Source organism: Erinaceus europaeus, chromosome 2 (genome assembly GCF_950295315.1).
Source record: "Erinaceus europaeus chromosome 2, mEriEur2.1, whole genome shotgun sequence".
Lineage (NCBI taxonomy): Eukaryota > Metazoa > Chordata > Mammalia > Eulipotyphla > Erinaceidae > Erinaceus > Erinaceus europaeus.
Genome location: NC_080163.1, coordinates 138,042,233 through 138,186,411, shown reverse-complemented (window position 1 = coordinate 138,186,411; position 144,179 = coordinate 138,042,233). Strand labels below are relative to the sequence as shown.

General features: G+C 40.6%; 1 protein-coding gene and 1 non-coding gene across 5 annotated transcripts; one reads left to right on the top strand and one right to left on the bottom strand.

Annotated features, from left to right (window-relative positions):
- Positions 1–55,153: 55,153 nt before the first annotated feature.
- Positions 55,154–140,623, top strand: LOC103114860 (cytochrome b5 type B). 4 transcript variants are annotated; one of them, XM_060185230.1, is made up of 5 exons: positions 55,154–55,430; positions 77,574–77,702; positions 79,621–79,650; positions 84,814–84,842; positions 140,433–140,623. In XM_060185230.1, the coding sequence occupies exons 1-5, from the start codon at positions 55,269–55,271 to the stop codon at positions 140,485–140,487; spliced, it is 405 nt and encodes a 134-aa protein (XP_060041213.1). In that variant the 5' UTR covers positions 55,154–55,268; the 3' UTR covers positions 140,488–140,623. The 4 variants fall into 4 exon arrangements, with proteins under 4 accessions (XP_060041213.1, XP_007524647.1, XP_060041212.1 ...); XM_007524585.3 differs by lacking the exon at positions 140,433–140,623 and adding an exon at positions 88,649–93,280; XM_060185229.1 differs by lacking the exons at positions 79,621–79,650; positions 140,433–140,623 and adding an exon at positions 88,649–93,280.
- LOC132537397 (small nucleolar RNA SNORA48) lies at positions 99,590–99,722 on the bottom strand. The gene has a single exon (XR_009548832.1). It is a non-coding gene; the product is annotated as a small nucleolar RNA SNORA48 (small nucleolar RNA).
- Positions 140,624–144,179: the final 3,556 nt, after the last annotated feature.

The window sequence follows — 144,179 nt, the reverse complement described above, 5'->3', positions numbered from 1 at the left end:
TTAATAAGTAAATGAATTATTTTTTAAATAAATATTTATTTATTCCCTTTTGTTGCCCTTGTTGTTTTATTGTTGTAGTTATTATTGTTGTTATTGATGTCATCCTTGTTGGATAGGACAGAGAGAAATGGAGAGAGGAGGGGAAGACAGAGAGGGGGAGAGAAAGAGAGACACCTGCAGACCTGCTTCATCGCTTCTGAAGCGACTCCCCTGCAGGTGGAGAGCCGGGGGCTGGAACCGGAATCCTTACGCTGGTCCTTACGCTTTGCGCTACCTGTGCTTAACCCGCTGTGCTACAGCCGGACTCCCCATGAATGAATCTTTTTCAAAAAATTAAATACACATCCGGTGTTGGCAAAGGTGCTGTACTGGTAAGTATTTGGCCAGTACTGATAAGAATGTAGAAACAGCTCAAACTAGTAAACACAACACTTGCATGCCTGAGGTTCTTGGTTTGATCCCTGGCAGTCACGTATTGGAGTGGTACTCTGGTTTCTCTTTCCCTCTCTCATGTGAAATTCTATCTTATATCAGACACATAATTTTTTTTTAAAAAAAATGCCATTTTAAAGAAAGTTATCTTATAGAAATAATCACAAATGAGCACCCAGATTTGAGTACAAAGATTGTCATGTGGTCTGGGAGGTAGTGCAGTGGATAAAGCATTATACTTTCAAGCATGAGGTCCTGAGTTCAGTCCCCAGCAGAGTGATGTCTGGTTCTTTCTCTCTTTCCTCATATATTCCTCATTAGTAAATAAGTAAATATTAAAAACAGAGAGCAAAAGAAATTCTTTAAGATTGTCATCATTGCATATAATGTACAAAAAATTAGAAATAAAAAGAACAGATGATAAAAGTGTTAAGTAAGAGCCTGGGAAATGGTGCAGCAAGTTAAGTGTATATATTATGCACTTAATGGCACCACATTAAAATTTTTTTATTTTAGTGGTCTGGGAGGTGGTGCAGTGGATAAAGCATCAGATTCTCAAGCATGAGGTCCTGAGTTCAATCCCTGGCAGCACATGTTCCAGGGTGATGCCTGGTCCTTTCTCTCTCCTCCTATGTTTCTCATTAATAAATAGATAAAATATTAAAAATTTTTTTTTGATTTTAGTGGTCCGGAGGTGGCGTAATGATAAAGCTTGGGACTCTCAAGCATGAGGTCCTCAGTTCGATCCCCGGCAGCACATGTGCCACAGTGATGTCTGATTTTTTCTGTCTCCTCCTATCTTTCTCATTAATAAATAAATAAAATCTTAAATTTTTTAAAATTTTAAATATTTATTTTAGGGAGCCAGGCGGTTGTGCACCAGGGAAGCCCACATAGTACAAAGTTCAATGACCGGCTCTAGGATTCTGGTTGGAGCTCTCAGCTCCCCACCTACAAGGAATGTCACTTCACAAGTGATAAAGCAGGTCTGCAGGTGTCTATCTTTCTCTCGCCCTCTCTATTTTCCCTTCCTCTCTCCATTTCTCTCTGTCCTATCCAGCAAAAAGGAAAAATAATGGCTTCCAATAACAGTGGATTCGTAGCGCCAGCATCGAGCCCCAGTGATAACCCTGGAGGCTAAATATTTATTTTATTTATTTTGCATGAGATATATAGAGTTTCATATAAGAGAGGAAAAGAACATCACTCTGATACATTCAGCATCAAGGGTGGAAGTGGGAGCTTCAGGCATGCGAATCCTGTGTATTACCAGATGAGTACCTCCTCAGTCAACATATCCAAATTTGTAATACCATATGTATTATATAAGTCATGTTATGCTCATAGTAAGGAATTTTATCCAGTGGTAAAATAATTGCACCCCCATAAAAATAAACAAATAGTTATGTAGCCAAAAATATTTTAATGTCAAGATGTAATAGAATGAAGAGAGTAAAATTATATAATGTGGCTATAAATTTATAGGAATAATAATTACAAGTAAACAATTTTTTTTTTTTTACCAGAACACCAATTGGCTCTGGCTTATGGTTGTACAGGGTATTGAACCTGGAACTTCAAGCATGAGACTGTCTTTTTAAAATTTATTTATTAATGAGAAAAATAGGAGGAGAGAGAGAAAGAACTAGACATCATTCTGGTACATGTGCTGCCAGGGATTGAACTTGGGACATTATGCTTGAGAGTCCAATGCTTTTTTTTTTTTTTAACATTTATATATTCCCTTTTGTTGCCCTTGTTTTATTGTTGTAGTTATTATTGTTGTCATCGTTGTTGGATAGGACAGAGAGAAATGGAGAGAGATGGGGAAGACAGAGGGGGAGAGAAATACAGACACCTGCAGACCTGCTTCACCACCTGTGAAGCGACTCCCCTCCCTGCAGGTGGGGAGCCGGGGGCTCCAACCGGGATCCTTAGACCAGTCCTTGTGCTTTGCACCACGTACGCTTAACCCGCTGTGCTACTGCCTGACTCCTGAGAGTCCAAAGCTTTATCCACTGTGCCATCTCCCAGACCACTCAACTATTTCTCATCTACTGATAAACAGTGGAAGTCTTTTCCTCAATTTAAACATCCATGTGCCTTAGAATTCTGATATCTAGGGGCTGGGTGGTGGCGCACATGGTTGAGTGCACACATTACAATGCACAAGGACCCGGGTTTGAGTCCCAAGTCCCCTCCTGCAGGGGGGAAGCTTCACGAGTGGTGAAGCGGGGCTACAGGTGTCTCTCTGTCTCTCTTTCTATCTATCTCCCTCTTCCCTCTCAATTTCTGTCTCTATCTAATAAATAAATAAAATATTTAAAAATTCTGCTATCTGTTTTTTCTTTTGAGACTCTCTTTTCATAACTATTATGATATCAACCCTTACCCTACAAGTAAAAATTTTAGAACACTTATCATTTAGTATGCTAGGGTGCTTTTTTTAAAAAAAAAATTATCTTTATTTATTGGATAGAGATAGCCAGAAAGTAAGAGGAAGAGGAAGATAGAAAGGGAAAGACACAGAGAGACACCTGCAGACCTGCTTTACCACTTGTGAAGCTTTCCCTCTGCAGTTGGGGACTGAGGGCTTGAACCCGGGTCCTTGCATACTGTAACATGTGTGCTCAGCCAGATGCACCACCATTTGGCTCTGGGTGATTTTAATGTTTCATTTCTTTTCACAAATCTTACAAAAAAAGCATACTTTGTGTCAGTTTTACAGATGAATAAACTGAGGCTCCAGGAAGGTTGGTGTTTTGCCAAGATGTCATAATGAATACATGTCTGAGTCAGAATTTAAATATATATGTTTGATGGAAGTCGGCGGTAGCACAGCGGGTTAAGTGCACGTGGCACAAAACAAGGACCGGCATAAGGATCCCAGTTAGAGAGCCCCGGCTCCCCACCTGCAGGGGAGTTGCTTCAGAGGCGGTGAAGCAGGTCTGCAGGTGTCTGTCTTTCTCTCCCCCTCTCTGTCTTCCCCTCCTCTCTCCATTTCTCTGTCCTATCCAACAAAGATGACATCAATAATAACTACAATAAAACAAGGGCAACAAAAGGGAATAAATACTATATACATATACATATACATATACATATACATATACATATACATATACATATACATATATATACACGTTTGATATTAGACAAAGCAGAAAGTCAATGGTTTTCATCATGTTCTTCCTTTAGACATTTCTTTGCTTATTTATTTTTACCATTGCACTGCTCAGTTCTGGTGCCTCAGGCATGAAAGTGTTTTTGTATATCTAGTCCATTTCCTAATTTTCTTCAATGAGTAAGTAGGGGGAGAATCCCAAATAAGTGTTATGAATATTCAGCATGGTGTCTGAATAGGACAGGCTCTAGAGTCTTACAACTTCATGTATAGGACAGAGCATTTTCTGTCATATGGAATATGAGCTTTTAAATGATTTATTTATTAATGGGGGGGGATAGCATCACTCTGATACATAGGATGCCTAGGAATGAACTTGAGCCCTAATACTTGAGAGTCTAATGCTTTATTCATTGCTCCCAGGCCCACATGGGAGTACTACATATTTATGTAGTATGCCAACTAATTGAAAAATATTATTGTGGTCCGGAGGTGGCACAGTGGATAAAGCACTGGACTCTCAAACATGAGATCCTCAATTCGATCTCTGGCAACACATAGATAAAGAAAATATTAAAATATATTATCCACTTAGATTTTATATTTCTTTAAAAAATTTATTTATTTTTATTTATTTATTTTCCCTTTTTATTTATTTATTTTCCCTTTTATTGCCCTTGTTGTTTTTCATTGTTGTTCTAGTTGTTATTGTTGTTGCTATTGATGTCATCATTGTTGGATAGGACAGAGAGAAATGGAGAGAAGAGGGGAAGACAGAGAGAGGGAAAGAAAGACAGACACCTGCAGACCTACTTCACCACCTGTGAAGTGACTCCCCTGCAGGTGGGGAGCCAGGGGCTAGAACCAGGATCCTTAAGCCGGTCCTTGCGCTTTGCGCCATGTGCACTTAACCCGCTGCGCTACCGCCCAACTCCCAGATTTGATATTTCTATATGGTGTGAAGTTAGATACAGTTGAATATTTTCTCCATGTTAAAAATACCTAGTTCACCCAGCACCAGCACCAGTTACAGAAGTCCTTGTGGCTTGATGCTGGCACTAGGAATCCACTGCTCCCAGTGGCCATTATTTCCTTTTTCTTTTTTCTTTCCATTTTATTTGATAGAACAGATAGAAATTGAGAGGGGGAAGGTTAGAGTGGGAGAGAGAAAGATACCTGCAGACTTGCTTCACTACTTGTGAAGCGTCCTCCCTGCAGGTGGGGGTGGGGGGTTGGAACCTGGGTCCTTGTTCACAGTACTATGTGTGCTTAACTGGGTGTGCCATCACCGAGCCTCTGAAAAAATCATTTCTTGTGGTTTAGGAGGTGGCCCAGTGAATAAAGCACTAGACCCTCAACTTTGAGGTCCTAAGTTCAATCCCTGATATCACATGTGCCAGAGGAATACTCTGGTTCTTTCTATACCATCCTCTCTCTCTCTCTCTCTCTCTTCATTTCTGTCTATCCTCATTAATTAATAAATAAGTCTCTTAAAAATCCTTTCTTGTGAGAGTCGGGAGATAGTGGAGCGGGTTAAGCGCACGTAGTGTAAAGCACAAGGACCAGCATAAGGGATCCTGGTTCCAGCCCCGGTTCCCCCACCTGCAGTGGGGTCCCTTCACAGGCGGTGAAGCAGGTCTGCAGGTGTCTTTCTCTCCCCCTCTCTGTCTTCCCCTTATCTCTCCATTTCTATTTGCCCTATCTAACAATGATGACATCAATAACAACAACAATAATAAATACAACAACAATAAAAAAACAACAACAAAGGCAACAAAAGGGGAAATAAATAAATAAATTTTAAAAAATCCTTTCTTGCTCTTTGCAGAGCCTCCTTTATTATAAATTAAATGTCCATAGATATGTTTTTTTTCCTGGGGATACATAATTTTTTGAAATTATTTAGCATATTATACAATCAGAAAACATGAAGATCCTTCTATTAAACATACAATGTGACCTTTATCTAGTTATTTAACTTCTCTGAGCTCCCTACCGCGTTAGGAGAATAGAATGGGGGTCACACTATAAAGTGACTAAGGGGTGTGACACAGTAATTAGTAGTTTTGTTTTTGATTTATTATTATATTTCAAGTGGTATGGAGTACATGGAAACAATATCTGCTTGGGACAGGAATTACCAGGGAAGAAGCCCTGCAGACGTGATAGCTGGGTGGGTGGTACATGACATTGGAATCTGTCATCTGTTTTATGACTGTAATCTGTTGGCTATTTATGACATAGTTCCCATGTGTGTCTCATATGCATTATATTTTATCTGAGTTAAATGGGATCAGAGGGAAAGGACAGCGCCCCACCCCACACACTGGTTTATGGTGATCTCCAGTAGCAGTTGCCCAAGACCTAGAAATAGTGCTGGCTCTATGTTGTTAGACACACATACATATCACCTAGAATAGGGTTGGGCCTTTAAAAATTCCTGCCACTGCTGTGCTGCAGGATTCCAGAGTTTCACCCACACATTGCTACCTCCCCAAACTCCAGGCACTGGCCAGCACACTCATACCAACAAACTCACCCACTTAGCCCCAGCACCAACACCCATTGGAGTGTCAAAATCATTACTACTCCCACAGTACAATTTTGCCTCTAGGAGAGGGTCTTTCACATAGTAGACACTTGTTAAGCAGCAGGTGAATAATAGCTGAGTAACCACAGTAAGATTAGGATTCAGGAACCTTTCCCATCTGTTGCAGTGGAGCAAGAAACATATCGGTTCTGTAGCTATTGCCAGTCCTGAGTCACAGCATGGAGGGGGAAGGGTATTATATATATTCCTACTCCCTCCTCCAACAACTGAATGAGAACAGAGAGGAAATGTACAGAAATGAGCTATTTTTAATTAAACTCTTTGGTAGACTCTGGTTTTGATGTCTAGGAAGGTATAGGAATGATAGAATTACTCAAAATCAGAATCTATTCCTAATCAAAAGTACCAGTTTGGCAGTATCTATCAAAACCTCAAGTTATTTTTTTTTTCTTTTTAGTGATGGAGCCTTCTGCATGCATGATATCACTGATCCTGAATAAACTTTTTCATTCCTTTTATTTCAGAGAGGGAGGGGGAGGGAGAGAGAGAGAGAGATATGACAGTACCGTAGCTTCCCTTGGTGTTGTGGTATGCTCACGTGGTGCTAAAGTTCAAATCTGGACTATGAATATGACAAGGCATACCCCTAACCAACTGAGCTGTCTTCCAGTCCTACACATGGTTTTATTTTATTTTGTCATCAGGAGTATTTCTAGACTCAATGCCTGTATGATGACTCCACCGTAACCAGTGAATTTTTTTTCTTTTTCTTTGATTCAGGGTGAAAGATAGAGACAGTGAGGGAAAAATCAGAGGATACAGGGTGGAAAGAGGAAGAGGGAGAGGGAGAGACATCTGCAGCATTGCTCCACTACTCATTTAGGTGGACTGGGGACTGGGGGCTTGAATATAGCCTTCATATATAATAGCATGTATGATCTACCAGGTGCAACACCACTTGATTCCCTGCACAAGTTCTTGGAACCTAGACTTCCTTTAGTGAAGTGAGATCTAGCCTTGAACCTGGGTCAAACACATGGCAAAGCAGCGTGTTATCCAAGTGAGCTGTTTGGCTGCCCCCCACCCCCAAGATTTCTAATCATTCATTAAGAAAACTATATTGAGAATTAATCTCATCACCAGAGACGTAGTAACAAGGTAGTAGGAAGGACCCTACTCTTATGGAGATTTACAGTTTATTCCTGAATGGACTAAATAGCAATGTATGATACACTCAAATAATGGATTATTATTTCCCCACCAACAAGAATGAAGTTTGTCAAATATGCTGATCTGAATAGATGATCAGGGCTGGCGAGATAGCATAGTAGTCATGCAAAAGACTTTCATTCCTAAGCTCCAAAGTCCAGGCTGGGGGTTGGGCAGTAGCACAGTGGGTTAAACACACATGGTGCTGAGTGCAGGGACCCGGGTAAGGATTCCGGTTAGAGCCCCCGGCTCCCCACCTGCGGGGTGGGGGGTCACTTTGAAAGTGGTGAAGCAGGTCTGCAGGTGTCTGTCTTTCTCTCCTCCTCTTTATTTTCCCCTCCTCTCTTGATTTCTCTCTGTTCTATCCAACAGCAATAATAATGACAACAACAAGGGCAACAAAAATGGGAAAAATGCCCTCCAGGAGCAGTGGATTAGTAGTGCAGGCACCAAACCCCATTGATAACCCTGGAGGCAAAAAACCAGAAACAAACAAACAAACAAACAAAACTCCTAAGTCCCAGGCTTAATCCTCCACACCACTAGCAGCCAGAACTGTACATTGCTTTGGTAAAGATAAATCAATCAATAAATAAGTTGGTAGGATCATGTTGTACCCAGTTGACCATATATGTTACCATGAGCAAGGACCCAAGTTCAAGCCCCCATCCCCACCTGCAGGGGAGAAGCTTCACAAGCTATGAAACAGCTCTGTAAGTAACTTTCTCTCTGCAGGTGTCTCTCCCCCTCAGTCTCTCCCTTTCCTCTCAATTTCTCTCTGTCTCTATCCAAAAATGTTTTAAAAAGAAAAAGTAATGACTGCCTGGAGTGGTAGATTTGTCATGTAAGCACTATCCACAATAAAAAAAAACAGAATTTTTTCTTTCTTTTCTTTCTTTCTTTCTTCTTCTTTTTTTAATGGAGAGCACTGCTCAGTTCTGTTTTATGAGGTGCTGGGGATTGAACCTGGGACCTGAAAGTCTCAGGCATGAAAATTATTATGCACACTACGAATCCACTGCTCCTGCTAGGCATTTTTTTCCATTTTGTTGTCCTTGTTATTATTGCTGTTGTTGGATAGAACAGAAAGAAATGGAGAGAGGAGGGGAAGACAGAGAGGGGGAGAGAAAGATAGACACTTGCAGACCTGCTTCACCACCTGTGAAGTGACTCCCCTGTAGGTGGAGAGCCAGGGGCTTGAACCGGCATCCTTATACCAGTCCTTGTGTTTTGTGCCACCTGTGCTTAACCTGCTGCACTACCACCGGACTCCCCCAGCCGTTCTTTTTTCTTTTTCTATGTACTTATTTCCCTTTTTGTTGTCCTATTTTTTTATTGTTGTAGTTGTTATTGTTGTTGTTATTGATGTCATTGTTGTTGGATAGGACAGAGAAATTGAGAGAGGAGGGGAAGACAGAGAGGGGGAGACAAAGATAGACACCTGCAGACCTGCTTCACCGCCTGTGAAGTGACTCCCCTGCAGGTGGGGAGCTGGGGGCTTGAACTGAGGTCCTTACTCTATATGCATGTGTGCGCTTAACCCACTGTGCTACTGCCCGGTCCCCCTATTTAGACTTTCTAAACTAATACTTTTATAGTTTCTTTTTTTCTTTTTTACTGCTAAAAAAATCTAGGGGGCCAGGTGGTAGCACAACGGGTTAAGCACACATGGCACGAAGCACAAGGACCAGCATAAAGATCCCGGTTTGAGACCCCAGCTCCCTACCTGCATGGGAGTCGCTTCACAAACGGTGAAGCAGGTCTGCAGGTATCTATCTTTCTCTCCCCCTGTCTTCCCCTCCTCTCTAATTTTTTTCTCCTATCCAACAACAACAACAGCAATAAGAACAATAATAACAATGACAACAACAAACAAGGGCAACAAAAAGGGAAAAAATAGCCTCCAGTTGCAGTAGATTCACAGTGTAAGCACCAGGCCACTATGATAACCCTGGAGGCAAAAAAAAAAAAATTCTATTTGTGGAAAAGACCCGGGAGCACTCTATCCAGCAAGATTATCAATCAGGTTTGAAGGAGCAAATGAAGAGCTTTTCATGTAAATAATTAAAAGGATCCACTTTCACTGAACTGGTCCCACAAGAAATTCTAAAGGGACTTATATAAAAGGACAATACTGAATGCTCTTTCCAAAATGAAGAAAATAGAGAAACAAAGAAAGTAGATCAGGAGCTGGTGCAGTGGATAAGGCATTGGACTCTCAAGCATGAGGTCTTGAGTTTGATCCCCGGCAGCTCATGTACCAGAGTGATGTCTGGTTCTTTCTATCTTTCCCAACCATCCATCCATCCATCCATCCATCCATCCATCCATCCATCTATAAAATAGTTTTTTAAAATAGAGAAACAAAGAGAAAACTAGCAAAGTCAAATGAAGAGAGGACTTTGATATTGAACCCTTGAGTTATTATGAAGTGGGTCTGGGCAATGGACTGCCAGGGTGGAAGGGGGAGGGGACTCAATGAACTTTGGTGGAATGATATTGGTGCCTGGGTGAGGAGTAAGGTATGGTAGCACTTTTCTTCCTTGCTTCCTTCCTTTTTCTTTCTGTTGTTGTTAATGTTGTATTTTTTTGTTCTTTTAAAACTAATTTTTAGGGGGCCAGGTGGTAGCAAGCAGGTTAAGCACACATGGTGCAAACGTAAGAACCAGTACAAGGATCCCGGTTTGAGCCCCTGGTTCCCCACCTGCAGGGCGTTTGCTTCGCAGGCAGTGAAGCAGGTCTGTAAGTGTCTTTCTCTCCCCCTCTCTGTCTTCCTGTTCTCTCGAGATTTCTGTCTGTCCTATACAACAAAAATGACAACAATAATAGTAACAACAATGATAAACAACAAGGGCAACAAAATGGAAAAAAATGAACTCCAGGAGCAGTGGATTCGTAGTGTAGGCATGGAGCCCCAGCAATAACCCTGGAGGGAAAAAAAAAGTTTTTAGTAATGATTTACAAAATTGTAATAGGAGTATAGTTCCACACTACTATCCCCAGCAAAGTTCTGTGCTGCCACCCCACCATGATAATGTGGTAACCCTTCTCTCTCTTTTATTTTTACTTTTTGCCTCCAGGATTATCTCTAGGGCTGGGTTCCAGTACTATGAATCCACTGCGCCTGGTGGCCATATTTTCCCATTTTTATTGGATGAGACAGAGAAATTGAATGGGGAGGGTGAAATTGAGATGGAGAGAGAGAGTGGTCTGGGAGGTGGCGCAATGGATAATGCACTGGACTCTCAAGAGTGAGGTCCCGAGTTCAATCCCTGGCAGCACAGGTACCAGAGTGATATCTGGTACTTGGTTCTTTCTCTCTCCCCCATCTTCCTCATGAAAATCTTAGAAAAAAAAAAGAGAGAGAGATGGAGAGAGAAGACACCTGCAGACCTGCTCTTGAAGCGGATTCCGTGCACATGGGGAATGGGGGCTGGAACCTGGATCCTTGCACAGGTCCTTGTGCTTCCTACTGTGGGCGCTTAACACCTGGAGCCATGGTCCCACCCTGGCACTCCGCCTCCCCTCCCACCACCCTTTTGTAAAAGCACTGCACAATTCTGGCTTATAGTGATAGTTGGGGCATGGGGAGGGGGCAGTGGCGTTGAAGCTGGGACTTCAGAATCTCTTTCATAACAATTATGCTGTCTCCTTATACCTGATAACACATTTTGAAAAAGTGGGAAACTATACATCTGAGATAAAAACTAAAATTACATGGTCCGGGAGGTGGTGCAGTGGATAAAGCATTGGACTCTCAAGCTTGAGGTCTTGAGTTCTATTCCCGGCAGCACATGTACCAGAGTGATGTCTGGTTCTTTCTGTCTGTCTCCTCCTATCTTTCTCATAAATAAATAAAAAATCTTAAAAAAAAAACCTAACATTACATTAAAAATAAAACTACTAATGAGAAAAATCAACATTTGAAAAGTTATGACCAATAATTTAGAATGATTTGTTAAAATAAAATTTCCTTGTCAGTGTTTCCATTTTATAAATAAATACATTAAAATAATTTTTAAAATAAGGTAATTAAACATCACCATTCTCAAGGATGTGCCTTCTGCTCTTATCCTTGGAAGACTCTAGCTTCTGTTTCCTATCTGACAGTGCTACTAATATTTGCCAGTCCAGCAGAAAGTTTTACACAAATGAACTGTTGTAATAGGATGTTAACTTATAATAAGAGTTTGTCACATCACAGTCACCCTCCTAGAGATCTGCCATTGATTTTTCAGTAAATATGGCAAATGGTGAAAAATACAGTGTGTGTTCCTCAACACTAAATTTTTCAGTGGCCATTTCTCTTTGCTGCTATTTTCTATTCTGCTATCTTCAGGTAATATTTAATAAAATTTTCTCTCTTCTTTGTAAAAATAAATAAATAAATAAAATTTCCAGGTATTTGCACCTATTTCCTTTTTTTGCCCAAGTTATGGATATGAAAGTCCTTTAAAAATATTATTTATTTATCTATTTATTATTGGAGAGAGAGAAAGAGAGAGAAAGCAAGAGATGGGAAGAGAAAGGAAAGAGATACCAGCAGCTCTGTTTCACCACTTGTGAAGCCTCACCCCTGAAGGTGGAACCAGGAGCTTGAATCTGGGTCCTCGGGCACTGTAATATGTGTGTTTAACTAGGTGCACCACTACCTGGTCCCGAAAATCTTTTTAAAAATACAGTATTAAAAACGACTCCATTTTACTTAGAGAGGCTGTGAGATTCAAAAATTTCAACAGGGGGCAGCAGTGATTCTCAAATATTTCTGGTATCTGCGCAAAGTTAAAACTTACTCCACAATTATCCAGTTATAGGCCTAATACTGTTCTTGGACCACCAGGTTACAGAGGAAACTGAAAGCTCTAAGCACAGAAAGCTTAATTTGCTATAAGGATTATTGTGATAAAACATGTACTATATGTCTTTTTCTCATTAACTTTCATCTTTGAGTTTAGTGTGCCTTTTCTCTCTTTGGAGCTTAAAGTCTTCTCACCTGTTAAAATCAAAGAGTTTGGGAGTCGGGCAGTAGTGCAGCGGGTTAAGCACACGTGGCGCAAAGCTCAAGGACCTGGAATAAGAATCCCAGTTCGAGGCCCCGGCTCTCCACCTGCAGGGGAGTCGCTTCACAGGTGGTGAAGTAGGTCAGCAAGTGTCTCTCTTTCTCTCTCCTTCTCTGTCTTACCCTCCTCTCTCCATTTCTCTCCTATCCAACAACGATGACAATAATAATTACAATATAAAACAACAAAGGCAACAAAAGGGAATAAATAAATACTTAAAAAAAATTAAAAAGCGGGTTCAACGCACGTGGCGCAAAGCGCAAGGACCAGCATAAGGATCCCGGTTGGAGCCCTGTTCCCCACCTGCAGGGGAGTCGTTTCACAAGCGGTGAAGCAGGTCTGCAGGTGTCTCTCTTTCTCTTCCCCTCTGTCTTCCCTTCCTCTCTCCATTTCTCTCTGTCCTATCCAACAACAACGACATTAATAATAACTACAACAATAAAGCAATAAGGGTAACAAAAGGGAATAAATAAAAATAAAATGAAATAAAATAATTTAAAAACATCAAGGAGTTTGAGGATATAATGTAAAAAGATCTGTTTTCTTAGTTCTAAAATTCTATGACTTGGGGGCCACCCGGGCGATAGCGCAGTGGGTTAAGCGCATGTGGCATGAAGCGCACAGACCTGCTTAAGCATCCCGGTGGTTCGGCCCCTCCCGCTCCCTTACCTGCAGTGGGGTCACTTCACAAGCGATGAAGCAGGTCTTCAGGAGTCATTTACTCTCCCTCTCTTCATTTCTCTTTGTCCTATCCAACAACAACAGCAATAACAATTTCTCTCCTCTCCGTGTGTTACAAACTCCTTGAGAGGCTGCTTCTGTCATGAATTTCTCCTCTTACAGAGAAATTCCTATCACCCGCCCAAGCTGGTTTCCGCCCAGGAAGATCTACCTGCGAACAAGCCCTGGCCCTCTCAACTTACATTGAAGATAGATTCCAGAAGAATTTAAAGACGGGTGCTGTCTTTGTTGATCTCACAGCAGCCTATGACACGGTCTGGCACTGTGGTCTCCTAGTCAAGATCTCAAGATGCCTGCCTCCATGGGTGGCCAACACTATATCGTTTCTTCTCCAAAATAGAAGATTCCGGGTGCATCTGGGTGACAAGTCTAGCAGATGGAGACTTGTCTCAAGTGGCCTCCCCCAGGGCTCTGTTCTGGCTCCTACGCTATTTAATATTTACATCAATGACCTTCCAGAAACTTCTTCAAGGAAGTTCATCTACGCCGATGACATCTGCTGTGCAACTCAGGCATCCAAGTTTGACATCCTCGAGGAAACACTCACGAAAGACATGTCTCTGATATCTGATTACTGTAAAAAATGGCGACTAATCCCTAGCACTACAAAAACGGTATCATCTGTTTTCCATCTACACCATGCCTCAGCCTCATGTGAGCTTAATGTGCAGCTTGGCGATACGAGAATCCGGCATGAAGCCCAGCCAGTCTATCTTGGCGTTACTCTCGATCGCACTCTGTCATTTCACGAACATCTCATAAAAACTGCAGCAAAGGTGGGTGCGAGGAATAACATCATTGCAAGACTGGCCAGCTCCTCATGGGGCGCGAGCGCTTCCACACTACGATCATCCTCTCTGGCATTATGCTATTCCACTGCAGAATACTGTGCCCCAGTATGGTTCCGTAGCCCCCATGTCCACTTGGTCGATTCCAAATTATATTCCTCCATGAGGATAATTTCTGGAACCATCCATTCCACCCCGGTTCCATGGCTACCAGTTCTTAGCAACATCGCTCCACCAGATATTCGTCGGGATGCGGCATCATCTAAGTTCATTTCCCACGTCTACGCTCGACCGGACCTGCCAATATACGCGGATATCTTCGCCCACCCTGTCCGACGCTTGATGTCTCGTCATCCAATCTGGTCCCCTATGCCTACACTGAACTTCTCTGTTCCAGTCTCTTGGAAACAGAGCTGGCAGTCAGCTGAGGTAAAGAACAAACACCTCATCACAGACCCCTGCAAGCATCAACCCGGCTTTGACCTAGCACGTTATGATTGGGCCCTCCTCAATTGCTATCAAACAGGCCGTGGCCGGTGCGCCGCTTTGTTCCATCGCTGGGGAGCCAGAGTCAACCCGAACTGCCCCTGCGGCTACAGACAGACTATGACCCACATAGTCAACGACTGCCACCTCTCCAGATTCAAAGGAGGTCTCGAAACTTTACATCAGGCTCAACCTGACGCTGTTGACTGGCTACGGAAGAAGGGCAAACGCTAGAAGAAGAAGCAATAACAATAATAACAAGGGCAACAAAATGGAAAAAATGGCCCCCAGGAGCAGTGGACTTGTAGTGGAGCCACAGAGCCCAGTGATAACCTGGAGGCAAAAAATTTAAATAAATAAATAAAATTCTATGACTTTAAGAATATAAATCAGGGGAGTCGGGCTGTAGTGCAGCGGGTTAAGTGCAGGTGGCGCAAAGCACAAGGATCGGCATAAGGATCCCAGTTCGGACCCCGGCTCCCCACCTGCCGGGGAGTCGCTTCACAGGCGGTGAAGCAGGTCTGCAGGTGTCTATCTTTCTCTCCTCCTCTCTGTCTTCCCCTCCTCTCTCCATTTCTCTCTGTCCTATCCAACAATGACAACAACAATAAAACAATAAGGGCAACAAAAGGGAATAAATAAATAAAATAAAATTAAATTAAAAAAAAAAGAATATAAATCAGTAGGAAGAAACAAGGCCCACTGCTTCCTGAAATTAATTGACGTATCAAAGAACCTGCTTTACAACTTTTAGTTGATCAGAATGAATTATTACTGATTTATCATTTGTGTACATCAAAGAATATTTGGAGGGGGTGGGGCGATGTTAGTATTTATTCAGTTCACTGATGGGGAAAAAAAGAAATCTTCCACTTTATAAATGTTTAGCATGTGTATAAAGGTTGTAGAAATTACACACAGACTTACTAAAGAATCTTCACAGGCTTGGCCAAATTAAACAGCAGGCAGTTGCAGAGAAATAAACACACCAGTTAACATTTAACCACAATTCCCTGTTCTTGCTGCTCAGAATTTCTCACTAGGAGGAGCCTGAGAGGGTCAGCTCTAGCAAGACATGGATCTCCTCTAAAAATCCACTCATCTAGGGGCCAGGAGGTAGAGTAGCAGGGTAAGTGCACATCGCACCAAGTGCAAGGACGGGCGTAAGGATCCTGGTCTGTGCCCCCAGCTTCCCACAAGCGGTGAAGTAGGTCTGCAGGTATCTTTCTGTCTCCCTCTCTGTTTTCCCCATCTTTCTCAATTTCTCTCTGTCCTGTCCAACAACGACGACAGTAACAACAACAACAATAACAATGATAAACAAGGGCAACAAAATGGAAGAAATCACCTCCAGGAGCAGTGGATTTATAGTGCAGTCACCAAGCCCCAGCAACTCTGGAGGCAAAAAAAAAAAAAAAAAAAAAATCCACCCATCTTTACCTTTTATTTTCTCTTTTAATTTTTTTATTGTCTTTAGTTATTGTATATTGATAGCCAGAGGGATGCATTGGATCGACCTTCTCGTGGTGCATCCCGTGAGTACCCATTCATTGGGGAAACTGACGATCCTTCCTAGCCGACTGAATCCACATGGATCCCAGTCACTTTCAAAGCCAGCAACAAGCAGCTCCTGACAGCTTTCAACCTGACTCTGTTAACTGGCTATGGAAGAAGGGCACACGCTAGAAGAAGAAGATAGCCAGAAATGAGAGGGTAGAGGCAGATAAAGAGGGAGAGAGAAAAAGAGACACCTGTAGCACTGCTTCACTACTCACAAAGCTTTTCCCTTAAAGGTGGGGACTGGGGTCTTGAACTCTGGTTCTTGTGCATTGCACCATGTGCGCTCAACCACTTGTTCCTTCCTATTTTGTTTAATGTATATATTTAAGCTTGTGTATCACAAACTTTTCTAGCTAATTTCTTTTTAAACTTTTAAATTTACATTTATTTATTTGATACAGGCAGCCAGAAATCGTGAGGGAAGGGGGTGATAGAGAGGAAGAGAGACAGACTAACACCTGCAACACTGCTTCACCACTTGCAAAGCTTTCCCTCTATAAGTGGGGACCCCGGGTCCTTGCACATTGTAATGTGTGCTCAACCAGGTGCGCCACCACCCGGCCCCCTCTAGCTAGTTTCTTCATGCCCCAATAGTAGTGCTCTTGTAACAGATAACCGCATATAAATTGTGAAACTTATTGTTTTTATTTTAGCAATTTTCCAAGGCCACACTGTTAATAAATGACTAATGCATGTTTCCAACATGTAGTTCTCTCACTCTAAGATCCTCATATTTGGCCCAACACAGTATGAAATGAGAGGACTTACTTCATCTGTTTGTGCTTTGGAAAATGTGAATATTGTGGTCTGGGAGGTGGTGCAGTAGATGAAGCATTGGACTTCCAAGCATGAGGTCCTGAGTTTAATCCCCAGCAGTACATATACCAGAGTGATGTCTGGTTCTCTCTCTCTCTCTCCTCCTATCCCTCACATAAATAAATAAATATTAAAAAAGAGAAAATGTGAATATCTGTCAGAATAGTTTTGCATAAGTATAGAAAGTGAATGATTATGATGTTACAAATTCCCATCTAGCTTGTATACATAAAACACTCCACTTTTTTGATCTCTGTCAGGTGCTGGGGTAAAGGTGCCAAAAGATTAATTAGATTTGATCTTTATACTTAAGAAGAAACTTCTAGCTATGAAGTAGTAAGGAGCTGATCAGTAGCAAATATAAATATATACAAAATAACAGGCAAACATACGAGTAGGTGGGAGGGTCAAGATACTATAGTAGGATAGTTAAATCCATGGACTGTGAGTTCAGTTCTTAGCTGTAAGGCCTTTAAAACTCAGTTTCTTCCTCTGTAAAGACATTCTTATTGTGAGGGTTCGATGACAGACTATATTATTGAAGTGCTTAGCTTAGAACAAGGCAGATGGGCTGGGAAAATAACTCACTTGGATAGTGAGCTGCTTTGCCATTTGTGCAACTCAGGTTTGAGCCTAGATCCCACAGCATTGAAGTTTCTATTCCTTCAACTGAAGGAAATGTCAGTGATGTGGTTTCTTTACCTTCATATCCCTCTCTCTCTCTCTCTAATATATATATATATATATATATATATATATATATATATATATATATATATATCAAAAATAAAATAAAATAAAAGCCCAGAGGGTGAAGCCCCCACAGGAGACCAAAATAAAACAAAGCAAAAAACCTGGCAGATGAGCAGATATGCTAAAATGCTAAATAGTAATACTGTTTTATAACATTTAAGCAAAATAGCAATGATATATGCAACCACATTTCTGAACTGTTGATATTCTTTTTTCAACTACTCTAATTTATTTTATTTTTTATTTTATTATTATTATTATTTTTTAAATATTTTATTAATGAGAAAGGAGGAGAGAGAGAAAGAACCAGACATCGCTCTGGTACATGTGCAGCCGGGGATTGAACTCAAGACATCATGCTTGAGAGTCCAATGCTTTATCCACTGCGCCACCTCCCGGACCACTATTTTTTATTTTTTATATTTATTTATTTTCCCTTTTGTTGCTCTTGTTGTTTTATTATTGTAGTTATTGTTGTTGTCGCTGTTGGGTAGGACAGAGAGAAATGGAGAGAGGAGGGGAAGACAAAGGGGGAGAGAAAGATAGACACTTGCAGACCTGCTTCACCACCTGTGAAGCGACTCCCCTGCAGGTGGGGAGCCGGGAGCTTGAACCAGGATCCTTATGGTCCTTGTGCTTGGCGCCACATACACTTAACCTGCTATGCTACTACCCAGCTCCCAAATACTCTAATTTCTTAGACCCATAACCCATTTCCTTGAGGCTTATTCATTCCTCTGACATAGTGAACTTTGATACCAGAGATTTGCACTAGGCCATAGAGCAGGAGAGCTGAGATTAGAAATAATGCTCATGATGGATAGATCAAGAGAATCAACCTGGATAGTTTGTTATATTATTATTATTATTATGTTAAAAAAATTTAAGACACCAGAGCACTGTTCAGCTCTGGATTATAGTTGTGTGGGCCATTGAATTTGGGACTTTGGAGCCTCTGGCATGAGTCTCTTTGCATAACCATTATGCTATCTCCCTCATCTATTAAATTTTTTCTAGTCCCTACCCCCTGAGGTTTTCATCCTCTCTAGATTGTATTTCAGTACATACTTCAATATATATGTGATCATAGGAAGGGTTTCACATATTTTTGTCCTTGAGACTATTCTTTTCCTAGTCATTTTACCACCTGGTTAAGTGATACATTACCATATGCAAGGACCCAAGTTCAAGTGCCCAGTCTCTACCTGCAGGTCTTCATAAGCAGTGAAACAGGTCTGCAGGTATCTATCTAAGGTATCTATCTATCTATCTATCTATCTATCTATCTATCTATCTATCTATCTATCATCTATCTATCTATCTCCCACTCTACTCTCAATTTATTTCTGTCCTGTCAAAACCAAACCAAACCAAACCAAACCAAACCAAACCAAACCAAACCAAACCAAATAGTAAAGGTTGAGTGCACATATTACCTAACCAGATTATTTATTATTTTCTCCCAAACACTAATTCTACTTCTTCATCCTCTGTCAAGGACATTGCTTTGGATGCTACAGTGTCTGTCCCTTTCAGCTTCTGAATCTTTTTTTTTTTTTTTAAGATTTTACTTATTTATTAATGAGTAAGATAGGAGGAGAGAGAAAGAACCAGACATCACTCTGGCACATGTGCTGCCAGGGATTGAACTCAGGACCTCATGCTTGAGAGTCCAAAGCTTTATCACTGCACCACCTCTTGGACCATAGCTTCTGAATCTTGGTATGATGTCTTGAATATACTCAATTGAAACTTGCTGCTGTTTGACAGTCATATATTAATTGACATATGTATAGATGAACTCTCCTAAGAAGTTGCCTCCCTATATATATATATGCCTGAGGAAGTGGTGCAGTGGATAAAACATTGGGCCTGCAAACTCGAGGCCCTGAGTCTGATCCCTGACTTTGCATGTGCTGGGATATTGTTCTGGTTCTTTCTCTCTCACCAACAAAGAAAAAAAATCTTTTTTTTTTTTTTCTTTTTAAGTTGCCTCATTCTGGAAAGCTACCCTATTGAATTCTTCACTTTAGTGCTCAGTTCATTGTGGTGTAACTAGGGGAAATATTTATGCATAACTTGTAATTCTTTTCATGAGGGCACACTGGATTTGTGGAGAGAGCCACAGGAATCTGGAATCTACAGAGATATGTACAGTAGCATCATTCCTGAGTCCTCAAATTCATGCTGGTTGGCCATTGCCACCTTGGGACTTCTGCTATATCCCCATGTATTATTGTCTTCCATCCTGGCTTCTCTGGGCAGATGTCCCCTCCCTGCTGCACTTTACTTCTCTCCAGTAGTGGACAGATGGTTCTCTTTTAACTTCTCAAAAGACAACTAAGGCCACAGTGTGTGACTCACCATTTGCTATAGTGTCCTCAGCTATCAAATGGGGATAATTATAGGCCCTTCCTCACTGAATTCTTGCAAGAATGAGATGAGACCAGACATGTTTATAGGATTTGGCATATGGCAAGTTGTGACAGATTCTTTAGACTAGTTTGCTCTAAACCCATTCCAACCCTTTCCCAATTTGCTTCTTGGACTCTAGAGGGTGGAAAGCTAAACAGATACTATACTTCTCAACCTGTCTTGCAGCTCCAGTTCTGTTTGTGATTTAGACTGTATTTGTGTGAGACTTTAGAACTCAGTTATGTAGAAGGGAGGTAGGTGTGAGATATTCCTTTTGCTGAGACTGTTCATGATAAAGACTACATGATTCTGGAGGTGGCAGCTTAGCAGTTATTTCTGAAGCTTCTGGATGGTGACAGAGTCTGTGACTTAATTGTCAACCCAGTTTCACACAGTAATTTTGGAAATCATTCTTGGATGTTTAACCTAGAGTTTCTTTTTCATTTTGTTGTACTTTTATTTTTTTAATATTTATTTATTTATTCATTTATTGCCTCCAGGGTTTTCACTGGGGCTCAGTGCCTACACTATGAATCCACTGCTCTTGTCAGCCATTTTTTTTTTTCTTTTCGATTTTTTGGATAGGACAGAGAGAAATTGAGAGAGGAGAAGGAGATAGAGAGGGAGAAAGATAGACACCCACAGACCTGCTTCACTGCTTGTGAAGCATACCCTCCTGCAGGTAGGGAGGTGGGGGTTCAAACCAGAATCCTTCTGAGGATCCTTGCGCTTCATACTATGTGCATTTAACCTGATGTGCCACAACCCTGCCCCCTTTGTTGTACTTTTATTTGCCTTTATTTCATGCTGAGTTTATTCCTAATTCATACTTTTCTTTTTTAAAAAGAGTTTATTTATTTATTCATGAGAAATTATAGGAGAGAGAGAAAGAACCAGACATTACTCTGGTACATGTGCTGCCAGGGATTGAACTCAGGACCTCATGCTTGAGAGTCTAGTGCCTTATCCACTGGGCCACCTCCTGGACCACCATATTTTTCCTTTTTTTTTTTTTTTTTTTTAATATTTTATACTTATTTATTTATTCCTTTTTTGTTGCCCTTACTATTTTATTGTTGTAGTCCTTGTTAGATAAGATAGAGAGAAATGAAGAGAGGAAGGGAAGACAGAGAGGGGGAGAGAAAAATAGACACCTGCAGACATGCTTCACCGCCTGTGAAGTGACTCCCCTGCAGGTGGGGAGCTGGGGGCTCGAACAGGTTTCCTTACACTGGTCCTTGCGATGTGTGCCACATGTGCTTAACCCGCTGCGCTACCGCCTGACTCCCAACCACCATATTTTTCTTTCCTTCCCTTCCTTCCTTCTTTTTTTTTTAATATTTTATTTTTGAGATAGACTCAGAGAGAGAGAGACAGACAGAGAGAAACACCAGAGCACAGCTCAACTCTGGCTTTTGGTGGTGCGGGGGATTGAACCTGGGACTTAGGAGCCTCAGGCATGAGAATTTGTTTGCATAACCATTTTGCTATCTCCCCCGCCCTCCTTCCTTCATTCTTTCTTTTCTTTTTATTTTCTTTATTTTTTTTGAGGATATCTGCAACCTCCTCTTCTAAGAGAAATCTTTTTTATTTTTATTTTTTAATTTTCCCCATGAAATGTTATCTCAGGAAGAACTAATGGAGTTAATTTGACTATGAACTCTCTATTTTCCTGGGCATGTCTGGGATCTTTGTTCATCTGTATGTGCTCATTGGCCAGAGAACCTATTGGTTGTCTGAAAACAATCCTGCTTTTTTTTTTTTTTAAGAATTTACTTATTTATTCATGAGAAAGGAGGAGAGAGAGAAAGAACCAGACATCACTCTGGCACATGTGCTCACAGAGATTGAACTCAGGACCTAATGGTTGAGAATCCAACAATTTTTTTACTTTTTGTTTCCTTCCAGGTTATTTTATTTTATTTATTTAAAATATTTATTTATTCCCTTTTGTTGCCCTTGTTGTTTTATTGTTGTAGCTATTATTGTTGTTGTTATTGATGTTATTGTTGTTGGATAGGACAGAGAGAAATGGAGAGAGGAGGCGAAGACAGAGGGGGAGAGAAAGATAGACACCTGCAGACCTGCTTCACTACCTGTGAAGCAACCTCCTGCAGGTGGGGAGCCGAGGCTGGAACTTGGATAATTATGCCAGTCCTTGTACTTTGCACCACCTGCACTTACCCTGCTGTGGCTACTGTCCGAGAATCTAGCACTTTATCTACTGCGCCACATCCTGGACCATCTGGTTTTTTTTGTTTGTTTGTTTGTTTCTATGCAAAAATGCCACATGACTTTTCTGATAACCCAGTACATCTAAACCCTTAAGTCAGCATTAATCTTTGTATTCTTGAACAAGTTCAGTAAAAGTACGCTTTTGGGGTCTCTTTGCCCCACTGGGTTGCACACAGCTACTGTTTAGCCATTGTAGGACAGAGTGGCACACTCTGCTTCTCAGGTGACATCCTTCAGATACGTGGTGACTTTTTGGATATGCATACCCTTGATGGCTTGAGTAGTTTCTCAGGTGTTCTTAAATTGACATGAAGATTTGAGCCTCTTTTAAAAAAAATTTTAAGTAATTATTTATTTATTTCCTTTTTGTTGCCCTTGTTGTTTCCATTGTTGTTGTAGCTATTATTGTTGTTGATGTCGTTGTTTTTGGGTAGGACAGAGAGAAATGGAGAGAGGAGGGGAAGACAGAGAGGGGGAGAGAAAGATAGACACCTGCAGACCTGTTTCACCACCTGTGAAGCGACTCCCCTGCAGGTGGGGAACCGGGGGCTCAAACCCGGATACTTACGCTGGTCCTTGTGCTTTGTACCACATGCACTTAACCCGCTGCACTACCACCCAACTCCCTTGAGCCTCCTTTTAAAGTTACTTTTAAAAAGATTTTTTATTTTGAGAGAGATACAGGTAGATATAGAGATAGAGATAGAGAGATACACATCAGACAAGGAGAGAGAGAAATCAAAGTACCACTCACAGTGCCAGGGATTGAGCTGGGAACCTCAGGTATGAAAGTCCCAAACTCTACCAGTTGACCTATGTCCCTGGCTACAGATTGAACCTCTTTATTTACATAATCTTTTTTAAAAAATATTTTAAGTACCTTTAAAAAATTTTTTTCTTTTCTTTATTTATTTCCTTTTTTGTTGCCCTTGTTGTAGTTATTGTTGTTGATGTAATCGTTGTTGGATAGGACAGAGAGAAATGGAGAGTGGAGGGGAAGACAGAGAGGGAGAGAAAGACAGACACCTGCAGACCTGCTTCGCCGCTTGTGAAGCGACTCCCCTGCAGGTGGGAAGCCTAGGGCTCGAACCGGGATCCTCATACCGGTCCTTGCACTTTGCGCCACATGTGCTTAACCCACTGCACTACCGCCCAACTCCCTGTTTACATAATGTTATAGGGTCAAGTGAATAGTAAACCATTTTTAAAGATCACCTAATACCACTTACTGTGAGAGACAGAGCTAGAATTTGCTTTTCAAATCTCTTGATAATCTTATGAACTATTCATATCCTTTAGTAGATCCTTTTGTGCTTAAATTAGAAAGAGTGGAATATAAAAATTCTCCTCTGCAACTAAGAAAACTGACCAAGTGGTCCGGGAGGTGGCGCAGTGGATAAAGCACTGGACTCTCAAGCAGCAGGTCCTGAGTTCAGTCCCAGGCAGCACATGTACCAGAGTGATGTCTGGTTCTTTCTCTCTCTCCTCCTATCTTTCTCATTAATGAATAAATACAATCTTTAAAAAGAAAAGAAAACTGACCAATACATGAGTGTTCAATACATGTTAGTATTGGGGCTGGTGGTGGCACACCTGGTGAAGCTCACATATTACCATGTGTAAGTACTCTGGTTCGAGCACCCAATCCCCAGCTGCAGAGTGTATGCTTCATGAGCAGTGAAGCAGGTCTGCAGGTGTCTATCTTTCTCTGTGTGTCCCCTCTCAATTTCTTTCTGTCCTAGCAAATAAAAAAAATAATAATAAAAGGGAAAAGTGGTCACCAGGAGTGGTGAATTTGTAGTGCCAGCTTTGAGGAATAGAACTCAGGACCTCATCTTTGAGAGTCCAATGCTTTATCCATTGTGCTGCTTCCCAGGTTCAAAACTGAAAGTTTTAAAGGAACTATGTCTTTAATTTGACTTAATTATAATTTCACATTTATTTATTTTCTTATTTGTAAACCAGATCACTGCTTAACTCTGGCATATAGAGATGCTGGGGATTCTGAGGCCTCTGGTGCTTCAGGCATGAATCTCTGATGCACAAACTACTGTGCTATTTCCTTAGTCTTGATCCTTAAAGTTAAAATTAAGTGATCACATCTAGTTGGATACTATACTGGATATTGTAATTCTAGAATATCTCAGTCTTAACCTTCCACCAGAGTCTTCTATAACTCTCTCTGGAAATTTCTTCAAGCACTCTACCTCAACCCCTAGTCTGAGAAGATACCTTAATGATCCACAGAGGTGCAACATGACCACAATAATGACAAGTTTTATTTAAGCTTAGAGCCTCTTTGTCCACAAGCTCCATTCTAAGAGTATATATTGACCTTTTAATTGCACAATCAGAAAGTTCAGTGAAGTGCTTTTGTTAAATGGCAATCTGTCTTGAAAGGGAAATTTCAGCCTTCAGTTAGGGAAATAAGCAAGCAAATAAATATTGATCACGCTAAACGAAAAATAATATTTCCCATCATTTACAGAAATTTAGTTTCCAAATAATATTGAGATCTTAAGTCAGTTTAGGTGTTCTCACACTTTGTTTTACATTGGAATAATTATTGGAAAGTAAAAACACCGGGAGTCAGGCAGTAGCGCAGCAGGTTAAGCGCAGGTGGCGTGAAGCACAAGGAACAGTGTAAGGATCCCAGTTTGAGGCCCTGGCTCCCCACCTGCAGGATTGTCGCTTCACAGGTGGTGAAGCAGTTCTGCAGGTGTCTGTCTGTCTCTCCCCCTCTCTGTCTTCCCCTCCTCTCTCCATTTCTCTCTGTCCTAGCCAACAACAACAACAACGATGTCAATAACAACAACTACAGCAATAAAACAAGAGCAACAAAAGGGAATAAATAAATATTTAAAAATAAAGTAAAAATAGCTATGCCAGTCACACTCCAGATGAATTAAATTAGAGTTTCTAGTGGTAACACATTTATATGTATATTTACTATTATTTAAGTAATGGGAGAAAGTTTCTTATGAGAGAGAGAGAAGCCAAAACACTGCCCTGGCATATGTGGTACCAGGGGTCCCAACCAGGAGTCTGAGGAATTCAAATCTGTGTGTTTTTTTTTAAATTTTTTATTTAAGAAAGGATTAATGAACAAAAACATAAGGTAGGAGGGGTACAACTCCACACAATTCCCACCACCCAATCTCCATAACCCACCCCCTCCCATGATAGCTTTCCCATTCTCTAGCCCTCTGGGAGCATGGACCCAGGGTCGTTGAGGGCTGCAGAAGGTAGAAGGTCTGGCTTCTGTAATTGCTTCCCCGCTGAACATGGGCGTTGACTGGTCGGTCCATACTCCTAGTCTGCCTCTCTCTTTCCCTTTCTTCTTCTAGCGTTTGCCCTTCTTCCGTAGCCAGTCAACAGAGTCAGGTTGAGCCTGATGTAAAGTTTCGAGACCTCCTTTGAATCTGGAGAGGTGGCAGTCATTGACTATGTGGGTCATAGTCTGTCTGTAGCTGCAGGGGCAGTTTCTCTTTCCCTAGTAAGGTGTGTCTCTGGGGAAGCTGAGCTCCAGGACGCATTGGTGGGGTCTTCAATCCAGGGAAGCCTGGCCAGCATCCTGGTGGCATCTGGAACCTGGTGATTGAAAAGAGAGTTAACATACGAAGCCAAACAATTTGTTGAGCAATCATGGATCCCAAGCTTGGAATAGTGGAGTCAAATCTGTGTTTTAAGTTATTTCTCCTGCTGTGTGAGGTATTTATATTTTTAAAGCTTTTCAGTGGATTCCCAACACTGGCCGCCAGCTATAGACCAATTTCTCTCCTCTCCGTGTGTTACAAACTCCTTGAGAGGCTGCTTCTGTCATGAATTTCTCCTCTTACAGAGAAATTCCTATCACCCGCCCAAGCTGGTTTCCGCCCAGGAAGATCTACCTGCGAACAAGCCCTGGCCCTCTCAACTTACATTGAAAATGGATTCCAGAAGAATTTAAAGACGGGTGCTGTCTTTGTTGATCTCACAGCAGCCTATGACACGGTCTGGCACTGTGGTCTCCTAGTCAAGATCTCAAGATGCCTGCCTCCATGGGTGGCCAACACTATATCGTTTCTTCTCCAAAACAGAAGATTCCGGGTGCATCTGGGTGACAAGTCTAGCAGATGGAGACTTGTCTCAAGTGGCCTCCCCCAGGGCTCTGTTCTGGCTCCTACGCTATTTAATATTTACATCAATGACCTTCCAGAAACTTCTTCAAGGAAGTTCATCTACGCCGATGACATCTGCTATGCAACTCAGGCATCCAAGTTTGACATCCTCGAGGAAACACTCACGAAAGACATGTCTCTGATATCTGATTACTGTAAAAAATGGCGACTAATCCCTAGCACTGCAAAAACGGTATCATCTGTTTTCCATCTACACCATGCCTCGGCCTCGTGAGCTTAATGTGTAGCTTGACGATACGAGAATCCGGCATGAAGCCCAGCCAGTCTATCTTGGTGTTAGTCTCTATCGCACCCTGTCATTTCACGAACATCTCATAAAAACTGCAGCAAAGGTGGGTGCGAGGAATAACATCATTGCAAGACTGGCCAGCTCCTCATGGGGCGTGAGCGCTTCCACACTACGATCATCCTCTCTGGCATTATGCTATTCCACTGCAGAATACTGTGCCCCAGTATGGTTCCGTAGCCCCCATGTCCACTTGGTCGATTCCAAATTATATTCCTCCATGAGGATAATTTCTGGAACCATCCGTTCCACCCCGGTTCCATGGCTGCCAGTTCTTAGCAACATCGCCCCGCCAGATATTTGTCGGGATGCGGCATCATCTAAGTTCATTTCCCACGTGTACGCTTGACCGGACCTGCCAATATACGCGGATATCTTCGCCCACCCTGTCCAACGCTTGACGCCTCGTCATCCAATCTGGTCCCCTACACCTACACTGAACTTCTCTGTTCCAGTCTCTTGGAAACAGAGCTGGCAGTCAGCTGAGGTAAAGAACAAACACCTCATCACAGACCCCTGCAAGCGTCAACCTGGCTTTGACCTAGCTCGTTATGATTGGGCCCTCCTCAATCGCTATCAAACAGGCCATGGCCGGTGCGCCACTATGTTCCATCGCTGGGGAGCCAGAGATGACCCGAACTGCCCCTGCGGCTACAGACAGACTATGACCCACATAGTCAACGACTGCCACCTCTCCAGATTCAAAGGAGGTCTCGAAACTTTACATCAGGTTCAACCTGACGCTGTTGACTGGCTACGGAAGAAGGGCAAACGCTAGAAGAAGAAGTGGATTCCAGTGTGCAGCCAGGTTTGAGATCATGTGAGCTGGAAAACTCTCTTTTTACAAGAGCACTCCTCAGCTCTGGCTTATGGTAGTACAGGGGACTGAACCTGGGACTTTGAAGCCTCCGGCATGAGAGTCTTTTTGCATAACCATTATGCTATCTACCCCCGCCTAGCTGGAAGACTGTCTTACACTCTTCAAATAGAGAGAAGAACCTACATGAGTGAGGACCCAAGTTCAAATTCATGTGGGAATCTTCTGAAGTAGTAGAGCAGTGATGAAGGTGTTTCTCTTACTTTCTGTTTTTTTGCTATCTCTATAAAAAGAAAAGAAAAAAGTCACTGAGAATGATGGAGTTTTTGTGTAGGCATTGAAGCATAGAAATAACCCTGGTGGGAGTCGGGCGATAGCACAGTAGGTTAAGCGCATGTGGTGCAAAGTGCAAGGACCAGCTTAAGGATCCCGGTTCGAGCCCCGGCTCCCCACCTGCAGGGGAGCCACTTCACAGGTGGTGAAGCAGGTCTGCAGGTGTCTATCTTTCTCTCCCCCTCTCTATCCTCCCCTCCTCTCTCAATTTCTCTCTGTCCTACCCAATAACGACGACATCAATAGCAACAACAATAACTACAACAAGAAAACAGCAAGAGCAACAAAAGGGAATAAATAATAATGCTGCAGGTGTTTCTCCTTCTTTCTATTTTTAAATATTTATTTATGAGAAAGTAAGAGGAGAGAGAGAAAGAACCAGACATCACTCTGGTACATGTGCTGCTGGGGATTGAACATGGGACCTCATGCTTGAAAGTCCAATACTTTATCTACTTCACCATCTCCCAACCCACTCTCTCTCCTTCTCTATTCTCCTTTCCTTCTTAGGCTCTGTCTGTCTCTATCCTAAATTAATTAATTAATTAATTAAAGTAAATATTAAAAATAAGAAAATAGCATTGTGGAATATGATTAAGGATAACCAAAACATTATCGTAGCATTAGTTTTTTTTTAAAGAATACATTCTTACATTAACTAGTAATAAGATTTAATAAAAATGTTATGATCTAAAAAGAGGTCATTTACTATGAAATAAAATGAATAATTATAAATTTGCTGTTCAAAGCCATTTTTTTTTTTTTTTTTTTGGTTCATGAGAGGCCATGGAGACAGTAATCAGAGAAGCATCTTTCAGCAGCTCTGGGAAGCTTCTGGAAAACAAATATTCACTGAGAGCAGATTTAGGTTCCTTTTCCAAATTGCCACTTTCACAAGCTCTATGAATAAACCCAAATAATTAACCATAAAAGTTTTATAGACTTTGGGGACAGATGGTGGTGCACCCAGTTAAGCACACATATTACCAAGCACAGTCACTGGGGTTTCAGCCCTTGATCTCCACCTGCAGGGGGGATGATTCATAAGCGGTGAAGCAGGTCTGCAGGTGTCAGCCTTTTTCTCTCCCTCTCTATCTCCTCATCCTCTGTTAATTTCTCTCTGTCCTATCTTATTTTCCCTTTTTCTCCTCCCTTGTCTTCCCCCTTGCACTCTCTGTCCTATCTAATAATGGAAAGGAGAATAAGATGAAGAAGAAGAAGAAGAAGAAGAGGAAGAAGAAGAAGAAGAAGAAGAAGAAGAAGAAGAAGAAGAAGAAGGAGAAGGAGAAGGAGGAGAAGAAGGAGAAGGAGAAGAAGGAGAAGAAGGAGAAGAAGGAGAGGGAGAGGGAGAATATATATATATAGACTTTATTTTATATATAACCAAACAAATGGACAACTTAAGGAAAGTTGGGAGAAAAGACAAGAGATATTCAAGCTCAGTGTCCAGTGATCTCTTTACTATGCTCTCCATTTATCACTTCCTAACATACATTGTTCCCTGTGACTGAGCTTGGCTCTGGGTGACTCACACCTGAGGAGGATGGCCCCAAAAGAGCTTGAAGAGAGGAACTCACATTTCCTGAAATGATTCTCTCTTGACATTAATTCAGATTTAGGAAAGAACTGCCTAAGCTTTTTATAAATATCATGAAATATATGTGATTCAAGACTCTATTTCCTTCTGTCATCTTGGTGCCTCTTTTATCTCACCAGAGTGATGCTATGACTTCAGTTCACGACTGCAGTGAATGACAGTTGGTAACTAGCCCTTTCCTCCTACTCTGATTTAAAAAGCAACAAGGCGTTTCCCACAACTCCAGGACCCAGGTGCTTGGAACGACTGCCAAATGTTTCTTCCAACTAAAAAAAAAAAAAGTGATTTTTGTCCATCAATTCTGGATTAAATAGCACATTCAGTAATTTTTAAATACAGAATAATGAGTCTGGGAGGTGGCACATGTCCATGCATGAGATCCTGAGTTCAATCCCTAGCAAGCAATGTGCTAGAGTGATGCTCTGGTCCTCTCTCTGTCTCTCATTAATTAATAAATAAATCTTAAAAATAAATAAATGTAAATAAAATACAGGGCTGGGCAAATAGCATAATGTTTTTTAAAATTAATTTTTGTTATTGGATAGAGACAGAGAGAAATTAAGGGGAGATAGAGAGGGAAAGAAACAGAGAGATGGGGGCCGGGTGGTGGCGCACCTGGTTGAGCACATGTATTACAATGCGCAAGGACCTGGGTTTGAGCCCCCGGTCCCCACCTGCAGGGGGAAAGCTTCATGAGTAGTGAAGCAGGGCTGCAGGTGTCTCTCTGTCTCTCTCCCTCTCCATCACCCCCTTCCCTCTTGATTTCTGGCTGTCTCTATCCAATAAATAAAGATAAAAAAACAAACAAGAAACAGAGAGACACCTGCAGTCCTGCTTCACCACTCATAAAGCTTTCTCCCTGTAGGTGGGGAGCAGGGGCTTGAACCTGGGTACTTGTGCACTGTAATATGTGCACTTAACTAGGTGTGCCACTGTCTGGCACCAATAGCATACTGTTTAATGCAGAAAGGCTTTCATGCCTGAGGCACTAGAGGTCTTAGGTTCAATCCTCAGCATCACAAGAAGCCACAGCTGACTAGTGCTTTGGTTAAAAAAACGCAGAATGGGAGTCAGGTGGTAGCGCAGCAGGTTAAGCACAAGGACTGGTATAAGGATCTGGGTTTGAGCCCCCGGCTCCCCACCTGCAGAGGAATCACTTTGCAAGTGGTAAAGCTAATCTGCAGGTGTCTATCTTTCTGTCCCTCCCTCTGTCTTCTCCTCCTCTCTCCATTTCTCTCTGTCCTATCCAACAACAACAACATCAATAATAACTACAACAATAAACCAACAATGGCAACAAAAGGGAATAAATAAATGTTTTAAAAAATACAGAATGATATTGACATTTGTACCACTATCTGTGTCACCTACCTTCCCATTTACCTCTCCAGTGCCACAGTTTTCAGTGTATCTTCTTTGAGATAGATATTTTGTGCATGTTGAAAAAACACATGCATAGTAGTTATTCCATAAACATTAGTTGGATTAGTTTATGTACACATGTGGTTTTTGCATTTTGATTTTTTTTTTTTTTTGCTTTGGAGACAATCTTATTTCAGCACATAAGAAATAGTCATATTTTTCATGACTATATAGTGTTCTACTGATCTGGATTCATTGTACTTAGCTCTTTACTCGTTAGTTTGTTTCTAATCTTCAGCTATGTAAAATAATCCTGAGTTGAGGATATAGCTCAATGCTAGATGTCCTCGTTGTTAGATAGGACAGAGAGAAATGGAGAGAGGAGAGGAAGACAGAGAGGGAGAGAGAAAGACGCCTACAGACCTGCTTAAGCGACTCCCCTTAAGTCGGTCCTTGTGCTTTGTGCCATGTGTGTTTAATCCACTGTGCTACCCAACAATAAAACAACAATGGCAACAAAAAGGGAATAAAAAACACAACAACTCATGGAGCATAGATAATGGTTGAAATGATACACATAACATGTGTGCTCAACCAGGTGTGCCACCACCCAGCCCTGTAATAATACACATATAGTTACATCTTGTTTGAATTACTAATTCACATAAGAAACAGCTCATTTTTCAGTTTGGGGAAAAAACCAAACTTACAAGCAACCCCTTTCTTTAAATTTTCTTTATTTCTTGGATGGAAATGGAAATTGAAAGGGAAGGGAGAGAAAGAGGGACACCTGTAGTACTGCTTCTCCTCTTGTAAAGATTTCCCCCTGCAGGTGGGAACTCGTGACTTGAACCTGGGTCCTTGAACCTTGTAGCATGTGTGTTCATCTGGATGAGCCACTGCCTGGCCCTGTTACATGCAATTCTTATCTACTTTGGGTCATCCTACCTTCTTCTGAACTGGGACTAAAGAAGTAACTGGGACTAAAGAAGTTCAGAAACACTGGAGGAGCTTTGGTTCATGTAGTGGTCCTCTGGTTGTTCTGTGTGGTTTACTTGAAGGTGGAAGGCTCAGTTTCAATGTCAATTTGCATTTAAAAAATAACGTAGTAAAGAAAAAACAAAAACTCCAAAACATAGCCTATGAAGATCTAGAGTAAAGGGGCTGGAGGGACTTTAGGGAAAACTGACAAGCTGGTAAGTCCAAAGATTGAACTCAGTCTCAGTTACCATTAAATGGCAAATGAGAAAACTGGGGGAAGAGAAAGCAATTTATTTTTTTTTCCAAGCTTCTAAGAGTTTTGCAAACAATTGGAGTAATTAAAGTTCTCAGAAGTAGCCGATGTCGCCCTTTTCACCGAGGGAATGTGGGCCAAGCATGATATATTAAAGAGAGGGAGCTGCTTTATTGAAGTTAAAAATAATCTTCTGTCTCATGGCTAATTTGTTGGAATGCAGCAATTAAAGGGCTGTGGGCAGAAGGAGAGCTGGAAGCAGCTGGGGAGCTCTCAGGCAGAGTGCGTGCCCAGGGGACTTTGTTTGCAGAAAGAAAACTGTCACAGCTGGCTTAGGGCACCTTATCAAAAAACCCACAAAAGGGCCAGGAAGAAGGAAAAGTGGAGGTCAAGTTCAGAGCTCTAACCTTTGAGCTTATCAGACAGTGAAGGGGTGGGTCAGAACTTGTCACCTGTGCTCCCGGGATGCTGATTCACTCAGCAAGGATGAAGGCTTGCCAGTTCCCCCTGCACTTTGAAAACTCATGCCTTTGAATTCATTTCAAAGGAATACATAACCCAAAGAAGTCCTTTGATCCTAAATCCATGGGAAAACCGTATCTATACAGTCTTGTGGAGGGAAATTTTATGTCAGGAGTACAAATCCTAGTTTGTGGAGCCCAGGCTGTTTTATATTTTTGAAAGTTTTGAATTTGGGGGGGATATTTTTCAGTTTAAAGGGTTTTGAAAATAGAGGGTGCCACTAGAAAAGATAGAAACATGCTGGGCATATGGATTGACCTGCCAATGCTCATGTCCAGCAGAGAAGCAATTATAAAAGCCAGACCTTCCACTTTCTGCATCCCATAAAGAATTTTAGTCCATATTCCCAAAGGGGTAAATGTTAAGGTTAGATGAACAGAATGCTTTAAACTCCAATTCCATCAGGACCTAGAGAGAGAAGAGGGAAACATAAATAAATAAATAAATAAATAGATGTAGTAGGTGTGACTTAGAAAGAAAGAGAAAGCAGGATCATAGAAAAAAGGATATATATATTAGATAACCCATATCTGTGATGTCGGGAGAACTATGCAATTTTCAATGGAGGGAATGGGGACACAGAACTCTGGTGTTGGGAAAAGTGTGGAATTATACCCCTGTTATCTTATAATTTCATAAATTATTATTAAACCACCCCAAAAAAATAGTGGGCAGGGGGAGATAGCATAATGGTTATGCAAAGAGACTTTCATGCCTGAGGCTCTGAAGTCCCAGGTTCAGTCTAATACCCTACCACCACCACTATAAGCCAGAGCTGATCAGTACCCTGGTAAAAAAAAAGCAAACAAACGGAAGCTGGGCAGTGGCACAGTGGGTTAAGTGCACGTGGCACAAAGCAAAAGGATTGGCTTAAGGATCCCAGTTCGAGCCCCTAGGTCCCCACCTGCAGGGGAGTTGCTTCACAGGTAGTGAAGCAGATCTCTAGGTGTCTATCTTTCTCTCTCCCTCTGTGTCTTCCCCTCCTCTCTCTGTCCTATCCAACAACAACATTAATAACAACAACAATAATAACTACAACAATAAAACAACAAGGGCAACTAAAGGGAAAATAAATAAATATTTTTTAAAAAAGCAATGGAACAAAAAATAAACAGTACAGCCCTGGCAGCAGAAAACAAAGTTATCTAGAATGATATCTAAAATTTTAGGCGAGGCAGAAAGCTCAGAGAGGCTGATTTACTCAAGGTCACTCAAGTAGCAGGAAGTGCCAGAAGTTAGATTCAACTTAACTAAGAAGGACTTGATTGCGAAGTGCAGGTTTCAGTCTGCTTTCTTATTTATTTATTATTTGGTGTTTTATATTTATTTATTTGTTTATTTTGTATGGACAAAGAGAAGTTAAAAGGAAAGGGGAATAAAAAGGGAGGAGAGAGAAAGATAGAGAGACCTGCAGCACTGCTTTATCACTTGTGAAACTTCCCACTGCAGGTGGGGACCAGGGGCTTGGACTCTTAGCTCCTTGTACACTATAACATGTGCTCTCTACCAGGTGCACCACCACCTGGCTCCTCTATTATTATTATTTTAAAAAAATATTTATTCCCTTTTGTTGCCCTTGTTGTTTTATTGTTGTAGTTGCTATTGATGTCATCGTTGTTGGATAGGACAGAGACAAATGGAAGGAGGAGGAGACGAATGAGAAGGGGAGAGAAAGATAGACACCTGCAGACCTGCTTCACTGCCTGTGAAGTCACTCCCCTGCAGGTGGGGAGCTGGGGACTCCAACCGGGATCCTTACAGGTCCTTGGGATTCGCACTATGTGCACTTAACCCAGTGAACTGCCGCCCGACTCCCCTCTATTATTATTTTTATAGAAACAGAAATGGAGAGGGAAGTGTTGGGAAATTGTGCAGATGTGGTAGAACATTAGCAGGGCCCACAAACCATTATATTTCCATGCGAGTATTATTTACAGATCTCCACCATGTTATCCCCTCAGGGTATTGCTAATTCAGTTAAAACCATTGCAACAGTTGCTAAGGAGGCTTCCACCTTCCCAACATGACTTTTGCTTCTCTCCGCCCTCTTTCCTAGCCAATCCCATCCCGACTTGCCACTTCCAGAATTCTCCCATAAAAATCTTTCCTGTTTCTGCTTTTCCTAGAAGTGTTATAATATCTGTACTAAGTGTAATGTGTAGCCTAGAGTAAATGCTTAATAAATGCTGACTGTTATTATCCCACAGATTTTCTTACACCTCCCACCATCAAACCTTTAATGCCTTTTTGTAGACTGGCTTGCTCACAGATCCATTTTGATTTGGGTAGGATTCTTTTTCCTCTCCTTTTTAACTCTCATCCATTATATGTAAAGATAAAGAGGATGGGGCAGTAGTGGATTTGGTAGAATTTGTGCCATGTGTGCTTAATCTGCTGCGCTACTGCCCAGCCCCCAAGAATTAGCAGATGTAACATCTTAAGCTCAGTGTTACACACACATGCACGCGCACACACACACACACACACACACACACACAATCTGCATGGGGAAGATTCAGGAAGAGTGGAACAGTATTGCAGGTTCTCTCTTCTCTGACTCTTTTGTCCCCCTTCTCTTTTTAAAATATTTTATTTATTTTTTTTAATGAGAAAGATAGGAGGGGGAGAGAGAGAAAGAACCAGATGTTACTACGTATGCTGCCAGGGATTGAATTTGGGATCTCATGCTTGAGAGTCCAGTGCTTTATCCACTGTTCCACCTCCTGGACCACCTCTCTCTATTTTTTTTTAAATAAATATTTTGTTTAGACAAGGAGAGATAGCATAATGGTTATTCAGAAAGACTTTCATGCCTGAGGCTCTGAAGTACCAAGTTCAATCCCTGCCACCACCAAAAGCCAGAACTGAGCTTATGGTGCCCCACTCCTTTCACCCTTACCCCCAACCTCCATCCCCTCCACCCCCTGCATATGGAGGTCACCGTGATCCATTGTTAGCAGGACTGATGGGAAAGTCTGTTTAACTCGATATGAATAAGCTACATGGCAATTCCCTCTCCCCGCCCCCTCTCTTCTCTCTCCCTCTTTTTTTTCTCTCTATGACACCCCTAAACTGTGCCTTACCATAAAATAATTCAACTCTTGTCTGACTTGATTCTGAGTCAATTGTTTGAAAGCCTGAGTAGGGAAGAGGCATACTATGGTTACACCCCCTCTCTAAAGTCAGCAAGAATCACCAAATGTAGCACACCGGAGAAGGAGAGAGATTCATTCCTCCTTCCAGCTGGAATCTACAATGAGAATTAAATGCCAAAGGCAAGCTCAGAAGAAACTGACAAAAACTGCCAAAGGCAAGGATGTGAGATTAACAGCAGCAGATGAGGGAGTGTAATCATGTGTGGTGTGTGTGTGTGTGTGTGTGTGGGGGGGGGGCAAAAGTCAACTTGAGGTGATTTACTAGTGACCGTCACCAGAACCATACCCAGGATGTGACATGACTGGTATTTTTCCACAGCCTCACCCTGACCCAGGTCATCTCCACATCTGTCCCCCACCTCCCTGTCCCACACGTGTCCTACGCCTACCTCTTGGAAAACAAAATAAACTGTTCCACTTGCACAGAGAACTGCAGGATGTTGCTGCATACAAATCAACATTAGTAAAATAGCCTTTTATTGTTCTTTCTTTCTTATTACAAAATAGTACATAGTCTGTGAAAAGATGCAGAAAAATGTGAAGGTGAAAAGTAATAAACTGGGGAGTCGGGCTGTAGCTCAGCGGGTTAAGTGCAGGTGGCACAAAGCACAAGGACTGGCATAAGGATCCCGGTTCGAGCCCTGGCTCCCCACCTGCAGGGGAGTCGCTTCACAGGCGGTGAAGCAGGTCTGCAGGTGTCTATCTTTCTCTCCCCCTCTCTGTCTTCCCCTCCTCTCTCCATTTCCCTCTGTCCTATCAAACAACGACGACATCAATAACTACAACAATAAAACAACAAAGGCAACAAAAGGGAATAAATAAATAAATATAAAATTAAATTAAAAATTAAAAAAAAAAAGAAAAGTAATAAACTCCAGTCCCTTGTAGGTTGTCTCCCGGATAAGGTCAGATAGGCTTTTCTCAGTATGGCTGCAATAGGCTCCTCCCAGGAAATGTCACCTTGTTACACAGAAGGGTCAATGGAAACTGTGTGCCTGGGAGAAACTGATACTGTTACTTATGAAAGCTGATTATTTTAAAGTTTTTAAATATATAAATATTATATAAATATATTTTAAGGGTCTGGGTGGTGGTGCACCTGGTTGAGCACACATGTTCCCATGCGCAGGGACTCTGGTTCAGACCTGCAGGGGGCAATATTTATGAGAGGTGAAACAGTGCTGCAGGTCTCTCTCTCTCTCTCTCTTTCTTTCCTCTTCTCATTTCAATTTCTCTTTGTCCTATCAAATTAAAAAAAATAATACAGGGCAGGGGTAGATAACATAATGGTTATGCAAAGAGATTCTCATTCCTGAGTCTCCCAAGTCTTGGGTTAAATTGTCTGTACCACCATAAACCAGAGCTGAACAGTGCTCTGATGAAACAAACAAACAAACAAATACTAAAAATAGATGTATTATTTGATTTATTTATTTGATGAGAAACAAAGAAATTGAGGCTGGAAGGGGAAATATAGGGTGAGGGAGAGAAGGAGAGACAGGGGAGGAGGGAGGAAGAAACTTGTAGCATTGCTTCACCACTCACTAGTGAAGCTTCCCCCCTGCTGGTAGGGATGGGGGCTTAAACCGAGGTCCTTGGGCATTATAGCATGTGCATTCAGCCACATGTGCCACTGTCTGGCCTCCAATATTTCTTTTACTTTTTCAATTTCTTTTTTTTAAAAAATTATTTATTTATTTGATAGAGACAGAAATTGAGAGGGTAAGGAGTTACAAAGAGGGAGAGAGACAGAGAGGTACCTGCTGCCCTTCTTCACCACTCGTGAAGCATTCCCCCTGCAGGTGAGGACCAGAGGCTCGAACATGGGTCCTTGCACACTGTAATATATGCACTCAATCAGGTGTGCCACCACCCAACCCCTATTTTTTAATTTCTTCATTGGGGGAATTAATGTTTTAGAGTTGACAATAAATACAATAGTTTGTACATGCATAATATTTCTCAGGTTTCTACATAATAATATATCTATCCCCAGAACAGCTCAGATGGGGTGGGAGAATTTTCTGTCTCTTGCTTTCTTATTCTCATCAGGCTTACTTACTTTTTTTTTTAATTTTTAATATTTATTTATTTATTTATTTATTCCCTTTTGTTGCCCTTGTTGTTGTATTGTTGTATTTACTGATGTCATCATTGTTGCATAGGACAGAGAGAAATGGAGAGAGGAGGGGGAGACAGAGAAGGGGAGAGAAAGATAGACACCTGCAGACCTGCTTCACTGCCTGTGAAGCGACTCCCCTGCAGGTGGGGTGCCAGGGGCTCAAAGCAGGATCCTTATGCCGGTTCTTGTGCTTTGCACCAGCTGCACTTAACCCGCTGAGCTATAGCCTGACTCCCCCAGGTTTACTTTAATTTTAATAAATATTTCTTGTTTCACTTAAATTTTTCTTTTTTTAAGATTTTTTAATATTTATTTTATTTATTTATTCTCTTTTTGTTGCCCTTGTTGTTTTATTGTTGTAGTTATTATTGTTGTCGTTGTTGGATAGGACAGAGAGAAATGGAGAGAGGGAGGGGAAGACAGAGAGGAGGAGAGAAAGATAGACACCTGCAGACCTGCTTCACCACCTGTGAAGCGACTCCCCTGCAGGTGGGGAGCCGGGGTTCGAACCGGGATCCTTATGCCGGGCCTTGTGCTTTGCACCACCTGCGCTTAACCCGCTGCGCTACAGCCTGACTCCCTCACTTAAATTTTTCTATTGAAAAATGTTTCACAAGACAGTTGTTCCAGGTATACAATTTTACATATTCCTAATATATATTAAAATTTTATTTCATGGGTAAGGGAGATAGTACAATGGTTACAAAAAGAAACTCTCATGCCTGAGGCTCAAAAGTCCCAGGTTCAATCCTCCACACCACCATAAGCCAGAGCTCTGCTTAAAATTAATAATTATTATTTAATTATAATTTACTAAATATTTTTAATTAAAATTTTTAATTATCTTTATTTACTGGATAGAGACAGCCAGAAATCAAGTGGGAAGAGGGAGATAGAGATGGAGAGAGACAGAGAGACACCTGCAGTGTTACTTCACCACTCGCAAAGCTTTCCCCCTGCAGGGGTGGACCTGGGGCTTGAACCTGGGTCCTTGTGCATTATAACAAGTGTGTTAACCAGGTGCGCCACCACCTGGCCCCCCTAAGTACTTTTTTTCCAATGACAATATCCAGCCTTACTGAGGAAATATTGATTTATAGGATTGTTGTTGTCACAAATATACATTTCCACATCTAAGATAGGTTTTTGCTGCCCAGATTATCATTGGGCTTTTTACTTGCATTCTACCACTCCTGGTAGATTTTTTTTCCCCTTTAGATAAAGGTTGGGAGACAGAGAGGGAGGGAGAAAGACAGAGAGACCATAGCTCTACTGCTTATCTCTTGAAGTTTCTTCTTTGCATAGTGCTTCCATTTGGTGATCTGGAGTGCAGACCTAGGTCCTTGAATATGGTAAAGACTGTGCTCTACTAAGTGAGCTATCTCTCTCTTCCTAAAATATTTAGATAACCCTAACCCTAACCTTTATTTCTTTCTCCTTTCTTTTTAAAGATTTTATTTATTTATTATTTAAAGAGTTAGGAGAGAGAAAGAGAACAAGCTCTGGTATATGCATTGCTAAGGATTGAACTTGGGACCCCATGCTTCAGAGTCCAATGCTTTATCCATTGCACCACCTCCAAAACCACTTGCTTGCTTTCTTTCCCCTTTCTCTCCCTCACCCTCTCTCTCCTTCCTTTCTTCCTTCCTTTAATTTTTTACAGTGCCTCAGGAATGAAAGTCTCTTAGCATAATCATTATGTTATATTCTCACCCCCCTTAAAATGTTTCTAATAAAAAACAATGTATAGTATAAAAAGTGAAAATAGTATCCAAGTCCTTTAGGACCTCATACTTGCAGGTTCAGAGCCCTATTTACTGTCCATGTTCCTTAATTATTCTATTTAATTACAATTACATATTTTAATATTTTATGTATTTATTTGTTTACTTATCAAATGGAAGAGAGAAAGATCACAGAGAGTTACCAGAGCACTACATAGTCTGGTTTATGGTAGTACTGGGGACTGAACTTGGGTTGTTGGAGCTTCAAGCATGAAAGTCTTTTGCATAGCCATTTTGCTATCTCTCTGGCTTCTGTATATTTTATTTATGTTAGTATTATAATCTATGTGTGATATTAAATTGGATATTTTAAGGCTACTACTTCCTTTTCCATCTCTTATCTTTAGTAATTGACATTAATAGGACTCACTTGAAGGGGAAATCGTGTCATATGATATTCATTTTAGAGTTTGGGGAACTGAGGTTCTTTTTTTTTTCTTCCTTTCTTAAACATTTTATTCATACTATAGATGGACTTCCCTGCTTTTTTGGTTTTGGTTTTGGGTCTGCTTTTTTCAAATTATTAAGAGAGTGGTTGAGGAGTACTGAATCCATCACTATTTTTTTTAAAGGTTTTATTTATTTATTAATGAAAAAGATAGGAGGAGCGAGAAAGAACCAGACATCACTCTGGTACATGTGCTGCCCGGGATCGAACTCAGGACCTCATGCTTGAGAATCCAAAGCTCTGTCACTGCACCACCTCCTGGTCCACTCCATCACTACTTTGCTGACAGTTAAATTTCCAGATTCACACTTCCAGGTACCAAGAGTTCCCTCTAAATGCCACAGTCGGAACTGAGGTTCTTAACTTGACCACAGCCATATGAAACTCTTGCTTAAATGCCCAGAGTTCTCGAATATAAGAACTATTTCCTAACACAACGGATGGATTTATTGAGGAAATGGGGTATAAGAAGTGGTTTCCATAAGCCTAAGCTCTTGTCTCTCTTTCTCAGTGAAAAATACCCCTGATACCCACCCTTAGTCACATTGGTCTCCCCAGCTCAAAATTCTGATTGTGGGAACAAAAAGTGAAGGCAACAGTCTTTATCAGTAGGAGAATTTATTTTTTTCAATGTGTTTCCTTACATGAGTTGGGACAATAAGGGGAAAGAATGAGGAGAAATAAAAGGCCAGTTACTCAAGCCACTATTAATGAATCACCCCTCAGTGTCATTACCCATCCCCAGTCAGGAAAAGCTTGACTTTTTCCATGCCAAGAAAAACAGAGGGCAGGAAGAAACAAATTATGACCTTGTTTGTGTTTTGCTTCTTAACTATTTGATTTATAGACCTTGATCCAGTGATTATAGATGAAAGAAAATATCCCAGTGTCCTAAATCTAACCTGAACTAAACCGGGGTGGTCTCACGTCCACTACTCAAAATTAGCATGAAGTTAACATAATTTCAGGATAAAGCTTCAGAATTTAGGGGTGTCTGTAGGCATTCTCAACTCAGTGACAAGGCCAAATTCCTTTCCCACACTCCAATTTAAAAAAAGAAAAAAAAATTTGTTTATTTAAGTAATACCCCTTCCCCTCTTCCAGAAATGATGCATTTATATACCTGCTGAGCACCACATCAGAGACTGGATCTATAAAATATACAGAAGAAAACATTGGTAAAATACTGCAAGACTGTAACATCAAAGATGTATTTGGAGACTCAACCCTATGGGCATGTGAAATGAAAAACAACATTTAATAAACAGAACTACATCAAACAGAAAAGCTTCTGCACATTAAAAGCAAACTATACAAGCATACCCAGTAATTGAGAAAAGACATTTGTACATCACACATTCTTAAAGCAAATGAATCAAAAATCTGTAGGGAAATCATAGGGGCCAGGTGGTAGTGCACCTGGCTGATCACACGTTACCATGAGCAAGGACCTAGGTTTGAGCCCCTAGTCCCCACCTGCAGGGAGAAAGCTTTGTGAGTGGTGAAGCAGTATTGCAGGTGTCTCTCTCCTTCTCTCTCATCCACATTCCTTTTCGATTTCTGGCTGTCTCTATCCAGTAAATAAAGACAATACAAAATTTAAAAAAGAGAAATCATACAGCTCAACAAGAGAAAAAACAATAAAAAGTGGGTCTAAGAACTGAATAGACTGGTTCTTTTTCTTTGTTGTTGTTTTTTTTTATGGATAGAGACAGATAAATTGAGAAGAGAGAGAGGGAGAGAGACAGAGAGACACCCGCAGCTCAACTTTACCACTCGTGAAGCATTCCCCCTGCAGATGGGGGCCAGGGGCTTGAACCTGGGTCTTTGTGCACTGTAAAGTGTGCACTTAACCAGGTGCACCACCGCCTGGCCCCCCTGAATAGACCATTTTTTAAAGAAGAGATAACATATATTCTATAGACATATGAAGAAATGTTCCACTTCACTTATCATTAGAGAAGTGCAAATTAAAATTATGCTAAGACTTCACACCTGCGATTAAAGTATAAAAACAAAGCAAATAAAAAATAAAACTAGGGAATGACAGATATTGGCAAGATTGCAGAGAAAAAGGAATTATTTTACACTGTTGGTGGGAATGCAGACTGGTGCATCTTTTTGGAAAACTGTATAGAGTCCTTAAACAAATAAAAAGGAAACACTTTATGTTCTAGAAATATCACTCTAAGTCCCAGGTTCAATCCCCTGCACCACCATAAGTCAGAGCTGAGCAGTGCTCTGATATTTCTCTATGTGTGTGTGTCTCTCTGCATCTCTCTCAAAAATAAAATAAATAAAATTTTAAAAAAGGAAAAAAGAAAGAAGTAAACTATCTCAAAAACTTTGTGAAAACTGTGATGGTTATTGTTGGGAGAGTGGAGTCACAAAACTTTGGTGGTGGGTGCAATGTGGAACTATATCCTGAAATCTTTTTTTGTAAACAACTATAAATCAGAAATAAAAATGGCTTAGAAACAAAAAGCAACAACAAACAAACAAATAACCAGAGTGAGGGGCCTGAAAATAGTTCAGGTGGTAGGGTGCATGCCTAATGCACAAATCCCCAGGTTGGAATATTTAAAAATATATTATTTATTTATTTATTAATGAGAGTGATAGGAGAGAGAGAGAAAGAACCAGACATCTCACTGGTACATGTGCTGCCAGGGACTGAACTCAGGACCTCATGCTTGAGAGACCAATGCATCATCCACTGCTCCACCTCCTGGACCACCCAGGTTTGAATCTTATTACCACATGGGGGTACTGCTGCAGTAAGAACAGCTCCAGGGATGGTGGAGCAGTGTTATTCTCTCTCTCTCTCTTTCTCTCTCTTGCTGTCTTTCTGTTTATCTGAAATTAAAAACAAAAAAACAAGAATTGACCTAGGAGCAGTGGGATCATTACACACACACACACACACACACACACACACACACACACACACACGGTGGGGGTGGGGAGAGAATAGCAGCACCAGAAGTGGCACACCAGATAAAACATTGAACTCTAGAACATGAGGTCCTGAGTTTCAACCCCCAGCATCAAGTGTGATGTGCCTGAGTGATGCTTTAGTTCCCACTATCTGCTCCCCCATTAATTTTTTTAATTTCTTTATTGGGGGATTAATGGTTTACAATCAACAGTAAAATACAATAGTTTGTACATGCAGAACATTTCCACATAACAATATAACCCCCACTAGATCCTCCTTCGCCATCATGTTCCACGCATGCGAGGGGAGATAGCCTAATGGTTACACAAAAGCCAATCCCCAACACCACTGGCAGAACATAATGATTATGCAAAGAGTCTCTCATGCCTGAGGCTCCAGAAGTCCCAGTTTCAATCCCCCACACCACCATAAACCAGAGCTGAGCAGTGCTCTGGTTAAAGAAAAAAGTGATGTTGGGGACTGAAAGAGAAGAAAGGAAGAAAGAAAGAAAGAAAGAAAGAAAGAAAGAAAGAAAGAAAGAAAGAAAGAAAGAAAGAAAGGAAGGAAGGGAGGGAGAAGGAGAAGAGGAAAAGAAGGAGAGAAGAGAAAAAAGAGAAATCAGAATAAGCTAGTATTGCCTCTCTTTTAACTATGATCAAATATAGAGTAATGAGTTAGAGTTTGGTTAGTCTCTGAGAATAAGATGGCTTGCATAAACTGCACTGAGGTAAAATTACTCAGAATAAGAAAAATAAAAATTGAATGTGAAGTTGAATGAGATATCATTCCAGGCGGAGGGAACACACTGTAAAGTAGGCTCATGTTTGGCATACAGAAATTAAATCACTTTTACTCAAACAAACAAACAAACAAACAACCCTCTTGGCCATTAGAATTATTTCCTGGGACAATATTTGAGGGCCTGGTTTCAAGCCCTTGACACTACATAAGGAGCTTGTCAGGTAACGAAGGGATTATAGAAACTGGAAAAGGGCAAGAGATTGGCTCACTTAATGATGGCCTATTTGGTTACTGCCAAGCCACTCATTACCTGGGGCCCTAGTCAGGGAATCCTTGGATTCCCCCTTAAAGACAGTGGGCCTAATATACCCCTCTGTCCAACCTTAACTAGTCACTTCCATCAGAAACATCAATATAAGCCCTCCCTCTTTTTATTTATTTATTTTTTTACCAGAGCACTGCTCAGCTCTGGCTTATGGTGGTGCAGGGGATTGAACCTGGGACTTCAGAGCCTCAGGCATGAGAGACTCTTTGCATAACCATTATGCTATCTACCCCTGTTCTTATAAGCCCTCTTGTGAGCTTCTTCAGAACTGTATCCTCACTATGAACTAGCAATGGTAAGGACTGCCCCACTCTCAGAAAGAAGGCTGGGTCATCCCACCTTGCCATTTGAGGAAAACTGGGCCTGAAATGAGTGCAGCCTAGAAGGTTCTCAGCTGTGACCATGGACAATGAACACAGACTGACAGAGACTTGGAGGTTATATATACTCCTATGCTAAATATGAATATATATGGACTCTGGGTCAGATTTCTCTCTCTCCCCTGTTCACTGCCTCACATAAAGTTCTTAGTCATATGTAATAAATTAAAATAAATCGGGCTAGGTGGTGGTGCACCTGGTTGAGCACACATGTTGCAATGCGCAAGGACTCGGATTAAAGCTGCCAGTCCCCACCTGCAAGGGGAAAGCTTTGTGAGAGGTGTAGCAGTGTGGCAGATATCTCTTGGTCTCTCTCCTTTCTCTACCACCCCCTTCCCTCTCGATTTCTGGCTGTTTCTATCCAATAAATAAATAAATAGTAAAATTAAAAAAATAAAATAAATCTTAAAAATAGTTTAGAACATTACAGAGAATAGGTGCAAATCTAATCACTAAGTAGCTTTCTGTACTTCAATAGGCTAGGAGAAGGCCTAATCTTGACCAAAGAAAGAATATTCTGAGGCAAACTCAGCTTAAGAGAGAGAGAGACAGAGACAGAGAGAGACAGAGACAGAGAGAGACAGAGACAGAGAGAACATATAGCACAGGGCCCTGGGCGATGGCACCTCAGGCTAAGCACACTTGGCCCGAAGTACAAGGACCAGCATAAGGATCCCACCCACTTCGAGCCCCCAGTTCCCCACCTGCAGGGGAGTTGCTTCACAGGTGGTGAAGCAGGTCTGCAGGGCTATCTTTCTCTTCCCCCTCTGTCTTCCCTTCCTCTCTCGCTTTCTCTCTGTCCTGTCTAACCACAATGACAGCAATAATAACAACAACAAGGGCAACAAAGTGGGAAAAAATAGCCTCTAGGAGCTGTGGATTTGTAGTGCAGACACAAGCCCCAGCGATAACCCTGGAGGAAAAAAAAAAAAAGCACTGAAGAGCTGAGGAGATAGCGTAGTGGTTGTACAAACAAACACTCATGCCTGAGTTCAATTCTCTGAACCATCATAAGCCAGAGCTGAGAAGTGCTCTGGTAGAAAAAAAAAAAAAAAAAAAACTACTAAAACTTCCTTGAACCTTGAACCTAGGTCATGCACATGGTAAAGTGAGTTATTTCACTGTCCCTGCCCCCACATCTCCCTTTTTGCTTGGACCAGCACGTGTTCAGGAGCCCTGGAGAAAGGGAAAGAGGAGTGAGCTGTCTGGATACCAGGTTCTGTCTGGCCCCATGTTGTGGGTCATGGACTTGGATGATATAAGAATATAAGGATGTGACTAGGTCTTAGCTTAGGTTCAGTGCTGCAAAATCCATTGTTGAGTATCTCACGGGTGGAGGGGGGCGGCTAGAACCTTGACAGGACAGCTCTGGGCACCAAGTTAGCACCACAGGTCAGGGTGTACCTAAGGTCACCATGTGCGTGGTTGTGTAAATCAATACATGCTGCATGAAGGGCTATTGCTTACATCAAGCACAATTATGAAAGAATTGATTCTTTGATTTAGTCAGCCTCATTACTGGAAGTATATTCCTTTTTTATTTTTATTTTATTTCCATCAGGGTTATCCCTTGGGTTTAGTATCCTAATGACTCCATTCAATTTGATACGCCACCATCCAGCCCCAAATTTTAGTTAATTTTGTACATTCTTAGTATACCCCGACCTTGCCAAATCTAATTATAGCTCTAGTGGTTGTTTTTATAGATTTCTTAAAAATAAGTTATGTAAGTGGGTGGGGGTAGATAGCATAATGGTTATGCAAAGAGACTGTCATGCCTGAGGCTCTGAAGTCCCAGGTTCAATCCCCCGCACCACCATAAGCCAGAGTTGAGCAGTGCTCTGGTGTTTCTCTCTCTGCATCTCTCTAAAAAAATAAAATAGATAAAATATTAAAATAATAATAAGTTATGTAGTAATAAAATTGTCCTCTAGAGGGTCAGGCAGTAGTGCAGTGGGTTAAGTGCACATGGCTCAAATCATAAGGACTGGCGTGAGGATCCTGGTTCCAGCCTCCGGCTCCCCACCTTCAGGGAGATACAGGTCTACAAGTGTCTATCTTTCTCTCCCCCTCTCTCCATTTCGCTCTGTCCTATCCAACAACAACGATATCAATGACAACAACAATAATAATAAACACAACAATGATAAAGCAACAAGGACAAAAAAAAGGGAAAAAATAGCCTCCAGGAGCAGTGGATTCGTGAACCCCAGCAATAACCCTGGAGGAAAAAAAAATTGACTTCTAATAGACAATTTACATCCTCCTTTCCACTCTGTGTGCCATTTTTTCTTGTCTTATTTCACTGACAACGACGGCTATTATAATACTGAACAGAAGCAATTGGATTAGAGTTCTTATTTTGTTCCCAAGGAGTAAGGAAATTAGTCTTTCACAATGAAATATTTATTATCTATAGACTTTTTTTTTTTTAGCAAATACTCTATCAGGTATAGGAAATACCTAGTTTACATTCTAGTTTTCTGGATATATATATAATATTATATATACAATTTATATATAAATTATATATATTACTATATATTATATATATATCTTTTTTTTTCCTTTTAATTGAAAGATGTTAGGGGGTCAGAGATAAAACTCACCATGTAGGGTTTGTGCCTGGCTGTGCGTGTAGCCAATACTCAACTCCCTATAACAGATGTAAGGTCCCATAGCACCAGGCAAGGTCTGGTGCTGCGATGCCTTTCCCTCTCTCTTGTTTTCTATGCTTAATGAAAAAGCAGCCTGAAGCAGTGAAATATCTCATTTCCACATTTATTGAGATGACCATATGAATTTTCTCCTTTATTTGTTAATATGTTGAATTACATTTAATGGTTTTCAAAAACTTAATTATCTTTGCATCCCTGAAATAAACCCCACATGGTTATAATATTAGCCTTTTTGTACACTATTATATTTTATTACATTTCTTTTTTTATATAAAATTTATTTATTTATTTATTCCCTTTTATTGCCCTTGTTGTTTTCTTCTTGTAGTTATTGTTGTCGTTGGATAGGACAGAGAGAAATGGAGAGAGGAGGGGAAGACAGAGAGAGGGAGAGAACTCCTACTCCTACCAGGAGTAGAGGAATCATGCAGATACAGAGCTCCAGTGATAATCCTGGTGGCAAAAAAAAATCCTGGAGGAAAAAGAAAATGGTGGTGTGGTGGTGGCGGGGGGAGAAGGAGGAGAAAGAGGAGGAGATGATGATGATGATGATGATGATGATGATGAGAGAAATTCAACTCTTACGGGAAACATAATGTCCCAAGAAGATGGCATTTCACACACACATACACACACACACACACACACACACACACACACACACACACACACACAACTTTGTTCTTTTGCTGCTTTTATATATATATGAAACTCCTCTGAGCAGGCAGTTGTACACCTGGTTGAGCATAGACATTACCATGCACAAAGAACTGGGCTCATGCCCTAAGTCCCCACTTGCAGAAGGTAAGTTTCACAAATGGTGAAGCAGTACTACAAGTGTTTCCCTTTCTCTCTCCATCTCCTCTTTCCCTCTCATTTTTCTCTCTGTCCTATGAAGAAAATAGAAAAAGAAAATTCTCTCTCCCCACTGCCCAGGTGTGTGTCCTGTAATTTATCTCAGATAACAGTGGACACAGTGTGAAATGCTGCTCCAGAGGAGTTGTTATTTACAAGATCATTTTCCTTTTGTTTAAATAATGGAATTGAAACAGGAAATTGTCAAGGAAAACACTGTGTATGATCCTTAAGAACAGAATAAGGAGCAAGGATTCTGTCCCATTTTTTTTGTAAACATTGAATACACCTCCTCTGTTCTCACACTCTTTGTTGGGGGGGCTCCCCTTTCCTGTTCCAGGAATAGAATACAATGAGGTGGCCCTCCAACTGGTTAATACCTTTCTCAAGGTATTATGTCCCTGGCAACCTAATCTTTTCCCTTGCCAACAACAAGACAAACTTTTAAAGCCATCACAGTCCAACACTTTCTTACCCTCCCCTGACTCAAGCCTGGACCATGCAGTGTCAGGAAGACTTCAGGAAAACTGAAATTAGAAGCCTGTATCCTCAAGAGTGTGACTACCAGGAGCATTTGGTTGCAAGCACCAGACCAGTTAGACATCCTTGACCTATCAAGCTTATCTGGAGTTTTCTGTGGGAACATCCTGCTAAGCTTTGTGCCAGTGGGGCTTAACTCCTACTAGTCTGGTATCAAGTAAAAAAGTTATAGCTATGCAAAAGGTTGTTGATAATAAAGAGCTTCCTACTCTGGGCTGGCTTTTCAGGCTGCAGAACACTTAATTTTTCTTCTAGTGTTTTGTTATTTTAAACAGGTAATACCTAACACATGTTTAAAAAGTATGTGTGTGGGTTGGGTGGTAGCACGTGGCGTGAAGCTCCCCGCCCCCCCCCCTTGTGCCTGCAGGGGAGTCGCTTCACAAGCGGTGAAGCAGGTCTGCAGGTGTTTATCTTTCTCTCCCCCTCTCTGTCTCCCCTCCTCTCTCGATTTCTCTCTGTCCTATCCAACAACAATGATAACAATAATAATAATAACAACAACAAGGGTAATGACAAGGGCAACAAAATGGAAAAAATGGTCTGCAGGAGCAGTGGATTCGTAGTACAGGCACTGAGCCCCAGCAATAACCATGCAGGCAAAAAAAATGTGTGCATAAGTATATATGTACATCTAAATATATGTATGTTTTTTTATTTTGTAAAATATTAATCAATCAACAATTGATCACTTTTTAAATTTTTATGTTTATTTTCTCTTTTGTTGCCCTTGTTTTTTATTGTTGTTGTTGTATTTATTATTGTTGTTATTTGCCGTGATAGCATGGGGGTGCCTCTTCTTGGACTTGTATTCTCTAGGTTGGAGAACACCACCAGAGCCAGCATGGGCTGCTACTCACTCAGGGAGGCAAGGGGAGATGACTCAGGAACCAAACACATGGTGTGAGGCAATGCAATATATTTATTGATCAGAGAGCCAAGGCTTTGAAAAGGCAGACCCGGAAGTGGCAAGTTGGAAATGGAAATGGCTAGGAAAAGAGCAGAGAAAGGAAAAGGGGCTGTGAAGGCAGAAACTTCCTTAGCAACTGTTGCGAGGGTTTTAACTGGTAAGACTAACACTACCCTGCAGGCAGGGAGGGTCTTGAGGGTAGAAAGAAGATAGATCAAAAGAATGGGATGGGTGGGGATCTTTCAGGCAAAACAATGATTATGTAGATAGTCCATAGTATCAGGAATGCAGGGTGCTTTGTTAGGCTCCTCACAATTTCCCAACAGTTATTAATGCCATTGTTGTTACATAGGAAAGAGATAAATGGAGAGAGGAGGGGAAGACAGAGACAGGGAGAGAAAGACACCTGCAGACTTGCTTCACAGCTTGTGAAGTGACTCCCTGTAGGTGGGGAGCCAGGGGCTCAAACGGGGATTCTTAAGCCAGTCCTTGCACTTTGTGCCATGTGTGATTAACCCACTGCACTACTGCCTGACTCCCAACAATTAATTACTTTTTTATTGCTACCAGGTTTACGGCTGGGGCTTGGTGCTGGCACTACAAATCCATTCCCCCATCTCTTTTTTTTTTTTCTTTTTTATTTAAGAAAGGATTAATTAACAAAACCATAGGGTAGGAGGGGTACAACCCCACACAATTCCCACCGCCCAATCTCCATATCCCACCCCCTCCCCCAATAGCTTTCCCATTCTCTATCCCTCTGGGAGCATGGACCCAGGGTCATTGTGGGTTGCAGAAGGTAGAAGGTCTGGCTTCTGTAATTGCTTCCGCTGAACATGGGCGTTGACTGTCCCCATCTCTTTTTTATTTGCTAGTATAGAGAGAAATTGAGAGGGAAGGGGAAATATGGAGAGAGAAAGACATCTGCAGACCTGCTTCACAGCTTGTGAAGCATACTCTCTGCAGGTGGGGAGCAGGGCCTCTAGCCCAGGTCCTTATGCTAGTCTTTGCACATAGTACTATGTATGTTTAACCTGGTGTGCCACTGCCCAGCCAACTTCCAAAACTAAGTAAAAAGGAAGTAGATAATATGAACTAAGTAAAAAGGAAGTAGATAACATGAACAGGCCCATCACAGCTAATGAAATTGAAAAAAAATTTTCCCAAAAATAAAAGTCCTGGACCAGATGGTTTTACAAATGAATTCTACAAAACCTTCAAAGAAGAACTAATACCTCAACTCTTAAAAGTCTTCCAGAAGATTGAAGACGCTGGAATACTCCCTGCCAATACTCCCTTCCAATGAGATATCACTTCACTCCTGTGAGAATGTCATACATCAGAAAAGGTAACAGCAGCAAATGCTGGAGAGGGTGTGGGGTCAAAGGAACCCTCCTACACTGCTGGTGGGAATGCAAATTGGTCCAACCTCTGTGGAGAACAGTCTGGAGAACTCTTGGAAGGCTAGAAATGGACCTACCCTATGATCCTGCAATTCCTCTCCTGGGGATATATCCTAAGGAACCCAACACACCCATCCCAAAAGATCTGTGTACACATATGTTCTTGGCAGCACAATTTGTAATGTCCAAAACCTGGAAGCAACCCAACAACAGATGAGTGTCCAACAACAGATGAGTGGCTGAGCACGTTGTGGTATATATACACAATGGAATACTACTCAGCTATAAAAAATGGTGACTTCACCGTTTTCAGCCGATCTTGGATGGATCTTGAAAAATTCATGTTGAGTGAAATAAGTCAGAAACAGAAGGATGAATGTGGGATGATCTCACTCTCAGGCAGAAGTTGAAAAACAAGATCAGAAAAGAAAACACAAGTAGAACCTGAACTGGAATTGGTGTAGTGCACCAAAGTAAAAGACTCTGGGATGGGTGGGTGGGGAGAATACAGATCCAAGAAGGATGACAGAGGACCTAGTGGGGTTTGTATTGGTATATGGAAAACTGGGAAATGTTATGCATGTACTAACTATTGTATTTACTGTTGAATGTAAAACATTAATTCTCCAATAAAGAAACAATTAAAAAAAAAGTCAGCAGGTTTAAATGGCTGCAAGATAGATTACTGGGGGAGGGCATGTGCCTTGCTATATTTGTGGCCTAGGCTCAAAGCCTGGTACCACACGAGTGCCACAGAAGTGGGGGTGGGGAGCGTTGTGCTATGGTTTCTCTACCTACCTCACTCTGAAATAAAAAGAATGAAAATATTACCAAGGAGCAATGCCTTAAAAAAACAATCAAACAAACAAACAAAAAAAAACAATCAAACAAGGAGTTGGGCGGTAGCGCACTTGTCACAAAGCACAAGGACGCATAAGAATCCTGGTTGGAGCACCAGGCTCCTCACCTGCAGGGGAGTCGCTTCATAGGTGGTGAAGCAGGTCTGCAGGTGTCTCTCTTTCTCTCACCCTCTTTGTCTTCCCCATTTCTCTCTGTCCTATCTATCGACGACGATATCAAATAACACCAACAATAGTTACTACAACAACAACAATAATAGTAAAAGGATAACCAAAGGGAAAGTAAATAAATATAAACAAACAAAAACCCCAATCAAACAAAACACTAAAACAACAGTAAAAATAGTGGCTAGTACAGAGACTTTGGGATAGTGACATGATAAAAATGGGATTATATCATTAATTTGTCAGTTACAATAGCATTTAAAAGTTAGTAGGTCAGCCAGCAAAATAGCTAATTTGGAGAGTGTGTTGCTATGCCATTCATAGCCATCTGGGTTGGAGCCCCGCCCCCATGCACTGAAGGAAGCTTTGATACTGTGGTTTCTTTCATTTTCTCCCTTTCTCTCTTAAAAAACAAGAAAACAATTATTACAAAATATTTCACTGGATAATATGCTGCTTTGCCATGTGCAGTCACCCAGGTTAGAGACCATATCCCACTACACTGAAGAAAGCTTTAGTATTGTGGTTTCTTTCCCACTTTCTTGCCTGTATGTGAAAATGTCAGTAGTGAGCCATGAAGCCATTGAGATGATACTGAAAAAAGTAGCTCAACATAGGATACAGCACACTGGGAAGAGTGCATGTACCATAGCACATGGGATTGCCATCGATGGTATTGGGGGAGCTCCATGGATGGTGGAGGATTGAGTGCTGTGATGTCTCTCTAAAAATTAAAGAATAGGGGGGCTGTGTAGTAGCGCAACGGGTTAAGCGCATATGGTGGGAAACACAAGGACCAGCATAAGGATCCCAGTTCAAGCCCTGGCTCCCCACCTGTGGGGGAGGAGGGTTGCTTCACAAGTGGTCAAGCAAGTCTGCAGGTGTCTCTTTTTCTCCCCTTCTGTCTTCCCCTGTTTTCTCGGTTTCTCTCTGTCCTATCCAACAAGAACGACAGCAACAACAACAACAACATTAACAATGATAAACAAGGGCAACAAAAGGGAAAAAATAGCCTCCAGGAGCTGTGGATTAGTAGTGTAGGCACTGAGCCCCAGAAATAACCCTGGAGGCAGAAATAAAATAAAATAAAAATTAAAGGATAGGAGGTAGCTCAGTGGTATTCTACATGGCACAGTCCCGAGGGCATTCTCTGGTGCCACATTAGGAAAATCAAACAAAAATACAGTGACCTGTGAGGTGTTGCTCAAAAGGCAAAAATAAAGTGAGTTGCTTCTTCTTCTAGCGTTTGCCCTTCTTCCGTAGCCAGTCAACAGCGTCAGGTTGAGCCTGATGTAAAGTTTCGAGACCTCCTTTGAATCTGGAGAGGTGGCAGTCATTGACTATGTGGGTCATAGTCTGTCTGGAGCCGCAGGGGCAGTTCGGGTTGTCTCTGGCTCCCCAGCGATGGAACATAGCGGCGCACCGGCCATGGCCTGTTCAATAGCGATTGAGGAGCGCCCAATCATAACGTGCTAGGTCAAAGCTGGGTAGACGCTTGCAGGGGTCTGTGATGAGGTGTTTGTTCTTTACCTCAGCTGCCTGCCAACTCTGTTTCCAAGAGACTGGAACAGAGAAGTTCAGTGTAGGCATAAGGGACCAGATTGGATGACGAGACGTCAAGTGTTGAACAGGGTGGGTGAAGATATCCGCGTATATTGGCAGGTCCGGTCGAGCGTAGACACGGGAAATGAACTTAAATGATGCCGCATCCCGACGAATATCTGGTGGAACGATGTTGCTAAGAACTGGCAGCCATGGAACCGGGGTGGAATGGATGGTTCCAGAAATTATCCTCATGGAGGAATATAATTTGGAATCGACCAAGTGGACATGGGGGCTACGGAACCATACTGGGGCACAGTATTCTGCAGTGGAATAGCATAATGCCAGAGATGATGATCGTAGTGTGGAAGCGCTCGCGCCCCATGAGGAGCTGGCCAGTGTTGCAATGATGTTATTCCTCGCGCCCACCTTTGCTGCAGTTTTTATGAGATGTTCGTGAAATGACAGAGTGCGATCGAGAGTAACGCCAAGATAGACTGGCTGGGCTTCATGCCGGATTCTTGTATCGCCAAGCTGCACATTAAGCTCACACGAGGCCGAGGCATGGTGTAGATGGAAAACAGATGATACCGTTTTTTGCAGTGCTAGAGATTAGTCGCCATTTTTTTACAGTAATCAGGTATCACCGAACATTAACCTGACTTGAAATCCCCAAGTGCTGTCAGCAGAATTCTATTTAGAATTCTGGGGTGAGCAGAATTCTATTTAGGACACATAGTCCAAGCAACCACAGAAACAAGATTTCATTTCAAAAACCAGATCGCCCACATGGCGCAAAGCGCAAGGTCCAGCTTAAGGGGACCCACCTGCAGGGGAGTCGCTTCACAGGCAGTGAAGCAGGTCTGTAGGTGTCTATCTTTCTCTCCTCGTCTCTGTCTTCCCCTCCTCTCTCCATTTCTCTCTGTCCTATCCAACAACAAAGACATCAATAACAGCAACGATAATAACTACAACAATAAAACAAGGACAACAAAAAGTAAATAAATAGTCAAATACCAGATGACCTTCCTCCAAATTTACAGAGACTGTGTAATAAAATCAGATTCCCAATAGTGGTGGAAATTTGAGATTCTCCATCCTCTACTCTTCCATCTCGGTACTAAGGCCACGGACCCATTTTTTCCCTGGCTTTTCTGTTGTTACTTTTTTTTTTTTTAAATCAGAGCACTGCTCAGCTCTGGTTTATGGTGGTGCGGGGGATTGAACCTGGGACTTCTGGAGCCTCAGGCATGAGAATCTGTTTGCATAATAATTATGTTTCGCCTTTTCTAACATTGTTTTTCATTCATCTATTTATCACTATGTCCAAGCATTCTGCTGATGAATTCTCCCAATTAACCAGCTACATTCCTCTATCAGGCAGAGGCCTTCAAGCCCATTTAGCTGGTGAGGTCATGCAATCAGCTCAGAGCCCAGAGCCTGCAAAGCCAAGTCCAAAACCCGAAACTTAATGATACTGGGGGGTGAGGGGGGGGAAGGGAAAGGGAAGCAGAAAGCACTGAGGCCCCTTCGGTCTAATGTCCCACAGGCGACAAGAAAGAGCCTGCAGCTGACACCGCTCTACTCCGCACTACAAGGCGCGGTTCCAAAATCACGGAATCTGGTTGGCGAGATCGGATGCGATGGGTGGCCCTGATTGGTCAGTGGGACCTCGAACCAGGCCTACGCCCCAGGATGGGGCGAGGAGGGGGCCGGCTGTGGAAATGAATCCCTCGTTTCATTGGTGAAAAGAAAAAGAACCAAGAACTATTTGGGAGCGTGATTGGCTGTTGCCAGGAGCCGTCCGTGGGCCTTGTGGACACTAGTTACGGAAGCCGGGGGAGGCCTGAGCGCGGTGTCCACCTCGGGGAAGTTAGCGGCGGCAACCGGTGTAGTAATTAGAAGCGAGAGGTTGCGGCCGTGATGGCGTCCACGGGAGCTAGCGGCAGCGATGGGAAAGGACAAGGGGTGGCGAAGTCTGTCACCTATTATCGTCTGGAGGAGGTGGCGAAGCGCAACTCCTCGAAGGAGATATGGCTGGTGATCCACGGGCGAGTCTACGATATCACCCCTTTCCTTAACGAGGTGGGCTCCGGGGTGTGCGGCCCCGGGAGCTGCAGGCTGAGGGCTGGGCGGCGGGAAGGGAGACCCGGCTGCGGGACGCGACCCTCAGGCTCGGGCGGCAGGGCTGCGGGGTCGGCGTGCATTGCCTCTCAGCACAGGCTGCTGGCTCCTCGGGTGATGCCCATGTGCTGCCCTGTACCGAGCACTTGCTGGGTGCTTAGGCTAAACGAAAGAAAGGCCATAGCCGCCCCATTTTGCAGAAAGAGAAACTGAGCCCTCAGGCTGCTTGAGGACTCTCAAGGTCACATAAGTCAACAGCTTGGAGTCCTTGGATCCTCGGTGTGTAGGGGTCCTAACCTGCACTCCTTTCTGTGTCTACTGAAGCAATATCGCTTTCCGACATTGATATTTCTTGAGAAAGTTGAGGCTCCTTCTAGCCCCCAACCCCCAGCCCTCACCTGCTGGCTTCTTTTTCCCCCCTCATCTGAGTTGGCTTTGTGACCTGAAGGTCACGAGTAGATCCCATCGTGCAACTGAATGTGTGTGTGTGTGTGTGTGTGTGTGTGTGTGTGTGTGTGTATTAGTTGAAGGAAACAGGATAGACGTCTAATTTGTTGAAGCTGATCTTATTAATTTGTAATTTAGATACCACGAATTGGTAGCCATTCCAGGTGCACAAGCTGGTAGGTTTTATTTTTATTTCTCCCGAAGCACTGCTTAGCTCTCGTTTATGGTGGTGGTGGTGGTGTGTGTGGGGGCCATTGAACCTTGGATTTTTGGAGCCTCAGGCATGAGAGTTCCTTTGCATAACCATTATGCTATCTACCCCCCCCATCTGGTGAGTTTTGATTAATGTATTCACTCATACAAGCACAACCCCAATTGAGAAATTTTCATCACTATGAAAAAATGTGGGGCATAGGGTAGATAGCATAATGGTTATGCAAACAGACTCTCATGCCTGAGGCTCCAAAGTCCCAGGTTCAATCCCCTGTACCACCATAAGCCAGAGTTGAACAGTGCTCTGGTTAAAAAAAAAAAAAAAGAAGAAAAGAAAAAAAAAAGTTCTCTATCATATGAGCTATCTCCCGGACCATGTAACCCTTATTTAAAAAAATTTTTTTTTCCTTCTCAGTTCTGGCTTATTATGGTGGTGCAGGGGATTGATCCTGAGACTTTGAAGCCTCAGGCATGAGTGTCTGTATGCATAACCAGTATGCTGCCTCTCCCATGACCCTTATTTTAACTGTGGTACAAAAACAGGTTCAGGGCAGGGGAGATAGTGTACTGGTTATGCAAAAAGACTCCTGTCTGAAGCTTCAGTGTCCCTAGTTCAGCTCTCCCCACTACCATATGCTGGAGCTGAGCCCTGCTCTGGTAAACAAAACAAAACAGGTTCAGGGGACTGGGAAGTTACCCTAGCATGTGAGGTCTTGGGGTCAATTCCTGGTACTGCATTTCTTTATTAACTTATTATTTACTACAAATATATATTTATTTGTTTTAATGAGAACAATGGACTCAGCTCTAGTTGTTGGTGGTGCTGGGGACTGAATATGGGACCTCAGAGCCTCAGGTATGAGTCTTTTGTATAACTGTTATGCTACCTTCCTGCCCCTTCCTCCTGCATTTAAAATAAAGAAAAGGGAAAAAACAGACTGCTTGTATAGCTGCTTGGTGACAGCAAAGTGGCTTAGATAGATTCCCTTGATTTTTTTTTTTTTTTTTTTTTTTACCAGAGCCCGAGGCATGAGAGTTTATTTGCATCACTTAATTTTTTTATTTTTTATTTAAGAAAGTATTAATTAACAAAACCATAGGGTAGGAGGGGTACAATTCCACACAATTCCCACCACCCATTCTCCATATCCCACCCCCTCCCCTGATAGCTTTCCCATTCTCCATCCCTCTGGGAGCATGGACCCAGGGTCATGGGTTGCAGAAGGTAGAAGGTCTGGCTTCTGTAATTGCTTCCCCACTGAACATGGGCATTGACTGGTCGGTCCATACTCCCAGTCTGCCTTTCTCTTTCCCTAGTAAGGTGTGTCTCTGGGGAAGCGGAGCTCCAGGACACATTGGTGGGGTCTTCAGTCCAGGGAAGCCTGGCCGGCATCCTGATGACATTTGGAACCTGGTGACTGAAAAGAGAGTTAACATACGAAGCCAAACAAGTTGTTGAGCAACTTTTTTTTTTTTTAAGATTTTATTTATTTATGAGGAAGATATAGGAGAAAGAAAGAACCAGACATCACTCTGATACATGTGCTGCCTGGGATTGAACTCTGGGACTTAATGCTTGAGAGTCCAAAGCTTTATCACTGAGCCACCTCCCTGACCACATTTGCATCACTATTGTGCTGTCTACCCCGCCCCCTTGATTTCTTTTGTCTGTACAGCAGCATTACAATTTTCCTTTGCTGAGAGTTGGGCCATAACAGCAGGTTAAGCGCATGTGGCGCAAAGTGCAAGGACTAGCATAAGGATTCCAGCTGGAGCCCCCGGCTCCCCACCTGCAGGGGAGTCACTTCATAAGTGGTGAAGCAGGTCTGCAGGTGTCTGTCTTTCTCTCCTCTCAGTCTACCCCTGCTCTCTCCATTTCTCTCTGTCCTATCCAACAAAGGTGACTTCAATAACAACAACAGTAATAACTACAACAATAAAACAAGGGCAATAAAAGGAAAAAAAAAACAAGTTTCTTTTGCTATCTGAAAGTAGAATGTACCTGTTTAGTATGACTTAATAGGTTATTTTGGAGGTCTAGAGATGGGAAAATGTTTTCCATGTGAATTCCTGATAATAACATTCTGAACCCTCCCAAATAAATCACCAAGTCAAATCAAACGAGCATGACACCTGTACTTCAAACTTCTGGCCCTAGTTATGTCTTTTAGTGTTTATGCCATAGTCAGTTTTGTTATAGGTTGTAGTGTGTTAAAGTTTATACTGGGCACACAATCAATTATATATCCCCCCCCTTTTTTTTAAACCAGAATACTGCTCAACTCTGGTTTATCGTGGTGCAAGGGATTGAACCTGGGGCTTCAGGTTCAATAATAAATTATTTTAAAATAATTCAGCCTTTAAAATATTTATTCCCATTTGTTGCCCTGGTTGTTTTATTCTTGTAGTTATTATTGTTGTTGTTGGCTAGGACAGAGAGAAATGGAAAGGGGGAAAGACAGACACCTGCAGACTGGCTTCACCACCTGTGAAGCAACTCCCCTGCAAGTGGGCAGTGGGGGCTCAAACCTGGAGCCTTAAGCTGGTCCTTGTGCTTTGCACCATGTGCACTTAGCCCATTGTGCTACCACCTAACCCCCTAATTCAGTCTTTAGTAGTTATTACTCTAGTTCATGTGCCTACCAGGGAAGTTGCAGATTTTAGGTAGAAGAGCTACATGATGTGACAAAACAGTTGAATGGTATCACTCTGAGAGAGCAGCTTGTAGAGCCTGATTAAAGGATATTGTTAAGTCATTCAGGCTAGAGGTGGTGGTATGGACCAAGGTGGTGGCCGTGGGGTTAGTGAGAAGTGTTAGATTTTGAATGTGTTGTAGGTATTTGATGCACTGGATTTGGGAAGTAAATACATATTCAAGAATGATACCAAAGTTTTTGCCCTACAAGTTCTGCAAGAAATGGGGGAAACTTACATCAGTTTTCATCCTTTTCTTTCAAATCTGAAATCACTTTGGGGCTCCAACTTTAAAATTAGTTTCTTAAGCATGCTGATGGATTTATGGCAGGCCCTTCTTTGTGAACTTCTCATGGTGTACCCATGTCAGAGTCAGTTGCAGCTTTAAACCAATAACCAGTTCACCTCTTACTGTGGATGACCGCTGAATGGGGCTGTATAGTTGAAACAGGAAATAAAAAAGTTCTTAGGGGCCAGGTGGTGGCATGCCTATTAGAATGCACATGCTACTGCTACTTTACACAAGGACCTTAGTTCAAGCTGCAGGTAACTACTTGAAAGGGGCAGCTTCACAAGCAATGAAGCAAAGTGCTGTAGATGTCTCTTTTCTCTCCCATTCTGACTCCTCTCAATCTGTCTCTATCAAATGAGTGAATAAATAATAAAAAAGAAAAGTTCTTGATCTATAAAACTCTATATTTCTGAAGGAGAGTTTTTATTGACTTTTTCTAGGGATGGGGCCATACATTCTTTTCTTTCTTTTTTAAAAATGTTTCACTTTTGTTGCCCTTGTTTTATTGTTGTAGTTATTATTGCTGTTATTGATATCGTCGTTGTTGGATAGGTTGTTGGATAGGACAGAGAGAAATGGAGAGCGGAGGGGAAGACAGAGAGGGGGGAGAAAGATAGACACCTGCAGACCGAATTCACTGCTTGTGAAGTGATGCACCTGCAGGTGGGGAGCCGGGGGGCTCAAACTGGGATCCTTCTGCCGGTCCTTGGGCTTTGTGCCACGTGCGCTTAACCCACTGCGCTACCGCCAGACTCCCTCTTTTTAATTAATTAATTAATTAATTTACATTTAATTTTTAGAGAAATACAGAGAGACAGAAATACCAGAGCTCTGGCTAAAGGTGGTGCAGAGGACTGAACCTGGGACTTCCGGAGCCTCAGGCATGAGAGTCTCTTTGCATAATTATTATGTTATCTAGCCCCGCCCCATTCTTGTTTAGGGGCCACCACTTGGTCCCTAAGAACATGTCTTATAGTTTCTGTTTTGAAGATCAGATATTCTAAATAATGTAATGCTGCAGCTATTTTCTGGAATCAGGTCTTCCCTATGTTGCAGTGCCCCATAACTCCTGTTTGTTGTCATTTCTGTTCAATGATTTTTTTTCTGAATTTTTATGGAGTCTTTGTTGTATGTGGGCACTGAGGTCACTCTAACCTTGATGGTCAGTTCACAGTTGAGTAAAAATTCAACTTCCTTAACAAAATTAACTGACCTTTTAAATTTGCTTTTTTAAAAGTGAACCTGGGACTTATCAATGATTGTTTTTTTTACACACATCAGAGTTCACTCTTGATATTTATTATACATTGCATAGACTTTGTCATAAATATAGTGACAAGTATTGTACCATTGTATCATACAGAACAGTTTTCACAGTCTTTAAAATCTTATTTCTGCCTGCCTCTGAACACCTAGCAACTACTCTTCTTTTTTACATTTAAAAAATTTTCCTTATTGGAGGATTAATGGTTTACAGTTGACAGTGAAATAAAATAGTTTGTTCAGATTCTGTTTATTTATTAAAAAAATTTTTTGTTGCTATCATGGTTGTCCCTGGGGCTCTGTGCCTGTACTAGAAATCTACTGCTCCTGGCAGCCATATTTTCCTTTTTCCCTTCATTTCCTTTTCATTTCCTAAAGAGACATTAAGAGGGAGAGAGAAAATAGATATTTGCAGCCCTGCTTCATCACTTGGGAAGCTTTCCCCCTGCAAGTGGGAGCAGGGGCTTGAACCTGGGTCCTTGAACATGGTAACCTGTGTGCTCAACCAGGTACACCATTGCCCAGTACCCCTATTCTTTAAGCAAAGACTCTTGAGTGGGAGCACCCATACTAACTGGAATTCATTAAAAAAAAAGTGGTTCCATTTTTTAATATTCTATATATATTGCTATTTATTTGAAATTTTTGAGTGTGATACTGGAGTTTGAATGATATAATGATAAAGTGAACAGCTGTCCCCTATTAGATTAGTTTTGTTATAAAAGTTTTTAATTTTTTTTTTTTAGCTTGACAAACCACTTTCACCATTTTATGTGATGCTAAGGATCAAACCCAGCACCTCACATGTGCAGGACATTTTTCTACTGCAGAACTGCCTTCCAAACTCTTAATTTTACATTTAAAATTTTTAAAAAATATTTATTTATTTTCCCTTTTGTGTTGTTAAAAATTCGGTGGCTCCTGCCGGGCGGGTTGGCTTCACGGGCGGGTAACAGAGACGCGGAGACAACGGCTGGGCAGGGAAGCTGTATTTCTTTATTCAGGAACGATTCATAAACTAAGACAAACTAATCACCAAACAGAACTCTGCTGTCTCTTTGCGGCAGCACTAGTACTCCCTCTTACCCTCCAACTCAGGAACCCTCTCCAACTCTCGAACTCTGAAACTCTGTCCGGGTCCCTAGGGGCGGGGCCAAGTGGGCCCTCGAAATTAACTGGACTGATCTAATTCTCTCGGTGGGGGAGAACTAGAACCCAATGTAAAGCATACAACACTTTTGTTGCCCTTGTTTTTTATTGTTGTAGTTATTGTAGTTGTTATTGATGTCATTGTTAGATAGGAAAGAGAAATGGAGAGAAGAGGGGAAGAGACGGGGAAAGAAAGACACCTGCAAAAAAAAAAGAAAAGAAAGACACCTGCAGACCTGCTTCACTGCCTGTGAAGGACTCCCCTGCAGGTGGGGAGCTGGGGTTTGGAACAGGGATTCTTTTTTTTTTTTTTTAATTTTTTAATAGTTATTTATTCCCTTTTGTTGCCCTTGCTGTTTTATTGCTATAGTTATTACTGTTGTTGTTATTGATGTTGTCATTGTTGGCTAGGACAGAGAGAAATGGAGAGAGGAGAGGAGGACAGAGAGGAGGAGAGAAAGATAAGACACCTGCAGACCTGCTTCACCGCCTGTGAAGCGACTCCCCTGCAGGTGGGGAGCCGGGCCTCGGGATTCTTACCCCGGTCCTTGCACTTGCGCCACCTGTGCTTAACCCGCTGCGCTACCACCCGACTCCCTGGAACACGGATTCTTAATGGCGGTCCCTGCGCTTAGCGCCACGTGTGCTTAACCTGCTGGCTACCGCTGGACTCCCTAATTTTACATTTTTTGAAAAAAATATTTATTAATGAGAAAGAGGAGAAAGAACTAGACATCACTAGTACATGGCTGCTGGGGATTGAACTCGGGACTCATGCTTAAGAGTCAATGCCTTAGCCACTGTACCATCTTCTGGAGCATTAATTTACATTTTATTTATTTATTTATTTATTCCCTATTGTTGCCCTTGTTTGTTGTAGTTTGTGGCTTTGTGGCTTTGTGGCGGCGGGATGCAGAGGAGAGAGGAAAAGAGAATCCAAAGCGAAGAGGGAACACAATTCTTTATTCCCCGTCACCTCAGGGTTGGGTCAGAGTGCAGCGGTGCGGGCCACGTGGAGCTAGCCAAAAATGGCCATCTCCTGCACCCCCTCCCTTGCGTCTAACCACTGAGGTAAAAACAGAGAGAGAGGGAAAGGGAGAGGGAGAGGGAGAGGGAGGAAGAGAGAGAGAGACGGAAGTAGGAGGGCTTTTTATAGGGCAACAGCCAGGAGTGCCGTGTCAGGACATGATTGGTTGGGAAAGGCACTCCGAGAATGTCCCAATTCTCGCAGACTGGCACTAGCCTGAGGGGCCAGCTTGGCAGATGTGACTGTATCTGCATAATGCCCCAGCAGTAGTTATTATTGTTGTTGTTATTGATGTCGTCTTTGGATAGGACAGAGAGACATGGAGAGAGGAGGGGAAGACAGAGGGGGAAAGAAAGATAGACACCTGCAGACCTACTTCACCGCTTGTGAAGTGACTCCCCTGCAGGTGGGGAGCCAGGACTATGCTGGTCCTTGTGCTTTGTGCCACCTGCGCTTAACCTGCTGCACTACTGCCCGACTCTCTGCTAATTTACATTTTTATTTTATTATTATTATTATTTTTTAATTTACATTTTTAAAATGTGATACTAAAGATTAAATTTGGCCTCCCACATGTGCAATACTAGTGACCTCCAAGGCCCAACATTTTGATTTTTTTTTTTTTCTATACAGATTGGGGGAGAGAGAGAGAGAGAGAGAGTGAGCGTGCACCAACCATACATGGAGCTCCTGCAGGGTTATCCATGGGTCTCTCATGTGGTACTGGGACTTGAACCCAGGGCCTCATGTATGGTAAGGTGTGCATTCTGTCAATGAGAGCTATTTCCTAGCCTCCTATGTTTACAATTTTGCATCAGTGATATTGGGCTCATTTATTGACATGAATGAAAAATTAGAAACATGGGGCCTGAGAATTAGCTCAGTGGAAAGAGTGTATGCTTTATGTTGTATTAGCTCCTGGTTTTGGCTCCAGGCATCACATAAGAGCATCATGGACAGCACCAGAGGATCTCCATGGACATTGGAGCAGTGCTTGGGTGTCTTTCCCTTTCTCCCCCAGTACCCATCAAAATAGAGAATAAAAAAAAAATTGATTTGGGAGGTGGCTTGGTAGTCCCTATTGCTCATGCATGAGAGGCTCTGGACTCATCCCCTGACACCACATTAAAAAGAAAAAAAATCAAAACCTCAACAGGAGAGTGCACATTTATCTTTCTACTGTATAGTAGTTTAGAAAAATCACAAAAATTATAGTATTTTATGATCGTAGCAAAAAAGTAACAAAGCTCATCTCCCTCCCCAACAGTAATACACTTTCAACCTGTTTCAGTTAAAACTTTAAAAAAAAAAATAACTTTATTGGTGGCTTTAGAATATAGTTGTTGATACCTGGGTAAAAGAGCTCATCTCACTTTGATAGGTGTCTGCAGAACATTCACCTTAATGTTTTGACTTAGAGTCTTTTCCACCATCATGCACCAGGACCCCAAAGTCTACCCTCCCCATGTCTCCCCTTCCTTCCCCAGAGTCCCTTGCTTTGGTGCAATACACCAAGCTCAGCCTAAGTTTCCCTTTGTGTTTACCCTTTCTGTTCTCGTTTCTGTCTGTATTTCTTTTTTTAATATTTATTTATTTTGTTATTGTGGTTATTGCTCTAGTCGTTGGATAGGACAGAAAGAAATCAAGAGAGAGGGGGAGACAGAGGCGGAGAAAGATAGACACCCTCAGACCTGCTTCACCACTTGTGAAGAGACCCCCCTGCAGGTGGGGAGCTGGGGGCTTGAACTGGGATTCTTAGGCCAGTCCTTGTGCTTTGTGCCATGTGCGCTTAATCTGTTGCGCTACCGACCGGCCCCCTGTTCTTGTTTCTTAAGTTCCACCTCTGCGTGAGATCATCCCATATTTATTCTTCTCTTTTTGGCTTATCTCACTTAACTCGATTCCTTCAAGCTTCATCCAAGATAGGGTGAAGAAAGCTGAGTAGTATTCCATTTTGCATATATATATATACATACATATATATATATATATATATATATATATATATATATATATGTATATATATGTATGTATTAATTATACCACAATTTCTTTCTTTTTGCCTCCAGAGTTAATAGCTGGGGCTTGGTACTTGTACCACGAATCTCCTGGAGGTTTTTTTTCCTCCTCCTTTTGTTGCCCTTGTTTCATCTTGTGATTATTGTTGCTGTTGTTATCAATGTTGTTGTTGTTGGATAGGACAGAGAGAAATGAAGAGAGGAGAGGAAGACAGAGAAGGGGAGAGAATGATAGACACCTGCAGACCTGCTCCACTGCCTGTGAAGCAACATCCCACCCCCCTACCCCCCGCTGCAGGTGGGGAGCCAGACCCAGGATCCTTAAGCTGGTCCTTAACATTTTGCGCCACCTGCGCTTAACACACTGCAATACCGCCCAGCCCCTATACCACAGTTTCTTATTTGCTTATTTGTTGTTGGACATCTGGGTTGCTTCCAAGTTTGGGCTGCTATGAACATATGGGTTGTTGGAAAAGTCATGACACATTTTTTTTTTTGGTAGCAGATGACACTAGTTCATTTTGGGGAGTAATAGAGCCATTTGCATGTGTGTTATGCTGTATAATTTGACAGGTGACAGTTCTAGCTTCATTTTTAAAAACTGAGCAGTTTGGTTTCATTTTGGAGGTTTTACAAGGTGAAGATGGTATCGCACCAAAGTAAAAGACTCTGGGGTGGGTGGGTGGGGAGAATACAGGTCCAAGAAGGATTCAGAGGACCTAGTGGGGGTTGTATTGTTATATGGGAAACTGGGGAATGTTATGCATGTACAAAATATTGTACTTACTGTTGAATGTAAAACATTAATTCCCCAATAGAAAAAACAAACAAACAAAAAACAAACAAGGTGAAGATGGAACACCAAACTGCGTTAAAATTTTTTAATAATTTAATTAAATTAATTTCTTTATTGGACAGAGATAGCCAGGAGTCGACAAAAAGGGGGAGGCAGAGGGGGAAAGAGACAGAGAGACACCGTCAGCACTACTTCACTTGCAAAGCTTTCTACCTGCAGGTTGGGACTGGGGGCTCGAACCTGGGTCCTTGAGCCTTGCAACATGTGTGCTCAACCATGTGTGCCACCACCTGCCCCCCCCCCAAATTGCATTTTCTCTTTATTTTACTTTTTTACTTATGTAACTGTGTCAAGATTGTGAAAAGTTGCTGAAGTAACAATGATCTATAAGAACATCATTGCCAGTAATGGTTCATGAAGTTGTGTGCTTGTGATTTTATCTCAGTAAAACTTCTTGATTAGGGAAGCCTACTGAAGTTGATGACGACAAAGGCATTGATCGAGTCAAATCATGTTACATGACACAGGAGATTGCAGAAATCATTCAATTTAAAACCACCTGAAGAAGCTGAGATATGTAAGCAGGCTCAATATTTGGGTTCCTTGTGAACTCAAAAGTTCTTTTGATGGTGTGTATAAACATCTGTAATATGCTCATTAAATGTGAGGAAAAAGGTTCTTTTTTGACTGCTAACTGGTGATGAGCAGTGGATTATTTACAACAGTGTGGTGCATGAACAGTCTTGGTCTTTTTTTTTTTTAAATTATCTTTATTTATTTATTGGATAGAGATAGCCAGAAACTGAGAAGGAAGGGGGTGATATAGAGAGGGAGAGACAGAGAGACACCTGCAGCATTGCTTCACCACTCCCAAAGCTTTTCCCCTGCAGGTGGGAACCTGGTCCTTGAGCATTGTAACATGTGCTCTCAACCAGTTGTGCTACCAACCCCCACCCCCTTTTTTTAACCAGTGCATGGCTTATGGTGGTGCCTAGGGATTGAGCTGGGGACCTTTGATGTCTCAGGCACTTCAGTCTTTGCATAACCATTATTCTGTCTCCCCAGGCCCTTTTCAATTTAAAAGAGAGAGGGAGAAGAGCAAAGAAGGGATACCACAGTACATATAGTAAATAAATACCTGCTGCCTTGTGGTACCCAGGTTAGAGTTACAATATTATTGTTTTTCATTCATTAGTTTAATATGCTAAAATTAGTTTGTCCAACTGTTAGCTTGACATGTAGGTTTTTGCTATTCTTTTTCTTATGGAGAAGACATATTGTGAATTTCCATGTACAAATCTTTGTGTGGACATATTATTGATGTCAGTTGTTGTTGGATAGGACAGAGAAATGGAGAGAGATGGGGAAGACAGAGGGAGAGAAAGATAAGACACCTGCAGACCTGCTTCACTGGGATCTTTACGCTGATCCTTGCACTTCGCGCCATGTGCCTTTAACCCACTCAGCTCTGGCTTACGGCGGTGTGGGGGACTGAACCTGGGACTTAAGAGCCTGAGGCATGAAAGTCTCTTTGCAAAACCATTATGCTATACTCCCACCCCCTAATTATGTTTTTTTTTTATTTCTTTATTGGGGAATTAATGTTTTACATTCAACAGTAAATACAATAGTTTGTACATGCATAACAATTTGTACATGCATAACCCTAATTATGTTTTTAACTAGCATTTCTCTGATGACTGATGATTTTGATTATCTTCATGGTCTTATTGACCAGCTATATATATTTTTGTAAGTTGTCTTACAGAAGTTGTTTAGTCTTGCCCACTTTTTAATTGGTTTGTTTTCTCAATACTGACCTGAAACTCTTTATGTATTCTGAATGTGCTTTCATATATATGTAATTAATATTTTACTATCAGACTATTTGTCATTTCATTATTTTTTTATTTAATTTTTTATTTATATAAAGGAAACATTGACTAAACTATAGGATAAAAGAGGTACAACTTCACACAATTCCCATCACCAGAACTCTGTATCTCATCCCCTCCCTTGATAGCTTTCCTGTTCTTTAACCCTCTGTGAGTATGGACCCAAGGTCATTGTGGGTTGCAGAAGGTTGAAGGTCTGGCCTCTGTAATTGCTTCCCCCACTGAGTCATTTCATTATTAGTGTCTTTTAAAGACACTAATAATTTGGAAATTTAGTCACGGGACTGGGTGGTGGTGCACCTGGCTGAGCACACTTGGCTGCAGTGTGAAGGGACTTGGGTTCAAGCCCCTCTATCCTTATCTATAGGGGGAAGCTTCATGAGTGCTGAAGCAGTGCTGTGCCCTTCCCTCTATTTCTCTGTCTCTATACAAAATAAAAGACTTTAAGAAAATTTTTAGTCTATAAGATATAACAATATATTTTTATTTTATTTATTACTACTTATTGTATTGAGACCGAGAAATTGGTGGGGAAGGGGAAGAAATAGAGGAGAAAGAGAAAACTGCAGCACTGTTTCACCACTTGTGAAGCCTTTCCCTTGCAGGTGGAAACCAAGGACTTGAGCTCTGGTCCCAGCACATTATAGCATGTACACTAAACTGGCAGTGTTACTTCCCAGCCCCCAAATATTTTGTTTATTGGATAGACACAGAAATGAAAGGGGAGACAAAGAGACTCCAGCAGCACTGCTTCACCACTCATGAAGCTTCCCTCTTGAATGTGGTACCGGGTGCTTGAACCCAGATTATTGTGGATTGTAGCATGTATGTTCAACCAGGTGCACCACTGCCTGCCTCTCCGATATATGTATATTTTTCTTCATGCAAGGGATCCAACACATGTAACAATAAACTACATCTTTTTGGTCATGAAATAGAATTCTGTTGACTAGATGCTGATTTAGTGGCTCAAAGTTCCTACCTTAATTACTTAATAGTTGTATAACCTGGGAGTCAGGCGGTAGTGTAGCAGGTTAAGCACAGGTAGCACAAAGCACAAGGACCGGTGTAAAGATCCAGGTTTGAGCCCCTGGCTCCCCACCTTCAGGGGAGTTGCTTCACGAGCGGTGAAGCAGGCCTGCAGGTGTCTTTCTCTCCCCCTCTGTCTTCCCCTCCTCTCTTGATTTCTCTGTCCTATTCAACAACAACAACAATAATAATCACAACAATGATAAAAAAATAGTTATAGAACTGTCAGCAAATGTTTTGTAAAATAGAGATAATAGTAGCTATTCCACAGGATTGTTGTGATATTAATTTAGATAATACTTATAAAAACTGACCATAGTGCCTAGCATAAAAAACTCAGTGTGTTAACTGATATTTTTATTAGTTGAAAATTCTATTGTTTTCAGTAGTGGCTTTTGAGTGCTTACTAAATGGCAGATGCTTGAAGATTGATATGCAAGTAGTATGCCTTTAGTTTAGGGAGGATGAAATCTGTGCTGAAGTAATTATTTTTTTGCAAGTCTTTAGAAAGACTAAGGTTGCAGACTTGATTTGGTGCAACCCTAGGATACTCCCTCTCCCCTGAGTCAGCTTCAGAGTTCAGTAAAAATTTTAATTATTCTACAAGGTTGGTCAAAGAAAATGCAATTTGATCATTTCCTAGCTCACCCCAAGTGGTTAGTACTAGGGAGGACTAGAAAGAAGATAAGATAAAATTTGCCTCATACTGTCTAGGTGAGATAATTTGCTTTTCATAGGAAATGGTTGCCTCACACATGACTGAAAAGAGGAAAAGTCGGAGTAAATAGGGCAGAGTGAGTGTTTCCTGGAGTGCTTCTTGTTGTGTTTTGGCATTTAGTCATGAGTGGAGGGAAAAAGAGTAGGAGAGGAGGGAACCAGAATGCAGGCAGAGTGCACACTTTATAAATCTCAGTGTTCCAGATGTCATGCTATGTCCTGGAATATAGCTATGAATAAAACAACCATAGTCCCTGTTCTCCCTGTTCTTAGGGAGGTCATAAGTCGGGGGTAGGGGGAGGCGGGGAGGGATAGACATTCAGTAAATAATTGCCATTGTGGTAAATAAATTCCATGAAAATATCTAAGGGATTGTGAAAATCTCTGGGATTGTGAAAATCTCTGGCAGTGGAACCTAATCTGGTGAGGATAAGGGTGTAAAGAATCAATTTATGGGAGTGGGGCGGTAGCGCAGTGGGTTAAGCGCATGTGGTGGTGCAAAAGGACCAGCGTTAAGGATCCCTGGCTCCCCACCTGCAGTGGAGTTGCTTCACAGATGGTTAAGTAGGTCTGCAGGTGTCTATCTTTCTCTCCCCCTCTCTGTTTTCCCCTCCTCTCTCGATTTCTTTCTGTCCTATCTAACAAAGACTACATCAGTAACAACAGCAATAATACAACAACAATAAAAAAGGGCAACAAAAGGCAAAATAAATAAATATTAAAAAAAAAAGGAATCAAATTATGTTTGGCTCAGCAGATCTGACTTTCGGACTCCGAGCACTGGTGACTTTGCCTAGATTACACCCTTTCTGGCAGCCACTGACTTAGCCTCTCTTTGTTGATATCTCTTTCTAACTGGACTCATTCTAATCTCTGAACCTGTACCATTTCATTTTGTTTACCATCCAGGTCTACTAACTTTCTCTGTTGACAGACTGCTTTTTAAAGAAATTGTTCTATATTCTCCAGAATTTCAACCTCTATTTTGATGAGTTATTCTACTCATCTCTTTGGTTAGTAGTCCCACTTTTAATCACCCAGACTAATTTTGCAGCTTCCTCAGGTTTGATTTTCTAAATTGTATTTTTAAAATATTTATTATTTATTCCCTTTTGTTGCCCTTGTTTTATTGTAGTTATGAATGATGTCGTTGTTGTTAGATAGGACAGAGAGAAATGGAGAGAGGAGGGGAAGACAGAAAGAGGGAGAGAAAGATAGACACCTGCAGACCTGCTTCACCACTTGTGAAGTGACTCCCCTGCAGGTGGGGAGCCGGGGGCTCGAACCTGGATCCTTATGCCGGTCCTTGCGTTTTGCGCCACCTGCACTTAACCCGCTGCACTATCACTTGACTCCCTAAATTGTGTTTTTTAAGTTGGTGGTCTTTAGTATATACCAATTGTTACATTTTTATTACATCAATATGAAATTTCTACCCACAAAACTTCAATAATTTTTTTCCTCAAGATTTTTATTCTAAATTGTATTTCTTCACAGACTCCTTTTCTGCCCATTTTCTATAGCCTTTCCACAGAAGTTGGAAGTATTACTTGTTAGTCATTTATGTTCTTTATATTAAAACATAAATTTTCTCCCTCTTCCCAGTAGTAGGTGGTGAAGTAAATGAGTTTTAAGGACAAGCCAAAGCTTTCTGTACTCTTTATTACATATTCATTGTGTACTTGAACCTAATAAAATCCTGCACAAGAGAACATTACAAAATTTCCTTTTGCATTTCACAGATATATTGCTTCACTAAGAAATCACAGTTACTCTTTCATTTATTACTAGCTTATTGTCTTGGCTGCATTATAATGTACATTTTCTTTGTAGTATTATGTAATACAAGCTTAGTCAAGGTCTGTTGATCTTAAAGTCCAAGAGGTATCCAGATGAAAAGAACCCTTTCTTGCAAAAGATATTTAAAAGCAAAGCAGGTCCTAGGGGAAAAAAAAAAAATACATTTTACTTTGTGTTAGATTTACTTAATGGGGAAAAATTTATGATTATCTAATTTTTTTTTCTGGCTTGTGTTCCCAGTGATTAAACATGGTGCCGAGACCCCCCATAGTAGCAAAACCTTCACTGATGCTGTAGTGCTCCCACATTATATGCCAGACTACATCTGTGTTGTACTCATGGCAAGGCAAGTGCCCTACCAGGTGAGCTATTGCTCTGACGCAAGTGATTTTTCTAAAGGTTTGTTTTTATGAGAGAGAGACTGAGAGACACCAGGGGGCCACTCATCTCTGGCTTACTGTGTTGCTAAGGACTTGTAGGTCCTTAGATATGTGAATCTCTGCACTTTCATGCTTACCTAACAAGTGTTAACTTTTTTTTTTGGTGGAATCTACTTGCCCATGATGATTTCAGTGCATTTTAATTCAGATATACAGAGACATACAAAGAAGGAGAGAGATAACACAGTCCTGGAGCTTCACCCAGTGTTACAGCATTTTCCATGTGGTACTAGGTTTTGTACTAGAAAGAGATCTCTCTGGCCCCCTAAAAGATGATTTGAAAGTTTATTTTACTGTGGTAGAGCATACCTAGCATAACATCCTATTTATTTTAATTTAAAAAATATATTTTGTGGGAGTCAGGGTGTAGAGCAGAGGGTTATGCGCAGGTGGCGCATAGCACAAGGGCCGGCATGAGGATCCTGGTTCGAGCCCCAGCTCCCCACCTGCAAGGGAGTCGCTTCACAGGCGGTGAAGCAGGTCTGCAGGTGTCTATCTTTCTCTCCCCCTCTCTGTCTTCCCCTCCTCTCTCCATTTCTCTCTGTCCTATCCAACAACGACAACAACAATAATAACTACAACAATAAAACAACAAGGGCAACAAAGGGAATAAATAAATAAAAATAAATATTAAAAATATATATATATATTTTGTCTATTTTTCCCCCACCTATTAGAGATAGAAAGAAACTGAGGGTGATAGGAAGAGAGAGAGAGACACCAGCAGCATGGCTTCACTGCTTGTGAAACTTCTCTCCCTACAGGTGGAGACCAGGTACTTGAACTCTGATCCTTGCACATGTGTGCTCAACCAAGTGTGCTACCACTCAGCCCCTGCTATGTTATTTTTAATTGTGCACTTCAATAGCATTTAGTGTATTCACATTGTTGTGTGACTTTCACCATCACTCATCTCCAAAATTTAGCATCTTTCCAAATTGAAACTATATCCATTAAATACTAACATTTTTGTTGTCTCCTCTTCCTAGACCCTGGTTATCACTGGTCTACTTTCCATATCTATGAATTTGAATATTCTTCCTTATAGAAATGGAATCATGTAAAATTTATTGTTTTGTATCTGGCTTATTTCACATTGTCTTTAAAGCTCATCAGTGCAGAGGGGCCAGGTGGTGGCGCACTTAGTTGTGCACACATGTTAACAGTGCGCAAGGATCAGGGTTCAAGCGCCTGGTTCCCACCTGCAAGGGAAAAGCTTCACAAGTGGTGAAACATTGCTGCAGGTTTCTCTCTGTCTCCCTCTCCCTCCCTCTCTCTCTTTTAGAGTTCATCAGTGTTGTATCATGGTTTGTATTTTCATTCCTACTAAACGTGAATAAAATTCCACTATATGTACATACCACATTTTGTCCCCTCTATCTGTTCATGAATTTGGAAATGGGTTGTTTCCATTTGGGGGCTACTATAAATAATGCTCTTGTAAACCTCACCATATAATTTTCTCTTTGGATCCCTGTTTATATTTCATTTTATTTGAATACATACCTGGCAGTAGATATTACTGGGCCATATGGTAAATCTGTTCTAGTCTTTTTGAGGAATCTTCAGATTGTTTTCCATAGCAGCTGAAGCATTTTATTCCCCTCCTCCAAAAAAAAAAAAAAAAAAAGTGTTGTAGGGGTGTTATAGTTTGGGGCTTTAATTTTCAAATATTTCATCTATTTTGAGTTAGGTTTTTATTTTATTTAGTTTAGATAGATTGAGAATGAAGGGGGAGATAGGGAAACTTCCCCCTTTAGGTGAGAATGGACAGACCAGGGGTTTGATCCCAGATCTTTGTACATGGTAATGTGTGTGCTCAATTAGATGTGCCACTGCCAGCCCTTTGATTTTTTAAAAAATATTTATTCCCTTTTGTTGCCCTTCTTGTTTCATTGTTGTAGTTATTATTGTTGTTGTTTATTCCCTTTTGTTGCCGTTATTGTTTTATTGTTGTAGTTAGTATTATTATTGTTGATGTCATCATTGTTGGGTAGGACAGAGAGAAATGGAGAGAGGAGGGGTAGAAAGAGAGGGGGAGAGAAAGACAGATACCTGAAGACCTGCTTCACCGCCTGTGAATCAATTCCCCTGCAGGTGGGGAGCTTGGGTTCCAACTGGGATCCTTAAGCCGGGGCCCTTGCGCTTTGCGCCATGTGCGCATAATCCGCTGTGCTACTGCCCTACTCCCATATTATTGTTGTTGTTAATTGATGCCGTTGTTGTTGGATAGGACAGAGAAATGGAGAGAGGAGGGGGAGAGAAAGATACCTGCAGAACCTGCTTCACTGCTTGTGAAGTGATCCCCCTGCAGGAGGGGAGCGGGGGCTCGAACAGGGATCCTTACTCCTGTCCTTGTGCTTTTCGCCACCTGCTCTTAACCCGCTGTGCTACTGCTCGACTCCCTTGATTTGGTTTTTATAGATGATGTCAGCTAACAACTTATCTTCACCTTTTCGCATATGAATATCCAATTTTCTCAGCATGGTTTATTGAAGACTACTGCTTTTCTTTTTTTAATTTTGGATTGTCAGAAAAGTCATGATGCATTTTTGCATAGAAAAACTTAGAAAAATACGTCATGACTTTTCTGACTACACAATCAATATACTTTATTTTTGTGAGACATACAGAAATATATATATGGGGAGGGGTATGAAAGAGACCAGAATTGCTCAGCAACTCTGGCTTATTGTGGAGCCAGGGATTGAACCTGGAGTGTCTAAGCCTCAGGTATGAAAGTCTTTTGCATAAACAGTATGGTGTCTCTCCAGCCCTCCCAATTCCTATTGAATGGTCTTGACATCCTTGTCAAAGATCATTTGACTATATACATGAAGGTAGTTGTACTAAATACTTAATATAATACTGTCAGTCTGCATGTGATATTTTGGAATTTACTTTTCCACTATTAGATATCAGGAAGTATGTCTTTCCTGAAATTTAGCCACATGGTGTTACCCTGGTAAATAAACATGAGTGACATGCGTCTAGAACACCTTATCATCCTAGTATCTTCCCTTGTACAGTCGCCCTAGCATTGCTTACTTTCTCATCTCTAGCAATTCCTACTCGGTTGACTTTAACCTAGTTTTTATTTTTAATTAATTAATTAATTAATTTTCCCTTTTGTTGTCCTTGTTGTTTAACATTGTGGTGGTTATTGATGTCATCATTGTTGGATAGGACAGAGAAATGGAGAGAGATGGGGAAGACAGAGGGGGAGAGAAAGACAGACACCTGCAGACCTACTTCACTCCTTGTGAAGCCACTCCCCTGCAGGTGGGGAGTCGAGGGTTCGAACCGGGATCCTTCCGCGGGTCCTTGTGCTTTGCACCACTTGCGCTTAACCTGCTGTGCTACGGCCGTACTCCCATTTATTATTATTATTATTTTTATGCTAGTGCCCTGGTAAATATTTTCTTGTATCTGACGTCTTTTGCTCACCATGTTTGCTTGTGTTGTGCATATTACAATGGTTTATGCTCTTTCACAGCTAATTAGAATTCTGTTGTGTGATTATACTTCAATCTGTATTTAGCCTATTAATGGATATTGAGTGTATTTCAAATTTAGGGTCATACTGTAATCATGTGTGTAAGTACATTTATTTATGTGCATTTCTCTAGGTTGTATACTTAAAGTCAGTTTGATTTTTTTTTTGTTTTTATATTCTTCTATTTATTTTATTTTAATGAGAGAGAGAGAGAGAGAGAGAGAGAGAGAGAGAGACAGGCCAGAGTACTGGCTAATGGTAGTGTAAGGTGTTGAATCTGGGACCTCAGAACCTCATGGCCATTATGCTTTCTCCTCAGCCCCCAATTTGATATATTTTAAAAAAAAATTTATTTTTATTTTTTTAAATTTATTTTCTCTTGTTTTTTATTGTTGTAGTTGTTATTGATATTGTTGTTATTGGATAGGACAGAGAGAAATGGAGAGAGGAGGGAAAGATAGAGGGAGAGAGAAAGATAGACACCTGCTTTACCACTTGTGAAGTGACTCCTCTGCAGGTGTGGAGCCGGGGGCTTGAACCGGGATCCTTACACCAGTCCTTGTGCTTTGTGCCACTTTGGTAGCACTTGCTGTGCTACCGCCTGACCCCCCCCCCCCCAATTTGGTATTTTCTAAATGTGCCTTGCACATGTGCTGTACTGCTGAATATGCCCCATGCTTTTTCAGATTCTTTAATCTAGGGATAGAGACATACCTCAGTACCCATGGAACTCCCCTTTCCCTGTGTTCTCTATGATGCTTCCATATGTGCTAGTGATCAGACCCTCAACTTTAGTTATGAAAGTTCTGTGCTCTACCAGCTGAGCTATTTCCTTAGCTATGGCAATTTTTTTTTAAATTGAAATGTTTTATTGAGATAATTATAGATACATATGCAGTTAAAAGAAAAAAAATAATAGATCCTAGTACTTTATACTCAGTTTCTCCTCTGGTAACATTAAAAAAAAACTGCAATACAATATTACGTTCAGGATATTGGCATTGATACAATCCACTGATCTTACTTTGAAATTCTTCCCCACTTAGGAAGTTTTCACCCTACAGGTAGGGACCAGAGGCTTGAACCTGGGTCCTTGTTCACTGTGATGTGTGTGCTTAACCAGGTGCACCATCACCTAGCCCCTAAATTATTATTTTGAAATGATTTCAAACTTACAGAAAAGTTGTGAGAATAAAAATTTCCATAACTGCTTTGTCCAATGTCCCTGTTTGAGTTTCTGCAGCTGTCTCAATTAGGTTGACAGAAGAATCAACTGAGGAGCACACTTTGTTCCAGTTGCCATGCCTCTTTAGCCTCCATCATTCTGGAAGAGCTTGTCGGTCTGTCCTTAACTTACTCCCTCCTCCCTTATTTTTTATAGAGGGTAAGATAGAGATGGGATGGATGTGGTGGTACACCTGATTTAGCGCACATGTTACAGTGCACAAGGACCCAAGGTACGAAGGAGTCCCTGGTCCCCACCTGCAGGGGTAAAGCTTTGTAAGTGGTGAAGCAAGGCTGCAGGTGTTTATCTCTTTCTCTCCATTTTTTCCTTCTCGACTTCTGACTATCTCTATCCAAAAAATAAATAAAGGTAAGAGATGGGATGGATAGACAGATAAAATAGATGGAGATGGAGCTATACCTGCAGTACTGCTTCCCCACTTAGGAAGTGTCCCCCTGCAGGTGGGGATGGGGGCTTGAGCCAGGGCTTACTCCTGGTATTGTGTGTGTTCTACTGGGTATATCATCACTTGGTCCCTTCCCTTGACTTTGATCACTTTGGTATTTGGAGATCACAGGCCATTCGTGTACAGTAGCTTTCAATTTTAGCTTGTCTTAGGTTTCTTCACAGTTATGCCTGAATTCTACATCTATGGCCAATATATCAGAATTTGTTATGTCATGTCCTTCCTATTGTGTTTTCTTTTTTTCTGTCTTAAATATTTATTTTGGGCTGGAGAAACAACGTGATTGTTATGTAAAAGACATTCATGCTTAAGATTCTGAGGTCTTAAGTTCAGTTCCCAGCATCACCATAAGACAGCTGAGCAGTGCTATGGTGTATATGTCTGGCTGTCTCTCTCTACCCCTCCCTCATTAAAATAAAGTAATGTTTAAAACAATAGTTAATTTATAATTTTTATTATTAGATATCATTGTATCTTATTAAGTAGCATAGAATGCCAATTTGTTCGCTGACCCCTACTAAAGAATGAGAAAAGGGGGAGGAAGGAGAAGTAACTTCCTTTTCAAATATCCTGTTAAATAACTTTTCTTTCTTTTTTTTTTTTGTAATTTTATTTATTTATCTTCCCTTTTGTTGCCCTTGTTGTCTTTTTTTTTTTTATTATTATTGTTGTAGTTGATGATGTTGTCGTTGTTGGATAGGACAGAGAGAAATGGAGAGAGATGGGGAAGACAGAGAGGGGGAGAGAAAGACAGACACCTGCACATCTGCTTCACCGCCTGTGAAGCTACTCCCCTGCAGGTGGGGAGCCAGGGGCTCGAACTGGGATCCTCATGCCGGTCCTTGCGCTTAGCGCCACCTGCGCTTAACCCGCTGCGCTACCGCCCAGCTCCCATAACTTTTCTTTTTTAATAAAGTTTTTATTTATAAAATGGAAACACTGACAAGACCATAGGATAAGAGGGGTACAATTCTACTCAATTCCTACCACCAAAACTCCGTATCCCCTCCCCTCCCCTTCCCTGATAGCTTTCCTATTGTTTATCCCTCTGGGAGCATGCACCCAGGGTCATTATGGGGTGCAGAAGGTGGAAGGTCTGGCTTCTGTAATTGCTTCCCAACTATCTTTTCTTTATAGCATCCTGGTGGAGAAGAAGTTTTGCTGGAACAAGCTGGTGCAGATGCAAGTGAAAGCTTTGAAGATGTAGGGCACTCCATTGATGCCAGAGAAATGCTGAAGCAGTACTATATTGGCGATGTGCATCCGGTAAGAATTAATCTAAAAGTACTATGGAGAGGAAGCTACTTAATATGCTCAGAATACAATGAGGAAATGAATTATTAAAATGGAAATTTATTTAATTTTAATCATACTAATGTATCTAGCCTTACATGACTTCTTATTTGCAAAGTAGCACATCTCTGAAAAACTAAGGGAATTGATTTTGGGTTGTTACTTATTTTAAAAAAAAATTTATCTTTATTTATTTATTGGATAGAGACAGTCAGAAATTGAGAGGGAAGGGGGAAATAGACACCTGTAGCACACTTTGCCACTTGCAAAGCTTTCCCCCTGCAGGTGGGGACTAGGGGCTCAAACCTGGGACCTTGTGCATTGTAACATGTGTGCTCAACCAGGTGTGCCACCACCAGTCTCTGTTACTTATTTTTCATCATAATTTTCTTTTTGGTTTCATGCATACATGATTTCACCACTCCCAGAAGACTTATTTATTATTATTATTATTACTATTATTATTCATGCCTCTAGGGTTATCACTGGGGCTCAGTGCCAACACTACTGTTGGCACTATCCACTAAATCCACTGCTCCTGGAGGCTATTTTTCCCATTTTTTTGCCCTTGTGGTTGTTTTTGTTGTTGTTATAGCTGTTGTTGGTTAGGACAGAAATCGAGAGAGGAGGAGAGAAGGATAGACACTTGCAGACCTGCTTCACCACTTGCGAAGTGACCCCCCCACCCCCCGCCTCCGCAGCCGGGAGCTGAGGGCTCAAACCAGGATCCTTCTGCTGGTCCTTGCGCTTTGCGCCATGTGCTCTTAACCTGCTGCGCTACCATGTAGCCCCTTTTATTATTGTTTTTAATTTTTATTTTTACTAGTGCATTGCATTGCACAGGTTTGGTTTATGGGGTTGAACCTCAAGCATGAAAGTCTTGCATAACTATATGCCATCATCCCTACCTCTCAGAATTTTTTTTAAAACAACGAATGGAGGGAAGATAGCATAATAGTTGTGCAGGAAGACTATCATGCCTGAATTTCTGATGTTCTAGGCTCAATTCATTCACATCCCTATAAGCTAGAGCTGAGCAGTGCTCTGGTAAACAAACAAAAATAGAGGGTGAGAAACAGAGAGACACACACACACATATAGGAGAGAAGCTATAGCAACACTCCACTGCTTTTTAATAATTTTCCTGGTGTATGTAGTGACTGGGACCTTGAACCTGGGTAAATTGTGCACTTTACTAGGTGAGCTCTTTCCTGGACACCTCCCCCAAGGATATGATATGATATGATATATGATTTATTAATTTATTTTTGTAATGCAATTAATGGCATCTCTGGATAAAATTGTAATTTGGTTGTGTTTGCAAATCCCTCTCTGAAGGTGGTAATTGTACATCTTCCAGACAATAATTTTTTTATTATTACTATTCCCTTTTGTTGCCCTTGTTGTTTTATTGATGTAGTTATTATTGTTGTCATTGTTGTTGGATAGGACAGAGAGAAATGGAATCTGAATCCTTGCTCTGGTTCTTGCACTTTGCACCATATGCGTATAACTTGCTGCGCTATCATCCAACTCCCCAGACAGTAGCATTCTTTAAAAAAATTAAAATCATACAATTGAGAGAAAAGACAGAACATCACTGATTCATGCAGCCCTAGGGATTGAAGCAGGAGCCTTAAATGATACAAGTGTATGCTCTTCCAGTTGAACTGTTTCCCTAGTCACTAAACCATACCATTACGACAAGGAACCCGAGTAGACTCGGAGTCACAGGTGGGAATCGGGGACAGTATCCTTCTAACAACTTAACACCTCCATGATGTTCACTGCCATTAGAATGCACTCTCATGTTCTAAGATTAATTATAAGCCCATAGTGAGAGTTCATTTGACTATGTCTCAAAATGATACTTATTTTCCTCTTTTAACAGAATGATCTTAAACCTGAAAGTGGTAGTAAGGTAAGAAATCATGTTTCCTTTTTGTGTTTTAAGTGTTTATATTTCTTTTTTTTTTAATTTCTTTATTGGGGAATTAATGTTTTACATTCAACAGTAAATACAATAGTTTGTACATGCATAACACTCCCCAGTTTCCCATATAACAATACAACCCCCACTAGGTCCTCTGTCATCCTTCTTGGACCCGTATTCTTTTACTTTGGTGTGATACGATAAGTGTTTATATTTCTATCTGCTCAAATAGAGTTGCTTCCTTAGAAAATCATCTCAGCAAGAAAAGTATACGATAAGTGTTTATATTTCTATCTGCCCAAAGAGTTGCTTCCTTAGAAAATCATCTCAGCAAGAAAAGTATTTACCTTTTCCCCCAAGCAAAAAAAATCCCATTTTTCAGGAACTTGGGACTCAGTACCATCTCAAGAAAAAAAAAAAAAAAAGGCTGAGTCATTTAACAGTAGGAAACAATTTATTATTATTATTATGCACTTTGTTTCATATGCTCAAAGTACACCATTCATTAGGCAAGGGTTCTTCTCCCATGTTTTTTATAAAAAGGGTTCATAGTGCAACAGCCCTCACTGATACACAAATTACTTCTCTTGTTTCCCAGTGTTGATATATTTTGTTTTTCTTTTCATAGTATCAGAGGGTCAGTACTTATGGTACAGTTCTTTTTGAAAGATTTTCTGGAAGAACATTTTTATATCTCGTATAAGATATGAGAAGGGTACATGTGGTAGTATTATTTTAGTTATCCTGGTGTAAAGGAATGGTATTTCCTCCTTCCCAGCCTTTAGAAGACTGCTTTTCATTAAAATGACTGTGGTTAGAAAATTGTTTTAAGTTAATTGAGGTACTGTGAGTTGGTACACTATGCATGATATCACAAGAAGCTTCATGAATGGTAGAGAGGTGCTTTGGTGTCTTTCCTTTCTTTCTTTTTTTTTTTTTTTTTTACCAGAGCACTGCTCAGCTCTGGTTTATGGTGGTGTAGTGGATTGAACCTGAAACTTCAGAGCCTCAGGCATGAGAGTATGTTTGCATAACCACTATGCTATCTACCCCACCCTGTGTCTTTCCTTTCTATGTCCTTCTCTGTTTCTTCTTTCTTTTTTTATCTTTTTAAAAAATTCTCTATTGGGAGTCGGGCGGTAGAGCAGCGGGTTAAGCGCACGTGGCGCAAAGCGCAAGGACCAGCATAAGGATCCTGGTTCGAGCCCCCGGTTCCCCACCTTCAGGGGAGTTGCTTCACAGGTGGTGAAGCAGTTCTGCAGGTGTCTGTCTTTCTCTCCCCCTCTCTGTCTTCCCCTCCTCTCTCCATTTCTCTCTGTCCTATTCAAGAACAACAACAATAACTACAACAATAAAAGAACAAAGGCAACAAAAGGGAATAAATAAATAAATAAAAGAAAAATGAAAAAAAAATCTCTATTGGGGGATTAATGTTTTACATTTGACAGTAAATACAATAATTTGTACATATTTCTCAGTTTTCCACATAACAATACAACCCCCATAGGTCCTCTGTCATCCTTTTTGGACCTGTACTACCCTCCCCCCCACAACCCCAGAGTCTTTTACTTTGGTGCAATACACCAATTCCGGTTCAGGTTCTACTTGTGTTTTCTCTTCTGTGTTTTTTTTTTTGTTGTTGTTAATTTATTTTCCCTTTTGTTGCCCTTGTTTTTTTTTTTATTGTTGTTATAGTTATTGTTGTTGTTATTGATGTTGTCATTGTTAGATAGGACAGAGAGAAATGGAGAGAGAAGAGGAGAAGACAGAGGGAGAGAAAGATGGACATTGGGGTTGGGGGGGGAAGTAATGGGATTATAGGGGTAAGAAGCACAAGTGCGAAGTCCTAGAGTTAAAACAAACAAACAAAAAAACTAATAATTGCATATGACTTTAGAATTCAAGTTCATCTGGCCTATGTCTTTATATATATATTCCCCTTTTTGTTGCCCTTGTTGTTTTTTATTGTTGTAGTTATTGTTGTCGTTGTTGGATAGGACAGAGAGAGGGGAGAGAAAGACAGACACCTGCAGACCTGCTTCACCGCCTGTGAAGCGACTCCCCTGCATGTGGGGAGTGGGGGCTCAAACCGGGATCCTTAAGCCAGTCCTTGCGCTTTGCGCCAACCTGTGCCTAACCCGCTGTGCTACCGCTAGACTCCCCTGTGTGTAAAGGGAAGATGATTTAACCTTGAGCTTGAGGATATTAGATGTAGTTTCATTTATGAGCAACTTTATTAAAAGGTTACTCAGTGGGGGCGGTGCAGTAGAGCTCGAAGCTTAGGACCTGTGTAAGGATCTTGGTTCCAGTCCCTGGCTCCCCACCTGCGGGGTGTTGCTTCACAGGTGGTGATGCAGGTCTGCAGGTGTCTTTCTCTCTCTGGCTCTATCTTCCCCATCTCTTTTGATTTCTCTCTGTCCTATCCAACAACAGGGGCAACAAAATGGGAAAAAATGGCCTCTGGGAGGAGTGTACCGAGCCCCAGAGATAACAAACCCTGGAGGAAAAAACAATTACTCAGTTACTATATAGTATTTATTTTTATAAAACTCAAGTTTAGTATTTATATAAATATTTACTTATGGGGAATTTAAACTTTAGTGAACCTTGGATTTTAGGACCAATTTGTTTAAACAGCTAATTAAAAAAAAATAAGCATGCATCTTATTTACTTATTTACCAGAGCATTGCTTAGCTCTGGTTTATGGTAGTGGTAGGGACTGAACTTGTCACCTTTGCCGCCACAGGTACGAAAGACTTTTAGCCTAACTATTGTGCTATCTTCCCAGCCCGTAACAGTTAATTTTGAAGTAAAATCAGAAAACTTAAAAGCAATTTATTTGTTTGGAAGTATATTCCAAATTTCTAGAACAATAAAGAAGTATGAATTTAATTACTTGTCAAACCTTTGGTGAAACTCTGGATTTGATCAGCTGTTTTGTAATTGAATGACCTAGTATTACAGTTACTACTTTTCATGCCAAAGATTGCAAGCAATCACTGTTCTCCTGACCAAAAATCCTGCATGCAAATTAGCACGTGGACAAGAATATAACCAGCCAAGATATACTTGAACACCCAAAGGGATAAATTAACTATAAACTAGTTAACTATAAACGAGGAGTTTCACTTGAGCACTCATTAGATTCAGCATGAAATATTTGGAGTAGAGATGAGAATTGGGGAAATGCATAGAGTGAAGGAAGGTTAATAGAACCTTTTTCTTTTTAATTTTGTGAAATAAATAATAGCTTATTTAGCATCTTTCCAAATTTGGACAAGATACCAGATGTTAAAATAAACATCTATTTTTAATTAATTAAAAAAATTGAGACAGAAATTGGGGGGGGGGAGAGGGAGCTAAAGAGGATGAGAGAAAGATACCTGCAGCACTGCTTCACCACTTAGCATGGGTCTGTGTGCATTGTAATGAGTGCTCAACTGGGTACGCTGCTACCATAACTCTTTCACTTTGGCTGACTAGAAGTGGAGTCCCTATAGTTTTGACATTTATTTGACTGTCAATATTATACTTTCTCTTCTTTTTCCTCTAGTCTTAGGCAAGTTGGTGTTTTCACCTCCAGGGATGTATGGATAGATCTTAAAATGGCTTGGATACTTGAAAAAAAAAAAGTGTGTTTATCAGGAAAAGTGTTTCAGGTGAAGCACCTTTTTGAGAGGTGCAGTAAGTATAGTGACCATCTTGCAACCATGATGTCCTGAGTTCATTGTGCATTGTAATACCTGCATTCAACCAGATGCACCACCACCTGCCTCTGTGTTAATATTCTGCATTCACATCCTAGTTTACTTCTACATGTTGGCAAAGATGATATATTGGGCAGCACTAGCCTATGCTAATAAATAGGTCATTGTCCTCTGCCAGTAAGTTAGTAGCTTTTTTTTATCCTATTTAGCTAATTAGTGAAATCAGTAACTTCATTTGATATCTACTTAAAGTAGATAAAATGGGGGGCTGGGTGGAGGCGTACCTGGCTAAGCACACATGCTACAGTGTGTAAGGTCAGGGGTTCAAGTTCTTGATCCCCACCTGCAAGAGAAAAGCTTCATGAGCAATAAAGCAAGGCTGCACATCTCTCTTTTTTTTTTTTTTTCTGCTGCCTGCCCCTTCCCCCTCTTCCCTCTCAATTTCTCTATCCAATAAATAAATAATATAAAAATTGGATTAAATGCTTATTAATATTTCTATTAAGATATAACTTACGTACCATTCATCTCACCTGTTTCAGATGTACAAACCAAGGGTTTTAACTATATTACTGGGCTATGCAATCAAAATCATAGATTTGAAATATTTCATTAGTCTATGAAGAAACCTCATATGCTTCATTAGTCATTTTCCATTTCACCTCACTCCTACCCCCCCCCCCCCAAACTCTTCCACCATCCATTCCAGGCCTTGGAAAAACAATCTTGCTTTCTATTGATTTTTATCTATCCTATTTCATATAAATGTAGTTACACAGTCTTTTGTACCTGACAACTTTAACTTAACATTCTCAAAGTTCATCTGTATTGTAGCAGATATTCATCATATTTCATTAGTTTTTGTTACCGAATTTTTATTTTTAAGGTTTTATTGGTATTTCTCTTAACTCTATTCTCCCCATCCCTTTTATTAGAAAATAAACTTTAAGGTCTCAGTTCATAATTTTTATGGTTTCAGAGAGTAAGTCAGTTCATTTTTATAAGCTGCAAGGCAGTCACACTCACTTGTGTCATTTAGAGCATTTCATCATTAATTTATGTAAGGATTTTAATTTTTAAAAATTAGTGTTTTCAGAAAATAAAGTTTTAACTACTGCCAGTGGTAAGCCCAGCTGAACCAGGCATATCATTTTGTCTAAATTAGTTCATTTCAATATAGTTTGTTTCTGTAGCATGCTTTTGCACATATGTAAGAAAGTTTTGATCATTTATCTGTGTTTCCATTACTGGCTTTTCACTAGGAAAAAGCAATATATGATCAGAAATAGAATTCTTAGTCATCTACTGCATAGAAATTTGCCAAAGTGCATGAAAGATGAAGCTCTGTTACTAACTACAGAATTTATAGATAGAGATACACAAGATTTATTTCCTCTGTGTTGATCTTCTTTCTTTTTGTTATTTTTAAATATGCATCTTCAGGATCCTTCGAAAAATGACACGTGCAAAAGGTTAGTATTCCTTTAATATACTTTTTTATGCTCAGCATAGTGTTTTGCAAGAGTTTCATAAATGTACATGTATAACAATTCTTTTTTTGGGGGGGACAAAATTATGACAAATATAACAGTTTCTTAACATTAGCAAAATTAATTTTTAATTTTAGTCATTTTGAGTAATCTCCAAAGCTCATGCCTTGACTGTTTTTTAAATGATTTGGTGACTTAAACTGAATCATATTCAACTAGAAACCAGTATGGTATGAAGTGACTATTTAAGTGAAAGTCCCTAGTCTATGCACCTCAGCCCAGTTGCTAGTTCTACTTAAACTCATTTAATCTTCACAACTACTCTTTGAGATAGATGCTGTTGTCATATTTTATAGGAGAAAAAATTCTGCATTATAGTAGTATTAAAATTTTAGTTTAGTAGGTCAGGCGATTGTGCAATGGGTTAAGCGCATGTGGTGCAAAGCGCAGGGACCAGTGTAAGGATCCCGATTTGAGCCCCCCCCCCCCTTGCAGGGGAGTCGCTTCACAGACGGTGAAGCAGGTCTGCAGGTGTCTATCTTTCTCTCCCCCTATCTGTCTTACCCTCCTCTCTCCATTTCTCTCTGTCCTGTCCAACAACGAACAATATCAACAATGGCAATAATAGTAACCACAACGAGGCTACAACAATAAGGGCAACAAAAGGGGGGAAAAATGGCTTCCAGGAGCAGTGGATTCATGGTGCAGGCACCGAGCCCAGCAATAACCCTGGAGGAAAAAAGAAGAGGAAAAAAGAAAAAAAAATTTAGTTTCATCAAAGATTTATTTACAGTACAGCCCTTAAAAGTATTAGTAATATAGTAAGTACTATTAGCTCTTGAATTTACACATTTGCCATCCTGACATGATAGTGGAATCTTTGCTTTGGAGAAAATATTTACAGAAATTATACAGACCTATCTTAGATTTCTGAAATCTGACTTAAAGTGTTTTGGATAGAAAAGGTGTTTTTCAGGTGGTTGGGGGGTAAAAAAGTGTTTTTCTCCCCCACAGAAGTATGTCACTTTTTTTTTTTTAAGTGATGGACAGAGTATTTAAAAAGTGAAGACTTAGAAATGTTAATAAACTCACCTTCTTAGTATTAAGGAATTATGTTTAGCCAGATTCTCTATAAAGAATTTAAAATTGTAAGCAAATTTGGAGTAGTCTTGTGTATATATAACGTTAAGAATTATATGTAATACATAAATAGTAGAAGGCACTATCTAAAAAAAAAATAGGTTATTAGAATATGAGAAAATGACTCAAGCACTATATAGAAGGGTAGAGTAAATACAGGGGCCAGGCAGTGGTGCACCTGGTTAAGGGGCACACGTTACAATGTGCAAGAATCTGTGTTCAAGCCCCTGCTCCCCACCTGCAGGGGGAAAACTTCACAAGTGGTGAAGCAGGGCTACAAGTGTCTTTCTGTCTCATCTCCCCTCAATTTCTCTCTGTCTCTATCCAATAATAAATAAAAATAAGAAGTGTAAATAATAAATTCTTTAAGAAACATTAAAAGAATGGACACAAATGTATGCATATGGAAAAAAGGTTTATTTTTCATCAGAGATGCAAATTTAAATCATAGGGAGTAGTTCACAGCCATTAGATTGACAAAAACTAAAAATTCTCAGAAGAGTTGCTTAGGACATAGATCACCATTCCTAAGGAATGTAAATTACATAGTGATTTTGGAAAACAATTTGGCATTATCTTGTAAATTTAACAATATAGATAACTTTGGATCCATCTTAAGAGATACACTTGAGAAATGTGTGTAACAATATACGAGGAAATTTGTTCAAAAATGTTCATAGCTACATTTTTCTAGTTACTTTGGTATATTTATACAGTGGAATACTACAAAGCAATAAAAATAGATGAGTCACAACTATATACAATAACCTGACTGAATTTCCAAGAAAAGTTCTGTCTTTGAGCCAGAAACTCATTGTTGAGCTTAAGTCTTCTTTGGTGCAGTGAATATGCATTTCCTTTGGTTTTATCCTCAGTGGCAGTTAAGTACTGCAAAGGATGATATGAAGACTGATGGTCAGCAGATCTCAGTCTTTTATACTGAAAAATATCTTTTTCTCTTAAGGGTTATACTTTTGAATTCTTTAGTCTAATGTGGTTGCTCTTCAGGATATTAGAATTCATAACTCTTTAGAGATCACCTTAAAGTTCCATGTGTCACATCGTTGTTTTACATGCCCACTTACTTGTTTTGTTTAATTAAAACTACCTGGCTGACATTCTGAACTTGTCCAGAGCAGCTTACTGCTGTACTTAATGTACAAAGTGCTTAGCTTGTTTAGGCAAAGATAATACTTTTTATTTTTGAACTTCAGCTGGTTTTATTGGCTTCAGAAGTCTTTTAGTACCACAGCTACATTTGTCTTAAGTAGAAGGGTAGCCAGGTAATTTGAACCATGGAAAAATTACACCTGTGAAATATCAATTATTGGAAGTTGGGCCGTAGCGCAGCGGGTTAGGCGCAGCTGGCACCAAGCGCAAGGACCAGTGTTAAGGATCTCAGTTTAACCCCCAGGCTCCCCACCTGCAGGGGAGTCGCTTCACAGGTGGTGAAGCAGGTCTGCAGGTGTCTCTCTTTCTCTCCCCTTTCTGTCTTCCTGTCCTCTCTCCATTTCTCTCTGTCCTGTCCAACACTGACAACAATAACTACAACAATAAAACAACAAGGGCAACAAAAAGGGGATAAGTAAATAAATATTAAAAAAAATAAAATATCAATTCTAATAAGCTATTTTAAAAAAGAATTATTTTAAACAGAGTAATGATTGTCCTAGAACTCCTAAGGAAAGTCTTTTATAGGACTTTGGAGGTTATTCTTTGTACTTGTATTCCTTATTACAGATCAGATTTAATGAGGCCAAGGGGGTAGGTTTGTAATCAGACTGCCTGACTCACTTAGCTTTATGATTGTGGGTATAGAGCTGTTAATTTTTTTATAGGTTTTGTGTGCATTTTATTTATTCCCTTTTGTTGCACTTGTTTTATTGTTGTAGTTATTATTGTTGGATAGGACAGAGAGAAATGGAGAGAGGAGGGGAAGACAGAGAGAGGGAGAGAAAGATAGACACCTGCAGACCTGTTTCAGCGCTTGTGAAGCGACTCCCCTGCAGATGAGGAGTGGGGGGGATCCTTATGGCAGTCCTTGCGCCATGTGTGCCTCACTCACTGCACTACCACCCGACTTCCCAGAGCTGTTAATTTTTTAAGCATAAAATGAGAATTATAATAGTATCTATCTTATAGAATTTTTTGTGAGGGTTAAAAATTTAAACGCATGTGGGAGAGATGTCTTATGGACAATAATTGTGCTAGATGTTATTTCTTGTAAGTTTTCATATGTATGCATATATATATATATATATATATATATACACACATAATTTCTTCCTGCTTAAAAAATGTAACCTGTAGAATATGTAGAATAGCATGCACAGGAAGAAAAATGTAAGCCAAATAATCCCATATCCCAGAGAAAGAAACCATATTATATATAAGCATATACGTAGAAGTGTGTTTGTACGCATTTGCATTATACTACATATTCTATTTTTTATCTTTAAAAATTGTTTAATATTCCTATTCTAATCCATATACTTGTCTTTCAACTCCTGTGTGGTAAAGTTTAATTTGTCATAGAAAATCAAAACTTTTTCTCATAAAATATTAAAATGTGAGTGTTTAATGAAAACAAATGTTTGGCATTAAATATTCATGCTTTTATTACTTCCCTTTCCTCCCCCCACTTCTAGTTGCTGGTCATACTGGATTTTACCCATCATAGGCGCTGTTCTCTTAGGCTTCCTATATCGTTACTATACTTCGGAAAGCAAGTCCTCCTGAGGAGATCTTATTGAAGTCTGGAAAGTATATCCACTTGGGAGTGAGAACTAGAGACTTGTTTGGAGGCTGCAGTGGTGCCCTCTTTCTGAATCCTACCAGTTGTATTTTCTCTTTTGGAGCGAGATGGCTGGCCAGATACCCACCTCAGACCTGACCCATGTCTTTCATCTCTGAGCCTTACTCCTAAGCACCTGCGCATTATTCTCAGTCCTTGCCTGAGTTTTCTCTTCTCTCAGTTTTCTTGTGTACCTTTACATTTCAAAACTTGAGTTTCTAATTGCCGTCCATATTTTTTAGACTAATTGCCAATTGTTAAAATGCTTTCCAATATTTTAAGTGCATACGAGACTTTCTTAACAGGGTAGCACATTCTTATCTGTAAGCTTTTTTTGGTCCATCTTTCTTTTAAATGATTAATATAGAATTCTGGCTTAATTATTTACCAGTGCAGATTTAATTCATTAAGTGAAGTTGCACATCTGATTTAAAATGCTACTGCCAAATGACAGTCCATGTTTCTATTTGTTAAAACCTTATGATCATATCCTTCCTTCCAAGTTAGTATGGCAGGTAGCTCTTGTTTCCAGGTGGTTCATTCCCAAAATGCTGGACAATACTTCTCTTATTTATGTGGAGTGGAGAGAAACAGAAGAAGAAAAGATGATGAATTTTGGGGATAGGGAGAATTACATAATAATCTTTCTTTTGAGGAATATTAGGACATAAAGCACCAAAGACTCTAGCCTTTGATACTAGTTTCTAGTGTTCTTCCTCCCCACACCTTTTATTGCTAAAAAAAAAAAAAAAAAAAAAAACTTGTAATGATGTACAGCTGTATCTGAAAGTGTGATGCATTTCTACTTACTGACTAGCAGAATTCTTATTCCCTGTTTACAAGAAACTTCAAATTGACCAGAGATAGAATATTTGACCTTTTGTTTGGCTTGTAAAGTAAAATGACTTTATAGAAAATGACTTTCAAAAGTGGGAGATGCTGATAAGAGATTATTTCCATTTTATCTCTATTTTACCTCATGGCTCCAATTTGCAGTTTTGTTCTGTTTTTCTGTTGAGAATAAAAGATACTGATAGCTTCCCCACCCCATCAGGCGAATGTTTTATTGAGAAGTAGATTATTATTTAGTGTTATGTTACTGTTTTTTGCTTTCGGGATTTTTCTGGCATATTTACTTTTTTTTTTTTTTTTTTTTTCCTGTGTAAGTTCCTGATTCTGCCACCATCTGATGATTTTCATTTTTTCTTCCTCCCTATTCTTTGAGCATTACTGTTTGTTTCTGAGTGTTAAGTACAGTAGGGAGCAACTTAGTTCAAGAAGACTCATGGATACTGTTCAATATCTCTTCCCCCTTCCAGCTTGCCAGACAGTTGACAGAACAGGAAACTTTGCAGTAAACCAGTGTCTGCTCATGAAAGCTATTTAAGAAAAAGTTCAGCCCAGGTCTTGTATCCTGTGATTTAGCAGTTGAGTAAATTCAGAATTCATCAAAATTTTAACCCTGTACTTGAACACCTGGATATGACCTTAAAGAGTAATTTTAGGAATTTTTAGTTTGATTTTTATATATTGGGGTTCTGAATGTGGTCAAATTTTTTATCTTTTAGAAAATGTTTTTTTTTTTTTTTTAAATGGGGTTGGGGGAGGTAGCATAAGTTTATAAAAAGAGACTCATGTCTGATGCTCTGAAGTTCCAGATTCAGGCCCCTGAACAAACAAGTGTATATCCTCTTTTTAAAGAAAATGTTTTTGTGTATTAGAAGATGTTACTTGAAGACTTTTTTTTTTTTTGCCTCTAGGGTTATTGCTCAGGCTCTGTGCCTGCAGTAGGAATTCACTGCTTCTGGAAGTCTTTTTTTCCATTTTTGTTGCCCTTGTTGTTATGTTGCCATTGCTGTTGTTGGATAGGACAAAGAGAAATAGAGAGAAGACGGGAAGACAGACAAGGGGAGAGAAGACCTGCTTCACCACCTGTGAAGCAACCCCCCTTGCAGGTGGGGAGCCGGGGGCTTGAAACTGGATCCTTACGCTGGTTGGTGCCATACATGCCATGTGCACTTAACCAACTGGGCTACTGCCCCCCCCCCCCTTTAAGTTAGTTTAATATGTAGAGAGTGGTATGATTGGATACTTTTCCATTTGAATATAAAGGTTACCTTAAGTAGGAATTGTCACATAATTGTTACAGCAATTAAGTTGCATGACATGGGGTCATCTTTGTTTTAGTGGTTTTCTTTACTTTTTTGTTTTGTTTTGTCTTTTGCAGTTTATTGCTCATCTCTGCCTTAAGGTCATGTTGGGGATTGGACCTGGAAACTCAGAGCCTCAGGAGGCATTAAAGTTTTGCATAGCTGTTATGCTGTCTCCCCAGGCCACCTTTGGTAGAAGTAAAGGATAAAGACTTAGGGAGCTGGCAAGGGAACTTTCAAGCTAAAACCAGTGAGAAAATGAAAAGTACTCTGGGTACTGGATGGATTTCATGGATGGTAGTTAGAATCTCCAAAATTGAATGCAAATCATCTGGCCTACAAGAAACATTAAAGGATAGTTGTCTTCAGTAAAATTGTGTTTTTGATACTTTTAGGGTAAACTATCCAAAAAGTATGTTTGGTTTTTTGTTTGTTTGTTTTTTTAATTTTGTATTGGTTGCCTTTTCTGTTTATAGGTAAACTTTTTCTTACTCAGAGCCAGAGGAAAAAAAAAAAGGTTTTCATACTATATAACAACCATTCATGAAATCTTAGTACCCAGGCTTCTGAACTCTACAACAAATGCGACGTCACTGTGTTATAGAAACTGCTTTTAGGGGAGTTGGGTGGCAGCTCAGTGGGTTAAGCGCACGTGGCACAAAGCACAAGGACCGGCATAAGGATCCCAGTTCAAGCTCCTGTCTCCCCACCTGCAGGGGAATTGCTTCACAGGCAGTGAAGCAGGTCTGCAGATGTCTGTCTTTCTCCCTCTCTGTCTTCCCCTCCGTTCTCCACTTCTCTCTGTCCTATCCAACAATAATGACAGCAATAACAACAATACAATGATCAACAACAAGGGCAACAAAAAGGAATAAATATTTTAAAAAAAGAAGAAACTACTTTTACTTTTACTTACTATTATTACTTACTTTTACTTACTATTATTCTGCTACCTATATAAACAGCCAGATTTATTGTTTAGCTTTTCTAAACAGTAAAGTAATACAGTATGTTAGCCAAATCTATCTAAAAGGACATTTGTTTTTAGAGGTGTACTCAGATTCTCAAAATAGTCTTGAGGTTGGTAGGTTTTGAAAACCCCACTGGAGAGCAAATGGAGCCAGTCCCAGTTGGCTGACTATGGCCTCTGGAGCAGGTCTCTGGGGATGTTTAGTTATTTATTTCCAAGGAGCACTAACTACTGCTGCACACCATACAGTTTGATCTCTAGAGGAGGAGGTGAGAGAATGTCTATGCCACTGAAATAGGGATGTTAATGACAGGTCTCCAAAACTTCCCAGCTTCTGTCTCTATAAGATGTGACTTTAATTTCCAAATAATTTCTGTATTTTGAAGACAAAGTGGAGGGGACAAAGTTTATATTGTGTTTAGGTCTTATGGGACTACTTAGGCAGAAATAAAAGTCTATTGGAGGGCTGGGGAGATACCTTTCCAAATAATGTTATGCAAAAAGAACCCAAGGCTCCAAGGTTCTAGGTTTAATCCCCAGCACCACCATAAGCCAGAGCTGAGCTGGTGCTCTGGTAAAAAATAAAATAAAAATCCGTTGACATCTATAATTGGAACCTGTGGAGTTCTTTTAGCAGCTGTCATGTATGCATCTGTTATGAAATAAGGTAATTGTTGAGTTCATATGCATTTACTTCTGATGTGGAGCAATGCAAAATATTTTCAGGCCAGGTATATTATTACTTACGGCATTTCATGCTTAAAAATCTCATGTGATATATATCTGATTAAACTCCATTTTAGGAGATTGAAATGTAAAACATTTAACGTTCACTACTTCCTTCCCCGGGAGAAATGAATTCAGACATGTCTTGTCTCAACAAGAAAGAGTGGGTTTTTTTTTTTTAAATCATTTCATTTCTTTTGCCAAATATCACAAAAGTAGTGGGGAATTCAGCCACATTTGGCTGTTGTCCTCTGAAAGAGCCCAGTTTGGAATTTGTGGGGGTGATCTCAGAGGGCAGTTAGTTCTAAGACATAGAAAGGAAGTTGTCAAGTTACCCGCCCTCATCTAAAATCTCACTTGTGAGCTTTCGGAGCTGCCCTTTGTCCACACCTATATTCCGTACTTGCTGTTTGCACAGAAAGAACATTACTATGATTATTTAACTTCCTTCTTAGTTCACTCTTCACAAGTAGATAAATAATATTAACATTCCTTTTGTGTATTCAATAATGAAGTTTGTTTACCTATTTTATTTCAGCATATTTTGGACAAAGATCTTTGTCTTTGCTAGAATTGCACACAGTGAATGTTTGTTAAAACTACACACAATAAAGATACTGTTTTTCTTTTCTTGCCTGGACTACAGTTATTTTGAAAGTTTTTGTTTTTGTTTTAATCAAAGTAGAAGTGTTGGCTTTATAATCCTCAGGTGTTCTGAAGAAATGTTGAGAAGCATGGGAGGCGCCTTTGCTGATATTGTGCTTAGTGTAACTTCTTGGTGTTTTGCAGTCCTGAAGGATTCTTGCTGCAGTTTTGTTTTTTTTTTTAATAAGCGACTTTCTTATTCGATAATTGTGATACAAAAAAAGCAAAACTTTTCTAAATCCAATAGGATGTGAACTAGAAACCAGACTAACACATTAAGAGTTGTGTTTTTATTGTACCACCTGGTAAATAGAAGTCAATACAAGGTACTAATGTTTTTATCTTTAATGCCAGTTTTCAGATGATTGTTTTTCTTGGAAGTAGCCAAACTGTTGGGGAAAATTAAACATTGAGGTTGTAGTTCTAATGATTGTGTTAATAAAACAAGGGGAATTTTTTACAATCACTATTAAAATACTGTTTTAATGTTAGAAGGTTTAATATTAGGGTTTGGTTCTTTCATTATTACATAAGCTGAGCAGAACAGAAAGGTAGCGCCAGTCTGACTTCTAATGTTAGAATGTGGTATATATTCTTGATTCTGATAGTTCATAAGCCTGTATTCTTCTTGAGGCTGAGTATTTGAGATACTTGACAAATCCTGAAAACCTGAGATAGGAGATTGTGACTCCACTTATGTAAATTCAACATCAGAAAAACACTAGCTACCTATTAAATTGAAATGTATAGTACAGTTATCAGAGTAATTAATGTTAGGTTACTCATGTTAGCTAGAACCAACAATTTAACATGAGTAACCTAACATTAATTACTGTGATAACTGTACTATACATTTCATAGGCCATCCACCTTAGTCCTATATCAGCATTTTGAAAGACATAATTCTTTTATAAAATATTCAGGAGAGGGAGTCGGGCTGTAGCGCAGCAGGTTAAGCGCAGGTGGCGCAAAGCACAAGGACCGGCAGAAGGATCCCGGTTCGAACCCCGGCTCCCCACCTGCAGGGGAGTCGCTTCACAGGCGGTGAAGCAGGTCTGCAGGTGTCTATCTTTCCTCCTGTCTGTCTTCCCCTCCTCTCTCCATTTCTCTCTGTCCTATCCAACAACGACGACAACAACAATAATAACTACAACAATTAAACAAGGGCAACAAAAGGGAATAAATAAATAAAATAAATATTAAAAAAAATATTCAGGAGAGCCTAAAGTTGCTTTTAGATGAAATACAGTTTTTAGCACTATCTTATGTTAAACTTACTACATGCATGAATTGTCTTTTGACACTTTATAGATTCTCTGTTTCTGGTGAAAATTTTTTTTTTTTTTAAGATAGAGAAACAGAAAGGAATAATAGTACCAGTCTACCACTCATGAAACTCCTCCATTTTCATGGTGCTCCCACGTAGTGTTTGGGGCTCTTACTTGGGTCCTCATACATAAAAAATGTGCACTTTACCAGGTGAACCGTCTCCTGTCTGATGTTTACCTTCACAGTATTCTTGCACTTTAGAGAATATCCACATTTTACTACTTGCTTTGCCCAAGGCCACACAGTTAAAAGAAAGGCTGGATTTAAGCCCTTTTCTAGCCTTAAACCTCAACTTCCACTCTTGCTTTCCAAATAGAGATTAATGGTTCACCTGGTAGAGAGCACTGGGCTTATATGTCTGAGACCCCAGGTTTGATCACTAGCACTGCATATATATATATATATATATATATATATATATATATATATATATATATATATATATTGGAGTGATGCTCTGATTTCTCTCTCGTCTCATGTGAAACAGCTTTGTTTTTTTTTTTTAAAACAACTTTGAATGAAAAATAGCTATAAGTAGAGCTGAGAATGATTAGGTGATTAGGGAAATCCATAAACAGCATTATGAGAACTTCATGTAACTATTATTATTTTTAAAGATTTAATTTATTTGTTAATGAGAAAGATAGGAGAAGAGAGAAAGAACCAGACATCACTGGTACATGTGCTGCCAGGGACTGAACTCAGGACCTCACAATTGAGAGTCCAGTGCTTTATCCACTGTGCCACCTCCTGGACCACTATGTAATTATTAACCAGAGCACTGTACAGCTCTGGTTGGTGGGGTGGAGGGATGCAATGAGTTTTTGGTCTTGGTCTTCAGAGCCTCAGACATGACAGTCTCATACCCATTATGCTCTCTCTTGCCCTCACATAACTTTATTTAACCCCTTCCAGGCCACTGCTCAGCTTTTTTTTTTTAATGCCTCAGGCATGGGAACTTCTTTATATAATCACTATTATCTTCTCTCCCCCAAACATAACTTTTGTTTCAATCCCATCACCCAGCCTAGCATCCTGAATTAGATTTAACCTGAAACTATATTGTGTTTTTTTTTTTTTTTTTTTTTTTTTTTTACCAGAGCACTGTTCATCTCTGGCTCATTGATGGTTTGGGGCTAGGGGTTTGGAATGAACCTGGGACTTTGAAGCCTCAGGCATGAGAGTCTCTTTGTCTACCCTTCCCCCTGAAACTATATGTAAATATAGTGTTCTTTAATGAGAATTGTTAATTGATTGCCTTTTAAGGACATCTCAGATCTGAAGCTTCAAAGTCCCAGGTTCAGTCCCCCATACTACCACATTGCTTAGGTTTTATTTTTAATTTTTTATTATATTTTCTAAAGACAACCAGAAATTGAGAGGAAGGGGGTTATCGAGGGAGAGACAGAGAGACACCTGCAGCATTGCTTTACCACTTGGGAAGCTTTCCTCCTCCAGGTGGGGGACGGGCTTGAACCTGTAACGTGGACTCAACCAGGTGCACCACCATCTGGTCCCCCTATTGCTTAGGTTTAAAAACAAAGGAATACTCAAAGACTTTCATAGGAAAATCTATTCTGTGCCATTTAGCATTAGATTTGGAAAGTGTCATTTCCAGTTCTGAAAACTGTATCATGAAAAGATCATTCAAGTTTATTGATGAAGACAGCAATATATATATACACACACAGACACACAAATGCTGTTAGTTACAAGTGTGACTAATGATCCATCATTGCAAATACAGTGTTTTTTTTTTTTTTTGTTTCTGGTGCCTGTGACTGAAACACTGATGCTAACTTTAGAATTACCTGGACCTGAAAGAAAAATTACAACTAGATGCTTAAATTTCGTTTACCTTAAAGAAATCTTATTTGAGTGTTACATTATCTTACAGAGCAGTAGGACAATGTCCACAACAAAGATGATTCTCACATGCTGATGCTTAGGGACAAATAAAGATGGAAGTTGGGAGAAGCAGAACACACAGAAATAGGAACTTTGCCCCCACTATTTTTTTCCCTTTAAAGATATTTTTTATGTATTTTTCCTTAGCTCTAGCCCTAACCTCTTCTCATTCCCCACTTGAACTACTTTGTTTTGTCTTAATAAAAATAAGATAGCATCAGCTATTTATCTTCACTGTAAAGTATTATACAAAAATGTACTCAGTAGTCATAAAATATATTTGGGAGAAACAAAGCCGATTTGTTCCTAATCTGGACCATCCAGTGAAATAGTGCAGTACTATTTGAACATTTCTATTAATTTTTTTTTTAAATATTTTATTTATTCCCTTTTGTTGCCCTTGTTGTTTTATTGTTGTAGTTATTATTGTTGTTGTCATCGTTGTTGGATAGGACAGAGAGAAATGGAGAGAGGAGGGGAAGACAGACAGGAGGAGAGAAAGATAAGACACCTGCAGACCTGCTTCACTGCCTGTGAAGCGACTCCCTTGCAGGTGGGGAGCCGGGGTTCGAACCGGGATCCTTCTGCCGGTCCTTGTGCTTTGCGCCACCTGCGCTTAACCTGCTGCGCTACAGCCCGACTCCCATTTCTATTAACTTTTAAGACTAGCTTCAACCTCTGGATCTTTCAGTTAATTTTCTTTTTATCTTAAGCTACTTAACTTGGGTTTCTGAGACAACTTTCCTAAGTACTATGACTTCTGCAACTTATGTCCTTAAAAAACTTGTAGGGTTGGGAGTCAGGTGGTAGTGCCGCGGGTTAAGTACATGTGGCGTGAAACGCAAGGACCAGTGTTAAGGATCCCAGTTCAACCCCCAGGCTCCCCACTTGCAGGGGAGTTGCTTCACAGGTAGTGAAGCAGGTCTGCAGGTGTCTATCCCTTCTCTCCCCTCTCTGTCTATCCCTTCTCTCTCCATTTCTCTCCTAATGACGACATCAATAGCAACAACAATAAAAAAAAAAAAAAACAAGCGCAACAAAAGGGGAAAAAAAAAACTTGTAGGGTTGCCTCTCCAAGGATACCTAAGTTTAATACCTATGCTTATATAGGATAGAAACTCTATTCCATTCCAAGTCTAGGTATTTTTGGAAAGAAACATCCCTTTGAAATAACATTGTTTTCATAAAGTAACATAGAGGTCCAACAGGTAAAGGGGAAAAATGTTATGAATTATGAATAATGTCTGATGGAAATTAGTGGGTAGAAAGTACAACTGGACCTTATGATGAACTTAAACTTGGAATCAGAAAATCCACAGGAATCAGGGTAGCTACATTAGTGTCCACTCCAAGCACTGGTTGGTCAGCTATTACAATGTCTACTTTAGGTCGCATTAAAGGCATGGAGGACCATTTCTCAAATTTGTGAGTCAGGGAAATCAGTTACCTAATGTACAAACTCTTGAATACTTTGCTTGTGGGTATATTTTATTTAAGTGTCTATATTCATGGATAACACATCTTCTGGAAGAAGGCTTTTCAGCTCTCAGAGGTTCCATGTAATATAGGGCCATAGTGAAAGCTAGTATTAAAGTACTTAGACCCAGCAGGGGTTATACTGTATCTGAACTGGCAGCCATAAACAGATTTGCTGAGCTATCTCAAACTTCCAAGTAGAATGTTTTTTTTTTTCTTCCAGGGTTATGTTATCACTGGTACTTGGTACCAGCACTACTAGTACCCTACTCCTGGCGACCACCAGTTTTTTAATTTTTAATTTTATTTAATTTTATTTTTTATATTTTCCCTTTTGTTGCCCTTGTTTTTCATTGTTGTAGTTATTGTTATTGATGTCATTATTGTTAGATAGGACAGAGGGAAATGGAGAGAGGAGGGGAAGCCAGAGAGGGGGAGAGAAAGATAGACACCTGCAGACCTGCTTCACCGCCTGTGAAGCGACTCCCCTGCATGTGGGGAGCCGGGGGCTCTAACTGGCATCCTCGCTGGTCTTTGTGCTTTGCGCCACGTGCGCTTAACCCACTGTGCTACCACCCGACTCCCAGTTTTTTAATTTTTAAAAATTTATTGGGGAACTAATGGTTAACAGTCAACAGTAAAATACAATAGTTTGTACATGCATAACATTTTGCAATTCAACTACCACTAGTGCTGCCTCTTCAATCATGTTCCAGGACCTGAACACCCCCCCTCCCAGTCTTTTCTTTGGTGCAATACATCAACTTCAGCCCAAGTTCTGCTTAGTGTTTTCTCTTCTGATTGTTTTAATTGGATAGAACAGAGAGAAATTGAGAGAGTAGGGGGAAGATAGGGGAATAGAAAGATAGACACCTGCAGACCTGCTTCACTGCTTGTGAAGCGACCCCTCTGCAGGTGGGGAGCTGTGGGCTTGAACTGGATCCTGCGTAACCTCTTGTGTTTAGTACTATGTGTGCTTAACCCAGTGCCTGGCCCCCCAAGTAGAATTTTGAGATGAATTCTCAGTGTTATCCACAGTACCAGCCACAAACCAGTCCTGTTTTCTCTGTAAATAGATTGAACTGCCAATGTTATTTGGGTTTACAGAAATATTTCAAATAAACTACTTTTTAGAACAAACACCTCTTTTTCTCTTTAGGCAGAGAGTGAAAGCAACTACAGTACCAAAACTTCCTTCAATGTCATAGGGACTGAACTCTAGCCTAGGTCTTGCACATTGCAAAGCAGCACACAATCCAAGTGCACTCTTTTGCCAACCACTTAACAATATATAGTACAGAGTTCCCACAAACCCAGTGCTGGTTTTCCTTATAAGCTCTCACATTAGGATGATATAGGTGTTACAATTCATGAACCAAAAAATTCACATACTTTATTCACATTTCTCTAGCTTTTTCTTAGTATCTTTGTGCTCCAGAGTCTCCTCCAGGAAACCACATTACATTTTTTGTTATGTCTGCTAAGGTTGCTTTTTTACTGTGACAATTTCTTGTACTCTGATGACTATTTTGGAAGAGTACTAGTCAGATACATTGTGGATGCCCTCTATTGGAATTTATTTTTTTTTAGTCTATATATCCAAGGCATGAATCAAACATGGGCATAGGCCTAAAGCCAAGGGGATAAACAAGGAATTGCTTTGTCTCTGGCTGATATGAAATGGACACCACCAGATAGATGCCACCCTACCCAGGACAGGGACATTATTATTATTTTTTCATGATTGGATGGATTTGGCTTTAAGGTAAGAAAGACCACAGGGCTACAGACTGCTTCCTTCCAAAACCCACACAGTGGTGACAAGAATTTAAGAGGTAATTCTACAAAGACAGGGTAACATGAGACAGTGTTCTTCAGTTCATGAAAGACCTAAAGAAACTTGGGTGATAGAATTTAAAGACATGAGAAAAAAATCAGTAAGAATGAAATTATATTTGTGTTCTCTATGATATTCATCAATAGGGAAGCAGAGTGACAGCTCACCCAATAGAGCTCATGCCTTGCCTGGTGTTAGCACCAACAACACATAGGAGTCATTACTACGTGAGTCTGGTGATAGCGCAGAGGGTTAAGTGCATGTGCGAAGCTCAAGGACCTACACATAAGGATCTCAGTTGGAGCCCTTGGCTCCCCACTTGCAGGGGAGTCGCTTCACAGGCGGTGAAGCAGGTCTGCAGGTGTCTATCTTTCTCTCCCCTTCTCTGTCTTTCCCTCCTCTCTCCATTTCTCTCTGTCCTATCCAACAACGAATTGCGTCAACAAGGGCAATAGTAATAACCACAACGAAGCTACAACAAGGGCAACAAAAGGGGGAAAAAATGGCCTCCAGGAGCGGTGGATTCATGGTGCAGGCACTGAGCCCAGCAATAACCCTGGAGGAGGGAAAAAAAAAAAAAAAAGGTCTCCAGGAGCAGTGGATTTGTGGTGCAGGCACCGAGCCATGGCAATAACCTTGGAGGCAAAAAAAAAAAAAAAGTGACCACCACAAGGGGAACATGTGGAGCTGTGGTGCCTCCCCCCCACCCCCAATCAGAAAACACTGAAATCGCATACATGAGTCTCCAAGTCCAAAATGAACAAAACTCAGCAATAGGAAGCATTATTTACCTCTGAGGTTAAGGATTATATTGTAATTTGAAAACAGTTGCATTCACCTTTTGTCAAGGTACCTGTCACATTCATGGTGGTTTCTATTATTTGGCACCAAGCTAGTCACCATGATAGTCTCCCTAAATATACTGGAGCTTCTTTGACAGCAGGGTATGTATAGGATACAATAAATCTCACTTAACATAATCTGTAGGTTCTTGGAAACCATAACTTTAATACCATGTTCTATAACTAGGCCTCAAATATCTTTTGGTTTAATATCAGCTGGATTTATTTTTTTTCCTCGTCATGCTTATGCTATAATGTTGAGGACCTACTATTCTCTTTGTTTGCCTCTAGGGTTATTGCTGGGGCTCAGTGTCTGCACTACGAATCCACTGCTCCTGGAGGCCATTTTTTCCCATTTTTATTGTCCTTATTATTATTGTTGTTGGATAGGACACAAAGAAATCGAGAGAGGAAGGGAGATGGGGAGGGAAAGACACCTGCACACCTGCTTCACTGCTTGTGATGCAACCCCCCTTTAGTTGGGAGCCAGGGGCTCGAACTGGGATCTTTACAACAGTCCTGGCGCTTTGTGCCATGTGCACTTAACCTGCTGCACTACTGCCCGCCCCCGAGGACCTACTATTCTTATTTTGTGTTCTTTCACCATGACTTGTGCAAATCCTTGTTCACATAGTAGATGCTTAGAATACATTGGATTGGATTGGTTGGTTAGTTGGAGTATAGTGAAGTGGGGAATGTGCCCTCTGCTGGCATGGTAGAAAAGAACATTTAAAAAAAAAAAACAGTTCTTTTTTAAATTTTTATTTATAAAAAGGAGTCACTGGGGAGTCAGGTGGTAGTGCAGCGGGTTAAGCGCACGTGGCGCAAAGCGCGAGGACTGGCATAAGGAACCTGGTTCAAGCCCCGGCTCCCCACGTGCAGGGGAATCTCTTCACAAGAGGTGAAGCTGGTCTGCAGGTGTCTGTCTTTCTCTCCTCCTCTCTGTCTTCTCCACCTCTCTCCATTTCTCTCTGTCCTATCCAACAACAATTACATCAATAACAACAACAATAATAACTACAAGGGCAGCAAAAGGGAATAAATAAATATTAAAAAATACTTAAGAAACAAAAAGGAGTCACTGACAAAAAACATAGGATAAGAGGGGTACTACTCCACACAATTCACACCACCAGAACTCTGTATCCCACCCTATCCCTGATAGCTTTCCTATTCTTTATCCCTCTGGGAGTATGGATCGAAGGTCATTGTGGGATGCAGAAGATGGAATGTCTGGCTTCTGTAATTGCTTCCCTACTAACCATGGATGTTGGCAGGTCGATCCATACTCCCAGCCTGTCTCTCTCTTTCCCTAGTAGGGCAGGGCTCTGGGGAACCTGAGCTCTAGGACACATTGGTGGGGTCCTCTGCTTCTGGAAGTCCAGTTGGCATCATGGTAGCATCTGGAACCTGGTGGCTGAAAGAAGAGTTCACATATGGAGCTGAACAAATTGTTGACTAATCATGAACCTAAAAGCTGGAATAGTTCAGATGGACAGTGTGTGTGTGTGGGGGTCTCCATTTTGAAGATAGTTAGTAGGCCTGTTTTAGTTATATTCCAAAGGGTCCATGACTATACTAGTTTTTTTTTTTTTTCTTTTTCCTGAGCCTGACATCTGATATGCAGGTGGACCCAAGTTATTGTCTGGGGAGATGATGTCATGGCTGGAAAAAGGACTGGAAAGCTGGATCAGGGAAGAGAGTAGCTTCCAAATATGGAAAAGGTGTATAAATATTGTTGACTGTAAACCCCATCAATTTGATGTGATCTGGGGCCCATATTCATCTTAGGAGCCTTTGTAATCTCTGTATCCCTGTTTAAAATCTACAGTCTTGACTTTGGCCATTGAGCAAACAAAAAGTTACATGTAGCAATCAGGGTCCTCACCAGTAGATCTTTGCTGCAACTTAATCTTGGCATTTTGAGATATTCAATTTATTTTTTAAAAGTTTAACCTACACCAAAAAGCAATTAATATTAGATTAAAATTAAAAGATATTTATGGTTAACATAAAAATAAGTAACAGAATATATACATGTTATTTTTGAAAAAGAATTACTAACAGAAGGAGCATTCAATCATCCAGTAAACATTAAATAACTCTTGGATATCAAAAATAATTAAAATGATTGATGATCACAGGATATTATATTTTTTACAAAGAAAAAGAATAAATATACTGGGTTGGGGAGACAGCATAATGGTTATGAAGAAGACTTTTTAAATTTATTTATTTATAAAAAGGAGACATTAACAAAACCATAGGATAAGAAGGGTACAACTCCACACAGTTCCCACCACCAGCTCTCTGTATCCTATCCCCTCCCCTGATAGCTTTCCTATTTTTAAAAATTTTTTTCAAAGCTATATTTATTTCCTTTTGTTGCCCTTGTTGTTTTTATTGTTGTAGTTGTTATTGTTATTGATGTCATTGTTGTTGTGTAGGACAGAGAGAAATGAAGAGAGGAGGGGAAGACAGGGGGAGAGAAAGATAGACACCTGCAGACCTGCTTCACCGCTTGTGAAGCGACTCCCCTGCAGGTGGGGAGCTGGCCTATTTTTTAAATATTTATTTATTCCCTTTTGTTGCCCTTGTTTTATTACTGTAGTTATTGATGTTGTTGTTGGATAGGACAGAGAGAAATGGAGACAGGAGGGGAAGATAGAGAGGGGGAGAGAAAGACACCTGCAGATCTGCTTCACCGCCTGTGAAGCGACCCCACTGCAAGTGGGGAGACGGGGCTCGAACCGTGAGCCTTGCGTTTTGCGCCACCTGCACTTAACTTGCTGTGCAACTCCCTGTATTCTTTCTTTTTTTTTTTTTTTTTTAAATTTTTTTTTTTTAATATTTATTTTATTTATTCCCTTTTGTTGCCCTTGTTGTTTTATTGTTGTAGTTATTATTGTTGTTGTTGTTGTTGGATAGGACAGAGAGAAATGGAGAGAGGAGGGGAAGACAGAGAGGAGGAGAGAAAGATAGACACCTGCAGACCTGCTTCACCACCTGTGAAGTGACTCCCCTGCAGGTGGGGAGCCGGGGTTCGAACCGGGATCCTTATGCCGGTCCTTGTGCTTTGCGCCACCTGCGCTTAACCCGCTGCGCTACAGCCCGACTCCCGTATTCTTTCTTTTTTTAACAGTTTTTAAAAAATATTTATTTATTTATTCCCTTTTGTTGCCCTTTTTTATTGTTGTAGTTATTATTGATGTCCTTGTTGTTGGATAGGACAGAGAGAAATGGAGAGAGGAGGGGAAGACAGGGGGAGAGAAAGACGCTTGCAGACCAGCTTCACCGCCTGTGAAGCGACTCCCCTGTAGGTAGGGAGGCGGGAGCTCGAACCAGGATCCTTGCTGGTCCTTACTTTGTGCCAAGTGCGCTTAACCCGCTGCACTACCGCCTGACTCCCTACTTTCCTATTCTTTATCCCTCTGCGAGTATGGACCCAAGGTCATTGTGGGATGCAGAAGGTGGAAGGTCTGGCTTCTGTAATTGTTTCCCCACTGAACATGGGCATTGGCAGGTCGATACATACTCCCAGCCTGCCTCTCTCTTTCCCTAGTGGGGAAGGGCTCTGGGGAAGTGGAGCTCCAGGACGCATTGGTGGTGTCCTCTGTCCAGGGAAGTCTGGTTGGCATCATGCTAGCATCTGGAACCTGGTGGCTGAAAAGAGAGTTAACGTACAAAGCCAAACAAATTGTTGAGCAATCGAAGAAGACTTTCATGCCTGAGGTTCTGAGGTCCCATAAGCCATAAGCCGGAGCTGGGCAGTGCTCTATGTCTCTATTTTTCTCTTTGTAGCTCTTTCACAAAAATAAAATATGGAGGCCAGGTAATGGCACACATGGTTAATCACACATACTACCACGCACAAGCACCCCATTCAAACCCCCACTCCCCACCTGCAGAGGGACACTTCACAAGCCATGAAGGAGGCATTGGTGGTGTCGTCTGTCTAGGGAAGTCTGGTTGGCATCATGCTAGCATCTGGTGGCTGAAAAGAGAGTTAACATACAAAGCCAAACAAATTGTTGAACCATTATGGACCTGAAGGCTGGAATAGTGCAGATGAAGTGTTGTGGGGTACTCACTGCAGACTATTGTATACTTCTGCTTTCAGGTATATATTTTGCCCTAGTTTATGGATACGTGTGAACATATGCTCTATCTCAGGGGACCTGGTCTATATCTAGGTTTTGGGACTTTGTTAGGAAGTGAACCATCTGGAATGGATTTAGAGAATACTATGAAAGGAAAGGTCTCACCTGAGTAATGAAGCTGAAGGGTTGTCATTCCACACCTGAAGTCTCTGGACACAGTCTGAAGTGAAGCATGCTGGGGTGGCACTCGTTGCGTTGATTAGGTTGCGATCAGCGGATGCAATATTATCTGATATGAACTGAGAGAAGCATGCAGGAAAGTGTGCCCCACCCTAAGGTTCCAGGACTGGGGGAAATATAGGCTCTATAGTGGAAATGTGAGGTTCCTGCTGTCTTAGGGTTCAAGAAGACAATGGATAGTTACTGTTATCATCACATTATTTGGTAATTGGGTTAACTTTGAAAAGTCCCTTTGTTAGGATTTGCTGTATAATACCCAACATCTTGTATATAGCTATGCCACCGGTTGCTTCTGCACCTGGTCTAGGCTTTTGAGAGAGTCAACATATCAAAGACTCAGCCTATATATTTAAAAGACTCAGTCTGTTTTAAAAAGTTTGAGACATACAATTTTCCCCTCTCATATTAATTAAATAGTGATTTATATGACTACAATTTAATAGGAGTGTACAGAAACACCATTTCCACCACCCACACACCCCCGTTACCCAAGGAAGCCGAATGTCCACCCTCCCCCCCTCACCACAGGGTTTTTACTTTGGTGCCCTAGATAGCTTTCTTTCCTATTCTTTATTCCTCTGGGAGTATGGAGCCAGGGGTCGTTATAGGGTGCAGAAGGTGGAAGGTCTGGCTTCTGTAATTGCTTCCCCGCTAACCATGGGCATTGACAGGTCAATCCATACTCCCAGCCTGTCTCTCTCTTTCCCTAGTGGGGCGGTGCTCTGGGGAACCTGAGCTCCAGGACACATTGGTGGGGTCCTCTGCCCCTGGAAGTCCAGTTGGCATCATGGTAGCATCTGGAACCTGGTGGCTGAAAGAAGAGTTCACATATAGAGCTGAACAAATTGTTGACTAATCATGAACCTAAAGGCTGGAATAGTTCAGATGAACAGTTGGGGGGGGAATCCTCCGTTTTGTAGATAGTTAGTAGGCCTATTTTAGTTAGTAGGCTTATTTTAGTCAAAGGGCCCATGACTATACTAGTTTTTTTTTTTTCCTTTACCTCAGCTGACTGTCAACTCTGTTTCCATGAGACTGGGACAGAGAAGTTCAGTGTAGGCGTAGGGGACCAGATTGGGTGACGAGACGTCAAGCGTTGGACAGGGTGGGCGAAGATATCCGCGTATATTGGCAGGTCCGGTCGAGCGTAGACGTGGGAAATGAACTTAGATGATGCCGCATCCCGACGAATATCTGGCGGGGCGATGTTGCTAAGAACTGGCAGCCATGGAACCGGGGTGGAACAGATGGTTCCAGAAATTATCCTCATGGAGGAATATAATTTGGAATCGACCAAGTGGACATGGGGGCTACGGAACCATACTGGGGCACAGTATTCTGCAGTGGAATAGCATAATGCCAGAGATGATGATCGTAGTGTGGAAGCGCTCGCGCCCCATGAGGAGCTGGCCAGTCTTGCAATGATGTTATTCCTTGCGCTCACCTTTGCTGCAGTTTTTATGAGATGTTTGTGAAATGACAGAGTGCGATCAAGAGTAACGCCAAGATAGACTGGCTGGGCTTCATGCCGGATTCTCGTACCGCCAAACTGCACATTAAGCTCACGCGAGGCCGAGGCATGGTGTAGATGGAAAACAGATGATACCGTTTTTGCAGTGCTAGGGATTAGTCACCATTTTTTACAGTAATCAGATATCAGAGACATGTCTTTCATGAGTGTTTCCTCGAGGATGTCGAACTTGGATGCCTGAGTTGCACAGCAGATGCTTAAATAGCGTAGGAGCCAGAACAGAGCCCTGGGGGAGGCCACTTGAGACAGGTCTCCATCTGCTAGACTTGTCACCCAGATGCACCCAGAATCTTCTGTTTTGGAGAAGAAACGATATAGTGTTGGCCACCCATGGAGGCAGGCATCTTGAGATCTTGACTAGGAGACCACGGTGCCAGACCCAGACCGTGTCATAGGCTGCTGTGAGATCAACAAAGACAGCACCCGTCTTTAAATTCTTCTGGAATCCATTTTTAATGTAAGTTGAGAGGGCCAGGGCTTGTTCGCAGGTAGATCTTCCTGGGCGGAAACCAGCTTAGGCGGGTGATAGGAATTTCTCTGTAAGATGAGAAATACGTGACAGAAGCAGGTCATCAGTAGGAACGTTCCAAGCTGCCCCATGAAAGTTTTTGTATAACCATTATGCTGTCTCCCCTATCCTTAAACAAGTTACTATTAATGCTTGTAGATATGCATATTTATGACTTGTTAGCACTGTTACTTAAATTTGGAGTTTTCCATCCCCACCCTTTCTCTCTGTCAGCTAGGGAGGTGGCTCAGCAGGTAAAATACAGGATTAAATACAAATGTTGAGTTTAATCCCCAGTACCAGATATGCTGGAGTGGTGCTCTGGTGTCTCATTTATTGAGTAAATATATATACATCTTGGGGGAAAATACGATTGTGATGTGGAGAACAGTCAAACATGTAGGGGGGGCTGAATGGCTTGAATATGGATATAACTGAAGGAACTGGGGGTCTTTTGAGGAGCTGTGACTCATGTACCTTGTAGCATGTGAATGACATATCCCTTGCATACTAAATGCTTTCATGTGATTTGTAAAGAGGATTTGTCTTAAGTATATTGAAACATGTTCTCTGTTTAACATAACTGGTAACAGACACTACTCAATAACTTTAAAAAGTTGGTTTGTGATTAAGTGCCCAAACAGGCAATTCAGAGAGGAAGGATCATTGGCTTTCAAAGGAGAGAGAGGGCAGAGCTACTGTGTTTATTTTGCCATGGTCAATTTATTCTTTCCTCACAGAGAATTACTTACCTCTAACCTTGATTCTCCAACAGTATGTTTAGCCACACATCTCTTGTTTATAACCCTTGCTACTACAATTTAGCAAAATAAAGCATACTTATAAATGAGTTGAAGTAGACGTTTTCCACTGTCATTATGCTGCTTTCTATAGGGAAGATTGTAAAATAGACTTCTCAGTAATCATTCCTTCTCATGATATTAATAAAATCTTAAGAATTGAGAAGATACCATCATCCTGGTTTAACTGTACATGTGATCCAATTTTTTTTTTTTTTTTACCATAGCACTGCTCAGCTCTGGCTTATGGTAGTACAGGGGATTGAACCTGGGACATTGGTGCCTCAGGCATGAAAGTCTTTTTGCATAACCATTATGCCTCTACTGCTACCCCAATTCCATATATATATATATATATATATATATATATATGTGTGTGTGTGTGTGTGTGTATGTGTGTGTGTTTACTTATCGGATAGAGAGAGCCAGAAATTGAAAAAGGAAAAAAAGGAAAAAAAAAAAAAGAAATTTGAAAAAGGAGGGGAGATATCAAGAGAGACATAGAGACACCTGCAGCCCTACTTCACCACTCATGAAACTTCCCACCTGCAAGTGGGGACCAGCGGCTTGAACCTGGGACCTTGTGCACTGTAATGTGTGCACTTAACAGGGTGTGCTACCGCCTGGCCCCATGACCCAATTCTTATCAGTGGTTTGAGACCTCTGGAAGAAGTTTTCTCTTTAAGGATAGAATCACAGAAAGTACTGCTATTTCTATCCTACTAAGATGGCCAGTATAGGCATGAAAATAACACCAGACTTTTGGGAGTCTGGTTAAGCGCACGTGGCACAAAGTGCAAGGACCACATAAAATAAGGATCCCAGTTTGAGCCCCTGTCTCCCCACCTACAGGGGAGTTGCTTCACAGGTGGTGAAGCCAGTCTGCAGGTGTCTGTCTTTCTCTCTCCCTCTCTGTCTTCCCCTCCTCTTTCCATTTCTCTCTGTCCTATCCAATAACAATGACATCAATAACAACAATAATAGCTGCAACAATAAAACAGGGCAACAAAAGGGAATAAGTAAATAAAATAAATATGAAAATATTAAAAAAAAAAAAAACCAGACTTTGTTGACTCAAGCTGTTGATTCAGTTAACCCTAAAGCTCACTTTACAGAAGGACTTCCATTGGTGTGTGTAGATCATAAATTTTCTTACTGTTTAAACTATTTGAATTGAGTTTTCTATTACTTGTAGCTAGAAGCATCCTCCTCACTCATAAACTATTCTGAAGAGGAATGACTCATGGAAAAATAATCCTCTCAGCTTTTGATGAACTCTAGCCTCCAGAGAGCATTAACTGGGCCATCAGATATGTAAAAAATATAGAAGTCATAAGATCAAAATTACAGTTGTTACATTTAAGGAAAGGGTGAGGCTATTTACTGAGAGGGTCTTATGGAAGGCCTGTAATTTCTTGACCTGTTGGTTACATGAATGTGTTTACTTTGGGATAAATTTGTTGATCTTTATACTTAATTTTGTATATTTTTTTCTGCAGTTAAGTCAAAAAAGCTAGCTAAATCTACTCAACTAACTACACAAAAGAAAGTAAGTAAGATGCATCTCTCAGTCTTTTTGGACATCAGCATTATTGTTACCCCTTGATAATCTTTAGAAGAAATACTGTATACACTTGGCCAAGAGATATGTTGGTAAAAAAAAATTAAATAAAGGATAATTATTGCCCTTATGATAATCTTTATTAGAATCATTTAACATGTAAATGCAGTAAAACTTGAAGTTAACTTAAACTTCACCAAAATCCTAGGTGCAGTTCCTTCCTAGCTTGAGGCCAGACTCCATAAATCTAATACCAGTTTGTATACAACAAATAACACCCATCACTTAAATAACTGGAAGACAGTCTAAGCTCGTTAGATAAAGAAGAGACTACAAAATCTGGAAAAAGGCGAAGAGATTGGCTCACTTAATGATGATCTTATTGGTTACTACCTGGCAACCCATCACCTGGGGCCCTAGTTAGGGAATCCTTGGATTCCCCTATAGATACAATGGGCCTAGGCCTCTAATAGTTCCCTCTCTCCCTCATCACTGGTCACTTCCACCTGGAATATCATCATAAGCCCTTTTGTGGGCCTCTACAAGATTTTACCCACACTATAAACTAGCAATGGTAAGGACTGCTCCACTCTCTGAAGGGAGGCTGGGTCATCCTACCCTGACACTTGAGGAAGACTGGACCTGAAATGAGTGCAGCCTAGAATGTTCCCAGCTGTGACTATGGAGTGCAAGCTCAGACTACAGCTTTTTTATTCCTGTTCCCAACTCTGACAACATCTTCCCAAACAATATTTTTAGCCCACCTCCATATTTACTATCAAGCTCCAGCAAAAATTATTAAAGTCATAGGCCCCTAAGAATAGACTTCTAGCTTCTTCCTACCCCAAAATCCCTATACTTACTGGCTCTATTCATATTTTACTTATTAAACATTTTCTTCTGCTTTTTTATCTTACTGACTTTCAGCCACCAAGTTGTAGATGCTACTATGATTCCATCCTTAACTCCCTCAGCAGACACCCTCACCAATGTGTCCAATTCCATCAGGACCCTGAGAGAGAAAAAAAAAAGGGGGGGGGGAATTCTCTCTCAATGTCTCTAGATCTCTCTAAAAAAAATATACAGTGACCAAATGGACAGACCTGGGTTTAAATCTGTGTTCTGGTGGAATGGTGATGTACAGTTTAGCCTGTGCTGGTGGTCTTCATCTCCAGGGAGCATTTGACAACATATTGGAGATCATTTTGGTTATTCCAACTGAATAAGTATCATTAATATCTAGTGTATAGAAACCAGGGGTTATAGTAACCATCCTATAGTGTATACAGAACAGCCCACCACCCCTCTAGTGAGTAATGATGTTTCTTAGAAACCTTGGCTTTTATCTGATTCTCAGTGTCTTCATCTGTATAATGGGGATATTGACATTACTTCAAGTTAGTATTGGACTGAGTAACAGTTACTGTTGGGTTATCTGTTCATTCACTCTCCCTTTCCCAAGTTCTAAGAGAATTAGAGTTCCATGGATTGACTGCTAACTATCCACAGTTCCCTTTTAGTTGCAAGTGCTTATTTTTAGTAGCCATTATTTTTAATATTTAAATTATTATTATAATGACAGGAAGATCAGAGTACTACTCAACTCTGGCTTATGGTAGTGCTGGGAATTCAACCTAGAGCCTTGGAGCCTTAGACATGAAAGTCTTCTGCATTACCTGTATGGTGTTTCTTCAGTCTCATTTTTAGCAGCTTTCTGCATAATGTGACTGTTCCTTTGCCATTGTGGATTGGATTGGGTAGACACTGAATCCAGCTAAAGAAGTAAGATATCCCCCCCCCCCCCCCCCCAAGGAACTTTGTAGTTTGTACTGAGAAAGCCCAGGCTCTGTGTGACTGGTGTCTGGATTGAAGATAAAAATCTGGAAATTGTAATTTTTTCACTTGTGGGCTGGGATACAAAGACAACCATTTTGTAGCAAAAAAGAATAATGGAACAATTAACAGAAAAACAGCAATAAGAGACAGAGTTCCCAGGGCCCATTATCTAGTTGTACCCTTTCTTAGGTTGGATAGGTCATCTCTGTATTCTTTTTTTCTTTTTTTTAATATTTATTTATTTATTTTCTCTTTTGTTGCCATTGTTGTTTTTCATTGTAGTTATTATCATTGTTGTTACTGATGCCATTGTTGTTAGGACAGAGAGAAATGGAAAGAGGAGAGGAAGACAGAGGGGGAGAGAAAGATAGACACTTGCAGACCTGCTTCACCTCTTGTGAAGCAACTCCTCTGGAGGTGAGAAGCCAGGGGTTCGAACCAGGATTCTTACACCAGTCCCTATGCTTTGCACCACATGCACTTAACCCGCTGCGCTACCGCCCAACTCCCATTTCTGTATTCTTGTAAATCTTTTTGCTTAAATTGTGCTTCTTGTGCCCCAGGAATATATAGTAACTACTAATAACATATTAAAGCACTTAGCATTATGCTTAGGAATAGTAAGTCCTGAATAAGTAGTAAATATTATCCTCATTTTAGAGATAAGAAGTTGAGTCAGAGTTGTTAAATAACAAGCAGATACCCCACTGCCCCTCAATGGTACAGGTTTCCCCCACTACTGAGAAATAGAAATGATCCTGTGATTTGGCAGATTATTTTTATTATCTGGAAATGCTATTACAATTAAATTACATGGAAAATTTTTTTGAGTGTTTTCAGACCCCCAAAATACCATTCCAAATGGAAACATTCTACTTTCAGATAGCTAGGGAAACCTATAAATCTGATTTGGAATTCAGGTCTCCTGACTTCTAGATCTGGTTCTGGTCTATTAGTTCTTTGGACTATGAAAGAAAACTTGTAGGATACTGTTTGATTAGGTAAGTACTTATGTACTGTCAAAAGTGATCCAATAATTCATGTATAGCTAAAAAAAAAAAAAATTCAGTGTATCCACAGTGACAGGACAAGAACATTGACTGCAGCTTAGCAGACCTTCCTGTGTCTATCCCTGACACACATTCTTCACCCAGCAGAAGTAACCTATATCCTGTTCTTGCTAAAGTAAGTTTAATATTTTCCCCCACCTATATATGCTTCTCTAAACCATATGATTTCTAATGGTTTTTAGAGACTTATGTAAATGAATAGTACCACACATATTCTTTTATGCTCTGCTTCTTTCAAAATTATGTGAGGCTTTTCCACACATAATTAATTGTTTTCAATTAACACGTCACAATTTATTCATCTGAGCTACTGTTAAAGGGCATTAGGTATTTTCTGAGTTTTGGCCAATAGGATTACTATAACCATCCTTGTTTGTATATCCTGGTGTATAGGTGCAAGACTGTCCCCTAGATGTGTAACTAGGAGTAGACCTGCAGGGTTTGATACTTCCTTTGGTCTACATCCTTGTTGGTTGGGTTCTTTCTTATGCAAATGCCACTACCTGGGGCCACTGGATAAAGAAAAAGCTGTGGAGTGCTATGGAACACAGATTTGAATTACAGTATCCTTTCTCAGAAAGCTAAAGGAGAGTTGCCATGTGACCCAGCAACTCCACACTGGGTATCTACCCAAGAGAATTGAAAACATATGTTCACATAAAAACTTTTACTTGAATATTCACAGAAGCATTATTCATAAAAGCCAAAAGGTAAAAATGGCCCAGATGTCCATCATCTGATGAAAGCTTAAACAAAATATGAAGTACTGATTCAAGGGAATATTCAGCATAAAAAGGCACAAAACACTATAATATATTAGGCTAAGCAAGAGAAGCCAGACACAGAAAAACCATATATTATGTAATTCTATTTATTTTGAAATGTCCAGAGTTAGCATGCTCATAGAGACATAAAATAGGTTAGTGATTGACAAGACTCAGAGAAGGGCAAATGGAAAATAAATATTAATGGATATAGGATTCCTTTTGGGAGTGATGAAGATATTCATGAGTTAGTGATGATATGACCACTTGTGAATATATGTATGGTGAATTTTACAATATCTGGATTACATCTTAAAATGTAAATTAAAGCATAGTGCCCTTACCCATTTGTTTATTCACAACACACATATTAAGTATTCAAGCACTCTAGACATTCCTTAGCACATTATTAGAGGAAGCAGTGGCCAGTGAGTTAGACCTGCCTGGCCCCATACATCGGTCAGGACCATTGTCAGATAACAAGTACAAGAGGGGAAAGTTTGATATGGGGACTAATCACAGAAGTGTGGGTAGGGATAAGAGTTTCTTGATGGTGTGGCACTTTAAGATTGGCAACAGGTAGCAGCCATTTAACCCTCAGGTCAGTGGAGCAAGGATAGTAATTGATTCTATTTTTTAAATATTTTATGTATTTATTTATTAATGAGAAAGATAGGAGGAGAGAGAAAGAACCAGACATCACTCTGGCACATGTGCTGCTTGGGATCAAACTCAGGACCTCATGCTTGAGAGTCTAATACTTTGTTCACTGCGCCACCTCCCGGACCACACTAGAAACTGATTCTACAACCCAGCAAGAGCTGTTGAATAGACTGCTGTGTGAGGGCTGCAGCATGGAAGGGGCCATCTCCTCCCTGTGTCTCCCCATAGCGGGGCAAAACAAGGACTAGAGGGATAAGAGTTGGGATGATAGTCCCCACTTGTCAGCCTCTGGGACTGACAGGAAAAGCAAAAAGATTGGAGAGTGACCTTGAGAAGCAAATGAAGAATACCTAGGCGTTTCTATTCTCTTGTCCTTTACATTTTGGATTGGGAGGCACACACAAAAATAAGGCAACTACAGAAAATGAGAAACAGGTCCATGTGAAAAGGTTATCTTGGTGTATAGTGGCTGGTGGGAGCAGTAGAGTTCTGGGCACAGGAAGGTGTTTCCAAAGAAGAGGTGCAATTGCAGCTGGGGCCTGGAAGGTGATAAAAGTGTCATTGTTTGGGAAGGGCATAGTCAGAGGAGAAGGAGATTTGAAGGCTCTCAAGGACCTCTTCTGGGATATATTAAAGGTATACAACATACAAATCTCAAAAAGCAAACTAAAAAACTTAAGGCTGAGTGAGCTATCATGGGCCTCCCAAAAAGGCTAAGCAGGAGAGGCCATGGCTATGAGCCCATACTCAGGGCCTGCCTCTCAAAAGCCAGGACTTGTGTGGACTGCACCCTCCCTGGAGGTTACACTAAGTGCTGGCACAGCATGCTGGCTCTGGGCCTGTCTGCCTGCTCATGGGTCTCCTTCCAGTGTTTATTGGGATTCCTGCCACATCCCAGGTCCTCCGCTTACAAAGTCAAGAAAGGCCAGGGGAAGGGAGTGTCCTTTCTGAACACCAGATGTGACACATCGCCTTAAATAGCCAGGCGTTCCCATCTGATAGCTGGGGTGGCCACGGGGAGAAAAATGGGCTTGCTAACCAGAAAGGGTCCAAAGACATTTAGAAAAGTACCCAGGCCTGTGATTGGTACTGTAGTGCCTGGAGCATTCTGAGGAAAAAGGTCCAACATCCCAATCAAGAAAGCAAGAGAGAATCCTGAGTCTGCAACCTGATATGCTTCCTCACCTCAGCCAGAACTCACCTTTGAGTGCTTCTGGCCTGTACGATTTGTGTGTATCACTGTATTTTTTTCTCCCGAGAGGTCTCTCCCCTCTGGCTCTCTGCCCAGCCAGTTGCCCACAGACTGAAAAACAAAGGCTCACTGCCTTCCCTAGAGACCTGGGCTTAAGGGATGGGCCTTGGGCAGGCTGGGCGGATGCTCTGTTGATTTTTTTTTTTTTCCAAGTGCAGAGAATGTGACAGCCAATTCCTGTTGGAAATGGCTTTTGTTTTCTTTGGAGCGTGAAACACTTTTCCTTTCTCGTGATTGTTTCAGTTCAGGTCATATTTAGGATGCAGATGATTCGCTAACCTAATTGCAGGCCTTCCAGAGTCAAGGCTCTTAACCTTTTGGAGCACAGATCCTATTTCAACTCTGACAAAAACTATAGACCCTATTTCCAAACCACACATGCACACAAATATCCCATTGAATCATTTAATATCAGTTCTAGAAGGTTCAGATCCCCTGAATTAAGGAGAGTGAGCCCTATACCCCGGGGGGGGGGGGGGAGTGCTTATTTTTTGGTCTGGATATGAAAATTTCCATTTTTTTTTTTTAAGACTTCTCAGGGGCCAGCATTTCTTGCTTGGCTCCTGCCTGAATTAATCCCAGGTGTCCAGTCCACTAAGAACCAGGGGCCCTTGCTAGTTTCTGGCTGCCTCTGCCTTGAAGGATCCAGTACTGGGTTTTCCAGTTTTTCAGGCAACAGAATATCACAGTGGAATTTGTAAAACTTTTGTCTCACCCATGGCACTTTATTACGAAGGGGCCAAGAAAGTCTCATCAGATTCTGAAGAGGTGGCATAGCTTTGCCTAAAGCTTTGGGGAGACAGGCGTTGTCTGGTTTTGTTAAATTCCAGAAGCAAATTACTTTGCCAAAAATGCCAAAAATAAAGGACTGTCTAGACACTTACATATTAAAAGTTCTAATATGAAGAAAAACCATTCTGAAGACCATTGATTTATGCTTAAATGGTGAGGCAGAGAGGTTCATTTATTTGACAAGCATGTATGGCGTGCCTTCTGTGTACCAGGCAGTGTTCTAAGCACCATGGGGAATAAGACAAACAAGGTACCAGAGAATTTTAGGTAGTGGATATACAAGGATGAGAATAAAATGGATATATAACAGGGACATGATCAGAGAAGCTATCTCTGAGACGATGGTCTTTGATTTGTAATCTGAATGATGAAAAGGAAGCATCCATTTAGGGGAGGAGAGTTCTAGGTGAGGGAACAGCTATGCAAAGGCCCTGAGATGAGACAAGTTGGCTACATGAGTGAGACGTAGAGAATTATGTGGTTGGTGTGGAGTCAGGCAGGAGAAGGAAAGTAAAGTAAAGAAGGGGACGGGAGAGGGAGGCGGAGCTATGAATAGCAGATCGCTTTCCTCTCCTCTCCTCTCCTCTCCTCTCCCAGGATCAACTAGGAATACCAAAGGAGACCACCCGGGACCGAAATAAGACAGGGCTAGAATGACCACAGGAACCCAGTAAATCACCGGTGAGTACAAACACGTGTGGCTGGTGACAGAGAGGAGAGAGGAGCCTAAGGAGAGATTAAGTGACTGCTAACAGTTCAGCAGTTTATCAGTTGAGACACCACCTCCAGTCTGCTCCACCAACAAGGGGACAGCTGAAGGGAGGAGAGGACTCCCCAGAGACTCACCAAGTGCAACTCTGAGTCTCCATTGCTACTACCCTCAGAATCTGGAGCAGCGACAGGAAGGGACACCAGGGGACAGAGATCTAACCAGGAAACTCAGGAGAAGACCTATACCTCGGTGGCATAGCAGAGGGGCTGTGAAAGTCTCTTTGCATAACCACTGGATTATCTCTGCCACACCCTGCTTTATCTCTTGGTCAGGAGTCAGTGATTAAGCTAAGAAGCCTATTGATAGTTTAAAAACCCTCAGGCTCCCATACCCTACGGGGAAGAAAAAAAAAAGAGGCTTTTACACCACTGAGCTCCAACTCAGGGATTGAAAAAACTGTTAACTTCCAGCACTGTGAACCCTTTAATTAACTTACTTAGACACAAGTCAATCCAGGCAATAGTGATCAATAATTTGAAAAGTACTGATAAAGGGAACTCATAACATAATATACAAAATGGTTAAAACAACAAGAAAAAATATTGGAGAATCGAACCAGGACAAGAGTCCAGCTAAAAGTCCTCCAGAGGGTGAAGCACAAAATAACGAGTTCAACATCCAAACATTAGCTAAGGAAATAATAACAGGAGTGAGTAAAGAGTCTGAAAAAATTGTAATCAGAAATGCAAGAACAACAAATGAGAATATGGAAGAAAATACTAATTATCTCATGGTTATTAGAGAGCTGAAAGCTGAAATCGCTGAGCTAAGAATGCAACTAGCTGAACAAGCTAAAACAGTATCAGAGCAGGGCAACAAAATAGATGAACTCCAGAAAACAGTAGAGGGCAGAGAAAATAGAATCTATGAGGCTGAAGACAGAATTAGCAAGATTGAGGGTGAATTAGAGACAACTAAAAAAGAAGTAAGAGATCTCAAAAAGAGTTTAAGAGATGCTGAAAACAACAACAGAGTCCTATGGGATGACTTCAAAAGAAACAATATACGCATTATTGGCATACCAGAGGAAGAAAGAGAAGGAGAGGAAGAAAGCATTTTCCAGGCCATAATAGCTGAAAACTTCTCTAGTCTAGACAACACCAAAGACATAAAGATTCAAGAAGCGCAGAGGGTCCCAAACAGAATTAACCCAGACCTAAAGACACCAAGGCATATCATACTTAGAATGGAAAGGAGTAAGGATAAAGAAAGGATCCTGAAGGCTGCAAGAGAAAAAACAGAGTCAACTACAAAGGAAAACCCATAAGATTAGCAGCAGACTTCTCCATACAAACACTACAGGCCAGAAGAGAATGGCAAGATATCTATCAAGTGCTCAATGAGAAAGGCTTTCAGCCAAGAATTCTATATCCTGCTAGACTGTCATTCAGACTAGATGGAAGCATCAAAACCTTCTCAGACAAGCAACAGTTGAAGGAAACAACCATCACCAAGCCTGCCCTGAAAGAAGTTCTGAAAGGTCTCCTATAAACAACCAGACCACCACAAATAGGACATATATCAAAACACTCTAAAACTCTACAAGAATGGTGTTAAAATATCTTCAATCTTTGATATCAATAAATGTCAATGGCCTGAATTTACCTATTAAAAGACACAGAGTAGGAAGATGGATCAGAAAACACAACCCAACAATATGTTGTCTACAGGAAACCCACCTAACTCAACAAGACAAACACAGACTTAAAGTGAAAGGATGGAAAACTATCATACAAGCCAATGGCCCACAAAATGGGCAGGAACAGCTATTCTCATATCTGACATGATAGACTTTAAAATAGATAAGATTAAAAAAGATAGGAATGGACACTACTTAATGCTCAGAGGCTCAGTCAATCAAGAGGACTTAACAATTATTAACAACTATGCACACAATGAGAAGCCATCTAAATACATCCAACTTCTACTGAAAGAGCTACAGCAATATATTAACAGTAACACAATCATAGTAGGGGACTTCAACACCCCACTATCTCAACTTGACAGATCATCCAGGAAGAAAATCAGTAAAGACATAAGGGAGCTAAATGAAGAGATAGATAAACTAGAACTATTGGACATTTTCAGAGTCATTCATCCCAAGAAACTGGAATACACATTCTACTCAAATTCACACGGGTCATTCTTAAGGAGAGACCATATGTTAGGCCACAAAGACAGCACCAGCCAATTCAAGAGCATTGAAATCATCCCAAGCATCTACTCAGACCACAGTGGAATTAAACTAACATTTAACAATCAACAAAAGATTAGTAACAGTGCCAAAATGTGGAAGCTCAACAGTACACTTCTTAACAACTTCTGGGTCAAAGAGGAAATCAAGGAAGAAATCAAAATGTTTCGAGAGTTCAATGAAAATGAAGACACAAGGGAGTCGGGCTGTAGCACAGCGGGTTAAGCGCAGGTGGCGCAAAGCACAAGGACCGGCATAAGGATCCCGGTTCGAATCCCGGCTCCCCACCTGCAGGGGAGTCGCTTCACAGGCAGTGAAGCAGGTCTGCAGGTGTCTGTCTTTCTCTCCCCCTCTCTGTCTTCCCCTCCTCTCTCCGTTTCTCTGTGTCCTATCCAACAACGATGACAACAACAATAATAACTACAACAATAAAACAACAAGGGCAACAAAAGGGAATAAATAAATAAATAAATAAAATAAAATATTAAAAAAAAAAGAAAAGAAAATGAAAACACAAGCTATCAAAATATTTGGGACACAGCTAAAGCAGTCCTAAGAGGGAAGTTCATAGCTATACAAGCACACATTAGGAAACATGAAAAAGCACAAATAAACAGCCTGATTGCACATCTTAAAGACCTAGAAGAAGAAGAACAAAGGAACCCTAAAGCAACCAGAAGGACAGAAATCACTAAAGTTAGGGCAGAAATAAATAACATTGAGAATAGGAAAACCATACAAAAGATCAATGAAAGTAAATGTTGGTTCTACGAAAGAGTAAACAAAATCGACAAACCTTTAGCCAGACTCACAAAACAAAAAAGGGAGAAGACCCAAATAAATCGGATAGTAAATGAAAGAGGAGATATCACAACAGACACCACAGAAATTCAACATATCATGTGAGGCTTCTATGAACAACTATATGCCACTAAGCTAGAGAACATGGAAGAAATGGGCAAGTTCCTAGATACCTACCAACTTCCAAAACTAAGTAAAGAGGAAGTGGATAACATGAACAGGCCCATCACAGCTAATGAAATTGAAACAGTTATCAAAAATCTCCCCAAAACTAAAAGTCCAGGACCAGATGGTTTTACAAATGAATTCTACAAAACCTTCAAAGAAGAACTAATACCTCTACTTTTAAAAGTCTTCCAGGGGAGTCGGGCTGTAGCGTAGCGGGTTAAGCGCAGGTGGCGCAAAGCACAAGGACCAGCATAAGAATCCCGGTTCGAACCCCGGCTCCCCACCTGCAGGGGAGTTGCTTCACAGGCAGTGAAGCAGGTCTGCAGGTGTCTATCTTTCTCTCCTCCTCTCTGTCTTCCCCTCCTCTCTCCATTTCTCTCTGTCCTATCCAACAACGACAACAACAATAATAACTACAGCAATAAAAACAACAAGGGCAACAAAAGGGAATAAATAAATAAAATCAATAAAAAAAAAAACTTAAAAAAAAAAGTCTTCCAGAAGATTGAAGACACTGGAATACTCCCTGCCAGCTTCTATGAAGCCAACATCACCCTGATACCAAAAGCATACAGGGACACAACCAAAAAAGAAAACTACAGACCAATATCTCTGATGAACATAGATGCGAAAATATTGAACAAAATTCTAGCCAACCGGATACAGCAGTATATCAAATAGATTGTTCATCATGACCAAGTGGTGTTTATCCCAGGCATGCAAGGTTGGTTTAATATACGTAAATCAATCAATGTGATTCACCACATCAACAAAAGCAAGACCAAAAACCACATGGTCATATCAATAGATGCAGAGAAAGCCTTTGACAAAATACAACATCCCTTTATGATCAAAACACTACAAAACATGGGAATAGATGGAAAATTTCTGAAGATAGTGGAGTCTATGTATAGCAAACCTACAGCCAACATCATACTCAATGGTGAAAAACTGGAAGCATTTCCACTCAGATCAGGTACTAGACAGGGCTGCCCACTATCACCATTATTATTCAACATAGTGTTGGAAGTTCTTGCCATAGCAATCAGGCAGGAGCAAGGAATTAAAGGCATACAGATTGGAAGAGAAGAAGTCAAACTCTCCTTATTTGCAGATGACATGATAGTATACACGGAAAAACCTAAGGAATCCAGCAAGAAGCTTTTGGAAATCATCAGGCAAAACACTAAGAGGTGTCAGGCTACAAAATTAACATTCAAAAGTCAGTGGCATTCCTCTATGCAAACACTAAGTTAGAAGAAATTGAAATCCAGAAATCAATTCCGTTTTCTATAGCAACAAAAACAATAAAATATCTAGGAGTAAACCTAACCAAAGAAGTGAAAGACTTGTATACTGAAAATTATGAGTCACTACTCAAAGAAATTGAAAAAGACACAAAGAAGTGGAAAGATATTCCATGTTCATGGGTTGGAAGAATTAACATCATCAAAATGAATATACCACCCAGAGCCATCTACAAATTTAATACTATCCCCATCAAGACCCGAAGCACATTTTTTAGGAGAATAGAAAAAATGCTACAAATGTCTATCTGGAACCAGAAAAGACCTAGAATTGCCAAAACAATCTTGAGAAAAAAGAACAGAACCAGAGGCATCAAACTCTCAGATCTCAAACTGTATTATAGGGCCATTGTTATCCAAACTGCTTGGTACTGGAACATGAATAGACACACTGACCAGTGGAATAGAATTGAGAGGCCAGAAATGAGGCCCCACACCTATGGACATCTAATCTTTGACAAAGGAGCCCAGACTATTCAATAGGGAAAGCAGAGTCTCTTTCCAACAAATGGTGTTGGAAACAAGGGGTTGAAACATGAAGAAGAATGAAACTGAATCACTGTATATCACCAAATACAAAAGTAAATTCCAAGTGGATCAAGGACTTGGATGTTAGACCACAAACTATCAGATACTTAGAGGAAAATATTGGCAGAACTCTTTTCTGCATAAATTTTAAAGACATTTTCAATGAAACGAATCCAATTACAAAGAAGACTAAGGCAACTATAAATCTATGGGACTACATCAAATTAAAAAGCTTCTTCACAGCAAAAGAAACCTACTCAAACCAAGAGACCCCTCACAGAATGGGAGAAGATCTATACCTGCCATACATCAGATAAGAGTTTAATAACCAACATATATAAAGAGCTTGCAAGACTCAACAACAAGAAAACAAATAACCCCATCCTTAAATGGGGGGAGGACTTGGACAGAATATTCACCACAGAAGAGATCCAAAAGGCTGAGAAACACTTGAAAAAATGCTCCAAGTCTCTGATTGTCAGAGAAATGCAAATCAAGACAACAATGAGATATCACTTCACTCCTGTGAGAATGTCATACATAATAAAAGGTAAGTGGGGTCAAAGGAACCCTCCTGCACTGCTGGTGGGAATGTTAATTGGTCTAACCTCTGTTGAGAACAGTCTGGAGAACTCTCAGAAGGCTAGAAATGGACCTACCCTATGACCCTGCAATTCCCCTCCTGGGGATATATCCTAAGGAACTCAACACATCCATCCAAAAAGATCTGTGTACACATATGTTCTTGGCAGCACAATTAATAGCCAAAACCTGGAAGCAACCCAGGTGTCCATCAACAGATGTGTGGCTGAGCAAGTTGTGGTCTATATACACAATGGAATACTACTCAGCTGTAAAAAATGGTGACTTCACCGTTTTCAGCCGATCTTGGATGGATCTTGAAAAAATCATGTTGAGTGAAATAAGTCAGAAACAGAAGGATGAATATGGGATGATCTCACTCTCAGGCAGAAGTTGAAAAACAAGATCAGAAGAGAAAACACAAGTAGAACCTGAAATGGAATTGGCGTATTACACCAAAGTAAAAGACTCTGTGGTGGGGGTGGGTGGGTGGGGAGAATACAGGTCCATGAAGGATGATAAATGACATAGTGGGGGTTGTATTGTTAAATGGGAAACTGGGGAATGTTACGCATGTACAAACTATTGTATTTACTGTTGAATGTAAAACATTAATTCCCCAATAAAGAAATAAATTTTTAAAAAAAGAAGGGGATGGGAGAGACATGTGGCAGTAGTTATACACTTTGGACTTTGTAGGGATGACTAGAGAATGGAAAGCCAGGGGGATCATAAGATTTGATGTGCATCTTTTCTTTATTTTTTATTATGAGGTTAATGGTTTGCAGTATAGTTGTTGGTACATGGGTACAATTTCTTATTTCACCAAGATAGGTATCTGCAAAACACTCTCACCTCCAAATTAAATCAATCACGTACCAGGACTTGAAATCCCTCCTCTCCCTTACCCTTCTCCTTGCCTTCCTCTTCCAGAGTCTTGCTTTGGTGCAATATACCAAACCAGTCCAAGTTTTCCTTTATGTTTCTGTTCTTATTTCTTAAATTCTGATATGCATTTTTAGTACTGATCTTCATGAAGAGAAATAGTTTGAGAGTAAGAGTGGAAATGAGAGCAGGTGTAAAGCTGTCCAGATGACCGAGTCTTGGTGGTTTGAACCTCTTGGTACAAATAGAGAAATGAGGACTGTCTCCCAACTGAACACATTTGATGCATATTGTTATAATCCAGAGAGATTAAGATTTATGGAAACTTTCATTTATCATATTTTAGTAGGGACAACTTTATGATGTACTTGCCCAGAGTTTCCTGTTAGTGCCTTTCCAGGAAAAACAATAACTAAGATACAAATCCTCCTTAAGAGAAAGTTCCTTGTCTGATCTTCTCTCTGTAGAATAGTTGGCAGGCAGGAGGAAGGATGGAGAGCTGATATGTACTGAGTGTCAGTTCATACCTTGATCTCACCTAATCCCACAACAAACTTCTAAGGGCTCATATCATTGGCTTTTTTTTTTTTTTTTGAGATGAAGAAACTGAAGTTCCGAGAGGTTACATGCATTGCTCAAGGTCACATAGCAAATGAATGACAGAGCTGGGATCTAAACCAAGATTTATGTGATTCCAATTCTTTCTGCACTGTACCAGGCTAGTGAGACCAGGTAAGCATATTGAGGAGCCCTTAATGCCTGAGGCCCTTGGGTTTTAGCTACTCTTTGGGTGAAAACTAGATTTCATTAGGGGACCACTGGCTTTTTTCAGACCATAAGATGTTCCAGAAGAGATAGTCAAGAAGAGTGCTTTAAGGAATTCTTTAATAACCAGAAGACTTAATAGTAAGTACTAAGACTCTAATGGGAGAAGGCATTTTAAACTTGAGATAAACAGATTTATCAACATTTAATCAACCAACTTGGGTGAAATCAATTTTTGCTAAGTAGAAGGTAGAACTGAAGCCATCTGTCTTGACTTGTAAAATGAGAATCTGAGGTGGGGGGGTTAGAGTGTTGTGTGGAAAACTGCGAAGTGTTACATATGTACCAACTACTGTATTTACTGTTGACTATAAACCATTAATTCCCCCTCACCAATAAAGAAAATAAAGAAAAAATGAGAGTCTGATGGTGGCTACTACCATATTGTGGATGAGCTTTTAGGGACAAAGGCCCTAATGACAAAGAAATTCTGTACTGTAAATTCTGGCCTTGATGCTCTACAGCCAGTCGCTTGACAGGATAGTTTGGGCGAGTTCATAGGGGGCATGTTCTGGAAGATTTAAATGTTTCTAGCAAGACCCTTGCCCCATCCCTTCAACAGGACTTCTCCAATTCTCAGGCTTTCCAGTGCAACCCAGAAAGGAGTGGATGCTCCAAATGTATTTAGAAGGACCAGGACCACATTCCCAGTGACTGCAAACAAATAGGAATAGCCACTCTGCCACACCCAGTGTCACACCCAAGGTTACATAAAGGTGCCCAGTGCTGTGTTCTCTCTCTGGTGACACACACACACACACACACACACACACACACACACACACATTACTGTAGTGCAAGTCCCATGAGGGCAACTTTTTTTGTCTCATAACTGTTTTTTTTACTGTCCTTGAGCAACTTAGGTTAAAAGAAGATACTGTCTGTACCTTCTAGGATTGACACTTCAGCTGGGGTTATAAGTCCATATAGAGGAAAACCTTGGAAGAACAGTGTGTTTTAGAAGACTTCATTTCTAGCAAAGATAAGGAAACCTTGCTTCCTTGTCTGTAGAATGGAGATGATGATCTGCTTTTTAGAATGGGGTGGCAGTGGGGATTGGGATTAAATGAGATTATGCATCCAGAGCCAACAGGATAGCTCACTTGGAAAGTATTCTTCATCATGGGAACAACCCAGGTTTGATTGATTTCTGCCCCCACTGCACTGAGAGAAGCTTCATTACTGTGGTATCTTTCTGTCTTCTACTTGAAAAATGGCTTGTAGCAATGAAACACCAGTGATGACCAAAAAAAAAAAAAAAAGGAAGAAAGAGGGAAGGAAGGAGAGAAAGAAAAAGAAAAGAAAAGAAAAGAAAGAAAGAAAGAAAGAAAGGAAACAGGATGGAGTAGATATTTATGCAAAAGTTCAATCCCCCACACCCCCACAAGCCAGAGTTGATTAGAAAAAGAAAAAAGAAGGGAGTCAGGCGGTAGCGCAATGGGCTAAGCGCAGGTGGCGCAAAGCACAAGGACCGGCATAAGGATCCCTGTTCGAACCCTGGCTCCCCACCTGCAGGGGAGTCGCTTCACAGGCGGTGAAGCAGGTCTGCAGGTGTCTGTCTTTCTCTCTTCCTCTCTGTCTTCCCCTCCCTCTTTCCATTTCTCTCTGTCCTATCCAACAACGACAACAACAATAATAACTACAACAATAAAACAACAAGGGCAACAAAAGGGAATAAATAAATAAATATTAAAAAAAAAAAGAAAAAGAAAAAAGAGATTGTGAGGGGGCTGGGCGGTAGAGCACCTGGCCAAAGGATCTGGGGTCAAGCTTCTGCTTCCCACCTGTAAGGGAGACACTTCATAAGCAGTGAAGCAGGCTTGCAGGTGTCTATGTTTCTCTCTTCCTCTCTATCTCACCCTCTTCTCTCAATTTCTCTCTTTCCTATCCAATAAAGAGGGAAAAAAAAATGGCCACCAGGAGTAATGAATTTGTAGTGCCAGCACTGACGCCCAGCAATAGAGATTGTACACATAAGAACATAGCAAAGGGCACTCAGGAACCCTCAGAGCAAGTACTTAGCACACACCACTTCTTCTGTAGCTACCAACAACCTAATATTGTGCATGTATATATACATATGTATATCTTTAGAGCTGAAATGTAAATTTCAGAAAATAATACTTACACTGCATGTGATAAACTTTGACATGTTTCATCTTACTCAACTGTATTTAAAAACATGCTAAAGGAGCATCTGGTGATGCCTAAAGAATATTAATTGACAGATAAAATATCTGGAGATATGTTAAAACCTGTTGTGGAGTGTAAACCCTTGTAATCTTGTTTATATTATAAAGATACAGTACAAATAGTAGTTTTTGATACATTCAAAAAGCAACTGTCACCACAAATTCCAAAATATTTTTCTCCAAATGAAACCCCATACCCAGTAACAGTTAATTCCTATCTCTCCAACCCTAGACCCTGGCAATCATTAAACTGCTTTCTGTCTCTCTGGATTTGCTGGTTCCAGTTCATTGGACCTGTAATACAGCCTTTGAAGCTCAACCAGTTACTGCACCTCTCAGGTCAAGGGACGCACACACACACACACACACACACACACACACACACACCCCACACGCCCAGAACTGGGGTTTCTTTCTGACCCAGGACCTGGGTAGTGAATTCCAAAAGTATCATAGACACCTGAAGGTGACTCATACCCTGTCCCCACTTGCTTCCTATACCCACTCCAGGCCTTCCCAGTCCTCAGAAAATGTTCCTCACTATTCTCTCTCCTACCTTTAGAAGATCTGACATTGGGTACCCACTGGAAGGGTAGAGAACAGATTCTCCAAGGTCAGTGTGGCAAACCCATCTCAGAAATGTAAAGAAGTGCATGAGGTTCAGGAACGTGTCCAGCAAGATGAGAATTGGATGTAGTTCTAGAGCTGGAGTTGGGCAAGAAGGAAAAACTAAGGGACTGATTTTGACTGCGTGAAGAGAGCCTGGAGATGACTTACGTCCCCACTTCTTTCTTTCACCAAGGGTTCTGGGGACACCCTTCCTTCCTTCATCCCACTGCCTCAAATAGGTGTGGGCAGAGGCCTCTGAGGAAGGAGAGGGTGAGGAATGAAGGAACTGATCATCTAGTCAGCAAGGCAAGCCCTTCCTAGAACCTCAGAGCTGGCTGGTGGGAGGTGGAACCTAATCCAATTGATGCCATTTCTGAAATAAGACTGGCCAAAAAAAAAAAAAAAAAGACAAGATGTTGGCCAGGATCACCTGGAGAGAGATAAGAAAAAATAAAGTCTTAGAACTTTAGAAGTCTCACTTTCCTAGCTCTCATCAACAAAGGGGACAGGACTCTTACACAAGGGAAATATGGGGGACTTCCGGAGGCGGAGCTACGAGCAGCAGATCGCTTTCTCTCCTCTCCTCTCCTCTCCTCTCCTCTCCTCTCCTCTCCTCTCCTCTCCTCTCCTCTCCTCTCCTCTCCCGGATCAACTAGGAATACCAAAGGAGACCACCCGGACCAAAACAAGACATGACTAGAATGACCACAGGAACCCAGTAAATTACCCGTGAGTACAAACAGGCATGGCTGGTGACAGAAAGGAGAGAGGGGCCTAAGGAGAGATTAAGTGACTGCTAACAGTTCAACAGTTTATCAGTGGAGACACCACCTCCAGTCTGCTCCACAATAAGGGGACAGCTGAAGGGAGGAAAGGACTCCCCAGAGACTCACTAAGTGCAACTCTGAGTCTCCATTGCTACTACCCTCAGAATCTGGAGCAGCAACAGGGAGGGACACCAGGGAACAGAGATCTAACGGGGAAACTCAGGAGAAGACCTATACCTCGGTGGCATAGCTGAGGGGCTCTGAAAGTCTCTTTGCATAACCACTAGATTATCTCTGCCACACCCTGCTTTATCTCTTGGTCAGGAGTCAGTGATTAAGCTAAGAAGCCTATTGATAGTTTAAAAGCCCTCAGGCTCCCATAGCCTACAGGGAAGAAAAAAAAAAAAAAGAGGCTTTTACACCACTGAGCTCCAACTCAGGGATTGAAAAAACTGTTAACAAATATAAAATGGTTAAAACAACAAGAAAAAATATTGGAGACTCGAACCAGGACAAGAGTCCAGCTAAAAGTCCTCCAGAGGGTGAAGCACAAAACGAGTTCAACATCCAAACATTAGCTAAGGAAATAATAACAGGAGTTAGTAAAGAATTTGAAAAAATTGTAATCAGAAATGCAGGAACAACAAATGAGAAAATGGAAGAAAATTCTAATTATCTCATGGTTATTAGAGAGCTGAAAGCTGAAATCGCTGAGCTAAGAAGGCAACTAGCTGAACAAGCTAAAACAGTATCAGAGCAGAGCAACAAAATAGATGAACTCCAGAAAGCAGTAGAGGGCAGAGAGAATAGAATCTATGAGGCTGAAGACAGAATTAGCAAGATTGAGGATGAATTGGAGACAACTAAAAAGAAGTAAGAGATCTCAAAAAGAGATTAAGAGATGCTGAAAACAACAACAGAGTCCTATGGGATGACTTCAAAAGAAACAATATACGCAGTGTTGGCTTACCAGAGGAAGAAAAAGAAGAGGAGGAAGAAAGCATTCTCCAGGCCATAATAGCTGAAAATTTCTCTAGTCTAGACAACACCAAAGACATAAAGATTCAAGAAGCCCAGAGGGTCCCAAACAGAATTAACCCAGACCTAAAGACACCAAGACATGTCATACTTAGATTGGAAAGGAATAAGGATAAAGAAAGGATCCTCAAGGCTGCAAGAGAAAAACAAAGAGTCAGCTACAAAGGAAAACCCATAAGATTAGCAGCAGACTTCTCCATACAAACACTACAGGCCAGAAGAGAATGGCAAGATATCTATCAAGTGCTCAATGAGAAAGGCTTTCAGCCAAGAATACTGTATCCTGCTAGACTGTCATTCAGACTAGATGGAAGCATCAAAACCTTCTCAGACAAGCAACAGTTGAAGGAAGCAACCATCACCAAGCCTGCCCTGAAAAAAGTTCTGAAAGGTCTCCTATAAACAACCAGACCACCACAAATAGGACATATCAAAACACTCTAAAACTCTACAAGAATGGCATTAAAATATCTTCAGTCTTTGATATCAATAAATGTCAATGGCCTGAATTTACCTATTAAAAGACACAGAGTAGGAAGATGGATCAGAAAACACAACCCAACAATATGTTGTCTACAGGAAACCCACCTAACTCAACAAGACAAACACAGACTTAAAGTGAAAGGATGGAAAACTATCATACAAGCCAATGGCCCACAAAATGGGCAGGAACAGCTATTCTCATATCTGACATGATAGACTTTAAAATAGATAAGATTAAAAAAGATAGGAATGGACACTACTTAATGCTCAGAGGATCAGTCAATCAAGAGGACTTAACAATTATTAACAACTATGCACCCAATGAGAAGCCATCTAAATACATCCAACTTCTACTGAAAGAGCTACAGCAATATATTAACAGTAACACAATCATAGTAGGGGACTTCAACACCCCACTATCTCAACTTGACAGATCATCCAGGAAGAAAATCAGTAAAGACATTAGGGAGCTAAATGAAGAGATAGATAAACTAGAACTATTGGACATTTTCAGAGTCATTCATCCCAAGAAACTGGAATACACATTTTACTCAAATCCACATGGATCATTCTCAAGGAGAGACCATATGTTAGGACACAAAGACAGCATCAGCCAATTCAAGAGCACTGAAATCATCCCAGGCATCTTCTCAGACCACAGTGGAATTAAACTAACACTTAACAATCAACAAAAGATTAGTAACAGTGCCAAAATGTGGAAGCTCAACAGTACACTTCTTAACAACTTCTGGGTCAAAGAGGAAATCAAGGAAGAAATCAAAATGTTTCGAGAGTTCAATGAAAATGAAGACACAAGCTATCAAAATATTTGGGACACAGCTAAAGCAGTCCTAAGAGGGAAGTTCATAGCTATACAAGCACACATTAGGAAACAAGAAAAGGCACAAATAAACAGCCTGATTGCACATCTTAAAGACCTAGAAGAAGAACAACAAAGGAATCCTAAAGCAACCAGAAGGACAGAAATCACTAAAGTTAGGGCAGAAATAAATAACATTGAGAATAGGAAAACCATACAAAAGATCAATGAAAGTAAATGTTGGTTCTTCGAAAGAGTAAACAAAATCAACAAGCCTTTAGCCAGACTCACAAAACAAAAATGGGAGAAGACCCAAATAAATCGGATAGTAAATGAAAGAGGAGATATCACAACAGACACTGCAGAAATTCAACATATCATGCGAGGCTTCTATGAACAACTATATGCCACCAAGCTAGAGAACCTGGAAGAAATGAATGATTTCCCAGATACCTACCAACTTCCAAAACTAAGTAAAGAGGAAGTGGATAACATGAACAGGCCCATCACAGCTAATGAAATTGAAACAGTTATCAAAAATCTTCCCAAAAATAAAAGTCCTGGACCAGATGGTTTTACAAATGAATTCTACAAAACTTTCAAAGAAGAACTAATACCTCTACTTTTAAAAGTCTTCCAGAAGATTGAAGACACTGGAATACTCCCTGCCAGCTTCTATGAAGCCAACATCACCCTGATACCAAAAGCAGACAGGGACACAACCAAAAAAGAAAACTACAGACCAATATCTCTGATGAACATAGATGCAAAAATATTGAACAAAATTCTAGCCAACCGGATACAGCAGTATATCAAATAGATTGTTCATCATGACCAAGTGGTGTTTATCCCAGGCATGCAAGGTTGGTTTAATATACGTAAATCAATCAATGTGATTCACCACATCAACAAAAGCAAGACCAAAAACCACATGGTCATATCAATAGATGCAGAGAAAGCCTTTGACAAAATACAACATCCCTTTATGATCAAAACACTACAAAACATGGGAATAGATGGAAAATTTCTGAAGATAGTGGAGTCTATGTATAGCAAACCTACAGCCAACATCATACTCAATGGTGAAAAACTGGAAGCATTTCCACTCAGATCAGGTACTAGACAGGGCTGCCCACTATCACCATTATTATTCAACATAGTGTTGGAAGTTCTTGCCATAGCAATCAGGCAGGAGCAAGGAATTAAAGGCATACAGATTGGAAGAGAAGAAGTCAAACTCTCCTTATTTGCAGATGACATGATAGTATACACGGAAAAACCTAAGGAATCCAGCAAGAAGCTTTTGGAAATCATCAGGCAAAACACTAAGAGGTGTCAGGCTACAAAATTAACATTCAAAAGTCAGTGGCATTCCTCTATGCAAACACTAAGTTAGAAGAAATTGAAATCCAGAAATCAGTTCCTTTTTCTATAGCAACAAAAACAATAAAATATCTAGGAGTAAACCTAACCAAAGAAGTGAAAGACTTGTATACTGAAAATTATGAGTCACTACTCAAAGAAATTGAAAAAGACACAAAGAAGTGGAAAGATATTCCATGTTCATGGGTTGGAAGAATTAACATCATCAAAATGAATATACTACCCAGAGCCATCTACAAATTTAATGATATCCCCATCAAGATTCCAAGCACATTTTTTAGGAGAATAGAAAAAATGCTACAAATGTTTATCTGGAACTCGAAAAGACCTAGAATTGCCAAAACAATCTTGAGAAAAAAGAACAGAACTGGAGGCATCACACTCCCAGATCTCAAACTGTATTATAGGGCCATTGTCATCAAAACTGCTTGGTACTGGAACATGAACAGACACACTGACCAGTGGAATAGAATTGAGAGCCCAGAAATGAGGCCCCACATGTATGGACATCTAATCTTTGACAAAGGGGCCCAGACTATTACATGGGGAAAGCAGAGTCTCTTCAACAAATGTTGTTGGAAACAATGGGTTGAAACATGCAGAAGAATGAAACTGAATCACTGTATTTCACCAAATACAAAAGTAAATTCCAAGTCGATCAAGGACTTGGATGTTAGACCAGAAACTGTCAGATACTTAGAGGAAAATATTGGCAGAACTTTTTCCGCATAAATTTTAAAGACATTTTCAATGAAACGAATCCAATTACAAGGAAGACTAAGGCAAGTATAAACCTATGGGACTACATCAAATTAAAAAGCTTCTTCACAGCAAAAGAAACCACTACCCAAACCAAGAGACCCCTCACAGAATGGGAGAAGATCTTTACATGCCATACATCAGATAAGAGTTTAATAACCAACATATATAAAGAGCTTGCCAGACTCAACAACAAGACAACAAATAACCCCATCCAAAAATGGGGGGAGGACTTGGACAGAATATTCACCACAGAAGAGATCCAAAAGGCTGAGAAACACATGAAAAAGTGCTCCAAGTCTCTGATTGTCAGAGAAATGCTAATAAAGACAACAATGAGATATCACTTCACTCCTGTGAGAATGTCATACATAAGAAAAGGTAACAGCAGCAAATCCTGGAGAAGATGTGGGGTCAAAGGAACCCTCCTGCACTGCTGGTGGGAATGTAAATTGGTCCAACCTCTGTGGAGAACAGTCTGTAGAACTCTCAGAAGGCTAGAAATGGACCTACCCTATGACCCTGCAATTCCCCTCCTGGGGATATATCCTAAGGAACCCAACACATCCATCCAAAAGATCTGTGTACACATATGTTCTTGGCAGCACAATTTGTAATAGCCAAAACCTGGAAGCAACCCAGGTGTCCAACAACAGATGTGTGGCTGAGCAAGTTGTGGTCTATATACACAATGGAATACTACTCAGCTGTAAAAAATGGTGACTTCACCGTTTTCAGCCGATCTTGGATGGACCTTGAAAAAATCATGTTGAGTGAAATAAGTCAGAAACAGAAGGATGAATATGGGATGATCTCACTCTCAGCCCGAAGTTGAAAAACAAGATTAGAAAAGAAAACACAAGTCGAACCTGCAATGGAATTGGAGTATTACACCAAAGTAAAAGACTCTGGGGTGGGTGGGTGGGTGGGGAGAATCCAGGTCCATGAAAAATGATGAATGAAATAGTGGGGGTTGTATTGTTAAATGGGAATCTGGGGAATGTTATGCATGTAAAAAAAAAAAAAGAAGTAGAAACGCAAAGCAGAAATTGACTGAGTTTGGAGCATGGCACCAAAGTAAGAAAGCAGAAGTACACTAGAGTTTGCAGTGAGTACCTCCCTAATATTTCCTCTCCACTATTCCAAGCTTTGGTCCATGATTGCTCAACAATTTGTTTGGCTTTGTATGTTAACTCTCTTTTCAGTCACCAGGTTCCAGGTGCCATCAGGATGCCGGCCAGGCTTCCCTGGATTGAAGACCCCACCAATGTGTCCTGGAGCTCAGCTTCCCCAGAGACCCACCCTACTAGGGAAAGAGAGAGGCAGACTGGGAGTATTGACCGACCAGTCAAAGCCCATGTTCAGCGGGGAAGCAATTACAGAAGCCAGACCTTCTACCTTCTGCAACCCACAATGACCCTGGATCCATGCTCCCAGAGGGATAGAGAATGGGAAAGCTATCAGGGGAGGGGGTGGGATATGGAGATTGGGCGGTGGGAATTGTGTGGAGTTGTACCCCTCCTACCCTATGGTTTTGTTAATTAATCCTTTCTTAAATAAAAAAAATTAAAAAAAAAAGAAATAAGTCAGAAACAGAAGGATGAATATGGGATGATCTCACTCTCAGGCAGAAGTTGAATAACAAGACCAGAAAAGAAAACACAAGTCGAACCTGCAATGGAATTGGAGTATTACGCCAAAGTAAAAGACTCTGGGGTGGGTGGGTGAGTGGGGAGAATACAGGTCCATGAAAAATGATGAATGAAATAGTGGGGGTTGTATTGTTAAATGGGAATCTGGGGAATGTTATGCATGTACAAACTATTGTATTTACTGTTGAATGTAAAGCATTAATTCCCCAATAAAGAAATAAATTATTAAAAATAAAAAAATTCCCCAATAAAGAAATAAATTATTTAAAAAAAAAAAAGAAAGGGATGATTGGGAAAAAAAAAAAAAGGGGAAATATGTTTCAGCATCTGTACTAAGATGCCCCAAACTGAAGATAATACCCAACTCTCTATATACTGGTTGTTTTTCTATACATACATATCTAGAATAGCATTTAACTTATAAATTAGGCACAGTATGAGATTTATAACAATGACCAATAATAAATAGAACAATTGCAACAATATGCTGCAGTCAATGTTATGTGAATGTGGTCTCTATCTCAGAATATCTTCATGTGAATAGTATTTTCAGATCTTGGCTGACCTTGGATAATTGAAATTGTGGAAAGCAAAACCTGGGATAAGAGAGACTACTGTACTGTATGTGACTGTCCATAATAGAAATCTAGAAGGCTTCTCCATTACATGCCAATGATAACCTGCAAGTAATTTCACTGTCTATTATTATAAACTTGCTCTTTGTGTAGTTTTTTACAACATATTTTATTGATTTCTTGTTTTAAAATACTATAAAATTTTAGCAGTACAACTTCATACATCTAAATGTATGTCTCATTACATTCACCACTAAAGTCCCAATGCTGTTACACTATTTGATCTATTTTAAAATAAGTGATAGATTCATATGTACAATCTCCCTTCCATTCTTGTCTTTTTTTCCCCAGTACCCCCCCATTCTTGTCTTAATCTGCAAAGAAATCCACACTCCTGATTTAAGTAAGGACTGCTCCTAAGTTCTTAACTATTCTCCAAAATTTCTTAAGTCAGTCTGTGTATTTTTCATTTAAGGTATATTTCTATGTTTTACTTCATTAAAAATATTTAATATTTACAAATAATTAAAAGGGAACAAGAAAAATTAAAAAGCAAACTCTTTTGATTCTAGCAGATTGTTGACCTTTGCAAAATCGTTTAAAAATTCTTTCTGATACAGTGATGGCTCATTTTAAAAAATTTTGACCTTTTTAAAGTTTTTTTCCTTCATATCATTTTTACTGGGGGAAACAATGATTTACAAGGCAATTGTTGTTACAGATAGTTTCCTTCCTTTCTCCCACTCTCTCTTTCTCTGGGTGACTTCTTCAGATAGAGAGAGGGAAAGAGTGGTCCGGGAGGTGGATCAGTGGCTAAGGCACTAGACTCTTAAGCATGAGGTCCTGATTTCAATCCCTGGTGCACATGTACCAGAGCGATGTCTGGTTCTTTCCCTCTCTCCTCCTATCTTTCTCATTAATAAAAATAAAGTCTTAAGAGAGAGAAAAAGAAACCATAGCAGCAAAGTTTTCTCCAGTGTGGTCAGGGCTGTGCTCAACCCTGGCTGTGCTCATAGCAAGGAAGTGCACCATGCAATTGAGCTGTTTTGCCATCCCCTTTACAGTTTGCTTTCTGTCTTTTTTTTTTTTTTTTTACCAGAACAATACTCAGCTTTGGCTTATGGTGGTTCTAGGGACTGACCCTGGGACATTGGAGCCAAGTACACTTTCTTACCTCCCTATGATAGATGTCCAAGCACCATGGCCATCACTAACTGAGGTTCCATCTCTGAGTGATGTCAGGCAACATTCTTTCTTCTCCTTTTGACTTATTACATGTAACATGATTCCTTCAAATTCTATCTAGAATATAGCAAATGAAATTTACTTATTTATTTTGCCTCCAGGGTTATTGCTGGGGCTCAGTGCCTGCACCATGAATCCACTGCTCCTGGAGGCCATTTCCCTCCACCTTTTTGTTGCCCTTGTTTTTGTAGCCTTGTTGTGTTTAATATTGTTGTTGTCGATGTCGTTTGTTGTTGGACAGGACAGAGAGAAATAGAAAGAGGAAGGGAAGACAGAGAGGGGGAGAGAAAGATAGTCACCTGAAGACCTGCTCCACCACCTGTGAAGCGACTCCCTTGCAGGTGGGGAGCCAGGGGCTTGAACCAGGATCCATATGCCGGTCCTTGCACTTTGTGCCACCTGCACTTAACCCCCTACTCTTTTCTTATAACTGAGTAGTATTCCACTATGTATATATACCATGAATTTCTTAGCCACTCATCTGTCGTTAAACATTTAGATTGTTTCCAAATCTGGGTTACTATAAATTTTGCTGATATGAACATAGGTGTGCATAGATTTCTTCAGATATGTGTTTTTTGGATAAGGTCTTAGGAGAAGAGTTTCTGGATCATATGGTAGGTCATCTCTAATGTCTGAATAATCTTTTTTATTTTTAATTTTTATTTGTTTATTGGATAGATACAACCAGAAATCAAGGGAGAAGGGCATGATAGAGAGTGAGAGAGACAAATAGATATGTGCAGCACTGCTTCACCACTCACAAAGCTTTCTCCCTGCAAGTGGGAACTTCAAGCTGGAACCTGGGTCCTTGTGCATTGTAACATGTGTGCTTAACCAGGTGAGCCACCACCCAGCCCCTGTGTGAATAATCTTCAGACCGTTTTTTCACAAGGACTGGATCAACCTACATTCTCATCAACAGTATAGAAGAGTTCATCAGCACTTGTTTCTATCCTTTTAATATATGACATTTTGGCAGGTTTGAGGTGTTATCTCATTGTCTTATTTGCATTCCTGTGTCAGTCAGTGACTGAGTTTTTTTTTTTTTATTTAGTTTTTGTGTGTGTGTGTGTCTATGTAGATAGCATAATGGTTATGCAAGCAGACTCTCATGCCTGAGGCTTCCAAGTCTCAGGTTCAATCCCCTGCACCACTATAAGCCAGAACTGAGTAGTGCTCTGGTAAAAAAAAAAAAAAAAAATCTGTTCATAGCCTCATTTTTGAATAGGGCTGTTTGTTTTGTTATTGCTGAGTTTTGTGAGTCCTTTACTTACTAGTATTATTAGCTCTTTATCTGATGTGTGGTATATAGTGATCTTTTCCCTCTCAGTAGAGAGTCTTTTTGTTTGGTTGATGGTCTTTTTGTGGTATAGAAGCCTTTTTGTTTGATTTTTTTTTTTTTTTTTTTGCCTTCAGGGTTATTGCTGGGGGCTCGGTGTTTGCACTATGAATCCTCTGTTTCTGGAGGCTATTTTTTCCCATTTTGTTGTCCTTGTTACCCTCGTTGTTGTTATCATTGTTGTTGTCATTGCTGCTGTTATTGTTGGATAGGACAGAGAGAAATCGAGAGAGGAGAGGAGACAGAGAGGGAGAGAGAAAGATAGACACCTGCAGACCTGTTTCACTGTCCCTGAAGCAACGCCCCAGCAGGTGGGCAACCAGGGGGCTTGAACCAGGATCCTTACACTGGTCCTTGCATTTTGCGCCATGTGCGCTTAACCCGCTGCATTACCGCCCGACCCCCTTGATGTTGTATTCTATTGGTTTAATTTTGCTTTAGTTTTCCTTTCTCTTGAATAGAAATTTTTGTGCAGTGCTGGAGATAAAGTCAAGGCCCTGTCCCAATTTTTACTCTCTATTTTTTACAAATGGAGAGAGAAGGAGATATGCCAAGGCACTGCTTCAACATCTATAGACCTCTGCCTGGTTTAGTCTTTTGTGTTATCCTTAGCACTTTTATGTGGTGCCAAGAATCAAACTCAAGGCCTAAGGCATGGAAGGCATGTGATCTACCTACTGAGCTCCTGCACAGAGATTCTTTTTTTTTAAAAAAATATTTTATTTATTTATTCATGAGAAAGATAGGAGGAGAGAATGAAAGAACCAAACGTTACTCTGGTACATGTGCTGCCAGGAATCAAACTCAGGTCCTTATGCTTGAGAGTTCAACGCTTTACTCACTGCACTACCTCCCGGACCAGCACAGAGATTCCTTTTGCTTTTGTTTGGAAAAGAAGTGTGTGTGTGTGTGTGTGTGTGTGTGTGTGTGTGTGTGTGTGTGTGTAACATAGTCTTTTGTGAGCAATGAACATTGTATAATTCTTGAAATTTGAGATTTAGATGTATTAAAATGACTAAGAAGTTACCATTACTTATTTCTTCTTAAACAATTTAATAATAATTTATAAGATTATAAGATATTAGAGGTGGGGTAGGGCAGTGGTACACCGAGTTGAGTGCACCATAACCATGCACAAGGACTCAGGTTCAAGCCCCTAATCCCCATCTGCAAGGGGAAGTTTTATAAGCATTGATGCAGGGCTGTAGATACTTTTTCCTCCCCCTCCTTGGTCAACTTTTCTTCTGTCAAATAAAAGGAAAGGAAAAAAGATTAAAAAGAGAGCAAAAAGGAAGAAACAGGAGCAGTGGATTCATCACGTAGGCACTGTGACCCAACAGTAACCCTGGTGGCAGTTAAAAAAGAAATTTAAGAGGTGTAGGTCTCACCCCTCTCATTACCAAAATTCTGTGCCACACATCCCTTAGCCCAAAGATAACCATTCATAATTCTCCTAAGGTTTTAGAAGTGGGTTGACTTCTCTCTCTCTCTTTTTCCTTCTTTTTAAAAAACTTTCTTCATTGGGGGATTAATGGTTTACAGTCAATAGTAAAATACAATAGTTTGGTAGTTTGTACATGCATAATATTTCCCAGTTTTCCACATAACAGTACAATCCCCACTAGGTCCTCCTCTGCCATCATGTTCCAGGACCCGAACCCCTCCCCCTTTTACTTTTGGTCTAAGTAGAAACTATTTGATTAGGTACTTTATGGTGTTTTTTTTTTTTTTTTTTTTTAGGTATTTCTACTTGCTTGATGCACTTATTGGGTCACTGCAAACTATTGTGCAATTTTGCTTTAAGCTGTATATTTTCCCTCTAACTTATGGATACATGTGCACATGTGCTCTGTCTCTTGGGCCCTAGTCCATATCTAGGTACTATGGCTTTGTTAGGAAGTGCACCACCCAAAATGGAATTAAGGAGTCCTGTGAGCTAGGAATGGTTTCCACAGAGTACTGGAGCACAGTCTGAAGTAAAACATGTGCATGTGGTACTGCTTGCATTGATTAGATTGAGATCAGCAGAAGTAGTATCAGTGGTATGGGTTGAGAGAACCCTGCTGGAAAATGAACCATGCCCCAGAGGTTCCAGGACTGGGAGAAATATGGGTTTTATAGAGAATGGAGAGGGTTCCTGCTGTCTTAGGGTTTAAGACTACAGATGGGAGTTGGGCAGTAGTGCAGCAGGTTAAGCACAGGTGGCGCAAAGCCCAAGGACCAACCTAAGGATGCTGGTTCCAGCCCGGCTCCCCACTTGCAGGAGAGTCGCTTCACAGGTGGTGAAGCAGGTCTGCAGGTGTCTGTCTTTCTCTCCCCCTCTCTGTCTTCCCCTCCTCTCTCCATTTCTCTCTGTCCTATCCAACAATGACGACATCAGTAACAACAACAATAATAACTACAACAACAATAAAAAGGGCAACAAAAGGTAAAATAAAATAAATAAATTTTAAAAAATTTAAAAAGAAGGCAGCAGATAATTATGAATTATAATCAAGTTATATAGAAATCTGGTTTCCTTTGAAAATACCATTGTTAGGATTTTCTGTATCATACAAGACTTCACCATGACTTACGTCATTTTATGCTATTTACATATACCTGTATCTTTTAAAAAAAATATTTATTTATTTATTCCCTTGTGTTGCCCCATTGTTTTATTGTTGTTGTTATTGATGTTGTTGGATAGGACAGAGAGAAATGGAGAGAGGAGGGGAAGACAGAGAGGGGGAGAGAAAGATAGACACCTGCAGACCTGCTTCACCGCTTGTAAAGCGACTCCCCTGCAGGTGGGGAGCCGAGGGGCTTGAACCAGGATCCTTCTGCCGATCTTTTGGCTTTGCACCACCTGTGCTTAACTCACTGCACTACCGCCAGACTCCCCATATAGCTGTATCTTATGTAATAATGCAACCAGTTGCTTCTGGTCTAAGACTATAGGTGATTTAATACTTCAAAGAAAAAGACATTATTAGAAATATATTAACAATTTCAGCCCACTGTTAAGATTCAGTCAGTTTACTGATTTGAAGCCTTGGGTGCTTAGATCAAAGGAATATATACTCAGAACTGGGGTCTATGCATCAAAAATTTGAGACATTCTATTTCCCCCTCTCATATTGATTCAATAGTGATTTATAAGACTATAGGTTAATAGGAGTGTGTATTAACACCATTCCTGTCACCAAAGTTCTGTGTCCCTACCCCTATTCCCCTCTGTAACCTGTTTATCCAGTTATTTGCCAAGGGGCATTTAAGGGGGTTGCTTCCACATTTTGGTTACATAGAGACTCGTAGTATGATTTTTTTTAGTTTTGACTTTAGGAAGGAAATTAAAATTCAGACCCAACCACCAGAAATAGCTTTCTGAAGGTTTTTCCCAGGCAAATGTCTCTACACATAACTACTGGGCATGAGGTATAGATCTTAAAAATAAGAAGGGCTTTTAAGTATAACAAAAGGCAATATTTAATAAAAGCTTAACATAAAAGATCCAAGAAGGCCAGGAAGACAGCAAAATGATCATTTAAAAGTCTTTCATGCCTGAGACTCTGAGGTCTTAGGTTCAGAACCTCAGCATTGCCATAAGCCAGAGCTGAGCAGCACTCTAGCAAAATAAATAAATAATATTTTAAAAGGGAGTCAAGAAGTGCAATGAAAGGAGAAGTCACTAAAAACAATAATGATTAACATCAATTGAACACTTTCTAGATTCATGCTGTCAACAGAACTTTCTGCAATGAACTTGTTTCCTGAACTGCAGTAGAAACCACCAGCTACATGCGCCTGAGCACTTGAAATGGACCTAATGCAGTTGAGAACCTGGGTTGTTTATTTTATTTTAATGAATTTTTTTAGATATGCATAGTCATGTGTGTCTGGCACCTGCTGTAAGGGACAGCAAGGTTCTAAGCCTCATAAAATGATTACTAATTAACCTAGAACTTCTACTTTTAGGATTTATCCTAAAGAAATGGTTATGATTTTGTTCAAAATCTAGCTCTGAGAATGGGTATTAACATGAAAATTTGAAACATTCTAGAAAATAGTGGTGGATACAGTAAATGTGATATGTTCACAATGATCTGTCAGATGAAAGGCAGGTTACAAAGCAGGATGATTTCATTAAGTCACAAATATAAATAGCTTCGAAAGACATATTTTAAACTGCTCAGTATGTGCCTGGCACTCAATAAGTATTTGTTAGATGACTGAATGTTCATACGAACACTGTGGGGGGTGTGTGAAATTATGAGTGACTTTATATTTTCTTCTGTTCTCTTATTTGTGTTGTGTAACTTTATATGGTAAGCATGTATGTCTTTGTAGTAAGAGAACAACTTGTATTGGAAAAAGAAGTAGGTAGCTAGAATATAGTATGTCAGAGCTGGAAGGAACTTAGGAGACAAAAGCACACAGGGCTAGTTAATGGCAGACAACCAGGTTTCTCTGTCACACACAAACATCTTCTGTAGCCAAGGAGAAATATTGTTGGATTGTCTCTTGTTCTGTATTATCCTGATCAAGACAGATCTCTCAGGGTGACAATTCAGGAGTAGATTTAAGGAGAAAAGATATAAAGGGTATTAATACACTCTCCCCACACCCCAGATTTTAAAAAAGCAGAAAAAAAAATCTCACTAGAAAACTATGGGCATTGTATGTTGTGCTTTATCTGGGTCTGCCTCCCCCAGTGTGCCCTCAGTGTGACTCCAGCAAGGACAGCCTCCAGGACTCCCTGTCCAGTCAGCCTGTGGGAGAGAAGCCGCTGTCCTTGGAGGAGGAAGTCTCCTGGTTGTCCCCATGTTTTGGCTCTTCTTCAAAGCCTGTTCTTTTTCAAAATTCTTAACTAAATTGCTGAGTCTCTACCTCAGATGTCCTTTCTTTTTATACAGCCTTTGCTATTGGCATTTTACTCAACTTCAGAACTATTTTTTTAAAAAATGAGAAGGCGGGCGGTAGTGCAGCGGGTTAAGTGCATGTGGTGCAAAGTGCAAGGACTGGCCTAAGAATCCCGGTTTGAGTCCCCAGCTCCCCACCTGCAGGAGAGTAACTTCACAGCCAGTGAAGCAGGTCTGCAGGTGTCTGTCTTTCTTTCACCCTGTCTGTCTTCCCCTCCTCTCTCCATTTCTCTCTGTCCTATCCAATAACAATGACATCAATAAGAACAACAATAATAACTATAACAACAAAACAACAAGGGCAACAAAAGAGAATTAAAAAAAGTTTTCCAATAATAATGACATCAGTAACAATAACAATAATAACTACAACAATAAAACAACAATGGCAACAAAAAGGAATAAATAAATATTTAGAAAAAAACTAAAAAATGAGAAAATACAGTTTATTATATGAAATGATTATTTTTACCACACAGCTCTTTGGTGATATGGCTCGCTTCATTTGAACACATTTTATTTTTTTAATTTATAATTGTTATTACTATATTTTGGAGTACTGACTGGGTCCCAAGTATTAGTGCATATGGAAATGTACACAAAAGTGTTTAGGGGCCAGGAGATATTTCACGTAATAGAACATACTCTTTACTGTGCATGAAGATGTGGATTCGAGCCTCTGGAACCATTTGGAAGCACTATGAGCAGCACCATGGAAGCTTTATGAATGATGGAGTGGGTCTGTAGTATCTCTCTGCTATCTCGCTCTCTTTCTTTTAAAAGTATATGTTGAGAAGTTTATTTTTTTATTTAATTTATTTATTATTGGATAGAGACAGAGAGAAATTGAGAAGGGAGAGGGAGCTAGAGAGACAGAGAGACACCTGCAGGCCTACTTCACCACTCGTGAAGCTTTACCCTTGCAGGTGAGGACCAGGAGTTTGAACCCAGGTCCTTGCACTGTAGTGTGTGTCCTTAGCCAGATGCGCCACTGCCTACCCCACCCCCCTATTTCTGACTGAAACTGAATGGAAGGGAAAAAATACTCCACCATGAGCAGTAGAATCATGCAGGCAGAAGTCCCTGGCAGCAAAAGAAAAGAAAAAAGGTGTTTATGTAAGAGAAATAAGAACTTAGGCTCAAGATGATGATGAGGATGATAAAGGAAGGGGGTGCAGAAGGTGGAGCATCTGGCTAAGCACACACATAACACACAAACAGAGAGATACCTGCAGCTTTACTTTACCACTCATGAAGCTTTTCCCCTATAGTGAAGGAAGTCAGAAAAAAAGCAGCTTGAACAGTATGGCTACATTTATTTATTAATTATTTAATTAATTTATTTTTAGGGAAAAGTTTATAAAGAGGTTTCACAAAGTAGTGTATCCTTTAGCTGGCTATTTCAATAGCTTTTAATATAAGTTATTATTATTCAGTCTTCTGAGTTAGAATTGTTGGGTTGGCCATAAGATTTGGAAACACAGACAAATATATAAAGTACTTAGCTAATTAATATCCCATGATATGTACAATGTTTCTTTCTTTCCTAGTGAAGATAGTTCTAAGGTGTGCAAAATTACAATGAACAATATGCACTTAAGCAGCATTTCCATCAGTTCTTGTATATCCATATGTAATGCATTTCATCATATGATTTGTGTCTTAATTTCTACAGAATATGCCTGTAACTTAGCATTCCACCCAAGGAGTAATAAAGGGATTTAAAAAATTTTTTTTTAATATTTATGTTCCCTTTTGTTGCCCTTGTTGTTTTTTATTGTTGTAACTATTACTGTTGTTGTTATTGATGTCATTGTTTGATAGGACAGAGAGAACTGGAGAGAGGAGGGGAAGACAGAGAGGGGGAGAGAAAGACAGACACCTGCAGATCTGCTTCACTGCCTGTGAAGCAACTCCCCTGCAGGTGGGGAGCCAGGGCTCAAACTGGGATCCTTACTCCGGTCCTTGGGCTTTGTGCCATGTGCACTTAACCCGCTGTGCTACTGCCCGACTCTCATCAAGGGATTTTAATCTATTTTTTAAAATGTTATGTTTCCAGGCTTTGAAGTCACCTGCATTTTATTTTTTATAAGACTCACACTGTGAGGTCTTATAAACATTTCTGACATTCATACTACACCAAGAAAAATAAATACTAAAAATTATCATTGAAAAAAATAAACAACAAAAATAGGATTTATTTTACTTCAAATAATTTCATACAAAATCAATTAGATGAAAATAAAGTGACATCTTTAATCTATAGATAAAAGGCTCTCTAGATGATACTCTGGACACATTACAAACTTGACTTTGAAGCAGAAAGGAATTTGAGACAAGTCTTACACACAATGACTTCAGGCTCTTCAGAACAAAATATGGAGATACAACAATAATGGGATGACTTCTTAAAAGTCCAAAAGGGGACTTCCGGAGGCTGGGCTATGGAGCAGCAGCAGCTGTGTTTCTCTCCTCTCCTCTCCGGGGTCAACTAGGAATACCAAAGGAAATCATCTGGGACCACAACAAGGCAGGTCTAGAATGACTTCAGGAACCC

Coding starts and splice junctions, on each gene's coding strand:
- LOC103114860 (XM_007524585.3), top strand. CDS start 55,269: ATGGCGTCCACGGGAGCTAGCGGCAGCGATGGGAAAGGACAAGGGGTG. Junction 77,703..79,620: donor ATATTGGCGATGTGCATCCG/GTAAGAATTAAT, acceptor CTCTTTTAACAG/AATGATCTTAAACCTGAAAG. Junction 84,843..88,648: donor AAAAATGACACGTGCAAAAG/GTTAGTATTCCT, acceptor CCCCACTTCTAG/TTGCTGGTCATACTGGATTT.